At 44.9% G+C, this 144,179-nt stretch overlaps 2 protein-coding genes across 7 annotated transcripts; both read right to left on the bottom strand.

Annotated features, from left to right (window-relative positions):
• Nucleotides 1-52,285: 52,285 nt before the first annotated feature.
• On the bottom strand, nucleotides 52,286-62,995 carry TM2D3 (TM2 domain containing 3; the record flags this gene model as incomplete). 4 transcript variants are annotated; one of them, XM_080915070.1, is made up of 6 exons in its annotated part: nucleotides 52,286-52,595; nucleotides 56,373-56,448; nucleotides 57,790-57,964; nucleotides 60,854-61,038; nucleotides 62,247-62,339; nucleotides 62,628-62,718. In XM_080915070.1, the coding sequence occupies 6 exons, from the start codon at nucleotides 62,716-62,718 to the stop codon at nucleotides 52,430-52,432; spliced, it is 786 nt and encodes a 261-aa protein (XP_080771196.1). In that variant the 3' UTR covers nucleotides 52,286-52,429. The 4 variants fall into 4 exon arrangements, with proteins under 4 accessions (XP_080771196.1, XP_080771197.1, XP_080771199.1 ...); XM_080915071.1 differs by having other exon boundaries at nucleotides 60,854-61,011; XM_080915073.1 differs by lacking the exon at nucleotides 62,247-62,339 and having other exon boundaries at nucleotides 60,854-61,011; nucleotides 62,628-62,995.
• A 519-nt stretch (nucleotides 62,996-63,514) lies between these two features.
• On the bottom strand, nucleotides 63,515-110,123 carry TARS3 (threonyl-tRNA synthetase 3). Of its 3 annotated transcripts, XM_080913846.1 has the most exons (19): nucleotides 109,828-110,123; nucleotides 108,782-108,850; nucleotides 106,775-106,965; nucleotides 101,523-101,646; nucleotides 98,361-98,482; nucleotides 96,193-96,310; nucleotides 93,514-93,578; nucleotides 92,477-92,555; nucleotides 90,972-91,118; nucleotides 90,003-90,101; nucleotides 83,268-83,434; nucleotides 81,306-81,468; nucleotides 76,653-76,790; nucleotides 72,141-72,218; nucleotides 71,946-72,046; nucleotides 69,060-69,164; nucleotides 66,663-66,735; nucleotides 65,538-65,652; nucleotides 63,515-64,419 (listed from the first exon to the last, which is right to left on the bottom strand). In XM_080913846.1, exons 1-19 carry the CDS (start codon nucleotides 110,095-110,097, stop codon nucleotides 64,271-64,273), a joined length of 2,373 nt encoding a protein of 790 aa, XP_080769972.1. In that variant the 5' UTR covers nucleotides 110,098-110,123; the 3' UTR covers nucleotides 63,515-64,270. The 3 variants fall into 3 exon arrangements, with proteins under 3 accessions (XP_080769972.1, XP_080769973.1, XP_080769974.1); XM_080913847.1 differs by lacking the exon at nucleotides 69,060-69,164; XM_080913848.1 differs by lacking the exons at nucleotides 63,515-64,419; nucleotides 65,538-65,652; nucleotides 66,663-66,735 and adding an exon at nucleotides 66,746-67,556.
• Between the last annotated feature and the right edge of the window lie 34,056 nt (nucleotides 110,124-144,179).

The following is a 144,179-nucleotide window of genomic DNA, read 5'->3' as shown; positions in this document are numbered from 1 at the left end:
GGTCGCTTTTCCAGTCCAGAGTCCCAAAGTCTTTCTACAGAAGCCAACATGATCAGACCTGTCAATCACCCTACTCTCTGGTACCAGTTTGCTGCTTTTGTATTGTTGTATCAAAACGACATGACCAAGGGCTTACAGAATGAAATCTGGCTTACATTTCCAAGGGGAAGGAACTCATCCTGGCTGGGAAGTGTGGCAGCAGACAGCAGACATGGTGGCTGGGTTGAAATCTGAGGACGCATAGCTTGAACTGTTAGTAGAATGCAGAGAGAGGGAACCGGGAAAGACACGGCCCTGAAACCTCCAAGTCTGCCCCCAGTGACACCCTTCCTCCAGAATGCCATACTCCTGAACTTTTCCAAAAGGTGCTGACAACTAAGTATTTACAAGTCTGAGTCTATGGGGAACATTCTCATGCAAGTGTCCAAAACTGGAGCTCTGGAGACTGTGTTCCACAAGGTAGTACATCCAGAGACAAACAGGAGACACAATGAAATAAAATATCCATTTCCTACAGCATGCAGTATACAGTGAACCTGAGGCCATATTTATGCTGATATAAAATTCTGAAGGCTCCAGCCCAATGCTCCTCTTTCCCAAAGGACAGACACCTACACAATTCACCCAGGAAACTTCTGCCTAGCCTTCCTTGACACAAAGGTCTCACTGGTGACCTAGACCTACCAGGCACACTTCCTGCCATGATACTCTGGAGATAGGCATGCCCAAGAGGTGGTTTTGTGTGTGTGTGTGTGTGTGTGTGTGTGTGTGTGTGTGTGTGTGTGTGTATGTGTGTGTGAGTCTGTGAATATGTGTGTGTGACTGTGTGTGCATCTGTTTGTCTGTCTCTGTGTGTGTATGGGTATGAGTGTGTATATGTGTTTGTGTATGAATGTGTGTATGTGTGTGTGAGTGTGAATATGTGTATGACTGTGTGTGCATCTGTCTATCTCTGTGTGTGTGTATGTATGTGTGAGAGTGTGAGTATGTGCGTGAGTGAGTGTGAGTATGTGTGTGTATGTTGTGTGAATATGTATGTGTGTGCATCTGTCTGTCTGGTGTGTGTGTGTGTGTGTGTGTGTGTGTGTGTGTGTGAGTGTGTGCAGGGTGAACCATGGTCTTGGATTTTGTCCTGGAGGAGGCGAACACTCCGTGGTGGGTAGTAAGCCACGAACGAAGAATATTAAGAAGAGCCCGGGACTAGTTAGGTGTTTTCCTGGCTGTATAATCTCAGTTTGGGTCCAGAAGGAGTTCAGAGATGTACAAACTGCCAATATCTAGTAGACTTGCTTCTCCTAAGTATATTAGTTTTATGAAAGCCCATAATAAATAAGTTTCTCTTATTGATAGCTGGACATGAGAAACATCACTCACGAGATAGTCCTAATCAATATATGATGACAGCCAAACTGTATGTTTAAAAATAAAACAACTTTGAAATGAAAAACCAAGAAACAATATTTTACTCAACAGAGGTCTCAGCTGTGGGCAGCTGCAGATTGAGGTAGCGAGCCATCGAGAATTTCATTTTTATGGGAAGTGTGTGAATGGTTCAAGCTAATAGACTCATGAAGAATATGAAGCAGTCAGAGTTCCATTAGATAAGAGATTTAAAATAAAAATGCTCTGTCCATTCAGATAACATTATACAGATTGAGCAGGTTACACTTAGGAATCTATGTGTTAGTACATAGATGCATACACTGACAATGAAAAAAAAGGGGGGGCATGATTTGGAAGACAGCAAGAAGGATGTATGAAAGGGTTTGGAGGGAGAAAGAAAATGAAAAAAAATTGTAATTATGATATTGTCATCACCACCATCATCATCATCATCATCATTATCATATAATCATCGTCGTCATCAACATCATCATCATCATCATCTAAACCAGGAATGGTGGCATACACCTTTAGTCCCAGCACTTGGGAGGGAGAAACAGGTGAATTTTTGAGTTCAGGAACAGCTTGGTCTACAGAACAAAGTTCCAGAACAGCCAGGGCTACACACACACACACACACACACACACACACACACACACACAAAATCAAACAAACAAAAAAACACCCTGTCTTTAAAAAAATCAAATAATAAAACAAATAATAATAAAGAAAATTTAAAAGGAAACTAAACCAAAAAAAAATTTAAATAACTCTCCTCCAGTCAGAAAATAAAATGTTTGAATGTCCTTACTTCCATTCTGAAGACAACGAGGTTCTGAACATTGTTCAAGTCTCACGGAGAATTTGGAGCAAAATTGGAGCTGGAAATGCCACCCAGTCTCTCCCTGCTGGGTAGCAGTGTCTCCGGAGGCAAGGATTTCAGAGCTGCGGATTGGCTAGAAAGAGCGGGGTGCGGGGGGGGGGGCGCCCCTTCACATAGACTGTGGTTTTGGCCTTACTAGCAGAGGGAGAAACCAGAGGAGCAACACCGTGGAAGGTGTGTTTTGCTGAATCCGCGTGTGCTATTTCTCTCTGCAGGGAGCCATCGATTCACAAGAGAGCTCGCAGGCCATTCGACCTTGTGCCCACACCACACACACTGCACCCTCCACACACACACAGCTCTCCTCCTCACAGTTCAGTGACAGATCTGTGTAGGGGAGGTTTTTATTCTCCCAGATCCACTGCCCCATCACAGCCAAAGAGAAGTGGGAGAGTGGCCAAGGAGTTGGTCTTGGAAACAGGCAGACTGAAGGCATCTGCCCTTGGAGATGTCTCTGTACGTAGTGTGGGCCTAGAAGCTGGCTGCAGGGAATCTGCCACAGTCTGACAGCCTGTGTGTGAATGAGATCTACTACGGTGGCTTCGAATAGAGACCCCTTGAGCCGAGGGTTGGCTACCTAAGGGTTTGGGTCCTTTCCAGAGGTGAACAAAGAATTGGATGTTCAGGAATAGATGCAGTAACGGCTTGGAGAAAGTGTTTATTGAAGCAAGCAGAAACCACGGGTTGGGGCTCTAGAGCTCGTCCCGAGTGGTCTCTGGGCTCTCCATAGAGGGTCCCTGGGCTCTCTCTTCTCTTGGTCCCTTTTCCCAATTCCCTCCTCTTCTCTCTCATCCTGATAGTCCTTGGCCGGGGTGGGGGAGTAGAGGTGACAGAGGCAGCCTCCCAACTGCTCTACACACTCCTGCTTCCGTGGGAATGTTATCTTCCTTCCTGTCACCTCGCCCCGGCTGCCTGGTCCCCGCTACCTCCTTGCCTTAGGAAATGACCTCATTTGCTTGTACAAATGTTTCAACAGCTCGCTGAGATGACAGGGAACATTTTCATTGGGGGGGGGGGAGTAAAAAAAAAACAAAAAAAAAAAAAAACCTAATCATTTGATCATGGACGACTCACTGGAAATGTAAATATCTGTTTCTTAATCAATGTGTCTTCTATAAATAGGTGATATTTCATGAAGTCAATCAGACAGGATATGAATCCGTTTTGGTAGTTACAAAACCTTAATCTTAATTCTCCCCAGACTGAGAAAGAGTGGTCATGTCAGTATGCAGGAGATGAAGCTCTCTACTGTATATTAAAGAATAACTCAGAGTCCAGTTATTAACAAGAGAGCTCTCAGACTGGATGCTTGAAAGCAGCAGATCTCAAGTTCCAGTGTAGGCTGTAACCTACTCATCTGTCAGAAAGAGCCAAGCCTTTTGAGAAGTGAGAGCTTTGTTTTGAGTGTCCTTCTCAAACAGATGCTGAGGCCAGCACAGGACCATTTTTCAACGATGGGGGAACAGGAAACCATAGTGCCTGGCTCACATCTCTTTCCTCCAAAAGCATAGAGCTGGACCATATCACTTATGGCTCACATACCCAGCTAGGACAGGAATTCCGGAGCATGGAGGGGAAACAGCAGAGGGAAAAACTACCACACAGTATTGTGCTCTGGTCAGGAAGCACAGTCCCCTAAAGACTCAGGTACCAAAGGCTTGGCTCTTCAACGCAAGCATTGTTTAGAGGTGAGGTCTTATGGGAAATGGTAAAAATTTTGGGAGGTGGGACCTGATTAGAAGAAGCATGTCAGTGCAATCTTGCCTCGAAAAGACAGATACATCTCATCTCTGCCCCCCTCCTTCCTCCCTTCCTTCTTCCCCCTTTCCCTCTGTCCTGGCTGCTAGCAAGTGGGAAACTTTGTTATGTCTCACTCCTGCCACCATAACATGCTGTCTCACTATGGGACAATAACAGGGGTGGCGGTAGATCTCCCTAGACAGTAACAGGAAAATGTATCAGGGCAAAACTACAAGCTGGCCACATAAACACCACACCAAAGAGGGCATAATTTAATTAATAGCCAGAAAATGCCAACCAAGCCTGGAGACCAGTAACACATACAAATTTAGCAGCTAAATGAAGCAGAAGCCAAAGATGGAAGAGGGGCTTCAGTATGTGACCACCCTCCCAGTAGGTGTGTAGCGTATACATACAATCGCCTCTTTGGTTGGGTTAAGGAGACATGGCAAGGGTGACAGACCTCCACTGGCCCAGCACATATGCTGACAGGTTTAACCAGAACTAATAGAATTTACCCCAGTCTTTGGGACAAAGAAAGGAGTCAGTAAAAGCTGGAATCTCATTTCTATGAAAACAAAACAACAACAAAACCAAAGAGTAATACACATTCACTCACACACAAATGCTCACACACACAGATACACACACACACTCTCACACACACAGCACACACACACATACATATACATATACACATAACACACACACCACACACACACTCACACACACAGTCGAATACACATTTACACATCACACACACACACACCACACACACATAGACACACAGACACACACCACACACACATATACACACTCACACACCACACACACACACCACACACACATAGACACACAGACACACACCACACACACATATACACCACACACACACACACACACACACACACACACACACACACATTCCTAGCACTTGGAGATAAGAGTTCAGACTGGCATAAGGTACAAATCGAGTTTGAGGTCAACCTGGTGTGTAAACCAAGACTGTACTCCTCATGAAACAAACAAACAAACAAACAAACAAACAAGAAACTATCAATATAATCACAAAAACAAGGTTTGGAGCTTTAAAGATCAAGCTGAGCAGTATGAAAAAGAAAGAGTATTGAAAACTGCAGGAGAAACTATTCAACCAATACACACCTTTCTCTTTTTTTCTAAGATGTATTCATTTAATGCATATGAGTACTGTCGCTGTCATCAGACACACCAGATCTCATCACAGATGATTGTGAGCCACACCATGTGGTTGCTGGGAATTGAACTCAGGACCTCTGGAAGAGCAGTCAGTGCTCTTAACCGCTGAGCCATCTCTCCAGTCCCCTTGGGGCCTCCTTATCACCCAGTTTCTTTAGGTCTGTGGTTGTCCTGCACTTTATGGCTCATATCCACTTACAAGTGAGTGCATACCATTCGTGTCTCCCTGGCCATGGGTTGCCTCACTCAGATTGATATTCCATCCATTTGCCTGAAAACTTCATGATGTCTTTTTTTCAATAGCTGAGTGGTATTCCATTGTGCAGATGTGCCACATTTTCCTTATCTATTCTTCAGTCAAGGAACATCTAGGTTTTTTCCAGTTTCTAGCCATTGCAAATAAAGCTGCTGTGAGCTTAGGTGAGACATGTCCCTGTGGTGCGTCTTTTGGGGATATACTCCGGAGTAGTATAGCTTGGCCTTGAGTTCGAACTATTCCCAGTTTTCTGAGAAACCACCAAATTGATTTCCAAAGTGGTTGTAGAAGTTTACACTCCTGCCAGCAATGAAGAAGTCTTCCACATCCTTGCCAAGCTGTCTCTTGAGGTTTTGATTTTAGCCATTTTTATAGGTTTAAAATGAATTCTTTTTGATTAGCATTTTCCTGGTGACTAAGGATGTTTTGGCCATTCAAGATTCCTCTGTTGAGAGTTCTCTGTTTAGCTCTGCACCCTATTTTTTAATTGGGTGATTTGAACTGGTGTCTAACTTCTCGAGTTCTTTGTAAATGTTTAGATATTAGTCCTCTATCAGATGTTGGGTTGGTGAAGATACACCACCCCCAATTTGTAGGCAGGGTGGTAGCTATTTTAATCAGAGAATGTGATTCTCCAACCATCCTCAGGGATGGAGGGTTGGAGTATGAACAAAATGGGAGAAAATCACTAGAAGCAAGTCTTGGTAGCGTGATCATGTATTTGTAAGACTTATGGGTGTGATTCAGACATCTATGTTCTGTGCACTCTGAAAACAGAGAATTTTATTTAATGAGAAAACACCATGCTTTTCTTATTAGGAGAAGAGAGGCTAGTGGGAGATGTTAATAGGGTTAGACTAACCCATGAACTGGTTCCAGTTTCTAATCAAATGTCTGTCTCTATTTCCTTATTCCCCAAGAAAACCACATCTGCTGCACACACCATTGTTCAAATGAGGGAACTAAGAAGTCATACTTTTAGACATTTAGGACTGTTTGGCACAGTCTTAAAATAAGTTTTGACTCCTTAAGTTTGAAAGCATGAAAGAAACATGAAACACCAAGGCAAGCAGTAGCGTAGACTCTGCAGACATCTTCTCGTCTCCCTCGCCACAACTTTGACTTTACTTCACAATTATTTGTGTGGCCCAAAGACAGGGCAGGGCCTGTGCTGAACTAATCATGCTGTGGTAAATCTGGCCACAGACATGGAAGAGGAGTGAGAGGTAATTCTAGATGACGAGATATCAGACAGTACTCTTAGGAGGGACTTAAATGAATTTAAAATGGACTTCTAAGTTCTTAAAACAAGGCACGCAGAAAAGATCGCTTCCTCTTCTACTCTGGACCTTGGCAGGTCAGAGTCTGGGGAGCAAGGCCTGGAGCACTGACGGATGGTTATCTGAGGTTAGGAAAGGGTTGGTAGAATAAAGGCTGGGGAGATGGTGGGGTTTGACTGTAAGGCTGAGGCTGCCTGGTATTGGACTGTTCTGGACCTTGGTACTATATGAATCAATCCATCCCCTTATCTTTAAGTTGCCACCAGGAGGGTGTTCAATTTCTTGCAGCTGAAAGCATTCTGGGTGATATGGCGATCCCCATCTAAACACACATGATGGATAGACTCTTTTTCAGAATAGCCAGGATAAATCTCACAAAGAAAAGAAAATCCTTAAAAGCAGCCAGCAGGGAAAAAGACAGATAGCCCTCAAAGGAATGAGAATCAGACAAGCAGAAGACTTACAGCTTCAGCGGAAGCTGGAAACCATGCAGCAGAAACTTCGAAGGCTTGAAGGAAGATGGTGTCAACTAATGATGCAGCCAAGGTGACAGCCGAGTGTGGGGACGCATGAAAGGAATGCTGGGACACCTCTGCATTAACGCATTGACCTGGGCTTGGGAGGTGGCTCATGGGAAAAGGGCCTGCTGCACACACACGAGAATCTGGGTTTGGGGCCCTGCCATCCACATGCTGGCAAATGCAGTGGTGCACATCTGTAATCCAGCGAGTCTAGCCTAACCGGCTAAGTCAGGTTCAATGAGAGACCTTGCTTCAAAAGCCAGGGTAGAAAGAAGAACACACACATACACACACAAACACACACACACACACACACACACACACACATATGCACACAAACACGTATGCATAAACACAACCATTAAACAATCATGCATTGTCTTCTTCATAAGAAAGAGAATATTCTAGTAGATCAAGACAAAGCACCACCAAAGGGAAACCAATAACTGCAGATCCAGATGAGCAGACAAGAAGTCCCAGAACGACATCTGAGCAGCAGCCTGGCTGTGAAGCACTTCATACCACACCCAAGTCTTGGAGAACTCTGGGAGCGAGGACCCATAACAAAGATAAACCACATGCTGAAGACCCCAATGAGTGGGAAGCTGTGATGAAGGCATAGTATGTCAGAAAGATGGGGAAAGGGACCAGCTCCGTGAGCCACTGAAGGATTCAGGCTTGCGACTTACCAATAAAGCACCTGACCGCTAGCATGCTCTAGCTGTTCATGTTACCAAGGCCCATGATTCTTCACTCTCCAGACAGAATAGCCAGGGTATGATTTACATACCAAGAAGCCCAAGAGGGGCCATGGGTTTGAGAACAGTAGAAGACCCAGACAGTTTGAAATGATTTCTTGGAATGTGCCAAGGACCCTGACAGTAGACCCACAAAGAAGGCCATGTTGGCTGGGTGTGGTGGCACACACCTATACTCCCAGCACTTGTGAGTTAGGAGCAGATGGGTCCCTCAGCTTGAGGCCAGCTAGGTCTACATAGCAAGTTCCAGGACAGCTAGAGATGCGCACTGAGACCCTGTATCACAACCAAACCAAACCAACCAGATGAAGGAGGAGGAGGTCATATTGACATCCCAGTAAGAAAGACTGGAAAAGGAAAGCGAGGAAGTCCACAGCACTGGGACCTGCCAGGATCCTGGAGAGGCAGCTGCTGCTGGTCTGGTCTTGGGCATGGTTTGGTGGATTTGTCCACTTAAACCACAGCCAGAGGCTTTGCAGAGAAAAGCGAATGTGTTCAGGAATTAGCATAATCTAAGAGACACACACTATGACAGATCACATCCTAGGGGGGTTGAGAAAGAGAAGTTCATGCGAGCTGTTTCGAAATAAAGATCAACGGCACAGAAACATATCACTGACTGGGGTCATGGCTATTACTAGTTCATCCCAGCAACTCACTGTTGCCAGGGAGATATCGTCATAGGAACAATCCTGGCTTCACAATAGTGAAGGTTACAGTTCACATTGGCTATGATTAGACAGATGTCCTCATGGACACAACCTTCATTGACAGGTTACATCCAGCAGTCTTTCTGAACAGTTCTTCTCATCTCCAAACTATGCACGAGGTTCCCCTGGTGCATGGCCTTCCAGATTCATCGAGCCTGATTTGGGTATAAGAGACCCCATTTAACATCGGCAATGTCCACAGATAGCATACATCCACCAGAGAAATGGCTGACAGAGCTGATTACATTGAAAGGCCCAGTCCTTCTAAACAGCCTTCCTCACAGGCTGGTCTTCCTGCCTTTCAACCCCAAACAGCTCTCACCACCCCTGCCCTCCACCCACAACAGAAAAGTTCACTCTAGCCGTCTCCTAGTTTTCCGAGTCCCTGCCCCAACCCCATCTCTGCTAGAGAAGCAAAAATTGAACGCAAAAGAAACACCAAGATCTGTTCTTTCCACACATTTTGTACCATTTAGGAATTTCTAAACACAAACAAACAAACCCAGCCAGTATCAATTCGCCGGGGAAATAAAATAGTTTGGGGCAAGATGGTATTTGTTTGAAACCCCAACTTTCCAGAGGCTGAGGCAGGAGGATCATCAGTTTGAGGCTAGCTTAGGCTACATAGCAAGATACTGTCTTTTAAAAAGGAACTAACGAACAAGTTAAACATGAACACATCAATTTATAATATGTAATGATCACAGAAGCACTAAAGAAAAAGCACTCCAGCCCCTTGCTTTGGCGGGCCGATTTAACCCACAATTTAGCTCACGCTTTAGAGAACTGGTATTTATTCTCAGCCCCAGAGCAATAAGCAGGGAGGTGTTGGGGTCTGGGAATCACTACACAAACCGCTGAGACTGTGATCTCAGTTAAACGAGGCTGGTTTCTTGAAAGCATACCCCGAGACTGATCTATTAGAACCACAGACTAGATTCGGGCTGACTGTGACCAGGAATGTTTCTCAAGGCCAGTTTAAAAAGGCAAAACCCACAATGAGCTCATGCGCAGGTGCAGAAAGCGGGAGCTGCCTGGTGGTCGGCTCTGACTCAGGCTACTTTGGCCAGCTAGACGGAAGAGTTCTACCCACCTTTTATTCTGATTGGTCCTAAGTGGAGCTTATGACTGTTGGATTTTTTTAGGCTTAACAGACCTCAGAGCATGCAGAACATAGCAGGGTATGCGCTCAGCGTCAGTCAAGCTGTTTGTCTGTGTCAGTAACATTATGAAATGATGCCAGGGATGGAACAAAATGGCCACAGCTATGCTGGGGGAGCAGGAGGGATCCTTGGGATTCCAGACCCCCTCCTCCCCACTTCCATCTCCCGTCCAGGCCCTTCCACAAACCCTTCCCATTGGCCTAAAAATACCTCAGTTGTTGTTAAGTCATCTCTCCCTCCCTCCCTCCTTTAAAAAAAAAAAGATTTATTTACGTATGTATGTGAGTACATGGTAGCTGTCCTCAGACACCCCAGAAGAGGGCATCAGATCCCATTACAGATGGTTGTGAGCCACCATGTGGTTGCTGGGAATTGAATTCGGGACCTCTGGAAGAGCAGTCAGTGCTCTTAACTGCTGAGCCATCTTCCCCAGCCCCTACCTCTCCTTTTTTTCCTCCCCCATCTCTCTTTCTTTTTCCCCTTCATTTTTCCTTTTTTTTGATATATATATAATGGAATGATTTCTCTTTTGTCTAATCTATTGCCGAAGTCTTTGTGATTTCTAACGCTGCAGAGGTGTGGCTGGGCCTGTGATTCTCAACACCCTGCAAGTGGAGGCAGGAAGACCAAGAGTTCAAGATCATCCACAGCATGGGGAGCTCAAGGCCAGCCTGGGGTACAGGAAGCACTGTCTCCAGAAAAGAAATCGAGTTTTGCCCTATCCTCTCTAGCATGCGCATACCCTTCTCTACATTTCTGCCTCTGTGTTGGGATGAGGCAGCATGGGGCTTCTCCAGAACCCATGGGCTTGGATGACTCAGGGCCCAAGAATGGTAAGACACTTCTGTTTTGTGTTAATTGTTTAGTTTCCAGTGTTATGGTACCGTGGTCGGAAATAGGTCAAGACCATGAGCTGATCATAGCACTGACTGTGAGGTAAGTCCCTCAGAGGGACAGACTCTCCACATGGCCTCAGGACTGATGCACACTGTAAGAGTTGAGCTCCTGTCTCTAGCATGATCAGGAAGTGAGAAAGGCAGAGGTCAGCCATTGGCTTTCAAAGCACAGCCCTGACTGAGAAACCACGCCCTCTCATCTCCCTCTGAAGTGCTTTCAGGCTCAGATCCAGAACTTTGAGTTGGCCCACCCCGGCATCAACGCAATCTATGAACCGCTGAAGCATGTGAAAAGGCTGGTCCTTCAGATCCAAAGCTGCAGGATCTCCATGACACAGGACAATAGGATATCTGAGGAGTCCCTATGAGGATCCAGTATTGATGTAGCAGCAGCCAGAGGCCTTGAGCCAGACCAGTGACTCACTACAGTGGACGTTTGCAAGAAAAGATGTGTGGACAAAAGGGTGTACTGTGTGAGACACTGTGACACAATACAACTTCCACAAGGAGATTTTTTTATGTTTTGTTTTGTTTATTTTTTATTTTGTTCATTTTTATTTTCTCGGGTTGGTGAAGGTTGCAACTACAGAGGGAGAACACAAAGGGATGGGAAATGAGTGAGACATGAAATCCACAGTCAATAAAAGTTAAATAAAAAACTTCGCCCCTTGTCAACGTTGACACACAAATACACACACTCTTCAGCTGTAACCTATTCCTAATATCACAATATCATACACAGTCTAATGTTATAAACCCCAGTTCTCTGTTTTCAAAGTTCAGGTTATCTTTAAAAAACTAAAGTCTCTTAACTGTAGGATCCTGTAAATTTAAAAACAAGTTCAATGCTTTTCTAGAGAAAAGAATAAGGACAAGGTTATAATCCAGTCTAAGCAAATCCCAAATGAGGCAGTGAAAAAAGCTCAGGATCCAGCGTCTGGGACTTACTCATGATCTTCTGGGTCCCAAGGAGCGTGGGAGGTTCTCTTCTTTGCTCTTCCATCCACATCACTATGCAGGTCCTTTTAGAGGGAGCATCCAGGCTGGGGTGTGGAGGGCAGTCTTGGATGGTCTTGGCGGATGTGTAGTACCAAGGGTGAAGGCAGCAGCCATTCAAACTGCTCAAACATCTCCCACGGAAGAACGGGGAGGGGCAGACAGTGGCGATGTCCCAGGCATACTGTGTGCACACCTGGATGTGGGACTCCAAGGGACCCAAGTGTCCTCCACAACACTTTCAGTTGCAAATGATAAAACTCCAATTCAAAATGCTTATCAGTGAGAAAGATGGGATCCTGGGGGGACTTTCTGGTTAGTGTAACAGGAACTTCCAAGAAAATATTGGGCTTCAGGCATAGCAAGACCAGTAGGATGGACAGCCTATTGCCCAGGAGCTCTGGCATAGGCTATAATTGGCTTCAGAGGTACCTTCTCCCCCGCCCCCAAGAGTGTGAGCTCTCTAATGGCTTACTCTGAATCTAAATGTCAAGCCCTGCAGCTAGAGTGGGGTGATGTTGGATAGAGAGAAGGAATGAGGAGTCTGCCGAAGAAGGGGAGCAGAAGAGACATATGAACCTCCAACAGGACACCGTACACTGAGTTCCAACAAGGCTCACAATCCTTAGAGATCAAGAGAGACCCTTCACCCGGTCTTCACTGGGTAGAAGGTTCTCTAGAACCATTCTCTTCCCAGCTTGAGCATTGTGCTCAGCAAAGTCTGCAGGGGCATATTAAAGTATAAAAGGCACAGAAACAAAATTGAAAACAAAATTTATGACCCCCTTTCAGACCAATATCCTAAAGCTGAGCAAGACACCCAATCAGACAGAGCTCCTTAAATTGCAGAGGAAATTTAACGGACACTTATATTAAACGGCACGCATGCAGGGGAATCTGGTCATTTCCTAGCTCCCCAGGGAAGGGATGAAAAATGTCTCAAAGACTTCACTTGAGATAGAGAGATGAGATGTGCTTGCCAACAGCCAGCTCATCTCTTCCTTATTTCTGCTAATATCACTGATGCTCATTTATCACGGGGTCCTCAGGCCACCTTAACAGGCCAGTATTGCTGCAGAAAAAAAAATTGATGAAGCCAAAGAACTTATGTTACTCTAGTTTAGAGGTATAGTTGGTAGGACACATAACTTGCCCATGGTGTTCCACTGTTATGTGATATGACAATATTTCTCCAGCTTATGAAGTGGGGGCAGTTGTCAGGGCTGTCTACTAATCCTGCAATATATGCATACTCATGTATCCATACAATGGATGTGTGCATGCACACACCATAAAAATTCACCCAAAGAGGGCTAGGGGAAGACTCCAAACTGCAGACCTTTTGCCCAGAAAGCTCAAGATACTCTATGGGACTGGCATGGCTCTATGTTAGCAAATCCTATGCTTTCTTCATCCACCAGCAAAAGGACTGTGGCTGCATCTGAATAGGAATGTGCTCAGTGTGGTGATTTGCCTTCATTGTTGTCCTTCTTAGGGTGCTATTGTTACGATGAAGTGCCATATCCAAAAGCAACTTGGGAAAATGTGGTGGCTTGAATAGCTATGGTCCCCATGTGTGTTTTAATGCTTGACCCATAGGGAGTGGCAGTATTAGGAGGTGTGACCTTATTGGAGTGACTATGGCCTTGTTGGAGGAAGTATGTCACTATGGAAGCATTGAGGTCTTATATGTATGTTCAAGCTATACCCAGTGTTGTATACAGTCTCCTCCTTGCTGCCTGTAGGTCAATATATAGAACTCTCCACTCCTACAGCTCCAAGTCTGCTGGACACTATTGTGCCTCCCTCCATGATAATAATGGACTAAGCCTCTGAAACTGTAAGCCAGCCCCAATTAAATTTTTACTTTTATGAGTTGCTGTGGTCATGGTACCTCTTCACAGCAGTGAAACCCAAACTAAAACACATCTGTATACATTGTGAGTTGTTTTCAAAGAGGTTCACATATGGGAGAAGGGAGACCCTGAATGTGAGCATCAGCATTTTGGACTGGGCTCCCAGGGAGAGTAAAAAGAAGAAAGTGTGAACAAGAGACATTTTCTCTCTCTGCTTCTTGATTGCAGAAGCCATGTGGCCAGTGACCGCATGCTCAGGCTTGCCAGCCTTCTTACCATCATGGGCTGTGACCCAAACTCTGAGCTAAAACAAACTCCTCCTTCCTTAAGTTGCTATAGTAACAGCAAAAAGGAGACTAAGTCATACGCTTAGTAACCGAGAAAAAAAGTCACGAGTCTCTACCAGTGATTTGGTTTAGAAATGAACATGTGACCAGTTCTGGCTAATGAAATACAAGGATGTATCTTCTAGGAAACCGTGTTCATTTGTAAGTTGCTCCAGCTGTGTGTGAGTGCTATGATGCAGATCAGGAAATCAAGGAAGAGAACACAGGAATATGAACTCGTACAATAAAAATGTTGTGATGAAATTGATTATTCTGCATACCAAATTTTTTAATGTAAATTTCAAAGTTGCAAGGCCCTGCTGGGTATTACTCTCTACATGATCTCTTCTGCTACAAACTGAGCCCATACTGGTGAGCATCCCACTCCCCTACCCCAACCTGGTAGAAATGGCTCTAGTCATAGAGGATGTCACTGTGCAGGAGGAATGAGTAAGATGACCAGACAGACCCAGAAATGGGTGACCACACACTGGAACTCTTCTCTGCCTCCCCCTGCCTCTTCCCTGCAATGAGAAGTCCTGTTGTAATCAGCGCACCTCCCAGAGCAGGCTCATGAATACTCATGCTCCAGGCCCAGCCTGGAGTAAAGACTCGTAAATACAGTGTCATCTTTCTTACCTCCAAGGTCTGATGATTGCAGTCTTCAGATCCAGTGTCTCTTCCTGAGATCTGGTAAGTGGACTTTAGGGACGAACTGACAAGAGTGATTGAGAAATCAGAATGGCTCAGAAACACTGGGTCCCATCATTTTCAAACATCAGACAAGATACACCTAGTGCTTCTCATAAATAAAAGATGCTATTTCCTCAAAACCTTTTGAAAGTAGGCATCAAATCACAGAGGCAAGCATTCCAAACACCCAGCTGAGTTAACAGCACCTGCCTACCTGCTTTTGCTATCTCTTTGCATTTGAAATCATCACCATTACTGTCTGCTGCCAGGATACCTTCTGACCCCCACACTGGATTATAGAGCCAGTGTTTCTGATGAATGGTCCTCATGTTGTCTACTGAGGGCTACAATTTGAAATGTTACCGATGCTTTCTTTTTTTCCTTTCTTTTGACATTGTAGATACATAGAAACCAAAAGAACATTCTCATTTATATTCTGTGACTTCTGTGGGAAGGCAAGAAGACTTTTTTTTTTTTGTTTTTGATACATTTTGTACTTTTAGGTTTAGCTCCCCCGCCCCTTCTTTGCAGATATGATGGAACAAAATATTTACCAGCTGCAACTTATCTCTAAGTTGGAGATATCTGTTCAGGGGCCAGTAAGGCCAACCCTCCATTCTTTCCCTCCTCCCTCGGAATGAACCAATTAGAAAATTATCAAAGCTGTGGTCTTCCCTTCCAAGACTATCAGTCAAAATTGTTAAGGGTGTCTGTGGTGCGTCTGTTATGTTCTCCCAGAGTTCCGGTGCTGTCTGTGTCTGTCCTGTGCTCCTGGGAATCCTCAGAATTACTACCCTGCCTTATTTATCTGTGCGCATCCCCTAAACCAGAAAATGTACACATTTATATATTATTTATATAGTGCAGTGAACAGTGGGCAACTCTAAGTGTGATGGATGATCTGGAAGGATGGTGTGGTTGAATTGAAGGATGCTCAGGGCACTGGAAGAGTACACTTCAGCGTGTGACAGGGAATGTTTCCGAAGATTGGCATGTGGGTCTTGATCTAAAAGGTCGCAGATCACACTGAGTGGAGAAGATGCCTCCTGAATTTGGGTGGGACACCATTCAGTTTGCAGGGTTGGGGAGGGGCTGACTTGATAGATCAGAACAATGGAACAAGGCTCTCCTTCCCTCTCTTTACATTCTTTTCCTTCCTCTCTCCTTCCTTCCCCGCCTTCCTCCCTTCGTTCCTTCTTCTCTTTGGCTTCTCCTTCAAGACCAGGTATGGTTCATTATGTTGCTGTCCTTACACCAGGTTGCTCAGCCTTTGGCCTTGCTCTTGGGCCTCTGGCCTTCCACTGGGGACTGCGTCTCTATGATTCTGAGGTCTACCGCTCCTGAGAATGAGCAACTGTCAAATGCCTTGGCCCTGCAGCCTGTAGAAGATGGCTCTGCATGGACCTTCTTAGCATTTATCAGGGGTCAAAGTCTAATACCCCCCAATATAATACACATCTGTCTCCTACTGGTTATATTTCTCTGGAAAACCCTGACTCCTGCTGAGGACCCTGCGTATTTTCTTAAATATTCTCCATGCATTTTACACGCCCTTCACTCTGTGAATTTTGCCTTCTAAGCAATTACCTTCCCCAGCATTTGGTGGTTCCCGTCAGATACTGCATGCGTCTGTGCCATGTTGGCTAAGGTGAGTGTCTGCATGGAGAAATCTGGGTCTCTGTAGTACTACAGTTCTGGAACCTCAACCTCCCCAAGGCTCAGCCTTTAATACTTTTAAAATTTTATTTATCTTTATTTTATATGCATTGGTGTTTTGCCAGAATATATGTCTATATGAAAGTGTCAGATCTTGGAGTTACAGACAGTTGTGAGCTGCTCTGTAGATACTAGGATTTGAACTGGGGACCTCTAGAAGAGTAGCCAGTACTATTTACTACTGAGCCATCTCTCTATCCCTGATTTTTTCTTTTCTTTTCTTTTCTTTTCCTTTTTTTAAATAGTGTGGTGATTTGTGCCCTGAGCTCTTTCATGTTAATATTTCAAGATTTCCTTTCTATTTCTAGGGGATAAATTAGTGCCTTCCCTTGTGAGGTCTAAGGACTACTAGAACTTCATCTTGTGGCAATTGTGCATAAGTGATTCCCTCCACTTTAAAATAGTCTCAAGAGCTTAAAAGTACACTCTGAGCTCATCAGGGATGAGGAATTCATTCACAAAGAAATGATCTTCACTAACATACTGTTTTCTCTTTCTCTGTGACCCTGGGGAACTCCAGGCGAGGGAGGCAGTAGCTTTTGCTTTATTGGCCAATGAATCTGACTTCCAATCTTATTCAAGTCTTCAAGGGACTGTAGAAGGTCCAGGCCTGACCTCAGCAGGCAGCCACGGAAGGCAGTGCCACAGGAAGGCACAGGCTCCTCACCTATTACAGGAGCTTGGTAAGGGCAACCACTGGACAAACCAGACCCAGCTAGAGTCGATTTGCATTTCAAGCTTTTCATTGTGTCTGAGAGTTGGGGAAGAGAAACCTTTCACTAAGTATGCCAAAGGTCAAGCTCATCTTCAGTGCAGAAGCTTTCTGCATTAGTGAGCTCCTCTCCGATCAGGCAGGAGAACTTGGGGGAAGATGTTGCATTTCATCTCCAGCCGAAGCTTATAAAATCATGTGCTTCTGCATTGTGGTGATGTTATGAATGCTCTAGAGATCGTGTAAAATACATAGAGGGTGTGTGTAGGTTATAGTGAATACTAAGGCATTTAGAAGGAATTTGGGCATCCATGAATTTTGTTTTCTGTGTGGTCCTAGAAGACAGTACACACTCTCTTTCCCCCTCTCTTCCCCCCCCACTCTCCTCCCCATTCTCTCTCTCTCTCTCTCTCTCTCTCTCTCTCTCTCTCTCTCTCTCTCACACACACACACACACACACACACACACACACATGCACACACACACACACACACACACACACCATGCAGAGCTGGGACTTTTATTAGCATAGTAGATAACATGTCAGTCTCCTAAAACTTCACAGAGATAATTTGTTCTCACAGATTGACTTTGTTGAGGGTTTTACTTTTTTTTTTTTTTTTTTTTTTTTTTTTTTTTTTTTTTTAAACAAGGTCTCGTTCTACAGCCCCAGGCTGGCCTGGAACTCACAGTGTGGTCCAGGCTGGCCTGGAACTCTCTTTATCTTTGAGTCACTGTGCCTCCTGGGACTTTTGTTGAATTTTGCCAACTCTTGGGCCCACAACTCACCTGGGGTGAGTACGCTTCAGACACGAGAGCCCAGTGAGGTTTTCCTTTCTGTCAAAGGGTGAAGCAGAGGTGAGACAGAGAGATGAATGCTGGGAGTTCACTTACCCATCAGTGATGTAATGACTCCTGTGCCAGATCAGCTTAGGTACACGTTCTGGAGTTTTCTAAGCTAGCTGGCACTGGACACTATGTCCTTAGAGTTTTCAGTGTGCTCATTTTGTTCGAGTATGTGGTGAGACAGTGTGTCGCAAGGAAAGCCAGGTCCTAGGCTACAAACCAGGCAATTGTTGCATATAGTAAAGGGGACTTTGTAAGTGAAATTAAATGAAGGATCAGATACAAAGATTATTCCTAGTACCTTTAGATGAGATCAGGAATGTCCCCCTAGGAGAGGGCTAGAGATATTTGACACAGAGAAGGTTAAAAATGCCAACCTGTTACTCAAAAATTATGTTATATATACATTATATGTATTATACATAAACATACACACATATCATATTCATGCACATCTTGTATATATGCATATACATATACTACACATATATCATATTCATGCATATCTTGTATATATATATATATATATATATATATATATATATATATATATATATACACATATACTATATATACAGACACATACACGTATTGTATATATTACATGTATGGGTGCATCCCATAGTATGAATGTAGAGGTGAGAGGGCATCTTTTTGAAGCTCAGTACCCATCCTCCCTCATGTGTGTCTCAGGCACAGAGCTCATGTTCTTAGGCCTATCACACAAGGGCCTTTACCTACTCAGTCATCTTGGCAGCTCAAAGCTCCAACTTTTGACAAGGAAAGATGGAACCAGGAGAAATACGACTCTAAGCTGCCTTGGGGAAAGAGAGGCAAGGAAGTGGTTTCCCTTCTATAGCCTGAGAAAATGACCCTCCCAAAACCTTGACATTCCTGGCACCCAAACTTCAAGAGGAACCTATGTGTGTTATTTTAAGCCATCAAGTTCCTGATGGTTTGTGAATGGGGCTTCCTGGTGTTTCCAGATAGTTGAGGGTAGAGTCAGTTATGCAGATGTGAGGACATCTGTTAGAATCTCCTGGGGCGTCAGGTTCAGAACACTATCCGTCCACAACCTTGCTTTGTAAATACCATATTCAGCCCTCTCTGTTCAGACACTGGTCCCCAGCCCACCAGGAAGCCAGCCTGGTGCCTCAGGCCATACAGGTGGCAGACTCCTTTGCAACCTCCCCACTCAGCATCAACAGACCCAGAACTTCAGTTACTATTACCTACGCCCCGCCTGCCCACTGTGGTCTCAGCCATGGAGATCCCTGCTTGACCATTCTGTAGCTGGTCATCACTCTGTCCAACGACATTTGTATCCATAACAGCATGACACCTTTTTAAAAATTTTTGTTTAAATATGTGGGTAACTCCCCTAAGTCTCCCTAATAGATTGCACTTTTATCGTGGTTAATAATTCTGTATTAAATTCCCTTGAGTGAGGTCTGTCTCCTGATCAGATTTAGCCTCTTAAGTTGAATCTGTGTTGTTTTCCCATCACAGTCTAGAAAACCAACAAAAATGATATCTAAGCCCTTCGAGTTGCTGCAACACAGATACAAGTAATTTGGTAAAATTAATTAGGAAGTGTTTGTTTTCATATAGCATACTTAATTGCGAATTCACATAATTAACCGTTAACATGCCTGTGTTTAACAGCCCGTTCACAAAACTCCAGATCACTTAAAAGGTGGCTTTTCTTGAGCACTACAAACCAGCAGCCCTGGGACAGACGCCTTGGGCAACACGCCAAAGGTGCTGAGCATGTTTCTAGTCAGGGCTGGCCTCCTCAGCGAGCAAAGGAGATCTTCTGATGGTCTGCTGGGGTGAACCTGTGTCAGGAGGAGCCCTTACCGATCACATTTGTCTCTCCTGTCTTCCACTGTGACCTTATCTACCTCCCATCATGCCTTGTACCATCTGCACTCCTGGACAGCAACATAAGTTACACCATGCCCTATGTATCTTTGAACAACGAGTGTCTTGGTTTTGTTCCCAAGTATGGCTGGTGAGGTGACTGTGATCAGGCAACTATACCTAGGTGTGCTTGCTTCAAAGCTCACCTTGCTACTGGCTAGCAAAGGGACTCTGAGCCAATCATCCACCACCCGCGCAAGCGCAGTGAATCAGGGTTCCGATGAGGGTGGTGCAGGGTCACGGAAACAGAGACAGGTCCCTCGAACTGAAGCAGCCCTGCTGGAGCCCAGCGCACACTCCCTGAGAAACCTTCTTCCTGGGAACTAGCAGCGGGTCCAGATCACAGAATGCTATCGGATAGCCCAGCCTTTCCCCCACAGAAAACAAAGCCCAGGCAAGACGACTGATCTCATATTCTTGCGTGTTTCCCAGGGATCAAAGAGCTTCTAACATTAACCCCAAGGGAGCTATTTCCTCTTAGAGATAAAATATTCCCTGTGCCCACCCCTATAATTTTCCAAGGTATTGGCAAGGGAGTGATCACTGTCACCAAGGGGCCAGCCGGCTGTAGAGTGGGGAAGCTTGGATCTAGGTTCCCAGTCTGCCTGCCTGCCTCCTGCTCACCTGCCTGGAGCCAGAGCTGTTCAGAGAATGAAACTGCACCGAGACTCACAAGCACCATCCAGGGCCCCCGCTGGACGGGGTCAGTGAGAAGGCAGCCTTAGCCTGGCTCTTCCGCGGCAAGGCACTAGGAAAAGGTTCGGTGAAAGTGATCTCCAAGCATACCTGTGAGGTTAACTCAGAGAGATACGGACAGAGACCCTAGAAATCTATGTTCATTGTCGCCCCGACCCCTGGTCACTGCCAAGATGATCCCCACGTCCCAGCTAGGACATTCTTTTCCTGCTCCCTCCATCCTGTAGCTGAAACCCGTCCTAGGTTCAGTAGCCCAGGCCTTCGCAAGCACCACACTGTGCTGAATCCTCAAAAAAAAAAAAAAAAAAAAAAAAAAAAAAAAAAAAAAAAATCAAGATCTTCCTCTGTTAAATACAAAGGGGATGGTCTCAGAAGAGACAACCCCAACCCAGATGGAGGTGCCAACACTAGACCTGCCCTCCCCACGCTGCCTGCTGCCCTCTCCTGGCTTCATGTGGAGTCTCAAACAGCAAGTCTGGCTTAGTCTGAGAAAGCTTCCAGCTTAATGGTGGGAATGGTCTGACTGTGGGATCTCCAGTCTAGTCTCTTCTTGTTCTTGTTCTTCTTGTTCTTGTTTCTCCTTCTTCTCCTTCTCCTTCTCCTTCTCCTTCTTCCTCTTTCTCTTCCTCTCCTTCTCCTTCTCCTTCTTCTCATTTCATCCCTTATCCCAAGTGTGGCCAACTAACCAGTCCACAGACTTGTTAGCCAATGTGCCTTTTCTTGGCCTCACTAGTGAAAGGTAGGTGACAAGATAAAAGCAAGATTCTAGTCACCAGAAAGGATGGATAGAAAACACCAACAACACTCTCTAATATACAGACCTATAGGAATGTGCAGGTGCACATGTGAGTAGAGTTACCTATAGCTACCGACCTACAGTTACAGACATCCACACTTGTGTGTGTGTGTCAATGTACATTTTGTATGTATACACTGACAGCTGTCCCTCAGTACACTCTGAGACCGATTCTAGGATCCCAAAGCCTGTCTTGTTTGCATGTAATCTTTGCATGGACCAATACACAGAGTGAATGTCATCCGAGGAGCTGGGTCTTCCCCTGCTGTATATTTAGAGGTTAACAAAGTAAAAACATCTATACAGGGCCAGCCAGTGGTGGTGCATACCTTTAATTTCAGCACTTGGGAGGCAGGAACAGGTGAACTTTTGTGAGCTCAGAACAGAGCTACATAATAGAGAGACCGTGTCTCAAAACCAAACCAAACCTATACATTCAGTATGTATTTTGAATCTATGATCACAATCATGGGTGTAGGGGGAGGGGGGGAGAGAGAGAGACAGAGAGAGATGGAAAGACAGAGAGACAGAGAGAGATGGAAAGAGAGATAGAGAGAGAGACAGAGACAGAGACAGAAAGAAACAGGGACAAAGACAGAGAGAGACAGAGACAGAGAGACAGAGAAAGAGAGAGATGGAGAGACAGAGAGAGACAGAAAGAGAGATGGAGAGAGAGAGACAGAAAGAAATAGAAGGACAGAAACAGAGAGAGACAGAGAGACAGAGACAGAGAGAGACAGAGAGAAAAAAACAGAGACAGAGAGACAGAGAGAGACACAGAGAGAAACTGTCATTAATGTACAAGACTGAACAAGGCTCAGACAGACAAACATTTAAACAAGCACCAGGTCCAACTTTCACAGAGAGAGCATTCTTTCCAGACAAGGATGGCAGAGAGGTGCCTGGGCGTACCACATCTGTCCAGACCAGGATGTGAGTGTCCCTGTTTTCCAGGTTCCTGGAGGCAGAGAGTAAACTGGCCTTTGCTCTCTTACCTTGCTATATTATATTCCCGCTGCGATATTGATCCTGCCTATGGTTTTAGGCACTTTTGTCTTGCCCCTTTAGCCCGACCTCCCCTGGGCTCCAGAACCCAGAGACAACGTCACTCCTTGACATCTTCCTGCTACTCGGCCAGAGCTCTGAGTACTTCTGGCGCATCCTTTCCTCTTGTATCCATCCCTCACCAAACACTCCCAGGTATCATTCCCTTGGGTCTGCTCAGCATCACCATCGCCACCCTGAGTGGTACCCATCTTCATTCTCCAGTCAGTGTGGCCAGACTGATCTTTGCAGAACTCAACTCTCATCCCACCCGTCTTAGATCTAAGTTTAGTAATCGCCCTTCCATGCTTCTAGTTATTCTAGTTATTCTAGTTCCGTTCTGTTGAAGTGATAAAAGTAAAACAAACAAACAAAGAAACAAAAACAAACCACAAGACATTCCGACCAGATGCAACTTGGGCAAGGGAAGAATTTGTTTCTGCTTCCCAGGTTTACTGTTCACCACTGAGAGAATCCGGTCAGGAACTTGAAGCAGAAACCATGGAGGAAAGTTGTTTGCTAGCTAGATGGCTTACTCATGCTTAGTTAGCTTTTTATACATCTGCCTAGGGAATGGTACTACCAACAGTGGGCTGGGCCATCCTACATCAAAGAACAATGAACACACACACACACACACACACACACACACACAGACACACACACACACACACACACACACACACACACACACACACAGACACACATAGGTACACCCATTGGCCTGATTGATCTAGGCAATCCCTCAGTGGCCACTTTCTTCTCAGGTGACCCCTGGCTGTGTCAAGTTGACAGTAAGAGCAAACTGGGACACTTTCTCTGATTCTAGAGCCTCATTGAAGACTCAGCCCAAAGCCCCACACATGCTAGGCTGGTGCTCTCCCATTGAGCTACATCCCTAGCCTTCTCTTTGCTTGGTTTTGTATTCAGAGTGCACAGTACATTGGCCTGCATGGTGTAGGGGCTTGAGAAACATTTGATAAGGAGGGCAGAAGAGAAGAAGAGGGAAGAGGAAAAGAGTATGTGGGGGGGCAGGGGAGGGAAGGAGGGAGGAAAGGGAAGTGGGTAAGGCTCTATCTGACTGACCTAGTAAGTCTCTAAGCTCCCATCTGGTCCTGCCTGAAACTCTACTCTGAGTTTTTAAAACTGAACACAAGTACTGGTCTCAGTATGGTCCCTAGGGTTCTCGGTGTCTGAATCCCATAGGACATTTCCATGTGTTAGGCTGGGGCTAAGGATGCTTCCCAGGTGTGGTGGAGCCTCCCTGTGGTTGTCATTGCTTCACGAATCTCTACCCAAGAAGTTTCCAACTCCTTCAAGCTTTCCCCAGTGGCCAATAAACAGGTTGAGAGTCAGTCCAGACAAGTGCGTCAATAGCAAGTGCTGGTTTTATGAGTGTGTGTGCATCGTGTGTGTGTGTGTGTGTGTGTGTGTGTGTGTGTGTGTGTGTATTTGGGTGTTTATATGGCCACATATGTTTATCCAGAAGTTTTTAACACCTTCCACCTTTCTCCACTGGCCAATAAGTAGACTGAGAACTCTGACAAGTATGTTAAGTGTCAGTGATGACTCTCTCTCTCTCTCTCTCTCTCTCTCTCTCTCTCTCTCTCTCTCTCTCTCTCTCTCTCAGTGCTGTGTGTGGGGGGGGCGGGGTTAGCACACATGCTAAATAGCCTTTCACTCCTCTTCTTACTTTGGGGTAGAACTCCATCTGGTGCTGCTCAACACATCCCATGGGTCCTTCGTTTATTGTCACTGGTGTTTCTTTAAGCAGCTCACTCCGCCTACCTCAAGTACAGACCGGCCTTGCCCACCCTGATTAAGACTAAATTAGTGCAGAGCATTTTACGGTGTGGGACGGGGGTGGAAGCCAGGCAGTGGAGAAAAGAGAGCGGGCTGCCCCATCGGCCCGGACTGATGCTGTTAATGTAATGCTAGTTGTCAGCAAGTGAGAGCCAAGCTCTCCAGCTCACATTACAGGTCTGTCATCACCACACACAGGCTGAGTAAGCACAAGGTGAGTCCCAGCACAGCATGACAGCAAATTACATGCTGTTAGAATGACCCATACCCCTACACCATATGCAGATGTGTCCCTGTATTTTCAACTGTTGGTTGCGGTGCAGAATGTTCAGTACTGTCCTCTCCAAAGCCCATTACAAGCCTTCCACGTGCAAAGGCTCATCCTTCCTCGTTTGCACAAAGGGTGATTCTCTTGAGATTGTGTGAAAATGCAAGCTGCCTCAGTAAAGGTCACCTAGCACTCAGTGCACAAAGGCAAACCAAAGAAATGGATCAGAGTTGTCTTCCAGCTGAACCTTTCAGATGAGGGCGTGGCTTTTTGCACAATAAAGAGCTGGCTGCTGGAGCGGGAGCCGGAAGCACGGGTAGGACTTCCAGGCAGGCAGAGATGTAGAAAGAATCAGGAAACGACAGAAACCTGCACACCCGTTAAAAAGAGCAACTTCCTAGTGAACTGGTGGAGAGTGGATGCTGGGATTGATTACATTGATTGTTTACATTGACTGATTACATTGGGGTTGATTGATGTGAGCCCCCAGCAAGGGATGCCAGTGCACAGCAGACTGTGACAAGGCCCGTGGTCCTGCAACAGCCACTACACTGACTGGGACACAGCTGAGGACTTGCTATGGCTTGACTGTGGTTTGTGACCCCTTGTCCCTGAACACTCTCTAGTGATGAAAGGCTTAAGTGCAAGATGCTTCCTACTATTGAGAGGTGACTGGACTCTGGGAGGTAGAAGCCTCGGCAGGAAGTTCTGAGTTACTGACTGTGTACCCTCAGGAGGTCGTTCTAGTGGGAAAATCTGGTAATTCCCATGAATGTATTGTTATAAAAGGCTGAGTTTGGGATCATTTGTCTCTCTGCTCCTGGCTCAAGATGTTGAGTGTCCTGGTTTGCTTCTCATTGATGTGATAAAACACTGGTCAGAAACAGCTTGGAGAGGTGTGTCAGTCAGCCTTCTCGAGAGTGACAGAAGGTATGAAATGTCTCTAGACATTCCGTATTTCATATATTAAATTATGATTTCATATATAAATTCCATATTTAGTATATTAAAGGTATTTATTGGAATGACTTAGAGTTTGTAGTTCAACTAACCCAATAATGGGAAGTCCAAGAGTCTAGTAGTTGCTCAGTCCCACAAGGGTAGGTGTCTCAGCTGGTCTTCTATATAAGCTGGAATCCTGAAGATGTTCCAACAGATGGGCTGGCAAGTAAGTGCAAGCAGGCAAAGAAGGGTGAGCCTTCTTCCATTGTCCATATGTAGGTCTCCAGCAGAAGGTATAGCCCAGATTAAAGGTGTATATCACCATGCCTGGACTTGGAACTTGCTCTGTACCAGTCTTGCATTGAACTCAGAGATCTTCTTGCCTCTCTCTCTCCTGGGATTAAAGATGTATACTACCTTGCCTAGGCCCCAAACTTTTCATGGCCACCATGCCTCAAGATCTGGATCAAAAGCATGTGTCATCCCATGTCAAGATCTGTGCCAGAAGCCTATTTTCTAGCCTCAAGATCTAGAACAAAGGTGCCCCATCCATTTGTGAATTGTAGCTCATTCCAGATATAGTCACATTGACAACCGAAGATAGCCATCACAGGAGGAAAGGACTTATTTGGCTCACAGTTCACAAGTCCATCAATGAAGAAACCCAAGGAAGAAATTCAAGGTAGAATCCTAGAGTCAGGAACTGAGGCAGACACTATAGAGAAACACCATTTGCTGGCCTGCTCCAGCTGTCATGTTCAGCCTGTTTTCTTATATAACCCAAGACCACCTGCTTGGCAGTGGTCCTGCCCGCCATGCATGTCTTCCCACACCAATAATTAATCAAGAAAATGACCCCTACAAACAGGTCTGTGGGACAATTCGATAGAGGCAATTCTTGAAACACTGTTCCCAAATCTCAAGTGACTGGAGTCTGTATCAAGTTCATGCTTCTTTGTTAGTGTCTAAATGAGCACCTCTGCTCAGAGACTACCTACATGGCCACAGGACCAAAACGAAGAGCGAGTATAAATAAACAGCACAGTGAAGCTTGACACTGCCATTGGGTGCAAGGTTCTCACCAGCACAGAGCCAATGTAAACACTACGCCCTGAACTTCCAGGACTGTGAACTGAGTAAATCTTTCCCCCATGCATGTCTTCCCACACCAATAATTAATCAAGAAAATGACCCCTACAAACAGGTCCGTGGGCCAATTCGATAGAGGCAATTCTTTAATATATAAATATTATTAAATAAATATATAATTTTTATATAAAAAAGTCAGCCATTTTTTTCATAACAAAGAGCAGCCAATTATTAGAGTATTGCATGCCCTGGGAATATTGCACTATATATGAGCACACCATCTAAGGGCCTGATCTTCTGTATAGACTTGTTAGCAGTTCCCTAAACTACCTGGAACTCTTTGAGAAGAATGAGTCTGGGCAGGTTTTTGTTCAGAAACTTTGGAAGTCATGTGACAGGAGCTCTAGGATACTTCTTCCCCATGGCAGGGGATGGAGAAGAGGTGACCCATCCTCCTCTCTCCATCCCTACAGTATATCAAGTTCAGTACAGAAGCTTGGGAGAAGGGACCTGCTGCCTCCCAAGACAGGAAGGAGAGTAGTGAAGAGATCCAGGGAGCTCCCCGTGTGGACAATGGGGATGGCTGGTAGTCGAGATGTAGAGGAATAGCCTACTTGTCCCAAAGCAGGAGGGAGGGGACACTACAGAGAGGACCTGAGTTCAAGTCATCTTAAGCTGATAGATCTGTTCCAGAAGAAACCTGCAAACATGAAGGACACCAGTACGTGGTTATGTGAGCTCACAATGCCACAGGGTGCGAGGGTGGAGGTACCACATCCTAAGAGTCCACCGAGGATGTACTCGTATTGATCATCTGATATAAAAATATAAAAGGTTGCAATGCCTGTGGACCTTGGGGGTGGGACTAATGAACAGGTTGGAAGAAGAAAAAATGGGGAGGAAGGACATCTTGCAGACAAGCTGAGTTTCATCCCCTAAGAGGGATGTGAGGAAGGGATATGAAGATGAGGATACAGGGGTTGATGTGGGAAATTGGGCAAACAGAAGAGCCTTCCTTAGAGGGGTTCCTAAAAACTCAAAGCCACCAAAGTCACCCTGAGCTAGTGGTGTTGGGAAGTTATCTTGGTAATTTCTTGCGAGAAATGAAATTCATGGACCTCAGAGGATGAGTTTTAGAGATAAACATAGATTCACAAGTGAGAGTTAAGGGGAACCTTGCCTGTAGAGAGAGGAGAAAATAGGGTGCCATCTAGCTGCTCTTTGAAGGACTCCTGACAGGAACTGGGGTGAGGTATGGGCATAATCTGGTAGCCCCAACCAGGAGGTATCCAGGAGCCTGTTCTTCCTGTGGCCATGTGGATACAGCTTCTGGGCAGAAATGCATGTGTGAGAGGTAGAAAGGCAGTGAGGATTAGATTTCTCTGCTGGCGTTTCTCCAGCAAGAACACTCTTGGACTGATGATCTACGGTCCTCATACAGTTCTTTTCCATTGCTGTGATAAGACACCACAACCATGGCAACAAACTGACAGAAGGAAGGGTTTACTTGGGCTCATGGCTCCAAAGGGAGACGGCTCAATGATTATTATGTCAGGGAGGTGAGGCAGCAGGCAGGCTTGGAGACAGGAGCAGCAAGCTGAGAACTGTGACAGGAAGCAGAGTGACCTCAAAGCCCGCCTACCCTCAAAGCCCACCTACCCCCAAAGCCCGCCCCAGTGATGTAGTTCTGCCAGCTAAGCTTCCCTAAACAGCAACTGGCAACTATTCAAATGTATGAGCCTATGGGGGACATTCTTATTCAAACCACCATAGAACCCTTGCCTCATCTGGCCAGTTTTTATACCTGGTTCTCATCGGGGTGAAGATACAGTAATAGAACATGGGGGAGGGGGCAGGGGGAGGACAAGGTAAAGCTGTAAGCTTAGGGGGGATGAAGTGATGAGAGATACAGGATTCAGAGAGGAGAGAAGCAGGTATGAAGGGTGTAACCTCGGGGCAGAGGAAGTGGGGATGAGAAGGTGGTGGATGGTGACTGAGAAAATGGGGTGCAAGGAATAAGGGATGGAAGATGAAGGGGGAGAGTCTCGGGGAAGAGAGACAAGGGTTCAATGAAGAGATAAGGTCTTTGCTTAGAAGCGATTGATATGCTATACGTTGACAATAGATTTCAAATTTGAGTAAAGTACTTGTGTGCCCTATAAGCAAAACCAGATGTACACTCTGCAGAACTAAGGTGGTTCTGGAGAACCTGGCAGAGGCTCTGTGGCTGTGTGTGGATGTGCTGATGGGAGTAGGAAGGTGAGCCTTTCTACCCCTGCTGCCATCTGCACTGGCAGCATTGGTGACTGTGCTCTGGTGCTAAGTTTCAATTGCCATTAGAACACAAGTGAAAGTCCCTGAGGGCTTTTACAGTCCTACACCCTCCTTACAGCTGCCCCCTCCCACTGAAGGTCTTACAGTTCACCTCTCCCACTGAGAGCTTATGTGGTCCCGCACCCTCCAGAAAGGAGTGCTTCAACCTTATCTGGGCAGCCCCTGGAATATAGGGCATAGGTCGTGAGATGCAACCCACGTTGAAAGCAGCCAATCGACTTAAAAGTCAACTAAACCCACCAATGCTTGCATGTCTAGTCACCATTGTTGTAGCCCACCCACTACAAACTATACTGACAAAGGGCTTGGAGTTGCCTCTCCTTGGGATGTAGACCACCCCAGTGCACTGGACTAATAAACCTCTTGCTTTTGCATCGATCTCTGATCTCTCGTCTCATATATGGGAGTCTCCAGGTAGTTAGGGATCCATTCGAGTCTTACACAGCTGTCATGCTGGGAGAGTATCTCCTGGTTCTCTTAGTGTTTTTCATGGTATCATGTCATCAGTCCCATCTTCTGAATATTTTCTATATGCTTATCAAGTCACTAGCCTCATGTTCTTGGAAAAGACAGTGGCCAGAGGTAAATTTTCAGGCAAGGAAACATCCTCTGGGCACACAAGCTCAATAGAAGCCTGGGAAATTTCCATGCTTTCAAACGGGGAGATGAGTTCTGCACCATTTGGAGATGTATCCTCTCCAGCTCTGCTTGGGCAGCTCAGCCAGTTGCTTCTCTCCACCCCATCAGAAGAACCGCTGTTCTCAGGAACTATATTGTGGCCCTAGTGATTCAAAATCCTAAAGGCTGTGGGCATCATATTCTGGAAGTGGAGGAAGGGCTTTTGGGTCTTCTGAGTTCCATCATCAGTCAGATAGATTCCTTTCTCTATGTTACACTTTGATATGGTTTTCCCCTCTGCTTCAGTTTTTCTAAAATTTCAACATACCAGAAGCTCTTTTCCAGCTAGCCAGCCTGCCTTCTCACCTGCTCTCTTCTGGCCACTCTAAGACCTGCCTGGAACATCTCACCTCTCCCTAAGCCCTGGGCCTGCCTGGCCTCTCTGCACTCCAGCAGACCATCCCAGCAGGATGACAGGGTTCTGAAGAACACCCAAGCACATTCAACCCCCAGTGCCTTGCCGTCTACTAAGCCTACATCCTGTCATGAAGTGGTACAATGAAACAGTATGCTGCTCTGAAGGGCTCAAAAAGTGGGCACAGTGGCCTTCAGTACCTTCCAGAACAGGAGCATGGAGAAAGGAGCAGCTGCCAACTAGCTCTACGGGGCATTGGTGATCCCGCCCACAGAGCGCCTTCCCTTTAATGGGAAAGAGGCTGCAGAGTGCAGGTTCAGGGCACACCTGCCTGCACATGCTGGCCCTGGGGCTCACTGAGCAAACACTCTGATTTTAGCCTGGACTCTCGGTTGATTTCACCCAAACACATATAAATGGTGCTAAGGACAAAACCAGGGTTCTAATCACACACTCGTAGCTATGTGGGTTAGTGTGCACTCTCTGGCTTTTGGGTGTCCACAAATGTTAACCAGAACTCACCACTCACCAGAACCCCGTCCTCTCCCCCCTCACGTGCATACACACACAAAATTGGTTATATCCACAGATGTTAACCAGAACTCACCACTCACCAGAACCCCATTCTCTCTCTGTCTCTTTCTCTGTTTCTGTTATTTTATTTATTTACATTCAAATGTTGTCCCACTTCCCAGTTATCCCTCCATAATCCCCCTGATTCCTTCTGCCCTCCCCTCTGCCTCTATAAAGTTGCTCCCCCACCCACCCACCCACTCCTGCCTTACCACCCTAGCATTCCCCTATGCTGAGGCATTAGGCCTCCACAGGACCAAGGGCCTCCCTGCCCATTGATGCTCAAATAAGACAGTCTTCTGTTATGTATGTAGCTGGAGCCATGGGTTCCTCCGTGTGCACTGTTCGGTTGGTGGCTTAGTCTCTGGGAGCTCTAGGCTGTCTGGTTGTTTGATATTGTTGGTCTCCCTATGGGGTTACAAACCCCTTCAGCTCCTTTGCTCCTTCCCCTCACTCCTCCATTGAAGGCCCCGCGCTCAGTCTGCGAGCATCAGCATCTGCATTGGTCAGGCTCTGGTAGAGCCTCCAAGGAGGAAACAAACAGCTATATCAGGTTCCTGTCAGCAAGTGGCTTTTTTTTTTTTTTTTTTTTTTTTTTTTTGCATCAGAAATATTGTTTGGATTTGGTGTCTGCAGATGGAATGGATCCCCAGGTGGGACAGTCTCTGGATGGCCTTTCCTTCAGTCTCTGCTCTACTCTTTGTCTCTGCATTTCCTTTAGACAAGAACAATTCTGGGTTAAAATGTTTGAGGTGGGTGTGTGGCCCTGTCCCTCAACTGGGGGCTGTGCCTATCCACTGGATATGGTCTTTACAGGTTCTCTCTCCCATTCTTTGGGTATTTTGGCTAATGTCCTCCCTGTTGGGTCCTGGGAACCTCTTGCTTCCCTGGCATCTGGGACTTTCTAGTGGCTATCCCTAGTTCCCCATCCCCCACTGCTACATATGTCTATTCAATTTCCCGACCCTCTGTATCTGTACTTCTCCTCTTTCTCCTCCCACACCTGATCCTGCCCCTTTCCTTACCCTCCTCTCTCCCTTCCATGTTCCTCCCTCTGCCTTTCCCCTTCTAAGCAGGACTGGAGCATCCACATTTTGGTCTTTCTTCTTCTTGAGTTTCATATGGTCTGTGAGTTGGAAAGAATTCTACCTGAGGACTCAGCTATACCACTCCTAGGCATATACCCAAAAGATGCTTCAATATAATAAGGACACATGTTCCACTATGTTTATAGCAGCCTCATTTATAATAGCCAGAAATTAGAAACAACCAAGATGTCTCTCGGCAGAGGAATGGATACAGAAAATTCGGTACATTTAAACAACTATTACTCAACTATTTAAAACAATGACTTCATGAAATTCTTAGGCAAATGGATGGAACTAGAAAATATCATCCTGTGTGAGAGAACCTAGACACAAAAGAACACACATGGTATGCACTCACTGGTAAGTGGATATTAGCCAAAAGGCTCAGAATTCTCATGATCCATCTCACTATCATGTGTGACACTGGAGCTGCACTTAAACCTACTCAGGCCTCTCAGGGAGAAACAATGGCACCTGACTGCCAAGGAAGCCTTCGATCCACCCACGTCCCCTCCCCTTCCCTCCTGGCCCTCTTTCTGTTTCACAGTTTTAAAAAGATTTATTTTAGTTTTATTATGTGTGTGTGTGTGAGAGAGAGAGAGAGAGAGAGAGAGAGAGAGAGAGAGAGAGAGAGAGAGAGAGAGAAGGGATGTACGTGTGCATGCAGGTGCCCACTGAGGCTAGAATCGCATCCCCCTGGAGCAGGCGTTATGACTGCTGTGGATGCTGGGAACAAAACCCAGGTCCTCTGCCATTTATCTGCCCACCTTCACCAACAAGTTACAAACCAGACCCTGGAAGCCATGGTTATCGCGTGTGCGTTCGTGGTTCCCTGACTGGCCACTATCAGCTGCTTCATATCCCACTTGACCCAGGGGAGATACAGTGTCTGGGTGAATGCATATGTGCACCTGAATGTGAGCACGGGCGTGCGTGTGAGCCAAGGCTTGTGAATGTCGATGACGGGTCAAAGTGTGTGATCAGTAGACACACATAGCTGGATCTGTTAGCGTCGGGATGAACAGCTCTGACTCTGGAGTCTGTCTCCTCAGACCACGCATCTGAGGAAAGAGCCTGATGAAACAGAACATTTACCACAGTGGTGCCTCATTAATCCAGTCCTGCCAGGGAATAGCGATTGCTTCTTAAATCCTTGTAACTTCCAAATTGGTGTTTTACCAGAAACATTTTTAGCCTTAACTGAACTTTTCAAAATACATTATAATTCTCCTTCGTGACCCTACATCCTCCCAGCGAAAGCCAGGCTGTTCCATGGGGTTTGAGGAAGAGGACGTGTGTGGCCATCTGGTTTCCACAGAAAAGGCTCCAAGTGGCTACATCTGTTGGCCTCCTGTGTGCTCGTTTTAATGGTCACTTGGAACTGTGTGACCACAGCAATTTACAAACACCCTGGAGGGTCAGCTAGGACAAAATACCCAAGGTGAGTGAGCGTTGTCATTACCAGCCAAGGTATTTTGGTGTAGCTGACAGGCAATCCATCCTGCAGTTCATCAGTTTCTGTTTGCAGGAGCAGGGCAGGTGGCTGGAGCTAGGATCGAGGAGACAGAGGAGCTGCAGGGGTGCATTGGAAGATGGCATCTTCCAGCTCTGACTGCCTGTACACACCATGATGGCTCCCCCAGTCCAATCTCTTGAGGCTTCTGAAGGCCATACCACACTGCGATCCACAGAGAGTTCAAGGGGCAGACACTCACTTTTGCTTTGTTAGGGGCACGTGACCACTGACTGGCAGACCAGGAGTAGCTGCAGTGGGTATCCATTCTTTTCCAGGAAGAGCCTGTTGTGTGGCTAGGGCCATGCCCACGAGGTGGAGCGCTCTCTCTGCCCTCATCCCTCTCTCCTGTAGACTCTGTAGAATCAGGGCACAGTGCTGGGGTGCATGGGTGTGAACCATGAGCAAGAGACAGTCCTCACTGATAAGGACAGGCAATCTTCAGTCTATTAATTAGAGTGGATTATAGGGGTATTGCTGCTGCTTCCTGTAGACAGTCTTGCTGAATGTCTGCAACAACCCCTGAGCTAGCTCACCCCCAATCTGCAGAGGAAGAGACTGAGGCTGGAGTAATTAAAGACCATGGTCATGTCTTTGAAAGGTCCGGGTTTCGTTGCTTTTTCTCCATTGCTCCCTGACTCATGGTGAGCTTGACCCGCCCACTAAGTTTCTGACCTCACCTGCCTTCTGGTTCAGGAGAGAGAGAGAAAAGATTAAGGCACACTGCAACCTCTTCGGCATGCCTTTAATCCCAGCACTGGATAGGCAGGTGGATCTCTGTGAATTCGAAGCCATCCTGGTTTATACAGTGAGTTCCCGGACAGCCGGGACTACACAGGGAGATCCTGTCTTAAAAACCAATAAACAAAATCAAAGCCCACAGCCTTTGTCATCAGTGTCACAGGCTGGCAAAGCTTTCTGAAGCATCCCACCTCCTTGTGTACCTGCAATCTGCTCTCATCACGGAACCTCCTGTTAGCATGGCTCCTTCTCTAGGAGCAGGTGATGGTTCCCTTTGATACAGTTACCCCTGAGTCATGCATACTAGGGTCCTGACGTGGAAACCCCAAGCATGGCTGATACCCGGTATCTGTAACTGTCCTTGTTGCTGTGACAGAATACCTGATGAAAGCAACCTAAGGAAGTGAAACTTTGTGTTGGCTCATGGTTTGCGTGTGCATCCCATCGTGGTTCGGAATCACAGTGGTTCGAGCATGAGGCGGCTGTTCACAGAGGGACAGGCTCAGCTCACTTTTCCTTTAATTCAGTCTAGGGCCCCAGCCCACTGGGTGGTGCTGCCTACCTACAGGTAGGGTGGATCTTCTCAACTCAAATAGCCTAGCCTAAACATTCCCTCACATCCAGGCCAAGATGTCTGTCTTCCAGGAGGTTCTATACCGCCAGGCACTGTCTGTTGTTGATAAGTTTGGGTACGAGATCCAGGAATTTCATAGTTTGCCTATCTAAGCAGTGTTGGAGACCCCTGCTATTGTGGTCACTGTCCCCCATGACCAGATGGCTCTCTGAGCTTAGTACAAAAATGGTGGACTCCCCTTCTCGGCAGGGCCTCCCTTTCTCTGCCTGACTCTGTCTGCAGTGTCCCTGGTCTTATCTGAAGAATGACCTTATACAAAGCTGCTTCACTCCGCACACGATCTGGCTTGCCGTCTGCATGGTAATTAGGAACTGTTTTAGGACCAATCAGCCCTTTCCACCCGCACCAGTGGATGTCCTCACATACCCTATTCCTGGAGCAATAAAGTTGATCTGTCTCACTGAAGCTGATCCCGTGAATTAATCCCGGAAGTTAATCCATTGGTACTCACAGCTGTCTGAACCCACCCCAATGCCTCTGCTCTCTTGTCCCTGAGAGCCAAGCTGACAGGGGCTGAGGACAAGGGAGGCCCATCCAGAGGGGCAGAGGAAGCCCTCCTCAAACCAGCTCACAAGTCTGTCCTCTCCATGGATTGCTTCTTAAAGGTAGCACTGCACACACGGAACGCAGAGAAGTGGGGGGCTCTTAGGTCCAAACTTTAACAGGCATCCCCGGACAGTGTCTGAAGATGTGGGCTTCCGGACATTCCTTTCTCAGCAACTGCTGATGCTCCCTGGGATTTGTCTCGGTCTAAGCCAGAGATTTGTTCAGATAAAACACTAGCTTGCTCCATACTTCACAAAACAATTCTAACTCATAAGACTGGCATCTCAGTCAGCCTAAAGGGAATACACCCCACACCCACAGAATGTCAAGTCTCTTGCATAAGGGATGTCATGTGTGCACGTAATCCATCACACCCTCCTATATATTTGAATTCATTTCTATTGTTTATGATACCGGCATGATGTGAGTGTCATACCTCATCACTTACGGTTGGCTTTTCAGTGATTCAGTCACTTCTGAGCATTCACGTGTTCCTGTAAGAAAGCCCTCATTCATGTAAGCTCACTGGCTCACTGCGGTAGACGTGGGGGATCATTACTTTGGTTTATTGCCAGTCCTTATTGGGCATGGACAGACTTTTTTTTTTCCTGTCTCCCAGAAAGAGGATCACAACAGAAATCACAGGGGGGAAATGAAAGAAAAAGAGAAAAAGAAAAGAAGGATGGAAGGGAAAGAGAGAGAGAGAGAGAGAGAGAGAGAGAGAGAGAGAGAGAGAGAGAGTTCGAAGGAATTCTGAACATGCTCTGAGGCAAAACATCTTCTCTATCTCTTAAAGATTGATTTTTAACAAATTGTATTTTCTAAAAAAGGCTACTATGCTATCTCTACTTTTGTTGTGATTTTTCTGAAATCTTGTTATTTTCCTCATTAAGAGCCATAATTTGTCTCCTTCCTCTAACCACAGTGGAGTTTTGTCACTGGATCAGTCACTGTGCTCATATGTGACTCCTCGGTTAGCGTCGGGACAGACAGTGCAGCTGTGACCCTTTATTACAGCATTAGCTTGCCGCCCACTCTGATGCAAAGCTTCTGAGGTGAGTACTAAGAAATTACATTTAGTTCATGTTTGTACCAGTCCAAGAGCATGTGGTGGCTCTGATGGGGACATAGTGGTAGATGGCACACTGAGCACATATGGAAAAGGGATGGACCGTGGTGATAAAGACAGACCGTAGCTCAGGAGTGTGACAAGTTTATAACAAGTCCCTGTGGCAAGGACTGATTCAAGATTCCAAAGACGAGAAACTGCCTTAATCCCATCAAAGACAGAACCCCTGTAACCCAAATAAATTCCACTGCTCCCCTGTGACCTAAACAAATCCCATTGTACCCCTGTAACCTAAGATATCCCACTATTCTTTGCCTCTTAAGAACCACCTCTTAACATATGCATACTGGGAAACCTTTAAAGGGCCAACGCACAACCACATGATGGCTGAGCCAAACCAGACCCACGTGAGGAGACCAATGCAGAAGAGCCTCTAGGCATGGGACTAACACATCTTCAAATGCCTGTGGTCCCAGCCTCTGAGGGGTCATGCAAGAGAAACATTTTGCTGTGCTTATCCAAACGCCCCATCCACAGAAATCTTTGAAAATAAGAGACTGCTTTAAACCACTAAGATCTGAGGTAACTTGTTGCTTACCCATAGAAACTGGAACATTAGGTAACCATAAAAATGTCTGTTTTTATTTACACTCCAGCACTAACAAGCTACAATAAAAATACACGTGTGTGTTTAAAAAAAAACATACAACATATTTCATTTTCTCTTAAGATCCTTTGGGATATACTGCCTTGGTTGACTGCAGAGACCTCATATAAATTTAAATGAGATGATGTGAGAATTTCCTAGCAAACAGGAGCAAAGTTGTCTTCTGATCATGTGTCATTCTTGAAATTACCTTTAATTGGCTCTTGCTGACAGCCTCGGTTACTAGGTTGCAAATCGAGAAGAAGAGCAAGTCATCCACAGCCTAAAACAAAACCAAAAACTTACAGGTCATCTATAGCCCTGCCCCCCCCCAACAAAAAAAACTTAAATAAAATACAGCTTCTCAATCTAGAAAAGTGGTTCTCAAGGGTCATGGCCCTTTTGGGGATAGAATGACTCTTTCATAGGGATCACCTAAGACCACCAGAAAACACTGATATTTACATTATAACTCACAACAGTAGCAAAATTACAGTTATGAAGTAGCAACAAGAATCATTTTATAGTCAAGGCACAACATGAGGAACTGTATTAAAGGGTAAGGAACAGCATAAGGAATGTTGAGAGCCACTGGTTGGTTTAGAACAATGTAATTGAAGGAAAAAAGCCAGTACAGTGTTCCTGGTAGTTCTGCAGACACATTTCAATCATAGCAACTTTGATTTGCAATCTTCTATTCTTGCTCCCATCCATGCAGAACAGGAAGAGCTGCAGGGGTCAGCCAGAAAAATGAGCAGAGAAACCAGGATTGTCATTTTCGGTTTTGATCTGGCAGAGATCTGAGGGTATACACTGTTAAGTAAGCTACATTCCGTGTGGATCTGGCTCTACAGGAAAACGGGATTTCAGCCATTTATTGCTCTTTGGCAGGGCACAGGACTTGTGTGGCTGCCATTAGATGTGAGGGCATTATGTAAATTTTAGCAGATAACGGGAGTCAAGTCTGGGCTGGGATGCAAGTGTGGAGAAGGACAGGGGCGGCTGGAGAAGTTCATATTCACTTTGGGGTTACTGGGGGGGGGGAGGTGTCTACAGCAGAAGACTAGGGAGCTCCCAACTGCACAGGTTCTAAGCATGCATGTACACCAATGACATTCCTTCCTGATTATACGCTGCAAAAACTCCCACCCATAGGACACTGGGAATACCATTTGCTTCTGAGGAAGAAGTGAACCTATCTATCTCTGGGAGAGGGAGAAGAAGCTTCTAGCCCTAAGCACACATGGAAAGATCCAAGCAACAGAGGACTACAGACAAATGCTTCTCAGTTCAGAGGGAAAGAAAGACAGGAAACCACCTAGCAGGATCTCACATCAATCGAGCAGAGGCTACTGCCAGTAGGAAGAGAGAGGTAAATTCCTGTCCAGGAGCTTCTACAGACACAGGCAGAAGCTAGCTGCACTGGGAGGGAGAACAGGCACAGCTTAGGAAGCCCCACACTGGGGTTTTAGGGTCTGAGATTATGTAGCAGTAAATATTTTAAAACGTGAAAAGTCACCATGCCATGCTAGTGCCTGACTACACCGGGCATCAGCGGGCCACATGTCACCATCGAGCTGTCCTCATCTCAGCTGACTCTCTGGCCTGCAGCTCTCGAAACCCCTCCACCCAACTCAATAAGTTCCCGTGGCCCAAGCCAGCCACCATACCTTTCTCATGAGCTCAGTTGAGTTGTCTTGTGAAGGAGAACATCACACAATAAACTCAGAACTAATTGGTATCCATATAAACTGCTCACCTAGAAAAGACAAACTGTCCTGTAATAATCCATACCTTATAAGATATTCATAGCTACCTGTAGCTATTTAAAGCCACACAGATCTGGATTGTCCTTTTCTTCTCCCATCTTGCTTTTTCTCTCTCTTCTTTCCCATCTCTCCCACCTCTAGAAAACTCTGTGCCCGCCCTCCTTTTCTACTGTCCAATCACAGGCCTTGTCTTATCTTGTGCCTGCCCTTGCTTGCATATGGACATCAACCTACAAGATTAAGGCTGGACCAGAACAGCAGAGAAAACCAGCCTGCCATAAGACTAACACTCAGCCATGAGGAGACATTTTGCCCCAAAGAAGAGGTAAGATTACAAAAGAGCCGTATGTGACACAGGCATGCGAGAGCTTTTCGATAAAACTTTATCTCCCTGTCTAGTCCCCTACTTAGAGCAGACCAGAAGCTTCCCCTGTTGGCATTCCTTCTACACTCTGCCCAACAGTTGCCTAGCAACAGCCAGGCCTACCTAAGGGACTGTTTGACTGCACCCTTTCTCTCTTACTCTGTCTCTCTTCTCTCCCTGACCCCTTTCTCCCTCTCTCTCTCCCCCCTCCTCCCCACACCTTCCTGGCTGACCTCTCTCCACCCTTCCCTCTTTCTTTCTCTGCCTCTACTCCCTTCTCAACTCACCTTCCCATGCCTCCAAATAAACTCTATTCTAAGTTAGAATATTCTATACTTAGCTGGTACCAAGGTGGAGGGAGGATTGCCACAGCACGGGCCTGCTGAAGTACCCTCTCTCCCACCTCACCATACTGTGTCCATATCCTCGGCTTTTTTTAAAACACATCATCCCCCAGTTAGAAGTCATGGCTGTGTTGGGTGTAGTAGTTAGTAACAGCAAAATCCTCAGCGCCTAGCTAGGTTAGCTCACCCTTGTACTAAAAGCAGGTTAGAATTGGCATGGACATTTGCTCTATCAGTTATCTGGGTTCATACAAATGATGTTTTGGCCTTTGATGTAAGAATCCAACTTGAGGAAAAAAAGTAGAGGAGGCCATCTTGAGATGAAGTGAGTTACAGAAATAGACTCCATGGCCCAAGGAACTGGAATGACCTGATAGGAATTATAAAATAACTTTGACAAGTATGTTGGTGCATGTGCTAAGAGTGGCAGCAGGGAAGGGGGGGCATCAAGCACGAGGAGAGGGAAAATTGTGTCTGAAAGATGGAGTTCTAAGAGTGACGCAGAACACTAGGTATGCATACATAGTAATATATGTTATATAAGACTATATAATATGTAATATATATAATACTATATAATATATGTATGTGTGTAATTTATACATATATAAAATTAGACATGCACACAGAATAAATACATCTTTGGGCAAATTTAAATAATAAAACAAAATCCTTGAAGCTACAAAAATAGAAATAATCTAAATAGGAAAATGTACAACAAAAACCCAACATAGACTTATGGTGGATAGACATACATGCAGTTGGGGTCACAGAAGGACAAGAGAGACAATGGAGCAGAGTATGTACTTGAAATGATAATAGCTCAGGCATTTCAAAAACAACAAACAATAAACCAAAAAGCCAAGCATCTCAGAGGACCCAAAGCCAAAATGCCAGAAAGAATGGGAGTAAGATGCCACAGTACCATCACTACCACATGACCCCAACAACAGGTGTCTGTACACACTGTAGTCAAACTACTTAAAACTAAAGGTACATACTGTTAGGTTCCAAATCCCAAAAATGACCATCGGGCCTCAGCTCAGGTTGGTGTTCACAGGACAGAAAGGAAGATTGCTGGCCAGAGAGATAAAAGCTGCCCCTCAGCATCCTCAGGCAAATGTAATCTCTCCTCAACCACAAGTAAATGGGGATCTAGTTAAATATCAAAGCCTCAGCTAACCTCAAAGCTGCTTTCGACATTCACCTGTAGTGTGAATCAAAGCCACTGAGCTCCATTGGCCAGAAAGCCAGTTCCCAGGCTCCTCTGGCTTGCACAACTCCCTCTCTGAAGCTATCCTCCACCAGTTCTTGGCAACACCCCCTCTGACGCTCCCTCTCCATGCCTTCGCTCCTCTCTGCCTCCAAGAGGTAGCCATGTCACTTTGGACTCCCCCACGTACCTATGACTATTCTTTCTCTACCACCTGAGGGATAGCTACACATCAGCGTCATACTTACAATAAACCTTCCCACCCACGGAGCTGTCCTGCCCTGTCTGCCCTGTGGTTTCACTGTGCCATTGCTTATAAATTATAGAGCTCAAAGGTTGTCAAAGAAAAACACACCTCATGCAGAACAGCAAAGGTAAGTGCCCAAATTAAAAAAAAAAAAAAAAAGAAGCTCATCAGGGGCTGGAGAGATGGCTCAGTGGTTAAAAGCACTGACTGCTTTTCCAGAGGTCCTGAGTTCAAATCTCAGCAACCACATGGTGGCTCACAACCATCTGTGATGAGATCTGATGCCCACTTTTGGGGTGTCTGAAGACAGCTACAGTGTACTTATGTATAATAAATAAATAAATAAATCTTAAATAAAAAAAGCTCATCACCCAGAATAACATAGTCAATCCCACCCTCTTCTAGGCATGAAGGTAAATAAAGGCATACTCGGGTCTAGGGAAATTGAAAAAAAAAAAAAAAACATTGTTGCTAGATGACCTGCTCCAAAAGGAGACAAAATGTTAGATACTTTTTTCAGACAGAAAGGATGTTGACAGAAGGAGCCACAAGCCAATAGGGTTCTCTAGAGAACCTCTAGAAACTAGATGATAGACAAACAGACAAATGGACAGGAAGTCAGGCAGACAGATAGATTGGATAGACTTGCTTACATTAGCAGAGGCAAAACACTTCTCTAGTGGCCTTGTGTGGGCTGGAAACGAGGAAAACCAGGGGATGCTCAGTCCACGATGATGGAAGCCTCAGGAGAGAAGCCAGTGATGACTTCCACTCCAAGGCTGAAGGCCTGGAAACCTTCTGGAGAGCTCTGGTGCAAAGGCTCAAGATCCTGGAGTCTGATACCTGTAGGTTAGTGTAGCAGAAATGTACCCACACAAGAGGGTGGGCACATAGAGAGATACACCCCTGCGTCACTTTCCACTGTCTTCAGGCCTTCACCCTCTGGGATGTCACCATCTACATTCAGGGCTGGTCTTGCCCCTTAGCTAAGCCTCTTTGGGAACACCTTCATAGGTACACCCAGGGGGGCATTTAACTAACCTCCTAGCTTCTCAGTCGAATCGGATCATCAATCAAGACCAGCCATCCTGGACGTGCATAAACGGACAGCATGACAGCTCTGTGATATGCTTAGGGTGTTTATTGTAGGTAAACAGAAAGAGCAGCTGGAGGAGTCTGGAAGAGTCTAGAGCAGGCGGAACAAAAGTAGACTGAACATGTGAGCAGACTGGACCCGGCCGGGAGAGAAGCGGAGGCAGAGCAGAGAGATAGAGAGAGAACGAGAGAGAATGGAGAACAGCAGAGGTATAAGGAGAATGAGTGGGGGTGGGGGAGCCAGGATCTGGAGGGAGTGTGGGGTCCGAGAGGGGATGAGAAGCCTGGGACACTAGAGGAGGGACACTGAACTCTGTAACAGGGACTTATGACATAGAGAGCCCAGAGGCCAGCATGAGCTTCAGTGCGTTAATAGGCACTGCAGGTAGCCATTTGTCCCTTCTGCCAATGATAAGGAAAAATGACCCCTTTAGGTAGAGGGTAAAGAGCACTGCACATTCCTCGGGAATCCTGGCTTTTATCTAACTGCTCGGAATTTTCCTTTAGGTCAGGTTGAGTCCATTTCTGGATGTTTGGACTGCCTTTTGGAGTTTGAGGAATTGAAGTCTCCTTTGGACCTAGCAGTAAGTAAAGAAATTTAAGACAACCCTTTATTTTATTAATTTATTAAGCTTATATTCTTAACAGTTTAGGTATCAAAACTCAGGGCCCTGAGCATGCTAAGAGACAAGACATCTTGAAAATGTTATACATTATACATTGCATATTACAAGTTTATATATAAACATATAAAATAAACTATCGAGTAAGTTACATATTATATATTTTTAAAAACTTGTATATATTAAATATTATGTATAAATATATACTGAACTAATAATATTTATAATATAAACATGAGCTCATACTTGGTGCTGCAAGATGTAAAATGGACAAAAAGGATGCATATTCATCCCCACAGTGTGTTTATTGCAGTGAGTTCAAATCCTTGCTTCCTCCATGATGGAAGAGCTTCTTGAAAGCTCTATCTTTGTGCCTAGATTTTTGTCACAAGAAGTATACATTCCCAAGAGATGGAAATGGGAATCAGTGGTAGAGTCCCTATTGTATGCAAGACCCCAAACACAACTCCTGGAACCACAAAACCAAAATTTAAAATTTATATTTTTATCTATTCTTCAAAAATATCATACACTATATCTTCATCATAGTCATCCCTCCTCTACCTCCCTCCTTACCCATGTACCTTTATATACACTCTTCCTTACTCTTCTCTTTCTAAAAACAAGCAAGTTAAGCACCGAGTGCAGTGTGTATTGTCTGACTGCTCTGACAGGGACTCTGCCCTAGAGGGGATGCTATCTCAGATATCACTCCACGGAGGGAACTGACTTTTCCCTCCCAGCAATAACTCATCAGCCAGGAGTGGGGCTTAAGTTTATGGATCATTTATCAACTGGACATTTGGGTTGTTTCTATCTTGTTACCATTGTGAATGACATCATGATGACAGGATTTTGCTTCCCTTGGACTTATGTCTGAAAGTACAGTTCCCCAATCACATGGTCATTCCATTTGACACTCCTCAGATCGGCCATGTTGTTTTCCGAGATGGTTGACTCATATCTACAAAACAGTATCCAAGGGATAGTCATTTTTGTTCTTGGTTGATGTAGATATCTTCATAATATTGTACAAAAAGACTATCTCTCTTTCTCCCCCACCCCTGAGCATTTTTGTGTTCCGTTCAGCACTCTACAGATGAAGGAGAGAGGCCAAAGCAGTTCCTTTACTGTAATATACAGACCCGGACTTACTAGGATCTTCCAACTGTCCTGAACCAAGAGGCCCTCATGTGTGTTGGGAGTGGCTTTCGTGACTGGTACCTTTTAGCCCAGGCTTTGCTTCTGTTTCTGATTTAACATGGAGACTCCACAGGATCAGCATCTCCATACGGGTGCTCACCCTGGGGAGAGAAAGGTAAAGATATCGTCTTCCTTCTGCAAACCAATCTGTTCCTCCCTGATGGTGAGAGTCCCTGAGTTTTGCTGGCTAGCACCATTTGTAGTAGCTTTGTGCTGCTGAAAGTTTTTATTCCCTCTTTCTTGAACATTTTTTTTTGTCATCTTGTCTTTTTTTCTTGTTTTCTGGTCTTGGCTTGTTTGCATGTTTGGGGGGAATGATGTGCTGGTTTGCATTATTTTCTGTTTGTCATTTTATTTCATTTTATTTACGGAGAAATGTTATTATCCAGCTTTTCACTACCATCATTTAAAACTCCTTAAAAACAGATTTATATAATAGTAATTAAGTATGTATGCATTTGTGTGTGTGCCTGTGTATTCGGGTGCCTGCAGAGTACAAAAGAGAACATCAGATCATCTGGAACTAGAAGTTCCAGGCAGTTCCAAGCCATGCGGCCTGGGTGCTGGTAACGTTCCTCAGGACCTCTGCAGAAGCAGTGTGTACTAACTGCTGAACCATCTCTCCAGCACCCATATCACCTTTTCAGAAATGTTAGCAATACTTGCAGATATTCCGTCCACTCCCAGACACGTCCAGTTGTTCACACATCACTTATCCATGATGTTAGACACCCAATCTTACTATTCTCACAGAACATGAATTATGTTACATGTCTGCATATGCTCACATCTCATTTTATAATTTTTATATAAGAAAACAATATGCTTATAGAAGGTAAGTTCAATACCTTGAATTCAAGAAAGTGTAGTGAACTTTCCTAGATTATCAAGTCAATGCACAAGATGTTAAGGACTGCCTTTCAGAGGCTCAGACTCTGAGGGCTCATTCCCTAACTTGTAGCACCATTTTGAAGGCTATGTAGATTTTAGGCTGGGTAACTTAGCTGGCAAAAAGTAGGCAACTAGGGTCTTGTCTTTGAAAGACATACCTAGCTCTGGTTCTTGGCTATGCTCGCTGCTTCCTATTTGTACCATGTGAAGAGTCAGTGCCTCATGCTACTGTCTCTAAGCATCAGCGACTCCTGATGCTACATCTTCCTCACCATGGTGGGCTGAAACTTTTCTGGAACCTGGAACTAAAGCAGGTCTTACCTTCCTGAAGTTGCTGCTGTTGAACATTTGGTCACAGTAAGAACAAGAGTAACTAATGTAGAAACTGGTACAGAAGAAACCGGAGCCACTGGTGGGTGACTGAACCATGTGGTTGACCTTTGGAGTTTGTTTACAGGAAAAACTTGATAAGAGTCTGGAGCTGTGGAGTAGAGATGCTTTTGAATGCTATATGCCCCACTTAGTGGGTAATTATGGGTAGACCAGAAGGCTGATCAAAATGCAGCTGGTGAAGAATGTGCTCATGATATTTGAGATGGAAACAAAGGGCTCAACTAGGAAATGCTAGAGGCTAAGCTGTGATTTGAATAGGTGCAATCCCCATAGACTCATGCGTTTGAATGCTTGGACCACAGGGAATGGCACTCATGTTGGAGGAAGTGTCTCATTGGAGGGGTAGGCTTTGAGCTCTCTTATGCTTAAACTACATCCAGAGATGGTTTCCTTCTGCTGCTTGTCAGTCAAGATGTAGAACTCTCAGCTCCTCTAGCACCATGTCTATCTGATGCTGCCACACTTCCTACCATGATGATAATAGACTGAACCTCTGAACTGTAAGCCAGCCCTAATTAAACATTTTCCTTTATAAGAGTTTTATTGCTTATGGCTTCTCTTCACAACAATAAAACCCAAACCAAGATATCGGTTATGTTACATTCCAAAAATAACAAAGAAATATATTGCTATACTTTTTGCTTGTGTTCAGAAAATTAGAGTGAAGTTGAATTTAAAAATAATAAGCTACATTATTTGGAGACCAAAAACTGCAAGATGGCATAGTCTCCAGGCTGCAGTAGAGGTGATGCCAGCCACTTTTAGCTGGAAATACAGTGAAAATTGAGAGTAAAAAACACAGTAAAAAATGTGACAAGGGTTGTTGGGCCAAAAAAGAAAAAAATATATATAAAGGAATGTGTCTGAAGCCCTAGATAAATAAGTCTGGACAAAGCTTTGGTAGTTGGTAAAAGGAAGGCAGCGCTCTTTACTCTGGGCAACAGAAAAAAGTGCTCTGAAGAAGAGACTCCTCCCATGGAAGGCTCTATGGCATAAAAATGCAAACTCATGTGAACGTTTCCAGATATGCTACAGGAAAAGGGCCACACAGGGAAGTGTTTTTCCAGGGTTAGCTGCCCAGGCACCCAGAGATCAGTGTAGTTTTGATAAAGGGAGCCATGGCTCTCTTTCAACTTTACATATTTTCAGACAGACAGACAGACAGACACAGACAGAGTGATGGGTAGAGGAGCCTTGTGCTGAGGTTCCAGAGAAAAGCTGATGATGTCAGGCCATGTGTAAAAAGGTTGGACCTTCTGCAAGGAGCCCCACTGGCCTCTGTGTGAACTTGTAAAGGTGAACCCTTAGAATGGGCATCCCGTACCCCAGGATGTTGGCAATACTAGAAACATGGAATTTATGCTAAGGAAAGCTGCAGACAGTGAGTGGATATAACCCAAGTATATTATAGAAAGCAGGGCTATAGGGGCAGACCACCCGACCCTGCTGGAACACAGGTGAGGCAACTATGTGCCCCCGATGTTGAACATGGGACCATAGGGCTATTAATCTTGACAGAGATAAATACTGGTCTTGCTTTGGTCCATCTTTCCTATCTGTGCCCCAATTTCTCCTTTTTTTGGAATGGGAATGTTTAATATCTGACTTGATACAGTGGAGGTTATACCTCGATTTACACACACACACACACACACACACACACACACACACACACACACACACAAGACACTGAGTTTGGCAACACCAGAAAGAGAAAACTTACATGTACACTGCTCATGAGAACTAGTTAACTGTGTTCTCGACTGGAAATTTATGGAGTAGATTTAAAGTGGCCTTACCTCAAAAAAATGTGTGCTGATAGCTTTGCTAATTTTTAAGGACAGTGGATGTGGCTCAGTAGTTGATGTATCCACATGAATACATTGTGGATGTGTTGAAAGAAAAAATAATTTAACTCATAAATTCTTTCTACATTTGAAAAGACTTATTTTTAATTTGTGTGTACACAGCATGTAGATATCCACGGAGTCCAGAAAAGGGTTTCAGATGCCCTAGTACTGAGGTTACACGTGGTTGTGTGCAGCCATGTGCATGCTGGGAGCCAAAAGTGTGGACCTCCAATTGCAGCGAGTGCTCTTAATAGCTGAACCATCTCTCCTGCATTTTCGTGGTACTTCATACTTAACCCAGAGTTAATTGGATCTGCCACAGGGGATCTATATTCACTCTGAGCTCTCCCTCCAATTTCAAGTGTCGGCATATATGGCGCATTTTCCACTTGTTGCCTCTGAATTCAAATCATCTGCAGATTCCTTAGCATCTGATATGCTGCTACACAGATAGAAATGAACTTATGGCACAAAGTAGAAAAGTGACCTACTCTGCCGAGGCGGCTTGGCATGGCAAAGGCGTGTACATTTTGAGAGTCTTGAGGCAGAGGGACTTTAGAAAGAAATCTCCTTTTACAAGCACCATAAACCAGAATTATTTCCCTGCAATTTGCAGAAATATCAACATGGTGTCACCAACAGAGTCACTCGAAGCCATTCATATGTTTTATCTCCCAGCAGGCACCTCAGCTGACAGCCCTTGAAATGCTGGATGATGCCTTCAAGGTTCCCGTGGCAGTAACTCACTCAGAGCTACTGTGAAGGGCCTATGCATACAAGAGGCCATGCTAGGAACAAAGCCAGTGCTACAAATGAATAGCATGACACCGTCCCAGGAGGAACTATGGGATAAGGGCACAAGTGCTGACAGAGCAGGCTGGAGACATGGATGATGTGACAGGCAGCTCTGCCTCAGGAGAGACAGGCTGACGGCTCTGACTTCCTAATACATGTGGCACATGTGCTAAGATGTAAGCGCTGTGTCCTCCACTTCCACTGCTGTCAAGCCTTGACTCCTAAGAAAGTGGGCCTATAGGAAGTGACCTGTCATGGGCCTGAACCCTCGTGGATTACAGGAGCGCTACAAGGACCCTGTTTATGAATACGACATGAAGACCCAGAAAGGCAATGCCAAGATGGAACGGTTCCTCAGGATCCCTGACTCCACCGGCACTTGGATGCAGACTTCCAGCCCGTGGAGCACGGGAATCTGTGTCACACCCACACCTGGCACCTTGTTGCCATCAGGGTCTCAGGATTCTGTACCGCAGGGTGCCTTCTCCGAACCTTCTGCAAGTATGGTTCCTTCTGTGGGATCCTTCAGGGGTCATGCATGAGTTCACCGCTGTGTTTCGAGACTCATTCTTGGTACACTGATTTAAGCTGTATTTCAAAGGTTCTGTCTCACCCTGTCGTGTAAGCTTCTGAGCATACACTGGCCAATGCCCTACACCTCCAAAAGCTGCCCCTTCCTGCAGATGGTTTAGCATGTGGGCGTAAGCTCACTCAAGACCCCTTCTATGAACTCCTGCGTGTTGACATTCTCACCTTAAACTCTGCTGCTTCTCTAAGACCTGGAGGCCACAAGGATGACCAGCTGTCCAGGACATTGTTAATTCTTTCTTTCACCATCATGTTTAAGTCAGCAACACCCCAGAAGCTCCACCTGGGCTGTTCAAAAGAGAAAGCTTAGAGTCTTTTCATAGAGCTAAGAAAGGGGAGGAAGAGAGAGTTGGCAAAAAAAAATATATATATATATAGTTAAAGTTATTTTCTACAAAAATACCTGCTTAACCAGGTCTCACAGATAAGAGAAGCAAGCAGACTCTTAGAAAAGTCCACAAAGCACTGCTAAAACTCAAGCTCGGCAGTTTTAGGAAACAGCTTTGGAACACGAGGGAGACGCGCCCTCTAGTGACCAGAAATGAAACTTCCCCCGGCTACAACCACATCTCCAATCACAGAAGATCCTGGAAGGTTACCATTCTTCAAGAGTTGCAAAAATCATTCTTAACAATAAAAGAACATCTGGGGGAATCACCATCCCTGACCTCAAGCTGTACTACAGAGCAATAGTGACTAAAAGTTGTATGGTATTGGTACAGAGACAGACAGATCAATGGAATAGAATTGAAGACCTAGAAATAAACCTACATCCCTATGGACACTTGATCTTTGACAAAGTAGCCAAAAAAATATACAATGGAAAAAGAGAAAACTTCTTCAATAAATGGTGCTGGTCTAACTGGTCATCCACATGTAGAAAAATGAAAATAGAGTTATATCTGTCACCTTACACAAAGCTCAAGCCCAAATGGATCAAGAGCCTCAACATAAAGCCAGACACAATGGATTTAATAGAGGAGAAAGTTGGAAAGAGCCTCAAACTCATTGGCACAGGGTGAAATTTCCTAAACAGAACTCCAGTGGCTCAGACCCTAAGATCAAAAATTGATCAATGGGATCTCATGAAACTAAAAAGCTTCTGTAAGGCAAAGGACATAGTCAATAGGACAAATCAGCAACCTACAGATTGGGAACAAAATTTTACTAACCCCACATCAGATAGAGGGCTGGTATCCAAAATATATAAAGAACTCAAGAAGCTAGCTTCCAAGAAACCAAACAACCCAATCAAAATATGGGGTATAGAACTAATCAGAGAATTCAGAACAGAAGAATGTTGAATGACTGAGACACACTTAGAGAAATGTTCAAAGTCCTTAGCCATCAGGGAAACACAAGTCAAAATGAGCCTGAGATTCCACCTCATACCAATCAGAATGGCTAAGATCTAAAATTCAGGCGACAGCACATGTTGATGTGAAGAGGAACACTCCTCCACTGCTGCTGGGATTGCAAACTGGTACAGCCACCTTGTAAATCAATCTGGAGGTTCTTTAGAAAATTGGAAATGATCTACCTGAAGACCCAGCTATACCACTCTTAGGCATATACCCAAAAGATCCCCCACCATACCATAGAGGCATGTGCTTCACTATGTTCATAGTGACCTTGTTTCTGATAGCAAGAAGCTGGAAACAACCCAGATGTCCCAACATTAGAATGGATAAAGAAAATGTTCATTTACACAATGGAATACTACTCAGCTATTAAGAACGAGGACAATGATGTTTTACAGGCAAATGGATGGAACTAGAAAATATCATCCTGAATGAGGTAACTCAGACCCAAAGGGACATGCATGGTTATGTACTCACTAATGAGTGGATTGTACTGGCTGTTTTTGTGTCAACTTGACACAAGCTGAAGTTAATCACAGAGAAAGGAGCCTCAGTTGAAGAAATGCCTCCATCAGATCCAGTGGTATTTTCTCAACTAGTGATCAAGGAGGAGGGCCCAGCCCATTGTGGGTGGTGCCATCCCTGGGCTGGTAGACCTGGGTTCTATAAGAAAGCAGGCTGAGTAAGCCAGGGGAAGCAAGCCAGTAAGTGACATCCCTCCATGGCCTCTGCATGAGCTCCTGCTTCCTGACCTGCTTGAGTTCTGTCCTGACTTCCTCTGGTGATGAACAGCGATATGGAAGCGTAAACTGAATAAACCCTTTTCTCCCCAACTTGCTTCTTGGTCATGATGTTTGTGCAGGAATAGAAACCCTGACTAAGACATGGATATTAACCAAAAAACAAAAACAAAAAAAAAAGTACAAAATGCAGAATACCTAGAATACAGTCCACAAAACTTAAGAAGGTTAACAAGCAGAGAGGTCAAGTGAGGAGGCTTCAATCCCACTTGGGAGGGAGAAGAAAACAATCATGGGAGCCAAAGGGTGGGAGAGGCCTGGGTGGGAGAGGGAAGGTGGAGGGGAAAAGGGAAACATGATCAGGAATGGAGGCGAAGGGGAGACAGGAGAGAAACCCGGAGGGACAGCAGAATGAATAGAAATATGTCACGGGGTTGGGGGTGGAAGGTGGAGGGCCCCTCTAGAAATTACCAGAGACCTGGGAGGTGAGAGACTCTCAGGACTCAGAGGGAGGGACCTTAGATGAAATGTTCTACAGTGGGGAGAAGGAATTTGAAGAGTCCACCTCCAGTAGATACACAGGGCATCGGATGGAGGAATGGGGTTGTCATCCCAGTCAAAAACTCTGACCCAGAATCGTTCCTAAGAGAACTGCAGGGACAAAAATAGAGAAGAGATTGAGGGAAGGAGATCCAGTGAATGATCCTAGTCAGGGTCCAGCTCAAGGGGAGGCCCTGACTGATGCTATGGTGTGCGTACAGAGAGGAGCCTACCACGGCTGCCCTCTGAAAGACCCAACAAGCAACTGACTGAGACAGAGGCAGACACTTACACCCAACCACTGGACTGAAGTCAGGGACCCCTGTGGTTGAATTAGGAAAGGACTGAAAGAAGCTGAGAAAGAGAGCAATCTCATAGGAAGATCAGCAGTCTAAACTAACCCAGATCCCTGAGATCTCTCAGACACTGAGCCACCAACCAAGTGGAATGCACTAGCTGGTCCAAAGCCCTGACACGTATATAGCAGAGGACTGCCTGGTCTGGCCTTAGTGAGAGAAGATGCACCTAACCCTCAAGAGACTTGAGGACCCAGGGAGTGGCGGGTAGGAGGGTGCTGGCCAGTTGGGGACATCCTCTTGGAGACAGGGGGAGGAGAAATGGGATAAGAAACTGTGGAAGGGCAGACCAGGAGAGGGACAATGACTGAACTGTTAAAAAAGAAAAGTTGTTGCCACAATGACTGGACCACACCTAAGGCACAGTTAATAGATCATCTGAGGACAAGCTTGCTCCCTGGGATTTTCCCCCTCTGAGACAGGCTTTGTCTCTGCAGTCTAACCTAAAACATACCCTATGGTCCAGGTTATCTCCAAAATTCCTGCATCATACTCCCTGCCTCAGTCTCCTAAGTGCCAAAATGGCAGGCATAAGACAGCTGACTGCCCCATGAGGCCAGTAGAATACCCCAGAGGTATGTCATGGCTTCTCAATCTAGATGTCTGCTAACAGTCTTGTGCAGATACTAAATGTAGAACTGTTTCAAAACCAACCCGAGCAAGGCTCCTTCCAGATTAAATTGTTATCTTTTCCATAAAAGGTCTACAACAGATCTGTGACCGTGCAAAACACACTTGTCACACAGTAATTTCTTTAACACTTCTACTGTGTCAATGATCTAGAGAGCGATCACCACCTACCTGTTGGAATGGAGGGATGTGTTCAAAGTCGGCGTTACTTCTCACAGACACTCCGACCCGGAAGGCTGCTCTGGATTAATGTTCTGCAAGCTCATCAATTTTCAGTCCTCCTGCAACTGTTTACATCACTCACAGAATCCAACGGCAAACTCAACATAAAACTGCATCTCCCTTCAGACAGACCACACTGTGAAGGTGTTATGACGTACAGATGGTGCATGTCTATGGGAATAACTTTACTGGGAGAGTAACTGCCCATCCCCCATGGCTGAAGGACTTGAAGGTGGGAGGTAAAGTAACACAGTGGGACTCAGGCAGGCCTTTCTGCCATTTTGTTTTTCTGGCTTTAAGATTAACTCCCCCACCACCCCCCGCCACCAGGGATTTCAGGCAAATAAAAAAGTTCTAGGCTGTTGTGGTTCAGTGTTCCATTTCTTTATTTTACCTTCATCAAGGCGAGCCAAGTACAGATGCTGTACATTAAAAACATAAATACCCCTCACACACCATGTCCATCTCCACAAAGGACTCTACACACTGCTCTCTGAAGCACATAACCACAGCTAAATGTACAAAGAGCCATCCGCTGGTCCTACATAGCCAACTCCAATCAGCAAGACATCGATTAGGGTCCATATTCCCAGGCCACCAAAGCTGAAGAGCTTGCCGAGACCTTCGCGCCACTGGCCCAAGTAGAAGCGATCAGCTCCAAAGCCCCCAAGGGTGATGCTGCAAAAGAAAATCAGAATGGGCCCAACTGTGTCAGTGCAGGTGAGTGGTTCCCCATAGTAGGAAAGGGTGTGAGAGGATAGAACACATCTGCAACACCAAACAACTACGGGCAAGAAGAGGCTAAAGACAAGCAAGGACTCAGCCTGTGTGAGGCCTGGGTTTGATTCTTGGAAGCAGGGGAGAATTCAGAAATACACAGTTTTTGGCTATGCTGAAATCCAACGTTTTCTGTTACAGAAATAACCCTCACCAAGGGACCCACATGCGGAGTGCTGGTGTGGAGGCGGGAACTGAGTCTTGAGGCGTTTGATATAACTGGTGGACCCAGATCAAGTCACCTAATCTTAGGTACTTCTCTCTAAACGTTTGATACTGTGAGTGATTTTTAAAAGTTTAATTTTAAGATCTGAAATGCTGGGAAATAATGAAAAAGCTCAAAGGAAACATCACAGTACACAGGGAGGAGTCCGAGTGCTGGTTCCAACAAGTACCCACCATGGCTGACTCTGTTCGTGTCCCACATCCTCCCCCAGAGCACAGCAGCCTCAGTATCCAAAGAAAGGGTCTGCATCTCAGCCAGCTGAACACAAATACTTGAGAGAAAACGCATCTTAACTGGACAGGTACAACATTCCCCTTGTCATTATATCTCAGCAAGGGACAAGCATTCACAGATCACACTGGATCACATAGGCCAGGTCGGGATGACAGAAGGCTAAGGGATAGGATGTCTGTGTGCTGTGTGTAAGCACTACCCTATTTGATAAAAGGGAGTTGAGGGCCCAGGGACTTTGGTATCTGAGGGGACCATAGAACCAACAGTATTTTGGAGCAAACTCACAGACATGTTGTTAAAAAATGAGCATTCTGAATAATCCATGTTGATCTGCAACAAAACAGCTTTCATAATTCTGGCTGGTTGTTCAGCAGTGTGTGATATAAAATGCTGACAATGTAGGGGCCATGAGAAGGGTGTCACGGGACTCTATCTCCTCTGCAAGTTTTCTGCGGGACTAAAATCATTTTAAATTTGGATGAGCACTTCCTTAGATGTTTCTCAGCCATTTGATATTCCTCAATTGAGAAATTTTTGTTTAAGTCTGTACCCCATTTTTTAATAGGGTTGTTTGATTCTCTGGTGTTTAGCTTTTTGAGTTCCTTGTATACCTTGGATATTAGGCCTCTATCTGATGTGGGGTTGGTAAAGATCTTTCCCATTCTGTTGGCTGCCGTTTTGTTTTCATGATAGTGTCTTTAGCCTTACAGAAACTTTGCAATCTCATTAAGTCCCATTTGTCAATCTTTGACCTTAGAGCTCGAGCCATTGGTGTATTGTTCAGGAAATTTTCTCCTGTACCTATGTGTTCTAAGGTTTTCCCTACTTTCTCATCTGATAGTTTCAGTGTACCTGGTTTAATGTGGAGATCTTTGATCCACTTACACTTGAGCTTTGTACAAGGAGATAAGAAAGGGTCTATTTTCATTCTTCTGCATGCTGAGTGCCAGTTGGACCAACACCATTTGTTGAATAGGCTGTCCTTTTTCCACTGAATGTTTACAGCTCCTTTGTCAAAAATCAGGTGACCATATATGTGAGGGCTCATTTCTGGATCTCCTATTCTATTCCATTGATCCACGTGCCTATTTCTGTACCAGTACCATGCAGGGAAATACAAATCAAAACAACCCTGAGATTCCACCTCACACCAGTCAGACTGGCCAAGATCCAAAGCTCAGATGACAATAGATGCTGGCGAGGATGTGGAGAAAGAGGAACACTTCTCCACTGCTGGTGGGGTTGTAAACTGATATAACCACTCTGGAAATCAGTCTGGTGGTTCCTCAGAAAAATGGACATAGTACTACCTGAAGACCCAGTCATTCTACTTCTGGGCATATACCCCAGAGATGCTCCAACATACAACAAAGATACATGTACCACAATGTTCATTGCAGCTCTATTTATAATAGCCAAAAGCTGGAAAGAACCCAGATGTCCTTCAGTAGATGAATGGATACAAAAATTGTGGTACATTTACACAATGGAGTACTACTCAGCTATCAGAAACAATGGCCTAATGAAATTCTCAAGAAAATGGATGCATCTAGAGAATATCATCCTGAGTGAGATAACCCAGTCAGTCACAAAAGAACAGACATAATATGCAATCACTGATAATGGGATACTAACCCCAGAAATCTCTGAACACCCCAGAAACAACCCACAGACTATGTGAAGATCAAGAAAAAAAGAAAAAAAAGAATATATTTTAATTAAAATAGAACTGTATCACATCCCCCTTTCCTTCCTACAGCCCCTCCCAGTTTCTCTCCTATCTCTTCAAATTAATAACCTCTTTTCCTATATTATTGTTACATATATACAAATGTGTATGTATATGTACCCACAAGTACTTAATTACAACCTTATAAAAATGTATTTGTATACTTTTATGCAAAAATGCTTAAAAATCTGTACATTTATCTTTGTTTTTTAAAATAAAGTTAAAATAAATAAATAAATAAATAAATAAATAAATAAATAAATAAATAAATAAATAAATTTGGACGAGATCTGGTTGGCTGGTTCAGGAGGCCTGGTGGCCCAGCACTGGGGGGCTGAGGTATGACTGGTGTGAGTTTGTGGCCAATCTAGACCACAAAATAAGTTCCAGGCCAGCTAGAACTACAGTTTTGAGATTCTATCAAAGCCAAGTGTCCTGACAATTACTAGTAGGTCAGGAGGCCACCAGGCATTCCAATACAGGACAGCCCCAAGACAAAGAGTTTGGCCCAAAGTGGATGAGCCCCAGTGTCACCCACTGCAGGTCTCAGGTCTTGGGCCAGAGCTAAACTTCAGATGTAAATAGCCTAACTTCCACCCCTCAGTTGATTGGAGTCTCTCCTGGTTTCTCCTTTCTTGGGAAGAGCGGGCACAACTCTTTAGACACGGCTGAAAAGTATAATAATCCATAAATGCGTTTTCTTTCCTTTTGTGCATATAGTATGCACTATGTGTGTGACAGTGGGGCCGGAGGCTAACCTGGGGTATTTGGCTCTATTACTAATCACCTAACCACCTGACTACACATGAAGCTCACCCAGCCCCTGGTGATCACTGGGACCCAGCACTCACTTGTGCAGCAAGCACTCACATCCATGGAAGTTACCAGTATACAATCAGACAGCACAAGTATAGGTGATCTAAAATGCTTTCTTGGGCCAGTGAGAGGGCTCAGTAGGTGCAGGTGCCTGCATCAAAGCCTGGTGACTGCGTCTTATCCCCAGAACCCAAGCAGAAGGGGAAGGAAAGAACCAACTCCACAAAATTGTCCTCTGGCTTCCACATGTATGCTGGACAGACAGAGAGACACACAAACACACACACAGCAAAACAAAAATATTTAGATTACCCGCTTTTAATTTTTCCTAATTTTCAGTGAGCTATTACTATTCTTTGCAATAAATTACTTAAACTATTCATTATTAGACTGTTTTAAAGAGTATTTTAGTGACTCAGGTGGTTTTGGGTGTGAAATGCTGGCTGTTTCTAACAATGTGCAACAGTAATTCCGGCACGTCCGTCACAGCTCGGAGGAGAAGCTAGCACGGCTCGGAGCCGGAGTTCCATCAGTCTCCCACGTCTCTCTTAGCACCAAGCTAACGTAAGCGGGAGGCTCAGACGGAGACAAGTCTGGCTGAGGACAATGTTGGAAGATCCTCTGACCCAGAGAAAACCCCAGGAGCATTTAACACAGCAAGGCCAAAGTGTACCTCAGAGCCAGCGCCGTCGACCACTTGTAGCCGCCAGTCCAGTTGCAGTAGAGCAGTTTAGGGAAAGTCCGGTTACCTTCCAAAAAAGCAGGAACACTACACTGAAACATGGGCAACACGGTATAGCCTCACAGAAACTCATGTATGAGCAATGGCCCTGGAATTTGGAATTTAAGCTACCTCTCTTTACAAAAATATTCACCACAGTAACAGCATCAAACTTTTTTTTTTTTTTTTTTTTTTTTGCCATTTATAAGCACGGGTGCAGTGATATTGTTGTCTTAGGGCCAGCCAACATGGAGAGAAATAAAGACTGAGTCTACCTTACATCAGCTACCAAAAATAAACTTCAGAAGGATTATAGACCCAAATATGAAAAGCCAAATTTGTCTTTAAAAGAAAATGCCTTTTATCTTTATGATCCCAGAATAAGAAAACAATAAAAACACATGCTAATGGGGCTGGTTCTTTAAGTATCTTAAGCTTCTTGACTCTGTGTTCTGATTGGAGAAAAGGCTTGATGGATATGCACCTTGCATGCATGCATGCATGACAGAGTTCAGACCTACAGATCTCATAGACAGGCTAGGCAGACATGCAATCCAAGTACTAGGAGGCAGGGCCAGGAAAGCCCTCCGGCCAGCTGACCAGCTAGAATGGGAATGGGTGAGCTCTGGGCTCAGTAAGAGCAAGGATGGCACACAACACCAAGTTCAGGCCTCCACAAGTGTCAGCCACATCTCCAACCCCACTTCCTCTCTCTCCCCGCCTTGCTTTCACAATTGAGTGTGTGAGTGTGCATGCAAACTCACACACACACACACACACACACACACACACACAGCTCATCTTCAAAGATCTAAAGAAAAGAAAGAGTTCACATCTTGAAAGGGGCCTTAGGGCTACTGAAGGTTGCTATAAGCAACATAAATAAACCCTGTCAATAAAAGACAGCAAGTGCCAGAGAAGAGCTGGGTTATCAAGAGCAGTGTGTACTGTCCACCCCTGGGAATGTTAAAGAAGGCAGCCATTCTAGAAGCTATGGGGCAGATGTCTTCCTGAAAGGAAGCAAAAAGTAAAAGTCAGAAGATGAGTCATCTCTGTGAAGAAGAAAGAGCTCAAGCAATGCCCTCAGGCGGGGACAAGCCATCAACGCTGAAGCTAACCTGAGTGAGGTTCAACTTCTGGTCTAGACCTCAGGTAGTTTTCTTGTCTTATCACAGATTCTGATGAAGTAAGAGAACTGAGAATTCCTGCTTTTCCATCAGTTTGTCAACCTTGTTCTGAGAACAGACATACTTGAGGAACTGCTGATTACAACTCAGTAAGTTTAGTTCTCAAGTTCTTGGCTAAGGGCTCTTGAGTAAGCTCAGAAAAGACAAATTTTCTCACAGCTCCCTCAAACTCTGTTCCTTACCCAAGCAATGAATGTGGTCGCGCACGGTGCAGTTGGCAAAATAGCGCTGCCGAGGGCAGGCCACGGTCATGCAGGAGGTAGAATTTGAACACTCATAGTCGGTTTCAGGAAGCTGCCAGCAAAACCTGCAAGTCATGTTGATGATGAAGTTCCTCTGGGGTTTGAGGTCTTGATCCTAAGGACCAAAGCACAAGGACCACCAGTTACAATATGGCAGCTTGTTATGACATCAACAGACCCAAATTTCTGAAACACTCCTATTTTGGGCCTAGCAGTACATGAAGGAAGCAGGTTCATAAGTAGCATCAAGGGAAAAAATCTATACAGTTTACCTAAAGAAGAAATGGACTGGGCATGGTGGTACACGCCTCTATCCTAACACCTAGGAGGCAGACGCAGGTAGAGCTCTGAGTTTGAGGCCAGCCTGCTCTATAGAGTGAGTTTCAGGACAGCCTAAGCTGTACAGAGAAACCCTGTGTCAAAAAACCACAGGGGTGTTTCAGAGTGGTATTTCACCATGACTTTTGTTAGCTTTTTAAAAATGAGTATTCACATTTTTGCAATCTATAAAAGGGGGTCTGGAAAAATGGCTCAGTGGTTAAGAACTGACTTCAGAAAGGATCCCAGTGCTGAGAGCGGGATGTGGACAAGGGCTCCTACCCCCAACCAAATGATTATCTGCAATTGGTACCCATCTGCCAAGGAAAATCTGGTCCCCTCTAATGGAGTCTCCTTGGGTAGCTACCCTTCAGGCTGACACTTGCCCAGGAGAGGATGATGGCAGCACAAGATGAACTCCAGAGGATTTCTGTAGACTTCCGTCTCAAATGGGTTTGGGCATATTTTTCTTGTCTTATTGGTCTTTTGCTTATAGTCCAGTTTCCAATTGTGTGTGTGTTTGTTTCTTGGGTTTTTGTTTTTTGTTTTGTTTTAACCGAGAAAATGGGTGTGAACGGAGTGGGTAGAGGTGGGGAAGATCTGAGGGGGGGAAAGCATGATCAGAGTATATTGTAAGAAAACCACTTTTTTTTTCTTTTCAATTAAAAAAGTACCTCCCCCACTAAGAGCCAAAGAACCCACATTTATTTCTGGTGCCCACAAGATGGTTCTGAAGACTCACAACTACTTCTAGCTCCAGGTCTAGGAGATCTGGTTAGATGTCCTCTCCTGGCAACCAGAGTCATCACATGTATGTGGCAAATGCATGTGGCAGATACATGCAGACCAAACACCCATACATTTAAAAACGTTTTTTGAAGAAAAAAAGAAAAAGGAGGAGGAGGAGGAAGAGATGTGTGCTTTCTACCTCATTCTAGCACCTCAGACTCAGAAGAACAAGATAGAGAGTCCTGAGTCCTGCCATCAGGTGGTTCTCAGTTGAACTGCATTCTGGTTGATGTATTAAGTGCTCATGGGGTGGAAGTAGCCCCTGAGAGACTGAGTCAGGAAAGAGTGAAAACAATTCAGAACAGAGGTGAGACATATGCTCTGCTTACAGAAGGGCCAGAATGGGGCCAGAGTTCCTTCTCTCAACAGGGACAGTCACCTGACCTGTCCATCTACCTGGAGGTTCACCCCTTATGTTTCCAGAGAGCTACCAGGCATCCCACACATTTACTGAACCCATCTTTCCATCATGAAGAACGAGACCGAAGAGAAAATAGAACCTATGGGAACATGGGAAGGGAACGAAGTCCCTTGCCCTGGGACCTAGTTTATAGTTCCTGCTAGCCAACAATTAAAAATCTCAAGTCCACTCATAAAGCCAAAACTGCCCATAGAAGCAATGCTTCCTTCCCTAAAGACAAGACAGAGTGCTCAGGGTAAAACGTTTGGAGCCTTGCCTACTTCCTCTTCCAACCACAGCTCTATATAGCATATTCCATGAAACAATAGCACAACTTCACTTCAAAGGCTACATTTAAGAAAACTAAGTAAACCAGATCATACTTTTCATTAAAATTTAAATCTGAAGACTCTAAATCTTGTTGTGAATCACAGCCTTTCAGCCTGTTACCTCGGAAAGTTACAGAATCACACACACACTGAGAAGTACCTAAGTGTAACTCTTCAGTGCACACTGTCCTCTGTTTACGTCTTTCTCTCTCAGCACCTAGTCATCAATCTAATGTGTGGATCCCACATCTCTACGTTAATCAACTCTGCCTCACTCTGACTCCTGAGCCTCCTCTCTGGCCTAGTCAGGGCTTTAACTGGGAGCTCCCCAGTGGGACACTGGCCACGGTGCTCTGCTATGCTGCCTCTCCCACTACTGACAAAGCTTACCCTTTGCTAATTCATTTGTGGTAGAAAGACATTACAATCCCCTCTGCACCCCAATTCCCATTACCGAGAATGCAGAAGTTCACGAGGGACTTAGGCTAGCAAACTGACATCTTCAAACCCCAGAGAGTAACACTGCCGCACACCAATCAGCCTGTCTACTGACATTATAGCCAGATATGGAAGAAATGGAAGATTTTCCTTATAGTATGTTTTATTTCAGTGTGTATGTGGTAGGTATGTGTTCTCATGTGTGCATCTGTGTACATACATGTGGAGGACAGAGGTTGACATCTGGCATCTTCCCTGTGGCTCTCTATTCAATTTGGAGTTCTAGATTCTGATCCTGAGTCAGTAAAGCAGTCACTTTACTGACGGAGCCATCACTAGCCAGCATGCCCTTAAGGTCCTCCGGTACCCGCCTCTCCGGCACTGGGATCACAGATGCATGCAAACATGCCTAAGGCTTTACACTAGTGCTATGGACCCAAACGCTGCTCTTCATCCTTGCACAGAATGTTCTCACCCCAAGATTTCCACTTTGGGAAAAAAAATTAGCAACAGGTCAAGGGTTGTTGAGGGCAGGAATATGGACATATATATAGGCATATGTTCTACTGCTGAGATATACTTCTAGAACCAAATGCAAGATTTAAAAATACTTTGCAGTGCAGTTATAAAAGACCACAATAAAGTCATTATGTCATATAGCGAACCAGTATAGGCTACACTTTTAATGTTATAATGCACACAGTTGGAAAAAGTAAACCACAATACTTACAACACAGGTAACAGAAGGTTTCACTGTGCAGTCAAACGTGACAGGCTTCCCATAAGTACAGGAGACATTGGTCGCACATTCTATACAGTCTGCAGGGAGTCTGCTACACAAACCATTGCTTGGACACTTCATCATGTAAGGAGGGATTTCAGTACTTTCTGTGAGGTGAGAGAACAGCTGATTCTCTATGGATAGTGATCAGAAGAACAGTGAGAGACAACTTTCGAAGGTGGACAGATCAATCATAAGCAACGACACATGCGCTGGAATGAAACAGCTCAGAGCTGGGGTCAGTGACACCTGCAATCTAAGGTTTCTGTCACCAGCTAGCTGGAACCTGGTAACTGGTGTGATATTAGTGAAAAGTCTCTCTTTCCAGCTTCCCATGTGGCTATGAAAACTCTAAGTGCTCACTGGTAGACAATATAGGGAAAATGCTGGGCCCTGGTCAGACCCAACAACTATCAGCACAGACGGACAAACTAAAGTTTGGATAAGGCAGAGTCTATGTAAAACCCCGGAAGTATTTAATAGAACTGGAACCACAGCTCTTCAAACTCATTCAGTGTCCTTTCCATCAAAATTTATTGATAGAAAAATGAAGCTAGTGGCACTCTCAGGATTCCAGTTCTAGAAAATACTGGTATTAGCATATAGTATGTATGTCCAAATAAGAACTTGTGAAATACTTCTGCCAGTTTCAAGTCCAGGTCCCTGAAATACTGGATCTCCAAAGAGACGAGCCTGAAGAGCTAGCATATAGTTAGCAGAGCAGGAATCCGAGAAACTGACATGGAGCGGCCAACTCTAAACACCACTTCCCCCTACAGTTCCTATCTCCTCCTTGTGCCTGAAGCTGGAAGGTTCAAATCACAAAGCTGAAAAGGCCTTAAATCAGGTACAGTAGCCAGAGATGTAGAAACAAAGGTGCTAAAGGGGTGATTTCCTCAAGCCCCCAACAGCCCGGCCTCACTGGGATTATACTCCAGGTCTATCCAGCCCTCCTCATCCCAGCATAGCATTAGGGAAGCACTGTAGACTCGTTTTTGGTTTTTTTGTTTTTGTTTTTGTTTTTTGTTTTAAACTCAAAGGAAAACAGCACTGGTTAAGAAACTGGGAGAGTGGAAATTAAAAATAAAAATAAACAGAAATGATGAGTTCTGTGGGGCTGGATGAAGAGGTAAGTCGTAGATTTCAAAAAGGAATCAACCACCAAAGCCATCTACTGAAAGCGGGTGTCTGCCCCAATTTACATATCTAAACAACACATCAAGCAGCCAAAACCAAAAGGCGACTTTGTATACTAAATAAATATTTATCGAAAACGGGAAGGGGGGGGGAGAACTACTCGATATAAATATGCACATTTACTAGAATAGAAAACGTCTAGTACCTGCTGCCCTGGGAACTACTGTGAATGTATGTGTTGGGCCCGGATCCTTTATTGACTGAGCCAGCGGCTGCGAATGCTCTAAATTTAAGGATCCTACAATTAGAGAAACATGTTATCCCGGAATAGGATACCCTTGGTCTGTGTGCTTAACAAGAGAAGGGGCTGCACTGGACAGATATGGCTCGTAAAACGGAAACGACGGAGTCGGTTCGGGTTCTGGGCTACCGCCGCAGGGAGCACCGGCTTTCCGGGCCGGCTGGAGCGCTCTGCGGCCTCGGCTCGGAGGGCTGCGGCGCCCAGGCGTCGGTCGCCCGCCTCCCGCGGCTCCGGGGACCCTCCTGCCACCAGCTCGCCCGGTGCGGCCCCCAGCGTTGAACTCACCATCGCCGGACAGAATGTAGCACTGGGACAGGAAGAGCAGCACGCGGGACAGGTGGCGGACAGACCGCAGCGGCTCGGCCGCAACCTCCATCTTGCCGGTGCGCGTGCGCACTTCCGGGCCAGGAGGCGGGGCTATGGGGGCGCGCCTAAGGGGGCGTGTCCGGGCGCGGTCCGCAGGCGCACTGCCTCTGGCCTCCGCCAGCGGGCGTCGTTCCTCCCAGCTCCGACGTCAGGTGGTCTCTCTGTGGTCGCGCACGTAGTGCTGTTGGCCCCGGGGAGTGAGTGGAGTTGGAGACCTGCCGGGCAGGAGGTAGTTCGGACCAGAATAGCCCTAACTGCCTTTAAAGAGATGTCTCTCTTTTCCCACTGGGAGTCTGGGAGACGGTTGTGATGCGTTGTGACTGCCTTAGGTTTCACCACAGCCTGTTGGGGGACACTGGATTTTAGAATTCTGAGACTGGGAAAAACAAGTCTCAGACCCGGGACAAGAGCCAAATGTGTGGAATTTTCACATAGGAGTAGGGTCCAACCCCAGCCTGGCCAATAGACCAATCTCGAGGAGGGGGCGCTGCACTCAGCAACTCTGTCCTGTATACTTCAGAAAGCATGCAGGTGACATGCCTCTCCCTGTATTTTGTTCCCTGTTCCCTATTTTGCACATTTGATGAGTGGAAAAGTACACGAAATGGTGTTTGGTACACAACAATCCAGCAGTAAATGTTAGCTTTAAAAATGGCCACAATTTGTATCCTACACCATCACACTGGTTTCATATGTGACAGTAACTGAGAGATTCAAATACACTTGATTCAGCGAACAAGTGAAAGACCCCAGGAAGGCAGTGAGTCAACTCTAGATAAGCATGTAAACATGACACATACATTGCAGAGGTTCTAGGAACACCACGTGATGCAGTTTATTTAAGACTTTAGTGTTTCTAAAGATAAATAAGGAATTATGAATTAGAAGCATTAAAACTGCAACTCTTAACCCACAATGCAAATAACAGATTCCACAAAATCTCTCTGAGGCTTCACAGTCTTTTGCCACTAACACGATATTAGTACTTCTCTTAGGATTGCTGATGAAATGAAGTAACAATTCCAACTTTGGGTGTGACCTTTCAGTGTGAACTTCAGTAAAACAGCCATAGAAATACCTGAGACATGTATTAGAAAACAAGACAGCTCTCCTCCATGTTCAGGAAGAACCATGGGCTTTTATTGAAAGTCTGTTTCTGTTGTTGGGTGAGAGGTGGGTGCTGGGGAGGAGCTCAGGCCTCACACATGCAGCGTGGGTGCTCTAGTCATGAAGCTACAGCCCCTTGGCTTTCGAGAAAGAAACAAAGCATACTTTCTGGTAATTCTCACTAGTGTTCCCCTCTTTGAATGAACACCACTTTACCACTTAGGTCTCTGCAGTCTTGATATCTTGCAGATTTCTCCACCCTCCCCTATTTAGTCTAAAAACACAATGAATTAAAGTTTTGTTTATATCAAATAATCACGTTTCCTTCATAGGTTGAACTCATTCGAGCCCTACAAGTGGCCCCAGGGTTCTTAGAAATACTAATATCTTAAGTGTCAGGAAAAATATGTTTTCAGAGGTCAAAACAAGGTTATCTAGAAGCACAGCGGAAGACTTCAGAAGTCTTCCTCAGCATTTAGCATACGTGATTTCTTGAGGTTCTTCAGTTTTTCAATGACTGAAGCTATTGATATTTCTCCATGAATTTTGTTGTCTCTTGTTCGAACATTTACTGAATTATTTATCTTTTCCTTTTCACCAACCACTGTAGAAACGAAAGAGAAACAAAGATTTTTTTAAATGAGCGATTTACCTGTCCTAAGTTAACAATCCTTTGACACACACCCGAGTTTCTCCTCACTATTGCTTTCTAAATTTCAGCCTAATGAGCATTATGTTCTCCCTCAACAGTCCAGTGGCTGGGGTGGGGGGTGTCTAAGCACCACTGCCATCTGCTTCAGAGTACACTATTGTGGTTTTGGAACACAAAATGGAAGAGAGCTTTTTTTTTTTTTTTTTTAAACAGACATCTTATTCTTCCTATCCTATTTGATGACTAAAGAACTATCATGTGGCTGGATCCAAACAAGTCAACTGGAATTTTCTAGAATGTGGGGGAAAGCCTGTTCTCTCTCACACTCTGAGAAGAGGTGGGAACCTGTATCTGTGTTTCTTCCCTTATAGAAGGAAGAAACAAGTGGAATTAAAGATGTTCAAAGGGAACAGAGCAAAACAGGAAACAAAGAAAGACAAGGTCCTGGTGAGGCTGAGTTCCAGTCACTCTTTCAATAGCTTGGCTATGGATTCAACCTCTCAGATTGCCAGTCCCTCTGTACCTTCCGAGCTGAGGTTTCTACCACAACAAAAAGCCTGACTGAGACATCTCACTTCCTTTCCCAAGCCTGACCTGAGCAGCCATTAGCTGCTGACAGAATGGCCCTGGCCATGCATCCTTTTTCTTCCCATCATAGACCCTCTCTCCTTGTGGGACCTGTCCAGACCAGACCTCTGGGCATGTTGGTATGTTTCTCCTTGTTTTATTCTTAACTTTTATTTATTTTTTGAGCCAAAAATTTGGACTTTGTACCTAATTATTCATGATTCATAAAATCAAAGGGGAGCCTCTGGGTTTTGCATCAGGCTGAGGCAAAAGCAGTGCAGGTTCACTGAAGAAATAATTCTGGCGTTTGTCTCCATTTGGGCTTGAATGTTACGTGTAGCCAGTGATGCTTCACCACAGACTCCCTGTGGAACTGTGATGTCTGCCTTGTGTACCACAGCTCAACAGTCAATCTGCGATACAGAGTTACACCATATTCCTCCTTTTTATTTCCTTTGTGTAAATCCCTAAGACAAGCACTGAAAAAAACAAACTTAAATTACCAAAAATAAAATTATACTGAGCCAGCTGCGCATTCCGTATTTTCTTATTTAGTGTACAGCTGTCATCTAAGTCCACATCCGCCATGAAGCCTTCTTCGAAGCATTCCTTGGACACCTAGAAGACAGTGGGGCATTTCTGTCATTACATTGTGTTTGGAAGCGACTCCACAGCAGCCCTGACTCCCATCTCCTGGTACCAACAGCTCAGTGTAGCTCCTGCCACTTTGTTCAGAGCTGGTCAGAAAGGCCTGGAAGGGAGGGGTTATTACTGCTAAATCCAGGTTGCCAAAGCCTGTCACTGCACTCTCTTCAGATCCCTTGCTCTGGAGGGCATTCCAACAGCATGAGAAGCCACCACACAGTGAAGACCTCAGGAATGGCGCCCATGCTCAAAGGCTGCATCCCCGTGAGAGGCCATGCTGGAAACAAACAGCTAGGGGCTGTCGAGATGTCTTAACAGTTAAGAGCATGTGTGGCTCTTGCAAAGGCCCTGGGCTTGGTTCTTAGCACAAACATGGTGGCTCAAAACTGACCCTGACTCTAGTTCCAGGAGACCTGATACCTTCTTCTAAACTCGTCAGACACCAGGCATACAGACAAGGCAGGCAAAAGACTCATACATAGAAAATAAATAAGCCAGGCATGGTGGTGTACTCAGAGGAGACAGAGACAGGAGGATCTCTGTGAGTTCCAGGCCAGCTAGGGTTATATAGAGAGGCCCTGTCTTTAAAAAAAAAGCCCAAATAAATAAATATATATTTAAGATGTTTAAAAATAGAATCAGCTAAGCTGCTCCCAGACTGCTACCCTCTCCCCCTGAAAGTAAGGTAATAAGCATTTGTTATTAGATCCTGCAGCCAATAAGGTTTTTTCCCCAATAAAAACAAGTGAGAAAGAGTAAGTATGAGGTGCTTGAAAAAAATTAATTTCTCAAAAACCTTAACAGAGTTCTAATACAGACCCATAGATATAACTCATTCATTGTTCCCAACAACTGACAGAAAAGGTGGTTATCAACATGCTAGCAGGACATTATCTTAAAACACAAATGACATTTTAAGTCAATGATTACACAGAATACATGGCAAGTTAGTATGTCCTTTGGATGTCCATCCACGACCTTACCTGTAGTGCATAATTTTCACAAGCTGGACCTACAGGGATGACCATTATCTGGCGAGGAGACAGCCAGAGAGGCCTGAAAAATGTATAGAATACATATGTTTAAAGTCATTTCAAAATGACCACTTAGCTGATTAAAAGTAATCAAAGCTTTCTCAGGGTGACAGTTATGAGACAGTGGTACTAGTAAAATGGCAGGGAAGCAAATAAAACTTTATCAAGTCGAAAGGGACCGGAATAGAGAGGAAAGGAAACTTGGAACTTTGGTAGTAAAAGAGGGCAGGCATCTTACATTCTTGCACCCCTGAGCATCTATCCCAGAGAGCCTTGTTTCCACATGCAACACCTCCACACTGACATCCACGTTGGCTTTATTTGGAACAGGTGCAAACTGGAAACACACCAATTTGCTCCATCAGGTGAATAGCCAAACATGGTCGACCACACTCTGGAGTGCCAAGAGTAATCACAGTGAACCAACTACTGACAGAATAAAGATGGCTCTCAAGGGAAGTCTAGTGAGGAGAAGAAAGCCAATCTCAGAAAGCTGCACACTGCACAGCCCCATTTCTGGGACACTCTTGAAGTGACAGAATAGTGGTGGAATAGAGCGTCTGTGTCCATAAGAGGAAGCAGGAGTGGGTCTTACAGAGGACGGCACTCCAGGCCATGCCTGTGGTGATTACCACATGCTCACAAGTGGTACATTCTTATAGAACTAAATACATCACAGACAGGAGCACATGTAAAACGGGAACATCCAAACAGGGTTAGCCGCATCGGTGCCTATGTTCTGGTAGTGATGTAGAGGTACTGCACAGTTCTGCACGGTATCACCACTGGTAGAGGTGGGTGCGCTGACTGGTCTTAGGTCAACTTGACCCAAGCCAGAGTTATCTGAAAGGAGGAAACCTCAGTTGAGAATCTGCCTGTAAGGTGTTTTCCTAATTAGTGATGATAGAGGACCCAGCCCATAATGGATGGTCACATCCCTGGGCTGCTGGTCCTGGGTTCTATAAGAAAGCAGGCTGAGCAAGCCATGGGAGGAAAACTACCTAGTAAGCAGTACCCCTCCATGGCCTCTGCATCAGCTCCTGCCTCCAGGTTCCTGCTCTGTCTGAGTTCCTGTTCTGACTTCCTTCAATATGAACAGTGTAAGCAATATAAACCCTTTCCTCCTCTAGTTGCTTTGGTCATGGTTTTTCATCATAATAAAAACCCTAATGAAGACAGCCGTGATGTGGAATAGCCCAGCAAAAGGCCCTTACTTTTGAGATCTTTTTGAATATTCAGATAAAGAGGACTCAATCAGTGGTTCATGCACAGTGGCCACTAACGAATATTCATACACTCCACCACATGACTGCGCCCTCACTAGGTCCCACCCTGCGACACCTCTTCTGAGGACTCACTGCTTGTCAGCAGTGACTAGTCTGAATCCAGGGGAGCTTGGAGCAGTTGACTGCTTTGGGTCCCTTTCATTATGCAAGGCTGGTTCCAGAGGTTAGTGACTTCCTAGAAATATGGTATCTCTGGATGCTGGTTTCTTCTGTTCTACCAGCAGTGCCATGGAGCAGCTCCTTAGCAAAGAAGTGAGGGAGGGAGCCATTGTCACAGAGCCACTAACATCTGTGCTTAGAGACAGCTGCCTCACCAACACCCCTGGCTCCGCAGACACTCAAACAGCACACCCTGACAGTGATGCGCAGACCACCAACAGCTTCCTCATCAATCGCAAACTAAGAAAGCGCCCTACAGGTAGGTCTTATGGAGGCGTTCTATTAACTGAAGCGCCCTTCCTTAGGGAGCTTGGTTACGTTGATATAAAACTCGCCGGCACAATGGCTCATGGGTGTTACCAGGGCTTTTCTTCCCCAAACCTGTCTCTATTTATTTCAATCTGATTACTACTTCTACTGATCCGGTCTTGTGATCAGAATGGTACTTGTTCACGCCTGTGGGAACGTTTCCTTTCCTTGCTGGGCCTGTGCTGGGGTAGCAGCTTGTCTACCCCAGTGCTGGTGTGCTGTGTGGGTCACAGGATGTGCTTTTCTCTGTAATCAGGGATCCCCCAGGGCACAGGGATCGCCCAGGGCAATAGTCAGAGCTGAAAGGGACAGCAGTGATGTAAGACACGGAACAGTGGAATTGAATGTGTTCTTCAGACAACACTGAAACTCTGGTGGGAAAAAGTAACTTGGAAACACTGAGTTCACGCCCCTTAAAGGGCAATGGTGCAGCTTTAGGTCACTTTGCCTGGCATCTTCTGTCTCCCGATCTGGCAAACGGAACAAGATTCCTCCATTTGCTGTGTGGCTCTTTGCTAATTATGAGGCAGGGACTTAACCTGTTCAGACTGGATTTGAGGAGCCCTCCAGCACTCCCTCCCACGTGACTCACCATTTGCCCCCAAAGTTCTCTGAGAGAATGGCTATCATCCTTTCCACGGATCCCAGGATAGCGCGGTGGATGATCACAGGCCTGTTCTTATCATCCCCATCCTTACTGAAGAAAGGAAAGAGCATGGATGAGGTATCTCTCAGCGGCTGGCTATATGTTTATCTACTGACTGTGGTCAGTGTTGTCTGTCATTAGTGTTTTGTGGCATCTTTATTAGAAAGTTGGTTTTATTGGCAGCTTTACCCTAGACTTTGCTTACTGGTCCTTTTTCATTTATTTTTAAATCACGTTATCAGAGAACATTCACATACACAAAAGCAGAACACTGTACTGAGCACCATGCGCCGCCTCTCAGATCCACAAAATGTCCATTAACGGCCAGTCTTATTTTCCAAACTATTTCTGATACTTCTTTCAAATATCCTTCAGTTAAACTGACCACAGACTGCAAACTATCATGGCACGGACTTCACAGTTCACTTTTCCTCCGCCCCCACAGGAAAAAACAATGAAGCAGTTGTGCCTGCCAACTTCACTGAAGCAACACACACCAAAATCTGCACGCACTCTCAGAAGGTACAGCTCAGTTTATTCAGCATGTACCATGACACGATCTCAAAATGGTATCAGTTACCGACTTCTGAAACACACTCAAAACCAATAGAGAGGTCCTCTCTTAATCCAATTCATGTGTGTTAAAACCGGACACTGTTGTGGCTAGAAGTTCCTGCTGATAAACGCTGCACTCAGGCAGAAGTCTGTGCAGATCCCAGAGATCCTGGCAGTGGGGGAAGGAAGGGGACACTGGGAAGCATCCTGAACTTATTCCTGTGTGAACTTATGCAGATGTCACCTACTGCACGGGGAGAGCAGTATGAGACATTCCTAAATGCTGTTTTACGTGGGAAATGAAAGAGAAATACGATGCCATCTTCGCAGGCCTCTATGCATCTATAATTTTCTGTCTTATCTTTTATTTTAATCAGCTAGCAACATAAAATTATGCTTATATGCTTACACTATCCAACAAACCTTAGAATGATCACCACATTTCCCTTCAAATAACCCCAGCAGATTATAGACTTCATAGGTAGATTTGAAGATAGTAACTTTGCCATGTTGATTCTTTCTGTTCCAAACCTTTCACTTACATAACTGCTTTACCTTTGATAAGATCTTAGGATGTAAACACCACAGTCTATTTCTTAAGTTCACTCCTTGGCTACTCTGCGCTGCACCACTGCTTCTGACATGCTTTGCCTTGTCTTTCCCAGCAGGTGACTGCTGACATGCAGGAGGCACACTGGGTATTCCACGCTCCAGTCAATGCCAGATCCCCTACTTTTTTCCTAGCTCTGAGTTCTGTCCTTTCGAGTTATAGAATTTTTCGACATGAGAGCGTCCCTTAGGTCCCTAACTAGCAGCCTTCTGAGAGAATTCTGGGCAGCAGCAAAACATTTCCACCTCCTTCCTGCCTCTGCTGAGATGCCTCTGTCCTTTGCTGGTGAATACTCCTTGTCATAATTAGGACACTTATCTGTGTCTCTTCACAGGAGTGGATGCTGGTTGAGCTGTGCCTGATGCCCTTCCTCCGGGCTGTGTGCAATGGGTCCCACACAAGCCTCTCTTACTCTCTTAAGATGCTTCACTCTCTTGCTCTCCAGGCCTCAAAATCATATCAGCTCCTTCTCCAACATACACCCCCCAAACCCCCATGTGGTTTGTCTCCCTGGCACCACCGGGTTCCAACCATCACCATCTCTGAGCTGTGTATGGACCAGCTCTCCTACGCTCCACCCTCCATCCACACACTGCTAGGATGGACGGCTTGCATGGATAATTTAGTTCCTTCCACTCGCACTGAGTGAGAAGTGATTGTTTATTATCATAACCCTGACAGGAAATATCCTATGACAATTTCCGGATTTGAAACATGACAATAACTTTTTCTCTGATAGGAAAACTTATAGTTGTTTGAGGATTCAATGGAAATTCTACCAATTATCTGAAAGAGAAACAACTCCAAATTTATACTGTCTTTTCCAGGAATCAGAACAAAAAGGAACACGTCCCTACTTGTTTTAAAATACTAACATTCTTAGATACTGAGACCTAGTAAAGATGGTGCAAGAAAACAAAACTACAGGCCAATTTCCAATATGGATATGTATTCAAAAACTCTCAACAAACTAATGGCAGATCAAGGCCCAAGTGGATTTTACCCTAGCAGTGCAAGGCTAGTTCAATATTCTAAATAAACACCATCCACCACACTAATAAGCTAAAGAAAAAACATAATATTTGATAAAACAGTGTGGACACTAGAAATATTGGGACACATTTTTTTCCCTTTTGTAGTAGTAGGAGGGGTTAGTGAAGGCCTGGTAAAGGCTAAGCAAACACTCTATCACTAAGCTCCGCCCCCAGCCCAAGAGGGGCAGGTGGGAAGTTCTAGCTAGTAGGAAGTGATTAGGCCAAGAGGGTACCCCGGAGGAGAGTGCTGTGGTTCTCACACAATTAGGCTAGCTCTCAAGAGAACAGGTCACCATGGAGCTGGGCTGCCTCCTGCACTCACTGCTTTATTTCCTTTCCCATGTCTCTGCCCTGCTGAGAAGCAGCAGGAGACCTGTGGCAGATGCCAGGGGGCCATGAGCTGCTGTAATTATGGCCCAATAAATGCCATTCGTTTATTGAGCACCCAGCCTTAACTTAAGGCTTAACTTCAGCCTTTTGATCTAGCCACATAAATGGATGAAGAAAAGCCCTGGATTTACACGTAAGTAAACAAATGTATGCTGCATAACATAGACGCCAGAACTCACTAGTACTTACATTTGTATTGCCCGTGATCTCATGACAAATAATGAAGATATTAGAATCACTCACCTAACATATGTGAGGTTAAACCTAATGGGCAGTTGGAAGTCCAGCTGAATTGTAGCACACTGGTGGTATCTGCCAATAGCATCTTTGATTTTTATATCGATCTATAAATTAAGTAATGCTTGCTTAGAGACAGTTTTCATTTTTAAATACCCCCTCCTTCCCTGTACCCCCCCCCTCAGCATATGCTCTACTTACTTTAGGGCCATAGAATGCTCCATCTCCTGGGTTTACTTTCCATGGTTTTCCAAATTCCATCAAGCTATTCTGCAGTTGCTGGTTTAAAAGAGAGCTCATTAAAACCCTTCCACTTGATCACATCTTCTCTCCCTCTATTGACACACAGCTCCTAAGTATCTATACATCTCCGGCATATTCTACGTCCCTTCAGCACATACTCATCAACACTGGGGAAAATGTTTTTCCCGCTTTCTCAGTTGCCCCAGGAGACTCTAGAAAAGCCTTTCTGCCAGGCAGGTCCTCTCAGTCCTACACACCAACAGCAGTTGTCTCTTAGTTTGTTTCTCTGTTGCTGTGGTCAAACCATGACCAAGACCAACTCAGGGCAGGAAACAATGTATCTCATCTTACAACTCCCGAGTCCCAGTCTATCCCTGAGTGAAGTGAGGGCAGAAAAAGGAGGTCGGAACTGAAGCAGTGGCCATCCAAGAGCTCCACTAGCTGCCTCAATCCCAGGTTCATATCCAGCTACTTTTCTTCTACCTTCCAGGACCTCTGGCCCAGAGGTGACACCACTGTCAGTGACATCAGTGAGCAATCAAGAAAAGTCACACAGACATGAGACCTGCCCACAGGCCGATCTGATGGATGTGATTCCTTAATAGAGATAGATGCTCTCTTCCAAAATATGTCTAGGGTTGTAACAACCTGGGAAACCCAAACCAGAGCAAAGTCTCCCAGTGATGTATCTGAAACCTCTTTCTCCTTATAGGTGGGGCGTCCACACGTGGAGAGATGTGACAGCCTTGATCCTGCTTTGCCATTCTCACTGTATGACACTGCATTACTTTGTGTGTCTTTGAGTTCTGCTTCAAGTGGGGCAGGGCAGGGCAACTCTTATGAGTTACTGGGGTATAGGGATAGGAACCTCACTTTGGTTTTCAGCCTAAGCCAGGTCAGGCTTTGAATGTAGCCTATGGTGGAGATGCTTAGCACTTACTTCTAGTGAGTGGGTGTTCAGATCAGTACTGATGGAGGAAGCCTTGGACCATCTTTTTTTGACAGCAATGAGACAAAATATGTCAAAAATCCATCCAGGTTCCTGTTATAACACCAATATTCTGTATTGGAGTGCAGGAGGGCTTTGATACTTAGTGATACAAGTTGGTCTTTGGGAAGTCGAGGCAACAATGGTACCTTTGAGCTTCAGCTGGAATAACCAAGGAACTGACTCCTGGCCCAGAGTCCCAGTTAGGGTGTGCTCTTGACAGAGAGAATGTCATTCCTGAGATGCCAGCAACATCCCTAGTGGACCTAACTCTGCAGGAGCTGCCCCCCTCTCTTAGAACCAAGAAAAGTCACCTGCATAGAGGTGCATCAGAGGCTTGGGAGGTCCCTCCTATCCGTATAGTTTCTGAAAGAGCAAAGGATACAGGACAGAGAAACTGAGACCCTGTGACACCTGTGAGGTCCTGGAGCACCCAAAACATTGAAATGCCAAAGATAGGACAAGATTTGGAGAAGAATATGAAGCAGAGGAGACCAATGTTTGTCAGGCCTCTGAGGACACAGGATGAGGCAGTGCAATAGGAGCGGAGGTAGAGACAGGCTGAAGAAAGCGTTGGGGCTTTTAAGCCATCTTGAGACTTGTAAAGAAGACAATGACAACAGTAAAAACAGCACCCTCAAGTGTTCACTTCACTGACTCCCAGAGGATCACAGGCACCCACTGTAGGAGAAAGTCCCCAGAATAGTGGAAGGTCTATCCTGTGCCATATTCCTGAGAGACCGGCTACCAAACTTTCGCCACATTAATCAAAAAGGGCAAAAATGTCAAGACTTCCAGCCCATTATCCCCATGCCAAGCCCATCTCTCCTTCAGTCCTTGTTAGGGGTGTTGCTATGTATTCAGATTCTCAGTACTGGTCCCCAAGATCTGCTGCAGACAAACACACTCTCATGTACATCATATGATGAATAACCTTTGCTCATTGATCTTCTCTGACTGGTAAAATAAGTAAGAGTGGCTACAGCCAATTCCTGGGGAGAATAGAGACAGGCAGGGTTTAAGTTACTGGACTGGGGGTCCCAGGTAGGGACCATGAGTGAGGGAGAGACAGAGAGAGGGAGATAGAGACACACAAAGAGACAAACAGAGACACATACACACACACACACACACACACACACACACACAGAGAGAGAGAGAGAGAGAGAGAGGGAGGGAGGAAGGGAAGGAGAGATAAAATGGAGAAGAGGAGGTCTCTACTTGGAGGAAAGGACCAGAAGAAGCACATGGCCAAGAGAAGTGCACACTAAGGACAGACTGATGGAAACTCAAACAGAAAGTAATTGGGGAACGCAGCTGGGAACTAGCCAGGTTAGTGTATAGAAAAATAGATTAGGAATAACCAGACAGCAAGTGTGCTAAAGCAGATTAAATAAATCAATAGGACTCAGTCTCCATTATTGGGGGGCTTGTTGTATTAAGGACTAATAGGGTTAATTATAAATATGTGTATATGTATACACACATATAATATATTTATAAATATAATTTATAATTTATAGATATATAATATAAATTAGGAAGGAATTACAGAGACAAAGTGTGGAGCAGAGACTGAAGGAAAGACCATCCAGAGACTGCCCACCTGGGAATCCTTCTCATATGCAGTCACCAAACCCAGACACTATTGTGGTTGCCGACTAGTGCTTGCTGATAGGAGCTTGATATAGCTGTCTCCTGAGAGGCTCTAACAGAGTCTGACAAATACAGAGGTAGATGCTCACAGCCAACCATTGGACTGAGCACAGGGATCCCAATGGAAGAGTTAGGGGAAGGACTGAAGGAGCTGAAGGGGTTTGCAATCCCATAGGAAGAACAACAATATCAATCAACCAGACACCCCCCCCCCACCCAGGACTAAATGGCCAACCAAAGAGGATACATGGAGGGGGCCCATGGCTCCAGCCACATATATAGCAGAGGAGAGGCCCTTGGCTCTGTGAAGGCTTGATGACCCAGTGTAGGGGAATGCCAGGGAAGAGAGGAGTGAGTGGGTTGGCAGGTGGGTTGGGAAGCAACCTCATAGAAGGGGAGGGGGGATGGGATGGGGGTTCTGGGGGAGAAACTGGGAAAGAAGATAACATTTAAAATGTAAATTTAAAATCCAATTTAAAAAAATGCAAAAAAAAGGAAAAACCATCCAAAGAAATCTTGATGTATAAATTCTCATCAATGCTTTTTTAAAGTGAGTGGATGGATCTTCTAAGAAGCTCCTAGGACCAGCAGTGATTTTAGCTCTAAGTTTTATTTCTATTGGGCCCAAATGTTTTTATTGTGTATATGTATATATATATATATATATATGTATGTATGTATGTATGTATGTATGTATGTATATGTATGTATGTATGTATGTATATGTATGTATATATACATATATATGTGTATATATATGTATGTATGTATGTATGTATTTTTATCTGCCATCATGCACACAGGCAGGCATAGGTCAAAGAGAATGTCACTTTAGAGCTGGAGTTACAGGCAGTCATCAGTCAATCAGCATGGCCTATGAATTGAGTCCCGATTCTCTGCAGGAGCACCTAGCACCCCTAACCTTTCGCCATCTCTCCAGTCCAGACACGAATCTGCTGAAAGAGATCGCTAAGGTAGGAAGCCAGCTGGTTAATGTAAATGCAGCTGCATAGTATTTAACGTGTCATTTCTCAGAATGGATCTCATTAAAGAAAATAGAGAACCACTTAATTTATGGTGGAGAAAAGATACTGTGCACATTGGTATATTTATAAATGTTATAAAATATGTAATATATAATTATATCATATATTTTACACACATATCTATAGATATAAAATTAAGGACAAGTCCCCATAGCCCACCCAGTTCTAAGTGACCGAGAGAAAACGATGGTGACATCACCTCAGACATGAGGACAACTGCACATGTGCATTAGCTGGCACTATGCCACCATTATCTCATATACATGAATTCATTTACGTTCCCCACAGCCTTATGTGGAAGGTGTTATCACCTGAGTGCAGGCACCATGGTCACATCTCATGAGAGATGACATGCGTTAGCAGGGAGAATGGCTAAGTCAGACTTGGCACCCTCTTTTTCTTTCTTTTTTTTCCCTTCTTTCTACTTCCATGTGACTATTAGGTAAACTGAGTCAGCACCCTTCCTGGGAGAGGAGACCTCAGGTAACTTTGATTCCCCAGTCAGTAGACAGGGAAGGAGAGTGGTGAGTGCACAGGGCGGGGTGTGTATTAGGAGACCCTACTCCAGCTCCAGCCCGGCCTGTGTCTCTGCACCTCTGCCCGGCATTCATCTCCTCAGAGCACAAGGAGATGTTCTTCACACGGTGCCCCGTCCCATTCTCCTGCCTCCGGTGTGGCACAGATGGTCACCATTGTGGTGAGAGCTGCTAGCTACATTCCACGGTCTTCTTTCCCACCCCCTGCCTCCCCAGGTTAAACCCCCAGAAGTGCACCTCTTACCCTTTCAGCTTCAGCCCATATCTCGATCTCTCCGAGGAAGTGCTCAGGTCTCGTTGACAGGTTTAATTGAAAGGAGAAGCCAAATGTTGAGTAAACAGACTGTAAAAAGTGCAAGCACCCCTTTATTTCTTCTTCAATCTGAAATTGAAGGCAAAACACTCAAATGGAAAAGCAATGTAAGTTCATCTATGGCATTTATAACTGTAAATTATTTATGTCAAATAGTTATTAAAAGTAACTTCAAAAGCTTAAAAAAATTTTATGTGCATATGTTTGCCAGTATGTATCTGCACCACACGATACCCAGTGTTGCAGAGGCCAGAAGAGGGTATCAGGTTCCTTAGAAATAGAACTACAGATACTCATGAGTTATGATGTAAGTGCTAGGAGCTGAACCTGGGTCCTTTGCAAGAACACAAGAACAGCAGTGTTCTTATCCAATGTGCCATCTTTCCAGCCCCATAGAGTCTGATTTTAATACTAGACAGTTGGCACCTTCTATTGCTAACACTGACTACAATTACTTTTCGACTTAGACATAGGCATGTCAGTATACCTTTTCTGTCACTCCTGAAGGATATTTGCTCTAGACTGGGAATTTTGGGTCAACAGTGCTTTCTTTTGGTCCTTGAAAAAGGCTGGACTGCATTTTATTTCTCCTCTGAAACAACTATTTCCTCCTCTCTGCCTTCCATTTTCTGTTCTCTTCCCCCCCCCCCCCATGTTAAACTCACATCTTAGCATAGACTTCTCTGGGTGTGTCCTGCCTTCCATTTTCTATTCTCTTCCCCCCCATGTTAAACTCACATCTTAGCATAGACTTCTCTGGGTGTGTCCTGTCTTCCATTTTCTGTTCTCCCCCCCCATGTTAAACTCACATCTTAGCATAGACTTCTCTGGGTGTGTCCTGTCTTCCATTTTCTGTTCTCCCCCCCCCCCATGTTAAACTCACATCTTAGCATAGACTTCTCTGGGTGTGTCCTGTCTTCCATTTTCTGTTCTCCCCCCCCCCCATGTTAAACTCACATATTAGCATAGACTTCTCTGGGTGTGTCCTGTCTTCCATTTTCTGTTCTCCACCCCCCCCATGTTAAACTCACATATTAGCATAGACTTCTCTGGGTGTGTCTTGTCTTCCATTTTCTGTTCTCCCCCCCCCAAGTTAAACTCACATCTTAGCATAGACTTCTCTGGGTGTGTCCTGTCTGGACCTCACTTGGCTTCCTGACTGGTGGTTTGTATCTTGTAATGGATTTGACAAATTCTTGGCCACCATGTAACACCTCCTTCCATGTCCCTGCAGGGGATGAGCAGTGGAGGTCAGGTGGAGGTCAGTGATGGCTAGTCCCTCCCCAGGATCATTTCCTCCCCTTCAGATTCTATTTCTATTTTTGTATCTATACGTCGTCCTGTCTTCTCTGTTCTACTCATAAACCCAATTACTGAGCTTTTATTTTGGTTTTTGATTACACATTTCAAAATTCTTTTTCTACTTAGTTTTCCACTATAATCATTATTTCTTCCTTGAGATTTTTTCCTTTTCTGAGTCTTGGAATGGTTTTCATTGGTTTGAAATGGTTTTGTAACTGTTCCCAAAAGCATTCTTATGATGACTGCCTTAGCATCTTTGTCATGGAGCTGGAGAGATGACTCAAACTGGATTCCCAGAACACACATCAGGGAAGCTCACAACTGCTTATAACTGTCAGATTCCTTCTACTGCCCCCCTACACACACACACACACACACACACACACACACACGAAACAAAAATAAATCTTGAAAACCTTCGTCAGATAATGCTAAAATGGCAGTCTTCTCAGTGTTGCTGTTCAAGGGTTATCCTTTTCTTTCTAGACAAGATTCTAGAGTTGTTGGAACAATGAAAGGTTTTTAGTTTCTGACTCCTGGGCATTTAGGGTAAGATTTGGGATCAGAAAATTGCTTTGGCTAATTTCTCTAACTCTGCTCCAGCCTGGTCACTCCCAGGCAGGGGTGGAGCTTCTTCTTCAGGACCCCGGATGAATGGGCTCATCTCTGCACTCACTGGCTTGGTAGCTCTGGCTCTTCTCAGCAGCACTGGGCAAATAAAACCTTCCCATTCTTTCTTTCTAATCTGGGTGTTTGCTTATTTCTCTCCGGCTTATTTCAAGAAGAGACTTTCCAGTATAATAATTACTGACTGGAGCAATGAGAAGTGGTATCCTTACCTTGCTCCTGTGTAGGGTTTTCAGAAGTGCCTGTCACTAGGTTGAGGAAGTTCTCTGCCTTCTTAAAGTTTTCAATGAGAAATCAATATTAAGGTTTTTCCTGATGCCTTTTCAGCCTCTGCCAATACAGTAACCATCAAGACATGCCTTCTTTCTTTTTTAAGAAGGGCGTTTTATTTTTATGTATATGAGTGTTTTGCCTGCATGAATGTCTGTACCTCATGTGCATCAGCATCTATAGAAGCTATAAGAGAGCGTCGGGTCCTCTGGGACTGGAGTGACAGATGGCTGTGAAGCTCCATGTGGATTCTGAGGACCAAACCTGTGTTCTCAGCTTGAACAAGAACAACAAATACTCTTGCCCACCATGCCATTGACACCAAGACAGGTTTTCTTCTTCCACTGGATAATATGGCAAATCACACTGGTTCATTTTGTAGTATTAAACCTATATCTACTATTATATATCTTCCATTTATGAGACACAACTGAGCTAGTAAGGATGCATTGGCCTTTGTGTGCTATATCTTGATTATCTTTCTAGACATGTCTTTGTTATATTTTGTTTCAGAGCCCTGAAAGTCTCTAGGAGGAGTTGGTAGTAACTTCTTCCTCTTCAGTTTTTAAGATCCTGTCTAGAATTTCTTATGGTGTTTGCAAAATCAACATTGGACTGGAATTTTCTTGTAGGGAGGTTTTAGTTATCAGTTAATTTCTGAGGTGGTCACAAGACTGCTACTTAAAGAAAAACTGGTGTTTGCATTTTTCAAAGATTTGTCTACTTTATTGGACAAATCTATTGGCATGTTATTCATAAATATGTATGGAGTGGACTTGGAACTTCAGGTGCTTTAAAAGGCCTGGTAGCTTTCTAACTAAATATTTAGATTTAGTTTATTTACTTGTTGGTCTGATAAAGTCTTTTGTAATGATAAAAATATAAACCTTACCCCCGAGTATCTGGACCAGTGATGCTTCTCATTCCCAGTGCTGGAAACTGTTTTTCCCGCAGTTTGACCAAAAGCTAACCCACTTGGTCGATCCTCTCAGTGAACCATCTTTGGGTTTAGTTGGCACTCTTTTATTTGTTTCAGTGAGTTTTGCCGTAAAGAGTGCCATGTTAACTCTGTCCCCATAGCAACTTATATGGAGGGCAGGTTTCTTTGGTCCATCGTTTCTAACTCTAATCTGTTGGCCCTGCTGCTTCTGGCACCGTGCCAGTCAGAGCATCCTGGCATGGTGCCCACTGTAGAATAAGGCTGCTTCACCACTGACTTCTGGAACAGGGTTAGGACTCAATAGCTCCTTCCAGCGAACACCCATGATCTACCCTCTTCCACAGAGGTTCTGCTTCCAAAAGTTTCCACCAGCAGCAGCACCAGCCGGGCCAAGCCTTCAGGAACAAACTTGAGGAGGGGTCTAAGAATCAGTAAGTCTTACACTTCCACATCAGTCCAGCACTAAGGGAAGTCATGACAGGAACTTGGAGGCAGGAACTAAAACAGAGGATATGGAGGGTCCTGGCTTGCTCCTCACACAAGCCTGCTTTCTAACAGCATCAGGACCATCATCCCACGCATTGCTCTGTCCACAGGGAGATGCGCCTTCCTAATCAATCATCAACAGGAAAATGCACCACGGGCTTGCCTATGGGTCAGTCTGTCATGGTCACTTTCTCAGGTAACGCTCTATCATCCAAACTGACTCGGGCTTGTGTGAAGGTGACATAAAAATTAGACAGCACACTCATTGTCACCTCATCTTCTCTCTTCAGCTTGCACTAGATATAACTGGGTCTTTTCCTTTTCTAGTCTCCTTAGCAGGAGTTGGGATGCTCTGAATATCCATGGAGACATCCTTTTATGGCAGCACATAATTCGTGGTACATCTGTTTCCATTCATACTGCATGCTTTCTAATTTTATTTTGGATTTCTCCTTTAATCTATGGGTCAATTAGAAGTGTGTTGTTTAGTTCCCAAATATATTTCTGATATTGGCTTTTACAGTAATTTCAGCAGTCAAGAAGTACACTATTTTATCAAATCTTTAAAATTTCCCAAGACTTGTCACAGCATTTCTTGGCACACACCCCACGTGCTGTTGTTCCATAACAGCAGTCAAGTCAAACAGTCTGTAGCATTTGACAGTCACCTCTGCATGGCAACGTTAGTTTTAGATGAAAAGATAAAACTCTAAGTTCTGTGCGGTATATTGTAAAAAGACAGCACAAGCTCCCTTAAAATATCTCACACATGGAACCTGAGTCTATAAAGTAAGTGAAGGAAAATAATAAACCTCATGTCAGAAAATGACTAACCTGTTAACTAAATAAGAGAATCGGCAAAGGTTTCGCTCAGCAACTGTGCAGAGACAAAGGCACACACCGCACAGCACAGCAGAGACTAAGCTCTGAGTGTGCAGATGCTCTCTGTCCTTGCTTACCTGCTCCACCATGCAGAAGATGTGAGCATCATCCTGCTGGAAGCGCCTCACTCGGGTTAAGCCACTTAAAGTTCCTGACAGTTCGTTTCTGTGAAGAACTCCAAAGTCAGCAAATCTAACAGGCATTTCCCGCCAGGATCTTGGGCGATGTGCAAACATTAAACTAGAAAAGACACAGGAACACACTGACTTTACATGATAGGAAACTGATCATCTAAAGACTAAGAAATGAAGTTTCAAGATGTGGGTCTTAGTCAACTGGATTTTTTTTATGATTCTTTTTTATTTATCTTTTTGCCACTAGGGTTCAAACTTTTTGCTTTCCACAGTAAGGATGTGCCATGGATAACTAACTGACAACCTTAGCCCTCTTCTCTTTCTGAGATGGTGCCCCTGACAGGGCTGCTGAATTTCTCCTCAGGGTCCAACAACATTTCCAGCATAATACATGATTCTGTTGTTATAAATGACCATCCACCTATATGTTCCTATGCTCCTCTGAGCTCCATGAGGAAACAGGCTTTGTTCTAACAACTTCTAGCACCAGAAATGAAAAAATGCTCAGCTAAGGACCTCAGCAGATTGAGAGATCAGTGCTCCATAGAAAACACTCTGGCTCCCACATCTCACCCCTGTCCAGCCGCTGTGTTGCCCGATGCTTATTCTGCAGCAGAAAGATACAAAACTGCATTCTCTGCTTTCACACAGCCTTCCCTGAAACCACAGGTACAGCTTGAAACCGTACTTACTAGGAAAGGATTCTGAGAGATTAGTATTGCTTCTGAGAATGTGGGCACAAGCTGGGATTTTTGAGGAGGATGGAGATTATCCACCGCCTGCTTTCAGAACATTCGAGTTGCAAACAATTCTAATTTCTTTTCATCTTTCCTTAAAAAGGAAGAAGGCTTCCCTGAATGTCCAGAGATTTGTTTTAATAGCTGGTTTCTAATACCAATTTACTAGAAATTGTGTATGTTACTAAGAAAAAATAATCTAAAGGTTTTGTGTGTGTGTGTGTGTGTGTTCCTATCTGTTCACTTCTATCTGTAAAATGCATTTATCTTAGAAGGTTATGTTTACACGCCAACTTTATAACAAATACAGTCTCTCATAGACTTCAAAACAGCATTGATTATAGGACATACATTCATTTTATTTCTTAAGAAAGAAAACTTGGTGAGTGTGTGCACGTTTGTGTATGTGCGTATGCCCGTGAGTTACATGTGGGGCCAGAGGCTGGTGACGTTGGGTGTCTTCTTTTATCACAGCCCAGCTTATTCATTGCACATTTAGTTTTTGAGAACAGAGATCTCAAGGAGACTGTAGCTCACTGATTGGCCAGACTGTGCTGCCAATAACTACCCCTTGTCCCAGCGTACTGAGGTTACTGCAGGTATGTGTCTCTATGCGTGCCTTTTCATGTTGATCTTAAGAACACAAGCCCAGGTCCCCATGCTTACACAACAAGCACCTTACCCACTGAGCCCTCTCCCCGGCCCCAGAAAATAATACCACCAATTCTAAGATGTATCACAACTAATAGACATTGAAATGTGCAGGAAAAGGTACTTCTAGAATCATCCATCAGTTGGGACTTTGTGAGACTTGTTACAATCATCCAAACAGTGTGTAATAATTACATATCTTATGAATACATATATATTTGGAGTATAATTAGGAATATAAATATAATGATCTGTAAAATCGAACACACTATTACCCTCTGAGAAGCATAGCTAACATTTCATGCTTGCCAAAGACCAGGCACATTTTAAAAAGGAGCTCTATTCTCTCGAACTAAGCATTGTGGTCACGCTCTTTAGAATTGAGTGGCATGGTAAAATGATTAACAGCTTCCACTCCTCCCGGTACAGAAAATCACTTTTAAAAAGCTAAGCAACAACATGAACAGCTGATTCTTCTATGCACATGTGCAAGGTCCCTTTCATGTTCAACACTCACCAGTGCCCTGGACAGTTCATAGGCTTGAGGGCAAAGGTGTCCTTTTCAACGTCAAAGGTGAACATGTTGTCACTGTAATGCTGCCAATGGCCTGAAGTTTCCCAGAGTTTACTGTTGTACATGTTAGGAGAGAGCACTTCTGTGAAGTTACGCTTGTGATATTCCTCCTTGAAGAAAAACATGGTTGGTGTTTGTTAGGGTTAGAACACAACTCCAGGCAGACTGATACTATGAGCAACTATATTAAAACTTAAGATAATGTCTTCTAGCAATTCTTGTTTTCTCAGGTTCAGGTGACAGGTTTATGGGTGACAGTTCTGTGGATTACGAACATAAAGGGTAAATTTTTCATTAGTATTTTTATTTCACAGCACACCAAAGGACTGCCCTTTGGATATGAAGTATCTCCTATAAGGCTCATGTGTTGCAGGTTTGGTCCACAGCAAGTGGATGCACTGGGAGATGGGGCTGTGACAGAAATGTTCAGAGGCAGGACCTATCTGGAAGAAGTAGGTCCCTGGGATGTCTCCTTGGGGTCTGAATCTTGGGAATCTGGTCCCCTACATCTCTCTTTCAGAACATGTTCTTTTCAAACAGTTCTTGACTGTTTGGAGGTGAGTGGCTTTGATGTTCTCCTTCCACGAAGCACAGCCCTCAAACAGCAGAGCAAGCCAACAGTGGGTGACACCTCTGATGCTGTGAGCCTTAATGAATCCCTCCTCTTTTAAACTGTTTCAGTTATCTTACAGGAAAAAAATCAAACTGATACAATAGGCACAAAGGTTTCAATGCTTTCTAACTTAGTAACAAATTCAATAACATAGTATCACATTTCACCATAACTAAAAACTTAAATGTTCTATGTTCTTAGCAAATGATAGGACCTTTTCTCCTATAATTCAGAAGACCTGAAACTAGTATGATCTGTAAGTCCAAAGAAAAAGAGAAAAGTTAACTCAAAAACCTGTACATGGGTATTTATAGCGAATTATTTACAATTGGCCAAACCTGAAAACAACTGGGAAGAAGATAAATAAGGTGTGGTGTGTCTGAACAGTGGAATGCCATTCAGCAGTAAAGAAGCAGACCTGAAAAACCTGGGCAGATATGTTAAGCAAAATACTTCCAAAAGCCATACAGGTATAATCCCATTATTCACTAATAGTTTATGAACAGAGAATGAATTCACTTTGCCTAAGACCGAGGGTGGGCGGGTGTAGTTCAGCTCAAAATGGGTAGCAAGAAGGAACTGCTGGAGATGATGAAACCGCTCTATATCCTGATGCTGTGGTGGTAAGACAGTTTTGCATGTTATCAAAAAAGTGCACATATCACTGCATGGAACTGTAAAATGAAAAGGTAAGAAGGGTAAGGGGAGAGACAGTGGATGGATGGGCTCCAAGATGCAAGGGAGAATTGTACAGAAGGCGCATCACAGCACTTTATGAGTGATCCATCGACTTCACAGTTGGTCAACCTATACAAACTGAAGTCATCTTACCTAGGAGTGCTGGAGTTTCCCTTGTGTCTGGAAGCATCTGTCCACTCAGCCCACCTGGCTGCCTGCATGACCTTCCACAGAAGTGCAGCTCTGGCTCAGAAGGAACAGGCTTGGCCCACACTGCTTCCACAGAGTTCTCTGTACTTACCACCACATGTCCCTAGTTCCCTGGCCTCACCTGGGCAGACAAGGGCTCAGCAGCAAGCCAGAAGCTTAGTGCTACTGGACTGGAAGATAGTCTGAGAGGCAGCCTGGCATCACCCGAATAGTGACTCACAAAAACAGAGGCTCAGAAAGGAGAGCTCAGGAAAATGAAGGTAGAAGCAAATGCAGTGGAGTGAACAGTGTAACACTCCTCTTACAAAAGATACAGTGTACGTAAAGAGACAGGAAAAAAACAAGATCTACTATGTAAATGACAGCATATAAGAGCTGCTTTGCTTATATTAAAAATGATACACACTTTCAGAAAGTCTGTAAAAGGTTAAATATCCTTTGGTTTCAGTTCTGAGCAGCCCAGAAAGTAGAGCATTGGTTCCAGACACTGGGGAGGAAGGAGAGGTGTCAGTGAGGAAAGAAAGTCTGCTGTTGGCTGGTGATGGCTGTACACCAATATAAACAAGATCAGTGAGAAGGGGCCATAAGCGCAAAATGTCTTAATTGTCAATATGGATGCTATGTCTATTTTACCACAGAACAACCTTACTGAGGTACAACTTACATGCAAGCAAGTTTGGTTTTCGATATATAATCCAGCAACGTTTGAAGGTTACTTTCTTATTCAGGACCTTACTCCTTTTAGACAAAGAGTGGTCTGTTAGACAAACACAATGCCCAGCCTTTTTACAGCTGGTACTTTCTGTCGCTATTAAGAAGGTTGAGAACAGGAGGCTGCGTTTGGCTCCCGCCAGCCATTGCAGCACATTGCAGTGCACAGAGACAGTGCCGGGCCAAGTGAGAGCTGGGGCAAGCGAGAGGTGGAGCAAGTACCACCCAAAAATCAAAGGCAAGCATCCTGGCTTACCCATTGGTGTTGCCAGAAAGAAACTAGAGGACATGTGGAACAACCCTGCTGCAGATGACAAGCAGCCCTATGAGAAGAAGGCCGCCAAGTTGAAGGAGAAGTACGAGAAGGACATTGCTGCCTACAGAGCTGAAGGAAAACCTGACTTGGTGAAAACGGAGTGGTCAAGGTTGAAGAGAGCAAGAAAAAGAAAAAAGAGGAAAATGATGAGGAGGATGAGGAAGAGGAGGAAGATGAAGATGAAGATAATGATAAATAAGTTGGTTCTAGCAAAGTTTTTTTTTCTTGTTTAAAAAGCATTTAACCCCTGTACACAACTCACTCCTTTCAAAGAAAGAAACTGAAATGTAAGGCTGTGTAAGATTTGTTTTTAAACTATACAGTGTCCTTTTTTTGTATAGTTAATACACTACCGAATGTGTCTTTAGATAGCCCTGTCCTGGTGGTATTTCAAAGTCTGGGGTTCACAATATCAACTCTACCAATATATGAACATGGGAGATCTTTCATTACAAATCCAAGAATCTTGTCTCAAAATAAAATTAAGCAATGCATCCAAATTCTATGACTCACCCCAGGCAACAAAAGAGGAAAGTATGGGAACAAACAAACAATTTTTACCTTATATGGTGCTGTGCATCTTTAATATTCAGAAATAAGAGAGTGAGACAGGAGAACTACAAGTCTGAGACTAGGCTGGATGTAGCAAGACTCAAGATTAATTTAAAAATAAATAAAAATATGCATGGCCTAGCAACTGTAGCTTTAGAAAATATCAAGGACAAAATTACAATTATTTAGTTATCTTAAGTGGTTTTACCTTCTACTCCAGAACTGAGCCACACTTCATTCCCTAAAGAAGGGCAAGTACTGACAACAAGCGAAGGACAGAGAAACATGAGGAAAGAAAGCCAAAAGGGAAGCTCATCTCAAAGCTTCCTCACCAGGAGGGCACAGGAGGCAGTAAAGAGCGGACAGGAAAGCGCGGCTGCTAACCATCACCTCACTCGAGGGTGAACGCAGAGAACTGCCACTATTAGGCCAACAGAAAATGGTCTCTTTAAGGAATGTGGCTATTCTCTCTCTGTCCCCAGTCTCTCTGAAGGTGGGGTAAATAGCAGACCATCAGTTTGGTGGTGAACTTCAGCGTGGTTGACTCCATTTGACTTAGAAGCGAGTCTAAGCAACTGTCTTGTGATTTGTATCTACCAAAAGTGAGCAGTTCTGAGCACTAAAGAACAAGAACATTCTTGGTGGACAGTGTATAGTGTCTCTAAACCAGACGCGATCTAAACACTGACAGGAGACTGACTGTCACGTATTGACCTACAAGAAGTAGCGCCTGAAATAATGCCCTCAACCCCTATCATAGTTCCACAGCTTGACTGAATCTCAGAGACAACGCTGAAAAAACAACCCAGAAAAACAAAACAAGTACTGTGTGATTCCACTTTCATGAAGCTTACACAGGCAAAGCTAATCTGTGTTGACAGATGTCAGCACAGGGAAAACCAGGTCGGGGCAGGGACAATAGGGTGACATCAGAATCTCTATAGCTGGTCTCCATCAGGTACCTCCTACCCTCCCTTACCCGTTCTGAAAGGAAGTATCTACCATATCCTTTTTCTCCATCATCCTTTTCATAATGTGGGGTAAGAGGGAGGTGGACAGGAGTTGTCTTATATCTTCCGTCCACAGATCTGAAGATAGAGAGGGAATGTACTTGCTTCCAAGGATTCTTATCTGCACTTGGACCAGATCTTATGGGACCCTCACTGATGTGTCAACCAAATGAGACTTGGAATAGTTAGCTTCACAGTGGTAGAACAAAGGAGAGGGGCAGAGCAGACTCTCTTGGTCTTTTGCAGCTCATGACAGACACAGATTTATCAGCCTGTATAACGGAGACACGGAGAACCATATCTTTCCAACAGGATAAAGGCAAACTACATTGATCGTGTTAGACCATGAGCAAAAGCAGCTTGGAGAGAAAAGAGTTAATCTGATCTTCTAACTCTCAGGTCATATGCATAGTCCATCACCAAGGGAAGTCAGGGCAATGACTCAAGGCAGGAACTTAGAGGTAGGAACTGAAGCAGAGTCCATGAAGGAGTACTGGCTTACTGGCTTGTTCAGCTGCTTTCTGATAGAACCTAAGACCTGCCCGGGGATGGCCCCATCTACAGTGGGTTGGGCCCTCCCTCCCACATCTATCATCAACCAAGAAACTGCCCACAACAGGGTAATCTGAAGAAAGCATTTTCTCTGTTGAGGTTCCTTCTTCCCAAATGATTCCACCTTGGTCAAGTAGATAGACAGACAGACAAACAGACAGACAGACAAATCAGGACACAGAATAATAATCATTTTCCATCTTGGCAGAGGGAGAACACCCACTGGAAGACAGTCACATTCTCTACAGTTATTCTATACATTATATATGGGGCATAATTAAAAATAATTAGAGGAGAAAAGAGTTAAAATGACATGACTGAAAATTAGGATTAAAATGAGCTGGGGTTTCTGGCCATGGTGACACTTGCTGTAACCTCAGCACTTGGACACTGGAGCTAATCCAGAGATCATTGCATACATAGCAAGTTCAGGGTTAGCCTGGGCTACACAAGCCCCTTTTTTAAAAAGAAAAAAAAAAAAAAAAAAACCACAAGGAAGCAGCTGAGATCATTGGAAGTTCTTTTATGCATCATAAAGCCCATTACTTCATACAAGGGTATCTGGGAATTTAAAGGCTCAGCTGTTACCTTAGCATTAGAGACCACTGGGGTTGTGTATTTAAATGCTTTCCAGTGCAGCAACTCACACCATCAGCCATGACTGTCTTGTATCTATAAAAGATAAAAGATCCCTTTTAAGACCACCATAAATGCTTTCTGTTTATTCTCCACCGTCCATACCTAACTTGGAGTTTCAGGTACCAGACTGTGCTGACTGTAGGAAAAAGCTCAAGACAACTGCAGTGAGTACCCACTGTCACCTACGAGTCTCCAGAACCTTCAGTGAGTCTGCAGGCCTCAGTCCCCTGCCCCTGTCCTACTCCCTCACAGTGGCTGTCCTTAATGGAAGGAATGCAGGCTGAGAGCTAGTCCACAGAGGTCCGCCTCCACCTCCAGAGGTACAGCACAAGAAGGGAAGGAAGGGAAGGAAGAGCTGCAGTTTCAGGGTGATCCAGAACATTCCAGGAACGTCCCTTTTCTCAGAAAACTCCTGAAGAAAGCCATCCTTTAATGAGAGTTAGGGAGAAATGAGCACAAGGAAGACAGGCTCAGGAAAGAAGGATGCCAGCATCTGAGACACTAAGAGAGTAACCAGGGTGAAGAAAGGCAGCGGGCGTGGTGCTAAGGAAGACAGCACAGAGTCTAAGCATGGAGAGGGGTCTGCAGAGAGGGCACAGATGGGAAGAATACACTTACTGCGCCAACCGGAACCTCTGCATATAACCTACAGTGAGCATAGCAATGTTTGGACAGGCTCTGAGACCATCAGTACATAGAAATCAGGCAGCAAACAAGCACACAGCACATTACCCACCAATGGGTATGTTCTGAGAAATGCACCGAAGAGCATTTCATTGTGGGAACATGAGAGTCCCCACACAAACTAAGAAAGTCACAGGAACCGAATCCTATGGGACGGTGAGGCGACCCACTGTAGTCTGGACAACTCACTCCTAAGGTATCACTGCAGATACATAGTCTGCTGTTGACTGAAACACCACACAATTACAGTTACACACTGCAAGACTGTGACTGCTACAGGAAACACTGATGTTCCAGCAGTTCAAGTGGCCCACCTCTGAACAGTATCTTCATGGTCCTGACCCTGCAACACTATCGGGGGTCAGACACTGTACTCCTGGAGATGCCGGGTATACAGTCACTCTGTAGTGAGCACAAGGCAGCAGATGTTGGCCATCTTTGAGAAGCACTGCCTCTCAGAGCAGCATTCTGTGCCACAGAATATCTACACTCAGCAGAACGCTCGGATTCCACATCCTTAGAGACTTAAGACAATGCCTGTGTTTTATGAAACTCAAGAAAGCAAACAAACTCCATGCCATTAGCATTTTGTCTTTAGTTTCAAAATTCTTATATTACTAAATTTTAAGGGAAATGCTATTGCTTTTGAGCAAAGGTAGTAAGATGTACAAAGTTGACAAATAAGAATACAATGTTTCTGGGATGGAACTTACTCGTATAAAATCCATAAGTGTATTGTAAATGAATGCTCCTCTTGGGAGGAAAAAGCAGCTTCCGGGGCTCAGGTCATGGAAGAAGAAAAGTTCTTGTTCCTAAGAAGAAATAATCATTGTATTTCAGATTTCATCTCTTGCTTAATGTGTATCGTACCTGAAGTGACAGTCATAAGATGTCGCGTCACTTCATCCTCCTCTCACCCATCCCGCGTCCCTCAGTGTTTAGATCAATAGTGTATACAATACGATAGCACATGTAAAATTATTATTCATCTTTACGAAGACTTAGCCTGGAGCTTGGTTTTTCTGTTATCTTTTGTTATTCACTACTAATTTCTTAGTATAAATCCATAGCTAATTGAGTAAGTGTTCTTCATACATTTAGAATCTAGGCCTCCTATGGGGACAACATAGCAAGGTGAGAAAGAAAAGTCCATTGCAGAAGGCAGGCTTCAAGGGATGTGACCCTTCTACGGTGCCACCCTAAGAGTGCCCTGTGCACAGGGCGTCTCTTAGCAACCCTGACACCTACTCCTCAAGACAGATATGAACAGTTTTGTAAATGAATGCTTTGTCCGTCATGTGTACACCTCGATCCTGGCTGGGCGGAGAACGGGATCTTAGGACCACCTACTTTCAAATCTTATCTTCTTTGTCCACATCCTGCTGCCTCCTAAATGTGTGCACATCATCAAGTAAGAACAAATTTTAATAATAACTTATACATGACAAAAATAACCTTTCACAAGAAAAAAGATTTAAAAACTCTGGCCAAAGATAGAAAATGGAAGCTGGTTAGAAGACGTAAATTCAGAGTGTGGGCATGGAAGACATTAATAGCCAGCAGTGAGTATTAACAGAACAGCACACAAGAGAGAAGGGGAAACATTACTTGTCAGGCTTTGTTCTGTGCAGTGCAGCCTCGGCCAACAAAGGCACGCCTGTGGGATGAGGGCGGGGGCGTACCTTCCCGATTTTCCTATGGTCTCGGCTCTTGGCTTCCTCTTGGAATTTCTCCCAGTCTTTCATCATTTTGCTGTCAGGAAAGGATATCCCATAGATCCTCTGCAATGTCTCCATCTCAGGGTTCCCTTCCCAGTACGTTGAGGAGTTCTAAACATCAATAAGATACTGGTTTAAAAACAAAAACAAAAAACAAACAAACCTTTGGCAGTAAGACTACTCTTCAACATGTCTGCCCACAATGCTTAGCTACAGATCTCTGTGTAGTGTTTGGAAGAGTCTTAAAATGAATCTAATGAAAACTTCCCATCCAAATTATAGCACTGATCACCAAATCAGGCAGAGTCTGCTGTGGGTTCCAGGAGTGAAAGAGGCAGGGAGTGGGGAGGAGGGAAGACTGAGGAGCAACTGTGACCACCAAGCTGGACCCAGACAAGGACAGAGGTTCATGTTGTACCTCTGACCTGTGGCTTGTGTTGACGAGCATCACAGGGGATGTATAACTAAGTCCTTGAGAGACAAAGGTCCAGAAAGGTTGGGGCTTCAAAGTCAGCCCGGTTCCTTGTGACTGCTGGCACAGTGCTCACACTCAAGTTGCCCTTCTGTTTGCCTGAAGTTCATTATCCTTACATGCAGAAAGACTGTTTATTCTCATTGGGCAGTTCAACAAATCCACAGTCCAGCTGTCCTTGGTGTCTGTTGAGGGTCAGTTATAGCTCCAGCAGACACCTAAGTCCACAGACACTGGAGTCTCATATAAAATTATAAGATGGTGCATTATTACAAAATGGTGTGTTTGCATATGATCTGTACAAGCCTCCTGCACATCTTAAGCCATCTCTAGAGTACCTAATGCAAAAGCGATGCTGTGTCTATGTTTGTTGCAGCGTACTGCTTAGGAAATAATGACACCACCAACCACTACCATTCCCAACCCCCACATGCACAAAGTCTATGCATCTTCAGCAGAGGCACTGTTTGCTTTTTAGATATTTTTATCAGGGAGTTGATTAAATACATGTATGTGAAACTGTGAATACAGGGGAACATCTAAATAAGAAACACTACTTAAAACCCAAATGAAGGGTTTGAGGGATGGCTCTGTAGTTACAAGCTCTTGTTCTTGCTTAGGATCTGAGTTCAGTTCCTAGCACCCACATCAGGAATAACTTCAGGGGATTTGACATTTCTGGCCTCTGTAAGGACACACACACACATACACACACACACACACACACACACACACACACACACACACATACACACACACTAAAGATAAATCTTTAAGAAATGGCCATATAAAAAGATATGCGTTATAGTATTTAGAATAAGATTAAATGATAATAAAAGCTATACAGTGTTTTAATTATCAAGATTCTAAAACATATTACATTTAGTGAAATAAAGTGTTTTAAAATACCATCATGTTCAGGCTGTAGAAGTCATGAATAAAATCTCTTATCTAGTTTACCTTGTTTGTTATATTCATAAATTTAAAAAATCCTTACCTTGAAAATTTTTATGGCTTTAATTTTTCCAGTGTGTCTTACGTGGGGACCTTTACAAAGGTCAATTAATGGACCGCACCTATAATGAAAGATTTAAGACATACCCAGACATAGTTACAGCTTTTTGGACTGCTCATTATAAGCCCCATTATCATATTGTCCCAGTTAGCAATAACTATCAATTAGACACAGCCTAGAATCACCTAAAAGAGCATCTCAACTGAGTAATTGTCTTTATCGGGTTGGTCAGTGGAACATCTGTGAAGGATTGTCTGATTGTCCTAATTAAGATGGGAGTGTCCAGCATGGCACATGGCACGGCAATACTTTTGTAGGCAGTTTGTGGACTGTGTAAGAAGTTAGCAGAGAACAAGTCAGAATAAAGGTTGCCTGCCTGCCTGCCTTCCTACCTCCTTCCTTCCTTCCTTCCTTCCTTCCTTCCTTCCTTCCTTCCTTCCTTCCTTCCTTGTTTCATTGTCTCCTGTGTTTGTTTGCTTGCTTGCTTGTTTGTTTAAGGCAAGGTCTCTGTGCAGTCCTGGCTGCCTCGGACAGTGTGCAGACCAGGCTGGCCTTGAGATCACAGAGCTCTGCCTCCCTTCTGCATGGTGTCTGCTTCAAGCACTTGCTTGGGTTCCTGCCCTTACTTTTCTCAATGACTGACTGTGACTCACAGATGTAAGCCAAATAAATAAACCACTCTCCCCACTAACTTGCTGTTGCTCAGAGTGTTTTATCACAGGAACAGAAAAATGACCAGGACACATATTTTTAAGTGAAAGCTTGCACTTTTCTATACATATGGGACACTTAGAGTCAAGGAGGGAAGCAACTTATACAGCCTCAGCTCACAGATGGTTCTCTTTATGCCAACAGCACAAAAGACTGGAAGACACTGCATATGTACCAACATTCACTTTAAAACTGTCCCATCACTGTGATAAACCAAAAAGTCAATCTCTGTTCCCACCAGAACTCAGGGCAGCTGCTGTTGAGCTCCAAGTCCCCACTGACCCCTGCTTTGAAGCCGACAGACTAACCTGTAAACGGTGGTCGTTGGAGTGTCAACTTTCTCCCTCAGAATCCGGCACTTGAACTCATTGTACTACAAAGAGAATGTTTACATATGTGACAAACATGTTTTAATGGGAAAGCCCCACTTTTTAAGAAGCTCTGGTATACTGTCTACTCTATTCTTGGTGTTGGGACACTATGGCTATGTTGTGCTCGCAGCCAAGAGCCACATCGTGCAGTATGAGTCCCCAGAGTCACATGGTTAGTGACAGATCACATATGACCATGCTGTGAATAAAGACACAGGGCCACCGAGATGGAATGCATAGATTTTTAAATTGGTTATGTGTTCAAAACTAATTCCATCTTTGCTTTACTCTTAAAATGTAGCAGCCATGTGATTCAGAGTTATACCCTTGGCTCAGATTTCACTGGGATCTACAAGATCCCATTCTAACCACAGGAAATAAAACACAGCTCTTGGGGAACATCGTCATTATTTTTATAAAAACAAATCTTACATGACATCATTACATTGGCTAAAAAGCCATGGTATCCTTACACTTAACCAATTAAGGTAATACACTCTTGTCTCTGCTTTTATTGCATTAATCACAGGATTGGGGGCTCCACATTAAATAACAACTTAAGACAGCTGTTGGGTAAGAAAAAACTTCATTTGTACAGTGCAACTGTTTCATGCCGATATGTTCAAGTCAAATCAGAAAAGTTGGTGTGCTCAGTTCTTAAGCAGTGAGAAGCAGACCAGCCCACAGAATGGAAGGAAACCTTTGTAACTGTTAGTTAGAGACTGACAATAGGAAGATGTAATCTACCCTTGTTCAAAAGCTGCTAAAGAACCTAAGCAGACAATCCTCCAATGAAGATGTACGAATCCTCAGTAAATGTCCCGAGAGACTCAGCATCACTGTGCCCTCAGAAAGATGCAAATCAAGACACAATCGTACCCTTCTCTACTCCCAGTGGAAATCTCTTAAAGAAACAAACAGAATCCAGAAAGTGAGTGTGGGTGAGAACATGGAAAACTGTACAGACTGAAAATGGAGGGGTTACTATGGAAAATGCCACAGAGTTCCTGAACGCTTAAAAACAGTGCTCTCCATATTCCAGAAATTCCATTCGTGGTCTATGTACACACACACACACACACACACACACACACACACACACACACACACACACCACAGCAGGAATTATTAGGTAGCATTTTTCTAAAAAGGCAATTCTGACAGGTTCTGCAGCACCAATGCCCTGTGAGAGCATTTCATGAGTGGGAGATGCCAGCCCTAAAGGTAAATAATGTGTGACACACTGACCAGGGGTTCCTGTCCTGTTCACACAACAGTAAGCAGAGGGCTGACAGCCAGGGTGGGGGTGAGAGAATGGAGAGTTGGTCCTTAGTGGTAGGGGTGTCACTCTGGAAGATGTGAATAGATGGTGGGGGTATCTTCATCACCCTCACAACAGCTCTCCAGACTGTGCATGTGACCCCTGACAACCTCACAACAGCTCTCCAGACTGTGCATGTGACCCCTGACAACCTCACAACAGCTCTCCAGACTGTGCATGTGACCCCTGACAACCTCACAACAGCTCTCCAGACTGTGTTTGTGACCCCTGACAACCTCACAACAGCTCTCCAGACTGTGCATGTGACCCCTGACAACCTCACAACAGCTCTCCAGACTGTGCATGTGACCCCTGACAACCTCACAACAGCTCTCCAGACTGTGTTTGTGACCTCTGACAATCTCATAACAGCTCTCCAGACTGTGCATGTGACCCCTGACAACCTCACAACAGCTCTCCAGACTGTGCATGTGACCCCTGACAACCTCACAACAGCTCTCCAGACTGTGTTTGTGACCTCTGACAATCTCATAACAGCTCTCCAGACTGTGCATGTGACCCCTGACAACCTCACAACAGCTCTCCAGACTGTGTTTGTGACCTCTGACAATCTCATAACAGCTCTCCAGACTGTGCATGTGACCCCTGACAACCTCACAACAGCTCTCCAGACTGTGCATGTGACCCCTGACAACCTCACAACAGCTCTCCAGACTGTGTTTGTGACCTCTGACAATCTCATAACAGCTCTTTAGACTGTGCATGTGACCCCTGACAACCTCACAACAGCTCTCCAGACTGTGTTTGTGACCTCTGACAATCTCATAACAGCTCTCCAGACTGTGAATGTGACCCCTGACAACCTCACAACAGCTCTCCAGACTGTGCATGTGACCCCTGACAACCTCACAACAGCTCTCCAGACTGTGTTTGTGACCTCTGACAATCTCATAACAGCTCTCCAGACTGTGCATGTGACCCCTGACAACCTCACAACAGCTCTCCAGACTGTGCATGTGACCCCTGACAACCTCACAACAGCTCTCCAGACTGTGCATGTGACCCCTGACAACCTCACAACAGCTCTCCAGACTGTGTTTGTGACCTCTGACAATCTCATAACAGCTCTCCAGACTGTGCTTGTGACCCCTGGCCCCCTCACAACAGCTCTTTAGACTGTGCATGTGACCCCTGACAACCTCACAACAGCTCTCTAGAGTGTGCAACTGGCTGCTGGACCATAGTCAATAATTTTCAGAGAGTGAAGAAAACTACACTATATTAACTTTTAATAATCCCAGTGGAAAAATTTTATGTTAAATTTCTTCAGTTACTTTAAACATTTCCAGGAGAGTGTCCTTGCTGGCTTCCAGTCTTTCAAACGGCTGCTTTTCTTTGATGATAGTTTTACATATGTTCTCCAGGGCAGACAACTCGGTGCTGGACACCACTCTAAAGAAACAGAGATTATATGAGCCTCAGGGCACTCTTCCAGATGCCCATCCACCCCTTCCTCCTCGCTCCTGTGGCCTTCATCACTATTTGACATGCTTTCCAAACTGTGTTGGTTGGTGTCTTGGGCATATATATTGCACGGTGCAGTCACACACACTCACTCTGCACAAAGGCTGAACTTCCATTTGCTCCTGGTTGGAGCTCACTCCTTTCTTTGCTGCTCCTGAAATAGCCATACACAATCCTGGAAAGGACTGGAATGTTCTCTCCTAACTCACTCCTCCATTCTGACCTCTGCTTCAATGACACTCCGCTTTATCAACCACCTGCCTCTGCAGCACCTATGTCCCCACTCATGTGTGTGTGTGTGTGTGTGTGTGTGTGTGTGTGTGTGTGTGTGTGTCCCTACAGGTAGCATAGCCAGAAGGTTGGATGATCCTCAAAAAAGTGAGAATGAAAACTTGGTTTATCCCAACTTAGGCTGGATCTAACTTTGGTAGTCTAGTACCAGGCAGTTAACTGGCCAGCATATTTAAACACAGTACAATTTGGGGTCAAGCTTTCTGGTGTAATACAATTTCTAGTGTATAAAGAGGCGTGATTACACTGATACTCAAGTCAAAGTATATGTCATTTCTTCCAAGAAGATGGGTTTAGAGATAGGCTACTTGTGTTAGCTTAGGATCTGGTGTGGTCTCAGTTATACAGACAGCACAGAGGTCATAGTCATCTCTGGTCTTGGTTGTGGGCACTTGACATGGCCTGGCCCCACAGAAAATGTAGGCCACTAGGCTGTTAATCACTTCCAATCCTCAGCCCTTTAGATAAAAATACAGGTTATGTGTCCTTTTCTTTGAGAGGCCAATCCTACATGCATAACATTTCTGATTTCCCTGGTGATCTGTGGGCACAGAAACCTTCTGCTCACAACACTCTGGGTTCTTTTCCTTTTGTCACTATCACCATCTGATGGCAGCTAGCTATGCCATGTTGTCTGTCTCACCCCAGCTAACTATCAGCTCCATGAGGACAGACTGGCTATTCACAGCTGAGCCCCCAGTACATACATAAGGTAACCAATCAAAAAGCTCATGTTGCCTGCTTGGAGCTGGGAGACCAGTGACAAGAGAGGCCACTGGAAAGCCTGCGAGAAATATTGACACAAGACAGATGTCATGGCACATCTTTAATCCCAGCATGTGGAAGGCTGAGGTAGGAGAGATGCTCTTGAGCTCAAGAACAGCTTAGTCTATATAGTGAATTCTAGGCTAGGCAGGGATATATAATGAGACCATGTCTCAAAAACAAATAAACAAACCAAAAAAATTAAAATAAAAACAAACAAAACCCCCAGCTACACAATGCAGATGCCCTGTCAGGGAGGCCATTACACAGCATGGGGGTGATGGGCAAAGGCAAAAATGATCTATAGTCGCCCAAGCAACAGACTCTGTGAGTCTGACTTATACCATAAATGAAAGAAGACAAACGTTTAGGAGATAAAATTGGGAAACTAGACAGGGCTGCTCCGGGGGTGGTGAGGAGTCTGGGGAACTTAGGGCTGGACGGGCGGCTAGATGAGGGTGACAAGGAGAATAGAAGAATTGGAAGGACCCAAAGTTTTCGTTCGGCCACTGGCAGTATCCCTAGGAACTGTGAGGTTCCAGAGCTGGGGTGGGTGAGGTTGGGCCAGAGGGCCATGGCTCCACACACAGACCTACTGAGTGTGACACCACTGTGAACCTCCACCCAGAACTCAGTGTGTGAGACATGACTGTGCCCCGATCACCGTGAGCAGAGACAGACAAGTGCTCTCCAGGATGGATTGTAGAATTCTGGCTCGAATTAGGCGCCAAGCTCTAGCAAATTCTATATTAGGTGAACAGCACACAATATCCTTCAAGACAGAACGACTGAATGTTTCTCTTCAATCTAAGCTCACTTGAAAAACAGTTTTCACAAACAGCAAACCACTTCACAATACACTGAGCTAACATGTAACCTTTATAAAACAATGGCAGACACACAGACAATCATTCGGCCTTACCTGTCTTCAATGAACATATCATAATAAAACCCGTTTTCAATGGGTGGGCCATAGCACAGGTGGCCTCCATAGTAAAGTTCCATGGCCTCTCCCAGGATGTGAGCGCTCGAGTGCCAGAACACCTGCAAGATGTGGGCATGAAAGCTGTTAGCTACCAAAACTGTCACGGGCCAGCAGTAAAACAGTGTGGGTGATTTATTGAGGGGTACACACCAGAAATAGAGCATCCTCAATGCCTGCTTGGAAGGGAAAGTCCCCTGCATCCTGCCTGCACTCCCTGCAAACTTAGGTTTAGCTCAGAATAACTCTGCTAAGCGCCGCTGCTACAGTGTAGCTGCTCCCTAACTTCCCTTCAGTGCCTTTGACTGTGCAGAACCAGCCCATCCACTCAGAACACTGAGCTGTGTGGCTACAGGGAAACGTGGGTGGGGAAGCACCAGTGCCCTGTGTTTCTCCAAGACAGCCTCTCTGAACTCGGTACAGACAGGGAAGTGGCTACTTGGAGATATTACCAAAATCAATGAGATTTTACATCTGTATAGCTGTCTAATGCTGGCTGGTCTTATGTCAACTTGACACACAAACTTGAGTTATATGGAAGAAGGGAACCTAGGTCCAACTATAAAGCATTTTCTTAATTAGTGATTGATGGAGGAGGCCCAGCCTATTGTGGGTGGTGCAGTTCCTGGGTTCTATAAGAAAGCAGGTTGGGCAAGCTATGAAGAGCAAGCCAGCAAGTACCACCCTTCCATGGCCTCTGCATCAGCTCCTGCCTCCAGGTTCCTGCCCTGCTTGAGTTCCTGTGCTGCTGATGAACAGTATTATGGGTGAGTAAGTCAAATAAACCCTTTCCTTCCCTCTTGCTTTTGGTCATGGTGTTTCATCACAGCAATAGTAACCCTAAAACAAATCTTTATGTGCTAGAGGGCATATGACTGTGGAAGTTTGAAAGAGTTTGAGAGAAGGCTCAAGAAGGAAAAGGCGATGGTTGCAGGCTGCCAGAGAGCCCTGGGGAGGATATATGGGCAAATTTGCCATAGTCCAAGGGCAGGTTATCAGTCCTACAGATTCAGAAACCTGGTTTGGTTTCAAATACCCAAGGAATCAGTATTATTTCAGGGGTAACTAAAACAAACAAAATTAGCTTAGTTTATAAGGAATTAGTTTTAATTTACCTATGAGTTAAAATTAACCAAGTCTCTCTCTCTATCTCTCTCTCTCTCTCTCTCTCTCTCTCTCTCACACACACACACAGAGTACAGATATAAAAGTGAATGATAATTGAGTCCTAGGTCTTTCATTAAGGGGAGACCGTGCAATTAACAGTAACGTTTGTTAAATCAGAGCAGAAAGAGTTAGATGTAGATGCAGAGAAGCCACATATAACCCTGCTCTGTTGCTCAGAAAACAGACCAATCAGGCCATCTCTCCCCACAGCGGGACTCAGGGTGCTGCTGAAACACCTGGCTGACCACCTGCCTTCTTTGGAACTTTGTCCTTATCTAGATATGTGTCAAACCAAACAATTCGTTAGATACAGAAATCTAATAAGTAGTAAAAGAAACAGAGACTATGCCCTAGTGGCAGCCTACTGAGGGGAGTGGCACACAATCCTGTGTCTGCCTAGACACACCTCAGTTCTTGATGTTTTACACTGTGCATGGTGGCCGTGAGGTGACCATGGCTCAGTGATGAATAGAAAAGCCTGCACTTACAGGGGAGGAAGGTCTGTGTGGCCAGATGTGGAAAGAGGGGTAGGAAAGAACCAGCGTCAGGCAGACCATGGCAAGAGCTTGAGCTTTCTGAGTTTAAAGCAGACACTGCGAAGTCATACTTTAAAACAGCTGGGTGAGAATGGATTTCAAAGAAAAACATTGCATAGGCAGTTCGGCTGGTGACGGCACAATAGGTCAAGTGTAGATTTGTAGCTGGTGGTCACAGAGACGGAGAGAAATGTGCCGGTTCTACATATATTAGGAAAATGCAGACTAGCGGGCTTGCCGGGAACACTGAGATGGAACTGAGGAGGGAAGTAGGCATGCATACCTGCCAAGGTCTGGATGGAACGGGTTGGGTAGATGGCAGGGTACACGGAGATGGGAAAACAGCAAAGGAGCCAACTTGGTGGTCAGAGTCAAGAATTTTTAGCACAATGCCTGCGTAGAGACCTTGCTGAGGTCTAACACACATGGCACTGAAGTGCAACTGCCTGGAGACTACAGGGAGTGGACAGGTTACAGACTTGCATTTTCAGAATCACAGTTGAACACGGTTTTATCAATATTACATTGCTTAACAGTCTGACGGTTACACTTGGTGTAGCGGTTTGGTGAGAACTGTCCCTCCTACAGCCAAGTATCCGAACACTTGCTCCCCAGCTGACAGTGCTGTTTGGGGGGGGGTGGAAACTTTAGGGGATGCAGCCTTGATGGAAGAAGTGTATCACTGGGGCAGGCTTTGAGAGTTTATAGCCTCTCTCTATTTCTAGTTTGCTCCCTCTGCTTACTGCATATGGGTGGAAGTATGATCAGCCAGCTTCCTGTGCCAGCCACCTGCTGCCAAGCCCCACAGTCATGGACTGACCCTCTGCACCCTGAGCAAAAATAAGCTCTTTCTTCCATAAACTGCTTTTTGTTGTGGTATTTTAACTCAGTAACAAACAAAAAGCTAACAACCTTGGCGAACAATGTAGCCTCCGCAGACTACAACTGGGTTTTCACAGAGACAATGAGCCAGTGGTAAGAAGGCTCCAAGCTATGCTGATGAGCACATAGGAGACATACACAAAGACATGGCACTTATCATAAGAATACCGCATCTACTAGTGTTTAAAGGATTTTCCCAAGTTCTCCTACAGATATTGAATTACAGCTATATAACTTTAAGAGTTGACCAGGAATCGATTTTGAATAGACACTGAATTAATAGCTAAAACATTTAACTTAAGGAGAAAATTTTATTTTAAGAAATAGTAAACATGGTCTATTTATTTGAGTGTACATTCTACAAATATTTGTTCCCTATCATTAAATGCCATCCATGTTGGAATTTTAGATGTTGAAAGGCCAAGAGTTTCAGCACCCTTGATTCCAAGTATGGTGCTTCTCATAATTCCTGTATCATTAAGAGCTAGCTCTGGCAGCTTGGTTTATAAATACGTACAGCCTGGGCTTCCTCGTTGTCAAACATCAGCAGCTCGACAGTGGAGTCCCCTTCTAGTGGGCGGTCAAGGTCCCATAATACACCATTCACTTTGGCAATTACTGTGTTTTCAGCCAGTTCTTTACTAGTAGGAGGGAAAAAAAAAACCCAGAGGTTAACATTTATAATATTATACTTCATTATAAGAAAAGCTTAAAATAATTTCAGGGTTTAAAAGAAGTTAGATAGAAAGTACAGATATTTTTATTTTATAATAGAAATATTTTTTAACAATTATTTTATGTGTAAAAGTCATACACACTTGCTATTTTTAAAACCTGAAAAATAAAGAAAGCATAGAGAATAAAATTAAAATCTCATATAACTCTTACCCCTTGGTTCTAGAAATGACTGTTTATAACATTTTGGTACAGGACTCTGGCCTGTCTTACACTGGCGTCTCATCCATGTTATAAAGAACATCTATATGACCGAAATTTCATAGCCTGCTTTTTTATTGCTAAGCTATCAGCCAGGGCCCCAGGCAGGCTAGAAGTGTTCCATTGACTGAGAAAGCCCTGGCTTCTGCACACTTTGGTCTCCTTTGCTTTTGTTCTCCCAGAGGATATGTGCAGCCATCAAAACCTGTGCCTCCATGTGCCCCTTCAAATCCATGGAAATAAATAAAATAAAATTTAGAAAGTCCACAGGATGAGGGCAAGTGCCTTCACAAGATTCTCATCCACTCACACTCACCCGAAATGACTCTTCAAATCTTTGTCAGTGTGATCTCGAACACTGTCACATTTTTTTTGGTGATTAGTTTTACTTTTAATGAATTATCTGCTTCCTTTACCTATTAGCTATAGAGACCTTCCCTCCCTCCCTCCCTCTCTTTCTTCTTATTTCAAAGGTGACACTGATAGTTTGAAAAGTATTGAGAAATAAAGTTATAAGAAGAAAGCGATAAAAGCATGGCATATAAGGGGGGATACCCTTATATCTTTCAAAAATGACTGTTAACATTTTGACCTATGTCGTCCATAATCTTTTAAATATACCAATATAAAAATTTTAAGAATGCCTGTATATATTACTTTGTAACCTACTTCTTAAAGGCAAAAATAAATTACAGCAGAGTTTCTATCTGTACACAGACTTCCAACATATACTATTTAATCATTATGAGAGAACCAAATGCTGAGCATTTTGGTTATACTTTTGTGGGATTTGGTTTGTTGTTGCTGTATGAACACATACTTCCATAGCCAATTCTTTTCTCTGGAAAGGAAATGAAAGTAAAATCAGATGTCCAGACAATGCACTGTTGATTTCTGTTGGAATAAAATGGCACGTTCTCCTAACAGCAGACACACCAGACTCCCCTGCCATGGCTCTCAAGCTAGGTGCTGAGAGTTGTATTGGCCCTCATCAGTTATAAGAAATGGGGCAATACCCCTCTAAAAAGAAGAAACTCATATTAGTAGAGGATCATGTTACAACCTCTAAAGCTGTGGTTCTTAACCTGTGGGTCTCGACCCCTGGGGGGGGTCAAATGACACTTTTACAGGGGTAACCCAAGGGAAAACACAGATATTTAAATTACAATTTGTAACAGTAGCAGAATTACAGTTATGACACTTATACAAGGGTAGCCTAAGGTCACTGGAAAATGCAAATATGTACATTACAATTCATAACACTGGCAAAATGAAGTAGCAATAAAAATAACTTCATGGTTGGGGGTCACCACAACATGAGGAGCTGTATTAGAGTATTGCAGCATTAGGAAGGTTGAGAACCACTGGTCTAAAGGGAGGATGGGCCTTCATGTCCAGTGAAGGTGGCCCTGGAAGACTGATATATTTCCAGTGTTCCCTGGTAAAAAGCTCCCAAACAACTGCAAACAACCATCACGAAATCCTACTGGATGAACTTGCCTGGTGTGCTGTTGTTGGTGTAAATGTCTAAAGCCTAAAGGACCTGTTTCTGTCACCAGGGTCTTGGGAATCATTCTATACGTGACCTGATAACTCAGCATGGTAGAAACATGAGAAGTCTTCAGTAAAATTCAGGGGATATTTCTGAAGCCATGGCTAGCCTCTCCAGCTACTCTGCAACATGTGGTCATCTAGGATGCTTACCGCCTATTGAACTCAAAGCAACACAGGTAAATGAACCTTCTTAAAGATTTAAATATCTTCTGACATGTGCTGGTACCTTCTCTGGCTGGATAAAAGCCTACTCCATGCAGACAAAACAAACATTCTCTAAGTGGGCGTGGTGGTACACACCTTTAATTCCAGCACTTGGAAGGAAGAGGCAGGTGCATCTCGTGAGTTAGAGGCCAGTCTGATCTACAAAGTGAAATTCCAGGACAGCCAGGACTCTGCAGAGAAACCTTGTCTTGAAAAACCAAAACTAAAATAGTAGTAGTAGTAGTAGTAGTAGTAGTAGTAGTAGTAGTAGTAGTAGTAATATTCTCTAGAATAAAATTTCTGAGTTTCCACAACCTCAAAAACACAAAACTCTTCTTCTGTTTTTTGGTTTCTCTGTGTAGCCAGGCTTGCCTCAAACTCAGAGATTGTGTATTCCAAGTGCTAGGATTAAAGGTGTGAGCCACCTTTCCCCATCATATCTTAACTTCTTAAATATAAAGTCTCATTTCCAAATCTATCAGAGCTATGACCTTCAGGACAGGCCATAAGGCTGTGAGAGAGAATGTTGAAAACATGAGTTCAAAAATATATATAATTTCTCAACTATGCAAAATATAAGGATATAATATCAATTGTATAAGACAGGCAGATACAAAGACAGGCAGATTCCTTTGTTCAAGGTCATCCTGGGACAGGTTTGGTTTGGCAGATTCCTTTGTTCAAGGTCATCCTGGGACAGGTTTGGTAAAAATGATCATTTTAGGGTGGGTTACTACCAGCTATTGTATTGTTTGAACTTGTGCTTGCTGTTGTTAAAAGTCACGGGGCACCAATATTGTTAAAAGATGATGTCCCGGGTTTCAGCACCAATGTTGGAAAAAGGATGAAGAGAGTGGGGGGGGGTATGGCCCATGGAGGTGTGGCGAGGCCTTGGGGCAAGGGAGATGCCTCTGGGGGGGTCCCATGTTGGAAATCCCTTCCCCCTGAGGGACCAGGTACACAACGGTATAGTACAGAATAGAGTTTATTCAGGTCATGAGAGATTAAGAGGGTAGTAGAGGCAGACAGAGAGAGAGAGAGAGAGAGAGAGAGAGAGAGAGAGAGAGAGAGAGAGAGAGAGAGAGGAGGGGGGGAAAGAGGAGTAGAGGCCGGCCATGAGCACATGGTGAGAGAGTGGGGAAGGGAAGGGGAAAAGGAGGGGTAAAGGGGGAGAGCAAGAGAGAGAACAAGAGAGCAAGAGAGAGAGGAGGGGGCAAGCAGCCCCTTTTATAGTATCAGGGGTGGAGCATACCTAGCTATTGCCAGGTAACTGAGGGGGTAGGGTTTATAGAATATCAACACTTGCTGTCTGTAAGAATTAAAGGGCTGGGGTCATGGGATGCTGATTCATGGGATAATCAAAAGGGAACCTGACTGAATTGATATTTAAATAAAAATCTGGACTTTTGATCTGCAAGAGATGAGCTATCCAGGGAATTTTTAGATTAGCAAGAGAAAACTGTCTCACAGCAGAGACACAGCAATCGCTTAAGCTGTCTTCAGCAGAACATAGGCCGTTGGCTTGGATCCACAACTTGAATTTGAATTGTTTGGCTGCTCCCAGACAGCCCCCTCTCAGAACCCCTCTCCAAGCTGAGGCTGATCAGTAGCTATAACCTGACTTTATGCATGTTTATTCATTCTTTTTCTTTTGGCACTCTTAGTATAATATATACTCAATCCGCATACCATTTTCCTTTTACTCTATTCTACCACTGGATTCCTTCTTAAAACTGTTCTTTTGTGTTTTGTCACATTGCTGATATATAGCCAAGGGATCTCACCCCTAGGAAAAAGCTATGTAAAGCTTGCTCTCTGGGGTCCATTTAGCCATGGCTTATTTGGAACAGTGTAGCCCCCTTGTAAAATGTGAGTCTTCTGGGTTCTAGACTGTGACACAGGGATTCCAGTAAATCCTTGCTACACCCCATATTCTCCACATAATTAGATGAGGGTGAGAGTTTGCTGGTCCTAGGCAAGCGTCTAGTCACTGTGTAAGCATTTATGGGAAGTGGGTCGTTTCCTTCAGCTTCCCAACAGAATCTAACCACAGTTCTCAGAGGGTAATATGCTGTGATCTGAGTGAGGGTTATAAATTAGCAAATGAAAACCTGCTAACCAGAAAAAGCGTCAACCCACACTAAGTTACCACCACCAAGGACAGCTCCTTACAATGGAGAAAGATCAGTGAGTGACCCGGTGATCCAGAAGTCTATGTGTGATTCTTGGGTTTAAAAGTCCCAGTTTTCGCACTGTTTGACACTGAGCATCTTACCTTCCTATGAGCTGTGCCCACGTCTCCCTCCTGGGACGTGTACTATTTGTTAATACACATATGTGTCATGGGTCCCTTTCTTTGTTCTAGACACAAGAATCTGGAAATCTGGCCAGGTGTCCTCCCAGACTCCAATACCCACCAATAACAACAGTGTGGGGCTGATCTTCACTGTCAGCCTGACACACCCAGGAAGAGGGGACCTCATTTATGGTACTGCCTCTGTCAGATTGGCTGGTGGGCATGTCTGTGAAGGATTTTCTTACTGATGTAGGAGGACCCAGCCTGTTGTGGGCGGTGCCATTCCTGCGCTAGTGAGCCTAAGCTATATAAAAAGGTGGCCAGCAAGCCAAGGTAGGCATGGGCTGTATAACAGTGGTGGCCAGTAAGACAGGGATAAACAGCATTCCTCCGCGGCCTCTGCTTCCGGTTGGTTCTCCAGTTCCTGCCTTGGGTTCCTGCCTTGGCTTCCTTTCACAATTATTAGAACTTTAAAGTTTGGGCTTTTTAACTAGGAAGAGATCCTAATCCTGTATTTAGTCACAGGTCTTCTTAGGACTCGGGGAAATAGTCATTATATTTAATTTAGTTAGCTGAGTAAGTGAAAAAAAAGGGTTTAGTGGTATCTAATAAAATCTCTTGACAGGCTCTGGCACAATTACTTAACACTGAAATATATGTGCTCCAAACAAATGCACAAGGAGTAGATGAACTCTCTGTGTGTGTGTGTGTGTGTGTGTGTGTGTGTGTGTGTAAAGGCACATGCATCTGGTACAGGGTGAAGGGGTGGGGTGTCTTACCTAATCCCAGCGGCCACTTGATAAGGTGTGGTTTTCCACCCTTCTCCATGCACCGTCTTCCCGCCAGCCACCCTCACTGAAATCACACTGTTTGTGTTCTTCTTTTCCTGAGTAGCAGGTGACAGCTGATGATCTGCCTTCAACGTTTCAAAAAGCTGCAGTCTCTCCTTTATAAAATTCGGATGCTTCCCCTGAAAGTCATTATTTGCTTAGTATAGGGTTAAGGACTCAGCCCACTGCTCAGCAGGTCCTACTTCACCTCTCCGCATGCTCACCCTCTCTCTATGTCCCCTCCGGCAGACCCTCCCCTCTTACCTAACATCTTTGAATACTGTACAATATATTTATGCAACGTTATACATTGTTAGACAATGTTAGACAACCCTTGCTATCCCAATAATTGAATCCTAGAGCCCCATAGATGCTCACGTCCTTAATAAAGCCACACAGTATTAGCACATCTTCTGACATCCTCCCATAAGCTAAGTCCTCTGTAGATGACTAAAAAGCAAAATTCGATGCTCAGAAAATGGCTGTTATATTGTACTCTTTGGGAAAATAATGACCAGAAAAGTCAATCAGAACAGAGCCTTTTTCCCCCCAAGAATTTTCAGATTTTAAAAATCCACAAAGGAGGGACATGTATGTGCACATCGGGGGCTGGCTGTGCCATATCTAAGTCCACCTCTAGTTGTTTGTCCTCAGTCTGTCTGACCGCCATAGCCAGACTTGGTACCTTTGAGGCTAGGTGCTGTGGATTGTCCTGCAGCATTTTGATGTTAATTCCACTTCCCCAAGAAGGGCTGCCTAGTCATGTACTCAGGTGACCACATCAGAACCTTCTTCCCGTTTTAATTTGTAAAATAAAGGCAAGAGCCCGTGATTGGGCAGGGGAAGGGAAGGTAGAGAGAGAGGGTGAGGGGAGAAGGAGGAGAGGGAGATAAAGGATCAAGATGGAGCTCGGGAAGGATGAGCTGGATCCAGGTGGACTTAATTGGCGTTAGGTAGCTATGAACATTTTACGGATTTTATAGGTCTTGTATCTCATTTGGAAGGGCAGTCTGTATCTTTGTCTGTTGGATGTAATCTTATTGCACAGAGGGTTTGTGGATTGAGAACTGAACATATACACCTGTATGAAAGTCTATTGGGTCATAGATTCATGTTTGTGTCGGCGATAGAGGAAGATGTCAAGGCGGTAATTCCACCCAGGACAGGGGCAGAAGCACCAGGGCAGGCAGAGTGAACCACCTGAGAAGGGAACCGTGCAGAGAATACAGCTTGAGGACCAAATGACAGAGTCTGTGTACAAAGCTCCATACTAGAAGTCACGCCCAAGAAGTGAGACTACAGGGCTGACAAAGAGATAAGAGATAATTTTAAATATTTACTGCAACAGCTAGGTACTCCTCCTTCATGCCTAACAAATGCTGAGTCTCTATAAATCTTTGCTGGTTGGTTTAATACTTTCTTTAAAGAAGGAGGAGGAGGAAGAGGTAGAGGAAAAGGAGAAAGAGGAGGAGGGGAAGAGGGAGACGGAGAGGGACAGGAAGAAGAAGAAGCAGTAGCAGCGGGAAATATGAGATCAGAGAGCTATCATTTCACCTTCAAAAAGGCTGGAGAAGGTGGGCAGCAGCGGCACACTTTCTAATCCCAGCCCTGGGGAGGCTAAGGCAGGAGGGTCTCTGTGATTTTGAGGCCAGCCTGGTTTACAGTCAAAGCCTTGCTACATAAATACTGTAAGAGTGGGAGGGGGAATGTCCACAGGTATAGTATTCAATATAGTATTCAGTACAGCATTAGGTAAGAGAAAGCCTGTTTTAAGAAACAAAACAAAAACAAGAAAGAAAGAGATAAAGAAAGAGAAGAGTGAGGAGCACTTTATCCACTGGCTACCTTGACTCAAGTCAAGAGGTGACGATGTGGTCCAAACTTATGTCCTTATCCCAAGTCCTGCTGACCCATGTGTAATAGTGAGCGTTTCATATTTCTACAGCAGCGACTTACCTCCCTGCCGGGCTCTCTCTCCTTCACCCTCTTCTTCTTCGTGTCCTTCTCTTGGTTCTGAGTAGGAGGCTGAAAGACCAAGGAGGGGCACAAGCAGTACATGAGAAACCCAGGGAAGAAGGGAACCCGGGAGCTCGTGGCAAGGCCCACGGTTTGAGAGTTACTGCTGAGCTGCAGGAACCAAGCAAGATCTACTTATAACCCTCAAGGATCTGGTTTCAGAGCTCAGCCCTGCCTGTCCAGGCACATTAAAACTGAAGGTGTAGCTCAGTAATAAGAGCGCTTGCCCAGGTCCCATATCCTGCAATACACACGGTCTCTGTGTCTCTCTTTCTCTCCTCCCTACACTTTAAACAATGTCACTGGACATTATTTGAAAGCGTGCCTGCCACCAGACTTTCATTGCACTACTATTTCATCAGATGTTGCCACAGCACCAACTTTGCTGGAAGGGGAAAAAATAAATAAATAATAAAAATCTCGGTATTAGAAAGCCTTCAGAACTTAGAAAAATTATATTTTTATTTAATAATCTTCTAAAGAAGAAAATACTGTAATCAAATAATTCTGCTAAATACACAGAACACATAGGCCTCAAAGTAAACCAAGACAGAAAAAAAAGTAACCCGTCTTCAGATAGCACAGAACCAGCCAGCAGAGAGAACAGAAACTGTTAATCGTCTTCTCCAAGGACACTGTGACTCTTAAATTCTTTAGTGGCCCTTTTAAAAGTTGTATTTGAGGCAGCATCTTGTCACATAGCCCCGGCCAGCCTGGCCTCAAACTCTAAGACATCCTCCTGCCTCAGCCTCCAGAGTTCTGGATTAGAGGCGTGTACCTCAGTAATTTCGGCTACTGGAGGGAGAAGTGTGGCTTGCAGTCTATCTAATGAAGAGCTGACAAATGATTCTAGCTGGAAGTTGGTGGAAACCTAGCGATTTCCCCGGGCCGTGGAGAGTGGGCAGTGCGCCGGCGGGGACACACCCTGCAGCCCTGCCCACACCCGGGTGCAGAGCTGGAACCGGCCGTCTGGGCCGCCCGGTTACCTCCTGCGTCGCCGCTCGCTGGGCCCCGGGGCGGCGCTGCTCCGCTAGGCGCAGCCGCAGGCCACACAGGTGCTGGTGCAGCTCGCGGTTCTCCGCCTGGAGCTGTGCCACCTCGCGCGTCAGGCGCGGACCCTCGGCTTGACCCGGCTCGGGCCCGCGCAGCTGCTCGTCCCTCAGGCGCTGCACCTCTGCGCACAGCCAGCGGATGTCCTCCTCCTGCCGCTGCAGGCGCGAGGCCACGGCCTGAGCCGCCAGGGCCTGGGCCGCCATGGCAGCCTCCCTGTGCCACCTGAGCCGCCGGCCCAGCCAGAGTGACAAGGAGACGGGGCGGGGCTGGGGCTGGTTACCCATGCACGGGGCGGAGCGATACACGGGCAAGGGGCGGGGCCATATCGGGGCAACTGCCGGGCGAGGGGAAGGGCAACGAAGGGGGCGGGGTTATAGGATAATGAGGAGTGATGGGAGGGGCAAGGCTGGAGCGTGGCATCACTGCTGGGGGACGATGGGATGGGTGGCTGAGCTATATAATACTTCATAAAGCAAGGAAAATGGGCAGGGGAATGTGGCAGGGAGTATGAATAGGAACATGGCCAACGTTGGGTGCACTGTACCTAGGCAGTAGGAGTGGAAACAATGAATGGGCGTCTTCAGTGTTTGGAGGCGTGTCTGGGTGCTACTGAAAGTGTGCTTAGTCTGTTGTAACTAAGTTGGAGTTACAGTTGGAGTTGGAGATACTGAAGCCCAGAGAAGTACGTCTCTTGACCAGATTGTCCAAACCGTTAGCAGAGCCTGATGAATTTCTCTTATTTCCCTCTTGAATTCTTGCAGTCACCACACTGCAAACCGGGTCAAGCAGCCACTGAAAATATCCTTCGTTCCACTTGGCAAGGACACACGAAAAAGCACTACGAAAACGTCAGTCTGGCCAGCACAGAACTGCTCACTATTTGGGTCTACAGCAAATACTGTTTGTAACTGCCCTGACATGAAAGAAGATTATTTTAAGTAGAAACGTTTGCGCTATCGGACTTTGGAAACAGTGGTCGTCAAAGAAGTAAGGGCTAGTCCCGGATCAGGAAAAAGCTGAAGCCCTGCTGCCCCCTACGGGAGGAACTGCCCTAGGACAAGAGTTCACAGAGCCCTCAAGACTTAACTAAACCACCTTGTTGGACAGACTGGAACTGAGCCAATGATGGAGCCACACCATCACCGGCACCGTTTAATTAATGTATACTTCTAGCCCTCTAAGCTTCATATTAGAATCCCAAAGATGGGCTTCGGGTGGGTCGCTGAACCCCTGTGGTTACAGTGGGAAGATGAACAGCTACCTTTCTCTGCTTTCCACTGTTAACTGTAATTTCAATTGTCATACCGCAGAGGGGTAGCTGAGCCTATCTTATTGTGTCTCCCAGAAGTCAAACTTTGACTCTAAAGACCCCAGTAATAATTTCACACATGACTTTGTATCTCTATAACTATGGCTTTTGCTGTTCTTAAGGTCCTAGAATGTGCCAAGACATGCACGAAGCTATTTGTAAATAGTCACCCCTTAAATTTTCATCCCAAGAGATGATACCATTATATGCAGAAATGAAGACACAGAGAGGAGCATTTAGTCAAACATGTTTCATGATGTGAAGTGGGTAATGAATGCCACCAGAGCTCCAAAAATGGGATTTATCTTGGGGTGGGGCTGGTTCAGGGTGAGGAATTACTCTGAGAAATGGAGTCTAGGGGGGTGTCAGCAAGGTGGACAGACAGTTGGATAAATGCTACTCTGAAGAACCGAATGGAAGGAACTAAGAAGTTCAGTAAGAATCACAAATTACTCCCAGCAAGAGATGCCATTTCTTCCGTGTGGGAATGGAAAACTGCCTAATAAACATCTGTGGGAAGAAGAGGTTTGGCTGCTGGTGGTGGTGCACATCTGGACAGCACTCCCAGAGGTGGAAGGAGGGATCATGGTGGGTGGGGTAGCCATCAGCTCAAAGCCAGAATGGGCTACATAGCAAGATCCTGTCAAGATAAAAATAAAAGTATAAAGAACGCAGAAGGGAATGAGAAAAGGAAAGGGAGAACCAGAGAGAGTAGAATGATTCGGTATTCTAACACTACACTGGTGGACGGAGACAGGAGTTTCCTCTTGCTGGCCAGCCAGCTTGTTCAGGTTTTAGTGAAAGACTTTGTTTCAAAAACAAGATAGTGGGCCCCTGGGGAATAACACCCAAGGCTGTCCAGTGCTCACATACATGCACACATAGGCAGATACATCAGATACGTCTACACACTCATGGACAGGCACAACACACACACACACACACACACACACACACACACACACACCATAGGGCCGTAAAAGGGAAGAGAGGTACAGAATTTTAAGTGAGGATAATAAAACACTATAAATGTTAGGAGCGCATGAATCTGAGAACATATAAAAACTAACATCTACACTGATTAAAATAAAAATAAAAGTTACCAATTAGAAACCCTAGAAAAGGGCCAGCAAGATAAACCAACAATAATATCAAATAAAACTACATGTAGTTGTCCCCCAATATTCATGGGTAATTGGTTTATGGGGAAGAGTTCTTCCCTAAAGATACCCCATAGATGCTTTAATCTTTTATGTAACAGGCCAAATCCTTGCAGTTAACTTAGCCGCACCATCCTGTATTCCTTACACCATCTCTATCGATGTAGAGCACCTAATAGGGTGTAGATGCTGTGTCTGTTGTGAAGGAAGGCATGGGAAGAGAAGACTCCTCCCAGATGCTCTCGGTCTGTGGTCCGTTGAACCTACAGAAGAAGAATGCATAGAAATGGAGGGCCTATTGTATACATGTCTCTTTCAGCCCAGCAGTGACTGCTGGGAATTGATTCTGAAGATACATTTCTAAAAACACAAAGCTGCATTTGTACATTTTAACTCAAGTGGTGTGTGTGTGTGTGTGTGTGTGTGTAAAATTGCATAGGATGCTGGTTTCATCAGTTTAATACACTGACTCGATGGAATACCATGTAGCTGTTTAAAGGCCATTAGGAAAATCTCTGTAAATTGATATGGAGTCATTTCAAGGAGGTATTGTGATGTGAAAAAGAGCTAAGTTCAAAGGAGCTTATGTGACATGTTGTATGAGAAAGAGGAGAAAACAAAGCATGTCCACATCTGCTTATCAGCACAGAGAGAAGCTGAGGCATAGGCCAGCAAACAATGAAACAAGCTATCTACAAAGGGCCAGAAGAGAAACCGGTAGGAGGGACCCAAAGAATCACCCTGCTCTGGCTGCATCTTTTTGATGCATTGACCTTTGAAGACCTATAAATAAATACCTTATGTATTTACAACTGATAAAGCATTGGACACATTTGAGAGAAAATTGGAGCAAATGCACATCCCAAGGAGCATCAGCCAAACAAGACAGTAGAGAGGGACAAAGAGGTGGGAACACCGAAGACATATTGGTGCCATTTCAGGACAAATGAGCTCAATGGAAGGAGACTGGATGTACTGACTCTGGACCCGGCATTCTCGCTGTAGAAGGGAGATATTACAGAGGGAGACCAGTGATGGAGTAGATTCAAAGAGGCAGTTATGCAGTGGACACAAAGTGACAGTTACGACATCTGTCTTGGAGAACTTGCCCCCTCCACAGTAGAAGGAGAGGAGCTCCTGGGATAAAGGGCTATATCAAGGTCCCCGCATGCATGTAGGCTCATGGAGGAGCCTGTCTTCCTGTGGAGCCTGTCTTCCTGTGGAGACTAAGGGAGGGCTCCTCGCTAACACAACAATATATCACAGGGAGGCAAGAACCGGCTCAAAGAACTTTGACTAACCGAGCTGGGGCCATTTGAACATGAAACTAATCAAGTACCATAATGAATTAAAGCCACTGAAAATATAAATATTCACATATTTATACAAATAACCCCTTGAAACCAAAAGAGCAACAGAGTTTAGCTCATAAACCAATTTCAAGGGCTAAATGGGAAATCAGCAAGCAAAACGCTTAATCTCCTATAATAAAAACATAGGCAAGTAGTTTTGGTTTAAAAAATATTAATATCATAAAAGAGCAAGCCCATAGAAGTGTTCCAAATTAAAGAGAGCGGTTGTCATGACAATCAAATGCAGTATCTAACCTTAAACTGAATCCTGGATGGAGGTAAAGACTGTGAAGAATGCCATTCCTTGCCAGGTGGTCCTTGGCTGGATTTTTAAAAAGTAAGCTGAGCGTGCCAGGAGCAGCAAGCCAATAAGCAATATTACTACATGGCTTCTGCTTTGGTCTCTGCATCAGGACCTGTCTCGAGTTCCTGCCCTGACATCACAGCTAAAACTCTTTCCTCCTAAGGTGCTCTTGGTCAGAGCACTGGGTCACAGCAATAGAAAGCAAAGGAAGACAGCTAGATGAGACAGGAGCTGTGAAAACAGGCTGAGGAGTTCTAGCCAGTCATTGTGTAACGCCCAAATGCTTCAAGAAAGAATGTTTTAGGAGAGTAACCGGATGGCACAGGGAAGGGAAGGCGGTGGCATCGAGTGAAGGCTTCTCATCTTAGGGTCGCTATGGCTGTGATGAACCACTGAGATCAAAACAAGTTGGGGAGGAAAGGGCTTATTTGGAGTATACTTCTGTGTGTCTCCGTTCACCACTGAGGGGAAGGGAAGAAACTCAAACAAGGTCAAAAAACCTGGAGTCAGGAGCTGATGCAGAGGCCTCGGAGGGCCTGCTCAGCTTGCTGCTTTCTTACAGAACCCAGGATAACAAACCCGGGATGGTGGCAATACCCACCAGGGATGGACCTTCTCCCATTTCTCACTAATTATGAAAATGCCCTACAGGCCTGCCTACAGCCCTGTCTTATGGAGGTGTTTTCTCGGTTTTGAGGCACCCTCCTTTCAAACGACTTTAGTTTGTGGCAAGCTGACGTAAAACTATCCAGCTCACCCTTAAAAAACCACCCAGCGTACTGTATGACTCCAGTGAACAAAAGACTCGGGAGCTTCCCTTCACACGTGAAGCTCGTTAATTCCTTTGGCACTATTGTGATAAAATAAGCAGGCCACAGAGAGAGCACCTTAAGGCAGAAGGGTTCATTTTGACTCACAGTTTAAAGGTGAGGGAGATCCTGGTAGCCGGAGCTGAAGGCGCGCGCTGGTCAGTGATGGATGTGTGTTCAGCTCACTTTTTGGATCTCAGGACAGAAAATGGTGTCACCCACAGGGGACAGGTTTCCCAACATCAATGAACTTAATGAAAGCAATTTCCCCATAGGCATGCCAGCGAGCCCAAGTGCCCAATGCCCTATGACCCGCACCCTAAATCTCCTTGTGCTAATTTATCAAGCTCTCAGATTCTCAAACTCTACGCTTTCCAACTGCTCAGGAAAATATTGTCTATTTTCTCTCAATGACTGACTTCTTTTCAACTTCATTAAAGTTGTGTGAGTGTGTGTGTGTGCGCGCGTGCGTGTGTGCGTGCGTGTGTGTGTGTGTGTGTGTGTGTGTGTGTGTGTGTGTATACATTGCATATGGGCATCAGAGGACAAGTTCCCTCCTTCTACCATCTAAACACGTGTCATCAGACTTGGCAGCAAACACCCTTACGCACTGAGCCACCTCTCCAGCCCAGTGTTTAATTTATTTTCACCCTGCAGGCTCGGCTCCCCACTCTCTTTGCAGTAGGTGTGCCCACAGTCTTTACCAGTATCTTTCGAGTTTCGTGGTATCACGATTCCTCGAATTTGCTTTCTTGATTTTTTTTTAACCTGACCCTGCCTGCACCTCCTCCTTGCAGTTGGGAGGGCGGCTAGCCTATTCTCTATTATGTACCTAACACAAACAAAGTGGGTCGCTGAGCAAAGCCTTTGAGTGAAAATTGGCCTGCAACAAAAGATGTGTGCCAGGGCGTGGGGGTAGGGTGTGAACAGAGAGCCGAGGTGTCCGGGACAGTGAAGCAGCTCTTTCTGACGGTACAATGGTGGACAGTGGTTCTTGCTCATTCTTTCAAACACACGGACGGCACAATACAGGGTGAAGCAGACTGTGCCAGGGCCCTGGAGAGTGATCTCACTGGAACAATGCATTATCTGCTGGGAGATGTTACCAACATGCGAGATGGCTGTGGGCAGGGATGCAGACAGCGAGAGAGGCCACATGCAGAGAGGGATGCGGAGAGTCTGTACTTTTTTTGCTTTACTTTGCTGGGAGTCCGAGACAGCTATAAATCATCTCCACAAAAACAAAACCAAATCCAAAACCCAGCAAACCTAGTGGAGCAATGGCCACAAGCCACCACAAGGTGGCAACATTTCTCCCAGAAGTTTCAATGAGGACCTCCAGTAAGGAAAAATTGCTGGTGCTAAGAACACAGCTGGGATTCTGGCTTCCTCACCGTGGTTCTGAAGCTCACACAGGCTTTTACCAAATTGTCCCAGCCCAGCCCCTCCTAATACTTTCAATAGGTCTTTATTAAGTGTAGTTTTTAATATTACTCAGATAAGGCAAAGCCAACAAACAGTATTGGGGTGCCCTCCAGAGAAAGTGCAACCCAGCTAGGGGTCAGGAAGCGAGAGGATGAAGACACAGTTAGAACCTTTATTGTGGTTTCTATGGCAACGTTAGAGGCAAGGTGTACCGTTTAAGATTGACAGGTCTGAGTAATTTTAGGGCATCTGGGATATAGGTAGAGCGGCCGTTCCTCACGTCTGGCACTGATCCTAAGGTGATAAGGGCAGGTAAACAATGACCCCCAAGTCTAAGAGTTTGGTAAAGGGTTGATTGGAGCCAGGCTCTGGATTGTGGCTTGTGTATAAAACAACAAACTCTCTTGGAAATCCTTTTGCTATCGCCAGAGCTTGACTAATCTCGGAAAGGCAGCCTCTCCAGGATCACCAAGGCAAAATATCTCAGCATGAGAACCCAAGGTCACCCGAGAGGCTGCAGCCTAGCCAAGCAAACTTTTCCTTCTTCTTGTGAACCTTCAGACCACTCAAGTGAGTTCGGATTTACTGCCAAGCAAATCTTCCACACGCATGCTACAGAGAAAGATCTAACATCTTCTATGACCCAAACCAGTAAGAATATTATGGTGGCAACAGACTTTGTCCCCCAATTTTCTGACTCAGACAAAGCCTACAACGCTGAATCTTGAGATCACTCCCCATGACAGGATCATGGCCACCTGGGGGGAGGGGGCGAGAAAGCCCTGTTACTGTGACTCACTGTTTACATGCCTGCAGAGATTCCTGACAGGAGTCTCCCCCCTACTGCCCCCCCCCCCCGAAAGGGTGCTGACCTGAGGTGACCCCCAGGGACAGAGAGTTTCCAAGTGCACACAAACCTTCAGGCAGGCCAGGCACAGCTGTATCATAGCCGCACAACCTTGAGTGACACATTGTCTGTGGCAGCAGCCTCCCCCAGCCAGGGATAATCCCTTCTAATCTGGTTTCATTAAATGAACACTAGGCTTGGAGCAGGGGAGAGGGGTCCTGTATGGGACTGTGCTACTTAGTCAAGGGATGGCTTTGAAGCTTTCAGTTTTGTTTTTTTTTTAAAGGATTATGCTGTTTAAAAAAACAAAACAACAACAAAACCACCATGCAGGATTCAGTTTTCTAAACGGGAGAGAGGCTGTTGACAGTTGGCCAACTCCTCACCTGTAACTCCTTACAGCTTTACTGCAAAGAGGCGCCAGAAGGGTGGGAGGTGCACCCGCCACATGTAGATAGCAGTGTGGTTCTTGACACCGCTACCCCCCCCCCCAATATTGGGATTCAAGTTCAGCTGTGAGCATGGCAGAGTCCTTCAGTCTAGAAGAATCATTTGGAGAGTGGAGTGTGAGGGACATGATGATTTTGGGGGTAAAAGAAAGAATGTAAATGGAATGGATTTGAGTTAGGTTGCCTCCTGTCTCTTTTGAAGTTGCCTGCTGCAAAGGGGTTAGGGGTTAGAGAATGTAGCACAATCCTCTTGGGTCAAGACTGACTCGGGGCTAATCCTAGGTTTCCTTTCGCCCTGCAAACCTATAATAACTCCGACAGCAGGCAGCCTTTGCTCCCAGGTGTCTAGTTGTGTAGATCCTGACGGCAAGGCCTCAGAGAGCAGCAGCCACCCGGAGGGAGCCCTGTCTCCAGCATGTTGGAGCGAGGGGCCAACTCTTGGTTTTATTCCTGTGAACCGAGGATACAGGGGGAGAAGGAGAAGAGGAGCCAGTGGCTCGCAGAAATACTGACAAGGTACAAAGAGCAGATGCTGAAGGACTTCCACCTGGCCCGGGTGCTTCCCCACATGGTTTATGATGGCGTGTTCTCTCTAAAAGAGTACAGAGAGATCCTCTCTCGGGATCACTACCAGGAAAGAGTGGAGTGCTTTTTCCTGAAGCTCTTCTCTAAAGGTCCGGGTGCCTTCTGTGCCTTCTGTGCACATCTGGAGGAACTCAGCCCTTACCTGCTCACCTCTGTCTTCCTTTATTACCAAGGTAAGAACACGATTTGCTCTAGAGATAGTAGCTGTCGCAATGATGACCCAGAGATCTGCAGTAGCTCAGGTCACACTTTGGAATAGCAAGTTTCAACTCAGCACACAGCAGTGGTTTAGAGCTTCCTAAGAATGTCCAGGCTTCTAACATATATATATATATAATCCCACAGTGTAGGAATAAAGGCTATGATACAAAAGAAAATTGTGCATAGCCCTTGACACAGCCTGAGGGGTTTCTAAATATCTAAGCATTTCCTGTTCCAATTGTGCTTTTTGTGTGTGAGCCACAAAGTGCTAATGGGTTAAGAAAGCTGGGCTGAAATTTTGATCACAGAAGACGCAGACATTACCATGCCTTTTCAAAAACATCAGTTAGCATGCTACTTGGGAGTTCTACCCTCAGACATCTGCCCAGAAGAAATGTGACCACGCAGAGACCCACAAAGCAATATCCACGGGAGTGCTGCCCATGGCAGCCCCAAAGCAGAAAGATCCCAAATGTTCATTGAGTGATGAGTGAACACATTATGTCGTGCAGTGGAATGTTATCCTGCTGTTGAAAGGACTGGAGATTTTGTGCATTCTGCAACACAGACAGACTTTGAAACTGTTATGGAAAGGGAAGAAGCTACTCAAAAAATGCAGTTAATCGTATTCATTTAAGGTCCAGAGCAGGACTGGGGCTGTAGCTCTGTGGTGGAGCACTTGGCTCGCACGTCATAGGCCTTGGTTCAATCCCCGGAACTGAAAAAAAAATTCCAAAGAGATAAATCCATAGAGACAAGAAACAAATGACTGGTCACCAGAGCTGGAAATGAAGAAGGGAGTGAGTACCGGTGTTAATGGAGTGATGAAGAGCTCTGACGTTAGCTCTGATGGCTGCACACTGAAGAGTAAAAGGTTGTCAAAGGACACTGATTCCTTGCCCTAGGGATTTCCTCTGCCGCTCCCAGGAAATCCCACTTTCTTGAGATTTGAGTTCCCAAAATACCACAGAAGGTCCGGATGACCTCTGTGGAATGTTCCAACGCCCTAGGTGTGCCTGGGGGTGTACTGATAAAAAATGTATGATTCTTCCCCTTATGAATTTCCTCATTCCCCCTGTCCTCCCCCTCCTTTGTGATTTTTGCCTTTATAAGCCTGTTACAAGTTCAGGCCGGGGTCGAACTCCTCTACCCCTGCGTGGTGTATGAGTCTCGACCCCAGCATGCTGGCCTGAGATCTCACTCTTTCACTTTCAATAAACTTCCTCATGCGATTGCAGCAAGTCTGGTCTCGGTGCCTCGCTGGGTGCGCGCCTCTCCTGAGATTTGAGTGAGGGTCTCCCTTCGGAGGTCTTTCATTTGGGGGCTCGTCCTGGATTTGCGCGACCACCCAGGGGCCCTAGACCTACTTGGAGGTAAGGATTTTCTTTCCTTTCTTTCCTTATTGTCTTGTTGTGACTCTGTGTTTGTGGATTGTCCAGATTGTGATTCTGTGTTTGTGGATTGTCCAGATTGTGATTCTGTGTTTGTGATTTGTTCAGAGGTCTGGTGCGATCGCAGTTCGGTATTCGCAAACGCTCTAACCGAGTCTGCTCTTCCAAGGGAGGAGCTGAGTGGACGGGGATAGACGTGTCCAGGGTCCACCGTTTGCTCGCCCTGGGAGACGTCCCAGGAGGACAGGGGGAGGACCAGGGACGCCTGGTGGACCCCCACGGGAAAAGTCGGGAGATCAGTTTTTCTCCTTGACGATCTGTGTCAGAGGGCCAATTGTGGGCCATCTGGCTCTTTTCGGGATTTCAGGTCGACTCGAGGTCGGCGACTGACTTTGTCTCTCTGTTTTGTAGTATCTGTGAGTGTTTTGTGTGTGTGTGTCAGAACTAGAAATGGGCCAGACTGTGACAACCCCACTAACACTGACTTTGAACCATTGGACGGACGTTAAGACAAGGGCCCATAATCTTTCTGTTGAAGTCAGGAAAGGAACGTGGCAAACTTTCTGCTCCTCCAAATGGCCGAGTTTTGGCGTAGGATGGCCATAGGAGGGAACTTTTAATCTATCTCTTATCTCCGCTGTTAAGCGAATTGTTTTTCAGGCTTCAGGGGGACACCCCGATCAGGTTCCATACATCATCGTGTGGGAGGACCTGGTCCAAAACCTGACATCCTGGGTGAGACCCTGGACAGCGGGGGCAGAAACGGCAACGGTGGCCGTGGCCTCGAACAAGCTGGCACCTGCTCCATCGGCCCCCACGCAGATCTATCCTAAAATTGATGGTTTTCTTCTCCTCGACAACCCTCCACCCCCATACCCTCAACCGGCTTCTCATGCAAGTCCCCCACAGGCGCCGACTCCCACTGACTCCCAGACGGCCTCTGAAACAGAACCAGCGGCCGGGACCCGAAGCCCCCGGGTTCGAAGCCCAGGGGGAAATGGCGCGGGGCTTGGCTCTGCTATTGTCCTACCATTACAGGCTTATGGACCCGCCCCAGCTCCGGGAGAAGTAGTCCTGCTACAGTATTGGCCGTTTTCATCAGCCGATATGTATAACTGGAAAACTAACCACCCCTCTTTTTCAGAGGACCCCTCGGGCCTGACGGGACTCCTTGAGTCCCTGATGTTTTCTCATCAGCCCACTTGGGACAACTGCCAGCAGCTTTTGCAGGTCCTCTTTACTACGGAAGAGAGGGAGAGGATCCTCCTGGAAGCTAGAAAAAATGTTCCAGGACCAGATGGGACCCCCACCAATCTCCCTAATCTTATAGATGCAGCTTTTCCCTTGATCCGCCCTGACTAGGATTACAACTCTGCAGAAGGTAAGGAGCGTCTCAAGGTCTACCGCCGGGCTCTAGTGGCAGGTCTCAAGGGAGCCGCAAGGCGACCCACGAATTTGGCTAAGGTAAGAGAGGTTCTTCAGGGACCTGTTGAGCCGCCGTCTGTGTTTCTTGACAGGGGTTATACCTTGACCCAACCTCTGAGGGTCAGCAGGCAGAGGTGGCTATGGCCTTTATACAGCAGTCAGCATCAGATATTAAGAAAAAGTTACAATGGCTAGAGGGGTTCCAAAACTATACCTTGCAGGATTTGGTGAAGGAATCAGAGAAAGTGTTTCATAAGGAGGAGACTGAGGAAGAGAAACGAGAAAGAGAGAAGCAGAAGGCAGAGGAAAGAGAGGACCAGAGGGTAGTAGACAAAAAAAGGAATTTGTAGGATTTTGGCCACAGTAGTGAAGGGTCAGGGAGTTAGGAATCAAGTCTGGCACTAGGAGGGAGCCTCTTGACAAAGGTCAATGTGCTTACTATAAAGAAGAAGGCCACTGAGACAAAAAAATTGCCCCAACAAGAAAAAAAGGGGACACCAGCAACAGAAGCCCCGGACATGTGGCTCCAAAGTTTTAAATATTTATGGACTACCCGAAGATCTGTGGATCTCGGAGTGGGCCGGGTATCCCACTTATTCATTGTAATGCCAGACTGTCCCTGCACCCTGTTGGGGAGAGACCTCCTGACTAAGATGGGGCACAGATTCAGTTCCACTCTGATGGACCACAGGTTAGAGGTCCAGAAGGGGAGCCTGTGCAGGTTCTAACCATTCAGTTGGAGGACAAGTACCAACTCTAAACAGCCTGCCTCAGATCAGACGGACTGGTGGCTGCAGGCATATCCACAGGCCTGGGCGGAGACTGCAGAAATGAGAGAGGCTAAGAACCAGCCCCTGCCCATATGGAGCTGAAAGTCCAGGCTAGTGGTGCGTTAGTACCCCATATCAAAGGAGGCATGAGACGGGATCAAGACACTCATCATTCGGTTACTCCAACAACTTCGTATGTGTCCATCATCCTGAGGTATGCCTCTCCTACTGGTGCGGAAACATGGAACCAACGACTGCTGGACAGTTCAAGATCTCTGGGAGGTAAACAAATTGGTGGCAGAACTCCACCTCACAGTACTTAACCCCTATAACCTGTTGAGCTCATTGCCCTATCCAGGACCTGGTGTACAGCACTGGACTTGAAGAAAATGCATCAATGGACTCATCTAGAGGTAGACAAACTTGTAAAGACTCTCTTGAGGTCAAATTCTTTTGTGCCAGATTTGACTAGATAACTGTGTGCCATGTTAGAAAGCAAATGTATGTAGAAGGCTGGGAGGAGAGAAGATAGACCTGAGGTTTACTGAGAAGTGGATTTTACAGAACTGAGCCAAGAAGATATAGATATATAAGTATCTATTAGTCTTTATAGATACATTTTCTGGGTGGGTAAAAGCCTCCCCACAAAGAGAGAAATGGCAGCAGCGGTCATAGCTAAGAAGATTCCAGAAGAGATCTTCCCTAGGTTTGGCACCCCTAAGGTAATTGGATCAGACAATGGGCCATCTGTGTTGCCCAGGTAAGTTAGATATTAGCTTGTTTATTGGGGACTAATTGGAAATTACATTGTGCTTACAGACCCCAGAGCTCAGGACAGGTAGAAAGAATGAATAGAACTCTAAAAGAGACCCTTACTAAATTAGCTATTGAGACCGGCGGTAAAGACTGGGTGACCCTCCTCCCCTTTGCGCTTCTTAGAGTCTGAAACTCACGGGGCATTTTGGCCTTACCCCTTATGAAATCCTACATGGGGGACTGCCCCCCTTAATGGAGTCATGCGGGATATTGGATCCTGGCACTAACTCCCCCTCCTCCTCTGCTCTATTTGCCCATTTAAAGGCCTTAGAAGTTATTAAAACACAGATCTGGAGTCGAATCAAAGAAGCCTACACTCCAGGAACCACCGCGGTGCCCCACGGGTTCCAGGTCGGAGACTCAGTCCTGGTCAGACGACATCGCGCTGGCATGCTTGAGCCCCGGTGGAAGGGACACTACCTGGTGCTGTTGACTACCCCCTCGGCAGTCAAGGTCAACGAGATTGCTGCTTGGGTACAGTGGCAGCTGGTGACAATTCTCTTAAGCTGCACCTTCGTCGTAGCCCCAACCTTGGGTAATAACCCTCAGTCCCTTCAAAAATTAACCTGGGAAGTGCTTAATGAAGTGGGCGACGTCGTGTGGTCAACAACCGCAGTGCACCCCCCCTTGGACCTGGTGGCCTGATCTTGCACCCGGTATCTGTAAGTTAGCAGCCGGCTCTATGGTCTGGGATCTTTCCAGTTATACCAATTTAGAGAAGCCACCCCCAGAAGAACAGTGTGTCCCTCATGGCATAGGGAGCACATTGGGGTGTTCAGGACAGTTTTTCCGAGCCAACCTTCAGGCAGCAGACTTCTATGTCTGCCCCAGACAGGGACACACCAGGGAAATGAAGAGACGGTGTGGAGGGGCCTCAGACTATTTTTGTAGTAAATGGGGATGTGAGACCACGGGAGAAGCCTACTGGAACCCTTCCTTTGCTTGGGATCTAATTATAGTCAAAAAGGGTCGTAGGCCAGGGGAGCCAGAGAAAGGGGAAAGAGATCCATCCAAATACCTGGCTTATAGGACTGGGTGTGCCTCTGAAAGCTCCGGTAGCCCTCAGGGACCGTGCAAAGACAGTTATTGTAACCCTCTAAATATCAGCTTCACCCCATAGGGAAAACAAGATCGTCAGTGGGTAAGAGGAAACCGTTGGGGATGGAGAGTCTATACTGGCAGAGGGGACCCTAGATTCATTTTTGTTATTAAGATAAAGATAGAGAGTCCACCCACATGACCCGTAGGCCCCCAATTCGGTGCTTGATAACCCTGCACCCAGGCCTGAGAGACCTCCTTGTCTCTGTCACCAAAGGAGGACTCATATCCCCTTTTGACCACACCCTCCTATATACCTATGAGAACTGAGGACCGCCTGTTCAATCTGCTTGATAGTGCATTTGTTGTTTTAAACCGCCGCTACTTTGACCTTAGCTGTCTTGTTAGGACTTGGAGTGGCAGCAGGAATTGGAACAGGGGCAGCTGCCCTCATCCAACAACCTTACTACTATAATGAACTCAGAGCAGCTATGGACGCTGACCTGGGAGCATTAGAACAGTCCATAACCAAACTAGAAGAGTCATTGACTTCATTATCAGAGGTAGTGCTACAGAACAGGAGGGGATTAGATCTGCTTTTTCTAAAGGAAGGAGGGCTCTGTGCTGCCCTAAAAGAAGAATGTTGCTTTTACGTAGATCATTCTGGTGTCATAAGAGATTCTATGGCAAAGCTTAGAGAAAGACTAGAAAACAGAAAAAAAGAAAGAGAAACATACCAAGGATGGTATGAAAATTGGTTTAACCGGTCACCCTGGTTCTCTACGATAGTCTCTGCTTTGGTCGGGCCTTTACTCATTTTAATGCTAATCCTAACCTTTAGGCCATGCATCCTCAATAGACTGGTGACTTTTATAAAAGAAAGGGTGAGTGCTGTACAGGTAATGGTCCTAAGACAACAATACCAGATATTACAAGAAGCTGAGGGATCGCTCTAAGATTAGAGCTTTTTACAAAAAGAAAAACGGGGGAATGAAGAGTAAAAGGTTGTCAAAGGACACTGATTCCTTGCCCTAGGGATTTCCTCTGCCGCTCCCAGGAAATCCCACTTTCTTGAGATTTGAGTTCCCAAAATACCACAGAAGGTCCGGATGACCTCTGTGGAATGTTCCAACGCCCTAGGTGTGCCTGGGGGTGTACTGATAAAAAATGTATGATTCTTCCCCTTATGAATTTCCTCATTCCCCCTGTCCTCCCCCTCCTTTGTGATTTTTGCCTTTATAAGCCTGTTACAAGTTCAGGCCGGGGTCGAACTCCTCTACCCCTGCGTGGTGTATGAGTCTCGACCCCAGCATGCTGGCCTGAGATCTCACTCTTTCACTTTCAATAAACTTCCTCATGCGATTGCAGCAAGTCTGGTCTCGGTGCCTCGCTGGGTGCGCGCCTCTCCTGAGATTTGAGTGAGGGTCTCCCTTCGGAGGTCTTTCAACACCCCCGTGGGTACACTGCAAAACACAGGAAATACTGCACAGGAGTGGTGCGTATGTGGAACCACCTTTTGAAAGTCACCATGAAAATATTTTGTTTCTCCTCTCTCTGTCTTTTAAAGAGAGCGCTGGAGCCGATTCTCCCGAGTTCTCCATGTCTTACAGAGAAAGGATCATATCCTGCTGAGATAGCATTTGGACGGAATCAAGGCTAAAGATGTGGAGGGAGATGTCCTGACAAGTGGGAAACCAGACAAAGCCCGGTTCAGGGGAGTGACGTTGTACCCTGGGGCAACTGTAGGGTCAGGGAGGACAGAGGGGGAGAGGACACAAGTGGCCATTGAGTCTGTGGTCTGCATAGTCTGCAAAGAGAGATTTGAAGGTTCTGGAGTGGTATAAGGTGCTGGGTTCCACTTGCTTATGACACTTCTCCAAGGCTGACCATAAGGACCCAGCTTATTGTAGTGACTTTTAAGACTTTGTCTCTGAATTCCTGTCCTTAGCTTGCAGGTTGTCGTTGTGGATTACAGGTTGTCCATCCTACAGCCTTTCAGTAAAATCGTCAGTAGGCAAATAGTAAGAATATTGACAAGCGACTTACTTTGTCAGGATGTAATGCAACATAAATTTCTATGTCATAGATCTGATCATTTATTGGTTGTTCAGGCTGATGTCACTGTGTCTACCAGGTACCAATGTAACATGGTCACCAGAACCAATTCAGTGTCAAGTGCTTTACTGTTACTGAGCGCTCAGTGTACTTTTGAAGAGCGATAAATATTTTTATAGTGTAATTTAAAAGACTGGTAAGTAAAAACATAAGGTACACATCTACTGATGTCACTGTCAACATTTTACACAAGAGACAAAGGCAGAGTGAGTTTAGTTAATTTGCTTACTTCTTCTTTTTTTTTTTAATCCAAAGAAATAACCATGGCTGAGAAGAAAGAGCCAGTAAAACAGTTCAGTCTGGATGTTAACCGTATATTTAATGTTTTATTCTTTAAAACAACCGTAATGCGTGTGTCAAATGTTGGGATTTCTTAAGTCTAGAGTTGGAACTTAAACCTCCTCCCTCAGACCGATCACGTTCTTTTCTATATTTTTTCTGCACATTTTAAAATGTTACTAAGTAAAAAGTAAGCATAAATTAATAAGGATTTTTTTATTTCTTTCTTTCTTTTCTTTTCTTTTCTTTCTTTTTTTTTTTAGTTTTAGGGGTGGCAAGATGGCTCAGTGAGTAAAAGTGCTTGCCGGGACCTGAAGACCTGAGCTCAATTGTCACTGGCCAAGGGAAGAAGAGAGCCAACTCCACAAAGTTGTCCTCTAGCCTCCACATACCATGACATCATGTCCCCTTATCACACACACACACGCAGACAAGAACAAACACACACACACATACACAAATGACAAAGGAAATAATAGAGTTTCACAAATTGCCCGGCCGATAGACTCTTGTGTCATAACCAGCACCATAAAACAACCAAGGGAATATGAATGCCATCTGTAGTTCAATATTGCACCAATATCAGGTTTAATCAATGTAACACTATAAAAAGATGTTATTAGGAAAAGCTGAGAAAGGCCAGTGTGAAAATTCTCGATGTTCTTAAAATTTCTATGAGACTCTAAAATGATGTAAAGATTGAAAAAAAAATGCAATGGAAAGATAATACTAATGACATCATCAAAACAGAACTGGAGGCCATTTTTGTTTTTATTTTGTGAAGCGAGGTTTTATTATGTAGCTTTAGCTAACCTCAAACTCACGATCCTCCTGCCTCAGCCTCCCCAGTACTGAGAGTACAGGTTTGTATCAGTGTGTCCAGCATCGGAGAGCTGGTTTCCAAAAATATTTTGGAAAAATAAAACTTAAAAGAAAGAAAGAACTGTAAGCACAGGGCAAAGAAAGCAGACTGGGGTCAGGGCGAGGAGCTACACCCTCAAAACCCAGCCCTAATGACATGTCTCTAAGCTCTCAGGAGGCACAGAATTCGAGTCTCTATAAGTTCAAGGCCAGGCTGTTCTACATAAAGAGTTCTATGCTGTGTTGTGAAACTTTGCCTTAAAAAATAAGAGAAAAGAAAAAGAAAGGGAGGAAGAGAGAGAAAAGGAAAAGAGAAAGAAAGGGGAAGGGGAGGAAGGGGAGGAAGGGGAAGGGGACGGAAGGGAGGGGAAGGGGAAGGAAGAAAGAGGAATACCACGGGTAAATATCCTGGTGACATGGGCACTGGCTTCCAGGCCAGGCCAAGATGAAGAAGGCATGAATATCCCTGGTCAGAAACAGAAGAGGCCATGCTCGGAAGGGAGTCTGATGTTTTCTTCTTCCCTTGTTCCCATTTTTAAATATTGTTTTTTTAACATACATTTTATTTTGAACAAAATCTGGAGAGCAATTTACATCTACAGAGTCAGAGATCTTCTCTCCCCCCTCACCCCCCATCTTCCCTTCCCTCAGGGTCCAGGGATCAAACTCAGACTTGAGGGCATGATCCCTTTCCCACTGAATATCCCACTAGCTTCCACATTGCTATGCCTCCTCCCGCCTCTTTATGTAGGGGAAAAAATGTCAGTATGTTTTTTAAGAGAGAAAGACAGAAACAGATAGGCAGACTGACAGACTGACTCTATTCCTAGTCAAGACGGTCTTTATTTCCAACAGTTCATGACTATTTTAGTCAGGGCCTTGTGTATCTCAGGCTGGCTTCCAGTTTGCTCTGTGATTGAAGGTGGTCTTGAACTCCCAATCCTTCTGTCTCCACCCCTCAAGTCCTGTGATTACATCATGTTCTCTGACACCTGGATGATTTTTAAATGAACTGACACTATGTGTCTTCAGAAAAGCTAGAACTGAGTCCTACTCCCTCATTTATGTACAATCTGAGATGGCCAAAATCCACAGTAACATGTCGTTACAACTTGAGAGAAGGGAAGAGAGTTCTGATGGTGGGTGGGCTCACAGAAGTGTCAGAGATGTGACAATCATCTATTGTAATGCAGAACAAACCCAGAGGATCCTCCGAGATGTGCCTGTGGCAGAAGAAACAGCGTGGAACGGGTCTCAGTGGAACTCCAGCACGGTCTCTGACCCGGAAGAACAAGAACAAAGGGCTCGATTATTTAACAAGTATGTTAACATTCTCTGTGTGCTTTCGCCCTTTAAAAGTCCTGCCTTTCAACTTCTCCTCCCCTCCTGTCAGGCTCTTCACCCCACTGTGCCCTTCAGCTGGTTACAAAGAGTTCTGCTGAGGCTCCTGCTTTGTAGGACGTGCCAAGGCCAGTGTGTGCCTCCTTAGTGGTTAAACAGTATAACAGAAGGGTGCTTCTTGAAGGCCACTGTCTGACTGTAGGCAGGTGGCGCTGGCCTGGCTCATTCACGGCCTTCCAAATAACTGTGGGATGCGTCAAAAGCCTACTTCTCAAATCAAAATGGGACTTACACATTGAACTGTGGTCCTTTGAAAAGCATGTCGATGCTTCTTTTCAAAGAAAAATCCAGACACTCTTCACTTAGAAAATCTGGAATTGGTCAACATATATGGGCTTCATCTACCTTTTCGGTTCATAAGGCCTGTGTTAGAGATGAGACCAAAACCTGACCCGTGGTTAGACTTCATGTCCATTTCTTTCAGGCCCAAGCTTCCCTAGGGGATGGATTATTGTGAAGTTAGAATTCAAAACAGCCATTAACATGGCTCTCTGTGTTCCTCTATCTTCCAAAAGTATAAAACAAGATACTGATGATGAATGGGCTGTCTGTTTTCTTTAACTTGCACACATCTTCTAAGTATCTGATATGCGGTCAGTAAGTAGTCTAGAAAGTACTCAAGCCATTGTTGGCCGTTTTAAATTGTTAGGCTTATTGTAAATATGTCCCAGTACCCCCTCTACCACAGCCAGTCCTTGTTTCTGCCCCAAAAGGAGACCCTGTAGCTTGCAGCCAAGCTGACAGTGGTCCCTGAATCTGACCTTGGGCTCTCACCAGTGCCAGAGACTTGCTCAAGCTGGAACTGGCTTGCTGGCCCAGTGGTGGTCCCTCCATGCAGAGCAAGACATTCTTTAGATCCTGTCCAAGAGATGGGGTCTGGCTCCACACTCCCATCCCTTCCTGTTCAAGACCCTAGACTCTGTTACCTCTAGCACGTGTAACAGTGGGGGCTTCTGGTTCTTTTCTACCATCTTGCTTTCAGTAAACAAAAAGAATCCATTGCATTTCTATGTAGATATAACACAGATACACCAATTGTCTGATCTTTAAAGAACTGGCTCACATGATTTTCGGGCTGGCAAATCCTGGGAATTTAGGCAGGTATTGGTGCTGCCCCAGGGTGTCAGATTCTCAGGAATCTGAAAACAACAGTTTCCTCAGAGCAGCTTTGAAGAACCTCAGTCTCTATCTACATTTACTTTCTCTGATTAGATGAGGCCATCCCCTGACAGAGAGCAATGTATATCACTCCAAGTCTATTGACTTAACTGTTAGCCACACCTAAAAGCTTATTTATAGCAACCTCTAGATTGCTATTTGAGTAATCAGTAGAGCATTATAACAGCCAATATGACCTAAAATTAAGCACCACACCCATCATGTAGCCTTGGGCAACCTGCTTTAACTGTGTGTGTGGGGGGGGCGGGGCTAACCGTCCCTGGGATCTTTCTTCTTTGGACTCCTACCTCGGGATAAAGTAAGGGGAGAGTTATATTGTGTCAACTTGGCAGGGCCACAGTATTCACAGAGTTCATCAAGCATGATCCGGGGTGTTTCTGCCAACCGCACGCTGGCTGGGATGAACATTTACACTGTTGGATTTTTGAATAAACCCTGAGATATAAAATGTGGGCGGATCTTTCAAGATAAGCCGAAGGTTCGAACAGAACAAAGACTGGCTTTCCTTTAAAAACAAGAAACTCTCCAGTCAGACTGAGTTGATCTTCTCCCTTCCCCTCCTCCCATCTCCTGCTCCTAATTCTGTTTCTAAATATAAATGTGTGAGGGGAAAACGGTGTTCAGTCATATCTGTTTTGGACCCAAGATCAGAGAAGCCTGGGTTCTGAAGCAGCCCCTTGAAGTCAGCTTTCTTTTTGCTTCCTGGGAATGGTCTTTACTTTTTTCCCCTGTATTCCTGAGTTCTACATTTGCCACTGCTTTTTCTCAGCATCTGCATTAACATGCCTGTCTGTGGGCTATGAAGTGCCCTCTAGGAGTCTGGATGTATTCACCTGGGCTCTCTCTGAAGTCCCAGATCTGGTTCTCTTTCTGAATTCAGTGGTCCTAAGCTTCAAGTTTCACAGCTTTAGGTTACCTTAGTAATAATGAGAGTATGTTAAGAAGCTTCTAGATCATCATCATACCTTAAAAGTACTTCATGAGAAAAAAATGTCGTAAGAAAAAATTCAGATAGGACAGAAAAAAAGTCGTAAGAAAAAAATTCAGATAAGACACACACACATACACACACACACACATCATCATCATCCTGTTTAAATTATTAGCTAATAGGCAGATTATACATACCTAACTTCATAAGGGAGTTGTGAGTCACTTTCCTGGATGGGTTTCCCCCATATAAACATCAAACTAAAATGTCATCCCCTTGATGTATTAGAGGACATTTTCACCTCTCACACATCACTGTCATTGTACAAGCACATCTCCGTGCCCTCTGTGTGAAACACACACACTAGCCCCACTTTCCTGAGCTCACCATTGGAAAGCTGAGGCGCCCAAGCTGACCACCACTGTAACACACATTGTGAAAGGCAGGCCAGAAGGAGTCCTTCATAGCTGACCTCATCCCTGCTCAGCTAACTGAGATTTGATTTCAGAAATATTATTATGGCTTTGTGATTTTTCTCCCCTCACTGAAGTGCTGGAAGAATGGAGTTAACTGGGACACAGCAGGTGCCTGCTCTCCTCCCGTCCCTCCTCATTCGGTCACCAAAACAATGGCAGCCTTACTTTGCTAGCAGAGGCATACAGAAGAAAGTGAAGCAGAGGTCGGGGCATGCCCACTTGAAGTGTCTGTAGGGATAACCTCAATTTTTAGAAGCAGAGAATAAATGGAAGCGACTGTCCTTGCCCACACGTATCTGTATGAATTCACCAAGGCAACTGCATCCTGTATCCAAGAAGCCAGTGACAGACCACATCTTGTCAAAGCTGCAACATTCAAGACCAAGCCAAGCCCTGCAAACATCTACTGCATTGGGGGGCAAAAGCCATTGAGACATGTGCTGGTCATAATTTATACATAAAGCTGTAAGTCAAACTATGTCCCTTCGGTGACTTGATAAATCAAGAAAATTCTACATCAGAGGTTCTCAACCTTTGGGGGATATGTGGAATGACCATTTCATAAGGGTCACCCAAGGACATTGGAAAACACAAATATTTCATTACAATTCATAAAAGCAACAGAATTACAGTTATGAAGTAGCCACAAAAAATAACTTTATGGATGGGAGTCACTATAGCATGAGAAACTGTGTTGCAGAATTAGGAAGGTTGGGAACCACTGGTCAGAATACTCCTGTGAGATTCTGAGACATTTCTTATCACTGATATAAGCCTACACAACCCACAAGGATTTTCTAACACGTTACTCTCATATCCCAAGGTTTAGGATCAGGATCAAGGACAGGGTGATTTCCTATAAGGTTCCCTTTTCTTTCCAGAGCCCTGTAGTTTCCAAAAACCTGTGCATCTCAACATGGGACATCAAAGACCTACACAGCTGAATGTGGCCAGGCCAGCTCTAGCCTAAGGATCTTAGCTGAGATCTAAGCTCTTAGCCAGACCTATTTCCCACTCTTGTCTATCAGAAACTCCACTCTTGGTAGAAAACAGCCAAGCCACAGCCAACCTGGTCCAGCACACTGAAGCATAGTCACCATGGCAACAGCATACGTTCAACACATGCCTGGGATCCAGGTTCCTTGGCTGACTGATTTTCTAGGAGTCATGTTTCAAAATTCACCCTATTTCATGCCTATCTGGGAGCTTGTTGACTGTGTGTTCTGAAGCATTTGTTGGCTGGAAAAATAGCAGGGCAGAGCTGGGTTGGGCTGTCATTCTAATCAGTACTAAACTTGATGCACCCAAGAGGGTGTGGGTGTAGGAGATGGCAATTATAAATCCTTGGGTCAGATCCCAAGACGTAAAGAAAAGTTGTAGGGGAAGACTTGATGAATGGGATGGGGGGATGGGTGAATGTTTGGGAGAGGAACCTTGAAAAGAATGCCCTCGTCAATGAAAGAAAAAATCGAAGTTCATTTAGAGTGGCAACATATTAGACCAACCTGCTTTTGGTTTGAGGCTCTTTAGGGTTAAATGAATTCTTCTTCTTGGAGAACCTGGAAGACAAGTGTGTGCTCTTGGGTTGGCTGGGAAGAGGGGCCAGTTCAAACCCCAGTGTATACAGATCAGAAGGGGGACTTAGGAGGGAACATTTTCTCTAGAGACTCACCTGACATCCATTCTCTTTGAAACATTTTAATTGCTTTTGCTGTTTCTGGTTTTTATGTTGGGCTAATGAGCACCGATTGGTGGTGGCACATACTTTTAATTCTAGCATCCAGGAGGCAGAGGCAAAGAGATTCTGAATTCGAGGCCAGCCTCATCTACACAGTGAGTTCTAAGACAGCCAGGGCTGTGCAGAGAGACCCTGTCTCAGAAACAAACAAACCAAAAACAAAAAAGCAAGTAATCAGTCAAAGAAACAAAAAACCAAAAGAGCAAGTAATCAGTCAAAGAAACAAAAAACCAAAAAAGCAAGTAATCAAACAGACAAACAAAACAAAAAAGTTTGGGCCAATGAGATGCCTGCATTCAATCTCTGAAAACCTACAGTAGAAGAGAAATCACCTGCAAATTTGTTCTCACATGTACAGTGTGACACATGCATCAGCGTATACACACATACCATACACACATGATGGTAAATAAATAACATTTTAAATAGCACACGGCTCTCCTCTCTTCCCTCACTCTCTGAGGCTTCTCAAAACACACATGACTCATCCCTGTCTTGCTTCCCTCTCTCTTCCCCCAGCTGTTTCCCTTAACCCTACTTCCCTGCACAAAATGGGAAAGAAGCTGCTCTGTAATTCTAGAGTCCAAGGGGCCTGGGATGGTGCTCCTGGGTTGCTAGGCAGAAGGCAGACATGGCAGGCAATGCCTTGCGAAGCCTGAGCCAGCCCGGTGTCCAGCTCCACACAGCTTTCATCTTGCTTTGTTTTCTTCATGGGCTCAGTCTCTCACAGATGTGTATTCTGTGTGTGCTCAGTGTTTTTGCTCTGGGGAATTCTGCCTCTCTGGGGACAGCGGGTTTTAGTAACAGGCACACCCATAGGGTCTAAAGCTGTGCTTAGAACATGGAAGACATGCTAAACATTTGTTAAAGGAACTAAATAAGATCTCGGGCAGATGTTTAATAAAATATATCAAAATATACAGCCTATTTTACAACATTTTATTTGAATGTAACCTATCTGCTTACACAGTTTCTGTGGTGGCTTTCAGGCTAGACACCAAGTTTGAATAGTTGAGAAAAAGATTGCACACCCAAAGCCTCTGACCCCATGGGGGGGGGGATATCAGCTGCTGATATAGACCTCATCTTTGGTTTAAAAGCACTAACACATAGAACAGAGAACACTTTAAAATTTGCAGCATACGTGTTTGAAATTTTCCAGTAAAAAAAAAAAAGGACAAAAAGAAATATTGCACTGACTTTAGAAGATGTTTTCTGGCCCTTTGAACTGGGAGTCTTCACTCTTCTTCTATTCCTATTATCCTTAGGTTTGGTCATTTCATAATGTCCCACATTTCTGGATGTTTTGAGTTAGAATTTTTACATTTGACATTTTCTGTGACCAGTGAATCAACTTCTTCTATGGTGCCTTCTATACCCGGATTCTCTCCTCCATCTCCTGGATTCTGTTGTGGATGCTGTGTCTGTAGTTCCTGTTCTAGGGTTCCCATCTCCAGGGTGGCCTCCATTGTGTTTTCTTTATTGCTTCTATTTCCATTTTTAGGTCTCAGGTGTTTTGCTCATTTCCCTCCCCTTTAGGATTATATTCTCCTGCACTAGTTTAAGGGATGTATTTGTTTCCTCTTTAAGGCCTTTTGCTTGTCTGATCGTGTTTTCCTGTATTTCTTTAAGGGAATTCTTTATAGCCTCTTTGAAAGCTTCTATCATCTTCATGAGATGGGATTTAAGGTCACAGTCTTGCTCTTCAGGGCTTGCTGTGGGAGAGCTGGGTTCTGGTGGTGCCATATTGCACTGGCTTCTGTCACCTTATGTTCTTGTACTTGGCTTTTGCCTTCTGGTTGCCTCTGGTGTTGGCTGGTCTGGGTGTCCCTGGCTGAAGCAGGCCTCCCTTGAGACATGTGGAGCTGTGTGTCTCAAGTTTGAGCAGGCCTCCTGGGAGGGGAGAGTCCATGTGCTGATGTGAGACTACGGGTGGGGTTGTGGGCCAAAGGGAAGATGGAGTTCTAACAGAGCAGGGCAGAGCCCATGACTAACAGGCTTGCTAGGGTCCCAGCAGGAGTGGGGATTGGGACAAAGGGGCCTCTCTCCTGTGCATCTCAGGTTAGGGCAGACCTCCTGGTAGACAGGTGTGGGGTGGGATGGGATGCACCACTCTGTGGAGGTGGAAACCGGAAGGAGGATCCACTTCTCTTTTCATTGTAAAGACTGTGGTCATGTTTCCAGAGGTGACTGGTTTCCTGCATTTCTGTGGCTCAGGTGACTTTAACTGTCTTTTTCCATGAACATTTTATTACTTGACTTAAAACCTGCGGGATTCAAAACATAGAAGGTGGTTCTTCTCCCTTCCATCTCCTCCTTTTTTAGGTCTCTTCCTGTGAACAGCAACAGTTACTTACAAAAATATTATATATATATATATATATATATATATATATATATATATATATACGCACACACACACACACACACACACACACAAATGCTTTTTTTTTTTTAAAAAAATAGCACCAGAAATGGGGTAAAATAGCACAAAACATTTCCTAACCTCAAGTGGCAAAGAAGAGTGCAGCCTGCCAGAACCTCTGGGATGTAGCCAAGGTAGTCCACTAGGAAAATCTATAGCCCTGGGTTCTCACTCTCAAAAAACCAGAAGGATCGCAAGCAAATAACCTAGAGGTACATGTCGGAGCCCTAGAAAAGCAAGAAGCCAAATCCAAATGAAGCAGAAAGCAGACAAAGAAAGGGAAAATAAACATGGAGCGGGGTGGGGGAGGTGCGTCCACCATAACAAAGCATGACAGTGTCATAAAGTATCACACCTGATACTTTGTGAGTTAATCAGAAATACTAATTATAAGAGGAACTGTGCTCATGTTTGGCAGTCTACAGTAAAGATGAATGGAATATCTATTCTTCGTTTTAGTTTTGCACTTACAGAGAATTACACTGGCTGTGGCAATGTTATTTAAACCATTGCCTATTGACTGAAGTCTGGCTTCTCTCTTGCCTTTGGTGTCATAATGAGATTCACAAATCTATCTATAATATGGGTAAATTTGTAAAAGGGGAATTGTCTTAAAAGGATATGTGCATTCGTAGCTTTTATGGATATTAGTTAATCGTGCCCTGCAAAACGTTGTACTTTCTATTCCTCAAGTCACACGACTTCACTTTATTTCCCTGTATCCTAGTAACACAGAGTGCTGTCACACTTGAGACTCTTTGCTCATCTGCCAGGTAGAAATGACAGCCTTTTGTACTTCCAGTGTGGAAGTTCTCATTCAGAGTGACACAGAACATGATTTTGTCTCCGAGGATTCATACAGCTTCCTTTTCTTTCTGTTCCTATGTGCTTTGCACATTTTCTGTTAGATGTTGGTCTTTTCTCTTATTTTTCAGTTTATGTTTTAAAAGTTTGTGTGTGTGTGTGTGTGTGTGTGTGTGTGTGTGTGAGTGTGAGTGTGTGCATGTACCATAGAAAGCTATCCAGTGCTGAATTTCCTGGAGTTGCAGGCAGCTGGGAACTGCCTGGTCTGGGTGCTGGGAACTGACCTCAGGTCTTCTGCAAGAGCACTGTGTGTTCTTAACTGCTGACTCACCTGTGCTGGTTAGTCTTTGTCAACTTGACCCAAACTAATGGAAAAGGCGAGCCAGCGGGAATCTTCTCTATCACACTGGCCTGTACCCATGCCTATGGTTCATCTTCTTAATTAATGAGGGCTCAGCTACAAAGCCTCCCCTGGGCAGGTGGTTCTGGCTTGTACAAAAAAGCAGGCTGAGCAAGCCATGAGAAGCAAGCTAATAAATAGCACTTTTCCATGGTCTCTCTTTGGTTCCTGCCTCCAGGTTCCTGCCCTGCTTAAGTTCCTGCCCTGACTTGTGTCTGTGATGGAGAGTAAACAAAATAAACCCTTTCCTCCCCAAGTTGCCCTTGGTCATGATATGTATTACAGCAGCAGAAATCTATGTATGACAATGTCCTGTCCTTTAAAACAAAACAAAACACATCTTCAATAGCATGCTGGATAGTGGCTTGAATGTTTATCTCCCTCAAGACCCATGTTAAAATTTGATTGCTGTTGTAATGGAGGACTGGAGTCAAGTGGCTCACAATCACTTGTAACTCCCCTCTAGAGGATGTCTTATGATGTTCAAGGTTACCGAAACACACACACTCACACACACATACTCACAGACACACACACACACTCACAGATATACTCACACACACAATATACTCACACACATACACACTCACAGACACACACACTCACAGACACACACACACACACACACTCGCACACATGAGCAGACGAACTGACTCACATGTTATCAAGAAATACTACCTTGAACACTTTACCTTCACAAGTAGGAATGGCTTGGCATTTTTCTAACTATGGGTGCTTGGTTCCTTATTCCACCATCAAATGTGCAAGGATGAAATGTTTTTACAAGATAAAAAGGCCCTGATCCATGTACGTTTTCCTTGTGTCCTTCATGGGTGCTTGGAATTTTTCTTCATACAGATTTGCATGTTAGAGGTAACTATTCTACTGAGACATGCGATACAGTTTGTATGAGAACTGTTCCCCCAAGAAGCTTGTCTGCTGAAGGCTTGGTCCCCAGTGCAGACACTGCTTGGGCTTTAGGGAGATGAATGAGTCAAGGGGGCTCTGCCTTTATTGATAGATTAATACATCCATAGATTCAAAACCTCAACAGACTTTGGGAGGTAGAACTGTGGTCGGCTGGGCCTGATCAGAAGGAATAGGTCACTCTCAGTGTGTCTTTGAAGAAAGTATCTTGCCTGCTCTTTTCCTCTTTCCCTTTGCTTCCTGTCTATCACATATAAAGCCTCCTGGTCTACCTACCCCACTTCCAGGATGCTCTCGTCTCCTTTCAAGCCCAAAGTAACAGAGGGAGCAAAACTGGGAGTGATCCGTCTGAAACCAGGAGCCAAGGTCAACCTACCTGCTTTAGGGAGTTTTTCTTGAACTATGTCACAGTGACTAAAATTTTACTAACACGGCATATTGGGACAGACACCTTTGCCGATTAGCACAGCACTCATTTCTTGTGGATACAAAGTTGGTGAGCATCTGGTCCTTCTCTGGTTTCCAGGCTCCCCCCATTTCAGTATGTTTCTTTTAAACACTCAGCCCAGACATCCCGAGATGAGGGAAAAAATGCTGGAGAGGCTGAGGTATTAACACCCTTAATCTGAGAACAATATAATTTTCTTCATCATTTTATTAGCTAAACAAGGCCATCTCATTGCAAAGGGTGGTGGGGGAGGGGCGCGGGGGCTGGGAACAGAGGAAAAAACAGAGGCCCGCATTCAAGGAACACCAGGAGTCACTCTGAAATCGGTAAAAAGTACTCGCAAGGCATGGGGACAAGCTAGAGGAACGAACGTCTGGTCATTTGAAGTTTCAAAACATTTTATGCAAGGCATCCTGTATCAGGGAGTGAATGACAGGTGCCCTGGCCAATGACAGACAAACCAGGGAGGAACGAAGACTTCAACCTAAGCCCCTGTGGAGAACAGCTCGCATGGATGCGGGTGAGAGGACTAAACCGAAAACAGACCTGATGCAGCTGTGTGAGCATCTATAGAAGAAAAAAAAGAAAGATTTACCAAGAAAGAGGCAGGAGAAAGAGTTATAGCCAGCTCCAAAGGGCAGAATCAGGGCTGTGTGTGAGAGAAGGCACAGCCTGTCTCCGGGTCTGGGTCTACTCAGAGTGTTATATGAGTTAACGGCTGGCTTCCCTTCTGTTTTAGCACTTGGCTAATATTCTGCCAGTGGCCACAAACACATCCCGGAGGGACCCTGGATAACAACCAGCAGGCAGAAAATAAAGCTCGCTCTGAAGGAATTCCTAGTTCTGTTAGGGAAATTGTATCTGCCATTTGCAGCCACAGAACTTCTGTTCTGAGACCTTGACCTCCTCAAAGACCATGTAATTTTAGCTCATTTCCTTACAAGTAGTGGGGCTTAGACGTCAGGCTGTTTCAGAAGTGAAAACCATTATCTGGATGTTGCTCGGTGCCCTTTTATAGAAGTATTTGAACAGTGGAATTTTCTCTCTTCCTAAGGAAACCAGGATGTGAGAACGGATCCTAAAGAAACAAATATGATGGGCTGGGAGCTGGATGGTTGACCAGGTGCTGGCAGGCAAACGTGAGGCCAGGCGCTCTGATTCCCCAGAACCCACAGAAAAGCTGGGAAATCCTGGAGTTCCACCCCCCCCCCACTCCCCATCACCTCAGTGCTTGGGAGGCAGAGATTCTTGGGGAAGCTGGCTGCATGAACTAGCAAAGTCTGGCAGGAAATAAAGTGAAGAGTGAGGGAAAAACCAACACCAGTTTTTGGTCTCTGCTTATAAGTATGTGCATGCGCATGTGTGCACACACCTGAATGTTCACATTTACATTTCCTTTTTAGACCCTTTATTCTTTGTAGTGAGGTCCAATAGACTGAATTGTAGGTCCATACATACCAACGAGTCGGTGTTGCTTTTATTTTAAAAGGTAACATGAAGAAAGATAAAATTGTAGATTCACATTGAATCATACATATTTTGTGGACATGTCCCCTTTTCTGTATGTGTGTGGTGTGGGGCTGTGGGGGTGGTGTGTAGTGTGAGTGTGTTTGTCCTGTGTAGTGGTTGTGTGTGGTGTGTGTGTATGTATGTGTGTGATGTGTGGTATGTGTCTGTGTGTGTGTTGTTCATGTGATATGTGTGTGGTATGTGTCTGTGGGGGGGAGGGTGTGTGTGTGTGTGTGTGTGTGTGTGTATAGAGCAGAAGTAGATGGTGTCTTCCTCATCTACCTCATCCCTTCATTTCTAGAGAAAAGCTCCCTCACTTAACCTAGCCCTCAGCAATCTTAGGCAGGTTAGCCAGCAAGCCCCAGTGAGTCTCCAGCACTGGTTCCAGATGTGAGCTGCAGCCCTGGCTGGAGCTCTGAGTCTCTGGGTCTGAGATCAGTTCTCAGGGTTAACAGCCCTGGGAATCCATCCCCCAGCCCTGGGAATCCATCCCCCAGCCCTGGGAATCCATCCCCCAGCCCTGGGAATCATCCCCAGTCCTTTTCCCATACCCCCATCCCCAGGATAGGGAAGCCTATTCATATCTAAGCAAGTTAGACCTGTAATCCTTAAAATTCTGTCTTTATAATTACAAATATTGGCAAACCAAGTATCAAGTGCCTTTTTCTATCTGAATTTGTCTCAAAGTTTCCCAAGTTACCTCTAACTCCACCACCTTTGCCCTCAAATTGTCATGTGGGCAACTAATTGTTCCTTTAAAAAAATTCTTGGGCTAGGAAAAAAGCTGAGGACTTGCCTACCCAACACTGGGAAGTCCTGGGTTTTAGCCCTACATCAGGCCTTCCCCACAAAGCCCCCATCCACTCTTCTTGAGCTAGAAGCTATCATCCTGAGTGAGGTAACCCAGTCACAAAAGAACACACATGCTATGAACTCACTGATAAGCAGATACTACCCCCAAAAGCTCTGAATACCCAAGAAACATTTCACAGACACTATTAAGCTCAAAAATAAATAAATAAATAAATAAATAAATAAACAAATTTTTAAAAAGAAAGGTCAGAATGTGGATGCTTCAGTCCTTCTTAGAAGGGAGAACAAAACACTAATGGAAGGAAATACAGGGACAAGTAGAAGAACAGGAATTGAGCCACCAAACCCATACACTATTGCTGATACCATGTAGTGCTTACTGCCAGAGTCATGCTGATACAGATGAGGATGCTTGCAGCTAATCATCGGACTGAACATGGGGAACCCCAATGAAAGAGCTAGAGAAAGGACTGGAGGAGCTGAAAGGATTTGCAACCCCAGGGGAAGAACATTATCAACCAACCAAACCCTCCAGAACTCCCAGGGACTAAAACACCAACCATTGAGCACATATGGAGAGACCCATGGCTCCAGGTGCATATGTAGCAGAGGACAGCATTGTCTGGCATCAATGGGAAGAGAGGCCTGTGGTCCAGTGAGGGCGTGATTTCTCAGTGTAGGGGAATGACAAGGCACTGAGGTGGAGAGGATGGTTGGGAGAGGGAGCACCTTCATGGAAGCAAGGAGAGGGAGAGTGGGGAGGGAATTGGGGTGGGGAGGGGATAACATTAGAAATGTAAATACAGAGAATATCCAAATTTAAAAAAGGGGAGGGGAAGAAATACACAGTGAACAATTTTTTGTAGTAAGGGGAAAAACAAACACAGTAATCAGAATTTCATGGCTGAATCCAAAACTAATTGCTATAGTACTATACTCGATATTTAAAAATACAGTCTATTGAGAACCTGTTATAGACTATGCCTGAGCCCTGGAAGCATTTAAACTTTAATATTATATCTTATGAGTTACCAATGTCTCCTGCATGTTCCTTATACTGACTCACTTCATCTCCTTAAGCAAAATTCAAATAAAAGGGGACCTTCTCACTTCCGAGTTTACAGTCAGTGTGTGTGATAAGCTACTGACTAGATTCACGAGTCTGAGGCACAAATGAGCCACGGTCCTCACTTAACACAGGAATAGAGGTACATGGCCACTAGATGGTACTATTAAATTCCACATTGTCCAAATTTGACATTAGCAGTAATTTTTTTAAACAAAAATAAATAAATTCCTCTAAGTACATTCTTGCCCTTGCCCTACCTATCAGCATCTTCTGACTTGGGTTTGCTATGTCACCTGTTTTGAAGGGATGACAGGCTTTGATTGATAACAATAACTCATGGGTTAAATAAAACACGGGCTTTGGAAAAGAGCCAGAGATTTCCCCCTTTTCTTTCATAATTGCCTTTGAGCTAAAAATATCATAAGGATTTGAAGTGATAATTTTCTTAGCCAACTAGGAAATTTCAAAGAAGACGGAGATGGCATTGAAGGAACCAGAAGTTGGCCATTCTTCGTGGTATACGTAGTTGGTGGCATAGGCTTGTTTATTTTCATTGCATGGGAAGAATGCTGTGCTTATCAGTGGGATTCAAGCAACCAGCTTGTGGCCAGTCCCCAGCAGCTCCTCTGACAGCCTTAGTGCTGGGCTCACTTACCCAGGAAGACAAACCGTTCATCCAGTCCAGAGAGCACTAGAAGCCAACTGCACTGTGCGCTGCTAAATTGGGTCATTTTTCACTGGGAAAAAAATTCCATACTATTTACATGAGGTCATTTTTATTCTGGTCTGCAGTGCAGAGCTGAGGTTCCTATCTCTTTTTGGATGAATGGGGTCACACACGGAGATGGTTCTCCAAGTCCCGACAGCTCTCACTAATTCCTTCAGAACAGAGGCATTTAAATTATGTGCATCAGGTCAAAGGTGCAAAGACGGTTCCAGGATCCTCTACCGACAGCAAAATCTACCAGTGCTCAAGTCTCAGATGAATGGTTAACAGCACTTGCAGGTAACTATGGAGCCTTCTTATCTACATTTTAAATCATCCCTAGACCACTTACAAAGCTGTATGCAATGTGGATGGTTTATACAATATGCTTTGGGGAACCACTGATAATATAGTCTATCCACACTCAGGACAGATGCAGCCTTTTCCTTTAATGTGTCAACCCACAGTTGTTTACGTGAATGGGTACAGAACCCATGAATGCAGAGGTCTGGTCATGCAGATGAGGACCTCCTCAACAAGAAGCACGTTGAATGATTAAATTGCAAAATTAAATAGCTGAAAAATATGCTTACATTTACATCTATTCCTACCCCCTTGATGAAAGAGCACATTCTTCAGACATCTAGCCCAGTACCTTAAAAAGAAATCCCATATATATTTTTACACACAAATGCAAATATATGTATTCCGGTTAAAGGTGTAACCAACTATATATATATATATATATATATATATATATATATATATATATATATATATATATGGTTGCGTGTGTGTATACATATATATAGTTGTGTGTATATACAATTTATAATATATATATATATATATATATATATATATATATATATATATGCCTCCATAGGCTTGTAGGGAGGTACAGTATTAGGAAATGTAGCCTTGTTGAAGAGGGTGACGTCTTCTTGGAGTAGATATAACTTTGTTAGAGAAAGTCCTGCCACTTAGGAGGTGGGCTTTGAGGTCTCTGAAGCTCAAAGCAGGCCTGGATGGCTCATATAGTTTTTTTCTTGCTTGCCTCTGAATAATGTAGATTATTCATCAACCTCTCCAGCAGTATGTCTGCCTGCCAACAGCCATGTGTCCCGGGGCCATGGTAATAGTGAACTGAAAAATAGATTCTGAAACTGTAAGCCAGACTATATGAAATATTTTCCTTCACAAGAACTGCTGTGGTCATGGTGTCTCTTTGCAGCAATAAAACCACATCAAAAAACAAAACAAAACAAAACAACAACAACAAAACCCTCAATCAATATGTGTGTTATTGTTTTCTAAAATTCCAAATGCCTATTTTCTGGGTACCCTTACAAAGTCTGTGAACACAAAGTGTAAAGATGGTTCCTCAATGGTAGGAAATGTCAAAGGTCAAGAGGACTCAGTCAAAGGTCAGAACAGGACCACTACACTTGGGAGCTCAAGCAGCTGTAGTTGGCTGCCCAAGACCTGCACCTACCTGATCAAGCCCGTCAGCCTGCGGCATGAATGGGGAAGGGCTAGTCCTTCCCACTACCCGTGAATATAAGAGCATATTGGGTGAGTTATTTAAAGATAAGAGAGGTGTGGGAGGGGGGGGAGAAACAAAGTTGGGAAAAGTAGAAATGAGTCCTGAAAGAAATGTTTTAATGATGGTCCCTACCCTCCAGAGCAGGTAGTACATTAAAGACAACAAGCTTAAACTTTAAAAATAGCCCAAGGCTCTATAAACCCAGATAGCAGAGTGGATGCTTGCAATGCTAGGGACTCAGATGAAAGAAAGCAGAGGATCTCCCAGCGGTGGCGTGACTAAAAAGCTTACGGTCATACATAGTTCCTGTCCTTGCCATGTACTAGAATCACGATAAAACTTGAGAACTCACCACTGCCTGACCCCTGCCGGGGGTTCTGACTGTCTCAGACACCATCTTAGTTACAGTTTTATTGCTGCGAAGAGACACCACGACTACGACCACTCGTGTGAAGGAAAACACTTCATATAGGCTGGCTTACAGTTTCAGAGTATTTTTCAGTTCACTATCATTATGACGCCGGGAAGCATGACTGCTGGCAGGCAGACATAGTGCCGGGGAAGCTGAGCAAGCTACATCATTCAGAGGCAAGCAGGAAAAAGCCTGTATGGGCCCGCTTTAAGCTTAGGAGACCTCAAAGCCCAGCCCCTACTGACATACTTTCTCCAACAAGGCCACACTCACTCCAATAAGGCCACACCCACTCCAACAAGGCCACACCTACTCCAACAAGGTCACACCCACTCCAATAAAGCCACGCCTATTCCAACAAGGCC

The sequence above is a fragment of the Micromys minutus genome (genome assembly GCF_963924665.1).
Source record: "Micromys minutus genome assembly, chromosome: 3".
Lineage (NCBI taxonomy): Eukaryota > Metazoa > Chordata > Mammalia > Rodentia > Muridae > Micromys > Micromys minutus.
This window is presented reverse-complemented; position numbering and strand designations above follow the sequence as displayed.

Bases quoted from the DNA above. Each gene is read 5' to 3' on its own strand.
- TARS3 (XM_080913846.1), bottom strand. From the start codon at position 110,097: ATGGCGGCCCAGGCCCTGGCGGCTCAGGCCGTGGCCTCGCGCCTGCAG. The intron at 72,047-72,140 runs GTAAGTAGAGCA...CTTAATTTATAG, and splicing joins GAGCATTCTATGGCCCTAAA to ATCGATATAAAAATCAAAGA. The intron at 65,653-66,662 runs GTAAGGTCGTGG...ACTGTCTTCTAG, and splicing joins GTGAAAATTATGCACTACAG to GTGTCCAAGGAATGCTTCGA.